The 131,189-nt window shown below is 42.3% G+C and overlaps 1 protein-coding gene across 4 annotated transcripts; it reads left to right on the top strand.

The window, feature by feature from the left end:
• The first annotated feature begins 25,060 nt into the window (after window positions 1-25,060).
• Window positions 25,061-112,632, top strand: LOC132817039 (protein mono-ADP-ribosyltransferase PARP14-like). Of its 4 annotated transcripts, none has more exons than XM_060827081.1 (26): window positions 25,061-25,421; window positions 33,082-33,290; window positions 35,068-35,122; window positions 35,243-35,413; window positions 39,617-39,865; window positions 40,067-40,303; window positions 40,817-42,345; window positions 44,342-44,393; window positions 45,818-45,946; window positions 46,887-46,949; window positions 49,769-49,828; window positions 49,941-50,117; window positions 50,224-50,408; window positions 57,428-57,476; window positions 58,106-58,240; window positions 63,103-63,165; window positions 72,821-72,997; window positions 76,527-76,693; window positions 77,476-77,599; window positions 79,945-80,007; window positions 83,692-83,868; window positions 90,589-90,768; window positions 93,818-94,405; window positions 100,062-100,204; window positions 107,486-107,660; window positions 110,245-112,632. In XM_060827081.1, exons 1-26 carry the CDS (start codon window positions 25,253-25,255, stop codon window positions 110,544-110,546), a joined length of 5,628 nt encoding a protein of 1,875 aa, XP_060683064.1. In that variant the 5' UTR covers window positions 25,061-25,252; the 3' UTR covers window positions 110,547-112,632. The 4 variants fall into 4 exon arrangements, with proteins under 4 accessions (XP_060683064.1, XP_060683065.1, XP_060683063.1 ...); XM_060827082.1 differs by having other exon boundaries at window positions 40,064-40,303; window positions 57,428-57,458; XM_060827080.1 differs by having other exon boundaries at window positions 40,064-40,303.
• The last annotated feature ends 18,557 nt before the right edge of the window (window positions 112,633-131,189 follow it).

Raw genomic sequence — 131,189 nt, 5'->3', positions numbered from 1 at the left:
ATTGAGATCACAATCATAGAATCCCTACAGGGTGGAAACAGGCCATTTGGCACAGCAAGTCCACACCTACACTTCGAAGTGTTTTTCCGGCACCACACTCTTGACTCCAGCATCTCTAGTGCTCACTTTCGCCCTTCGAAGAGTAATCCAGACCCATTCCCCTATCCCACATTTACACTCTGATTAATGCACCTAACCTATACATCCCTGAACACTATGGACAATTTAGCATGGCCAATTCACCAAACCTGCACATTTTGGGACAATGGGAAGAAACTGGAGTACCTGGAGGAAATCCTCGCAGACACAGGGAAAATGTGCAAACTGCACAGAGACAGTCGCCCAAGGCTGGAATCAAACCCAGGTCCCTGGTGCTGTGAGGCAGCAATGCTAACCACTGTTGCCTTAAATGTAAAGAAAAATTACAGAGGAACCTCAATTAACCGAATACCAATAATCCGAAATTCGGATGATCTGAAGAAGGTCTCGAGGTCCTGATGGAAACATTACATTAAGGACTGATCGCGTCTTTTGTTGATAGAGATTAAACAGGCACCATCTCCAAATGACTGACTGCCCACCCTCTCTCTCTCTCCCCACACTTTCTCTGGAGTTCTACATAGGGGTGCACCTTAACCTCCTTCCCCAGATAATCTGACCAACACTGTCCTGTACAGGGCAAAGGTGGAACCTGCCAAAAAGTTTCAGTAAAAAGGTGTGGCAGTGTGTGTGCTATTTGGACACACCCTACGAAGGCAGCTGCAGCAGTCTTTCTGTTAGTGTCCAGTCCAGCTGCCCCAGAGAGAGGGAGGGGGAAGGTGGGGGCGATGATGGGGATGGTGGGCAGTGTGAGATGGGATTGGGGGCGGGGTTAAGGGAAGGGGGGTCGGGGGGGCAGTGTTAGGTGATGTTGGGGTTGGGGTTGAGGTTCAGGGGGCAGTGTTAGACAGCGGGGGGGTGCAGGGAGGTGTTGCACGGCGTTGGGGGAGGGGAGGTTGAGGGTGGGGACAGTGTCAGACGGGGTCAGGGACAGTGTTGCATGGTGTTGGAGACGGGGCCTTGTGCGCTGTGTGCTGCTGCAGTCTCCTGAACCGGGAGCAGACTTTAAAAACTCTGAGCCCCTGAGGTAAGGCATTTAATCGATTAACTGAATAATCAATTATCCGAATGAAATCAATGCCCGCCCAACATGTTTGGATAATTGAGGTTCCCCTGTACTAGAATCAGATTCATATCCCAATATTCTCAGTCCAAACATGATCCATCAGTCAAAAATGAGCTTATGATGTGGAGACCCCTGCTAACCCTGACAATTTAATAAACATAACGTCATTGTCACAGCAGAAATTAGCACTGCTGACTGCTTTAAAAAGTTTATTAAGAAAATGTTCAATACCGAAGCAAACTTGTCATATTCTACCAGGCTGCTCCCTCATTAGTGACTGGTGATGGTTTAATCTGATGGTCACCATGCCTCAGGGGAGTGGTGTAGAAAGAGATTCTTTTATGGTCCCCTCAGCTGGTGTGAGAATTACACACACGCTGCTGGCATGACTCCATATTAGAAACCTGCTGTCCAGCTAACTGACCCCTCACCCCATGGAGGGGCCCATGTTCAATTACAGCAAGACCTAGTCATCAATATCTGGTTAGGCTGAGAGGTGGCAAGTAAATTTGTGCTGAAATAATCTAACCGCTGCCCTTGATATTCACTGGTGTTACTATCACTAAATCCCACCATCAACATCCTGGGGATTACCATTGATAACAAACAGAACTGGACTAGTCACATAACTAGCATGGCTACAAGAAGAGATTGGAGGCTAAGAGTACTGTAGCGAGTAACTCACCTCCTGACACCCCAACACCTGTCCACCATCTACAAGGCACAAGGCAGGAGAGTGATAGAATACTCCTCACTTGCCTGCATGAATACAGCCCCAACAACACTCAAAAAGCTTCAAACTATCCAGGACAAAGCTGTCCACTTGATTGGCAACACATCCACAAACTTTCAGTCACTCCACCACTGATGCTCAGTAGCAGCAGTGTGTACCATCTACAAGCTTCACTATAGAAATTCACCAATGATCTTTAGACAGCATCTTCCATGATGACAATTATCATCTACAAGGACAAGGTCACTCACCATTCTGACTAGGAAATATATCCCCTATCCTTTGTTGTCAGTAGGCCAAATTCCCTGAACTCCATCCCTTTCGGCATTTTGGATCAACTACAGGACATGGACTGCAATTCTTCAGGAAGTCAGCCCACTACTACCTTGTGAAGGCAACTAGGGAAAGGCTAACCGGGCAGTGGTGCCCATGTCCCATGAATGAATATTTTAAAAATGTAATTTTCTGTACTTTTTAAAAAATACTTTCCTTCAATTTCAAGTATATTCCCAAATCTTTATTTGTTTGTTTTTTGTTTTTGTCTGCTTTGTCATGTGTGGCTCAATGAGGATTCTACAATCACATTGGGTTAGTAAAGCTCAAAGACATGAGCGATCTCCTCCCCACACTCACCTTTAGAGCTCACAGGATCAATCAGACACCGGATTACTGGAAGTTTCCTCTGATGTTATAACCCTCTTCACTCTCAGATAATCCTTCAGGTCCAAAAATCACTTTCTTAAACTTCAACGTTCTATGGTGACTAAACTGTCCAATGCTGAATCTGTGAATCCTGCCACAGAAGGGCTGGGTGATATTTGTAGAGGTGGGTGGGTGGAGTGCTTGAGTTTCCACCTCCTTATTGCATTATTTTTGCATGGACCTGTCAGAGATGTTCCAAGTTACTATTTCTGGAATGTTGTTAGGCCCAATAAAACTGCAGTATCCAGTGCCTCCTCCATATGGCATGAATCAAGTTGGCTGAAAGCTGGCATCTGTGCCCCATTGTGACACTTCCAAAAACTCTATCATATAAACTGGCATAAAACTTCAACAAAAATTGAAACATCCTATCAGTGGATCCAAAGACTCCATAGAATCATCACAGGAATTCCTAGACAACACCAAGAACATGAACATAGACAAGGATGAATCGGTGGTCTCATTTGATGTCACGGCACTGTTCACTTCAATTGACAAAACTCTAGCAAGACAGACAATAGCCAACCTCCTGGACAAACAGAACAGATGACATGACAGAGAACTTATTAACAAGGACTACTTACTCAAACAACTAGACCTGTGCTTGATGACACACTTCACATTCAACAACCAAATATATGAACAGATCAATGGGACACCTATGGCTCACCCATCTCCAGGTTCATAGCAGAAGCAGTGATGCAAAGATTGGAACAAACTGCGCTCTAACGAATCCAAGCTAAACTCTGGATCAGATATGGGCATGACACGTTTGAAATAATTAAGAGAACAGAAATCAAGAACACACACCGGATTATGAACACCATGTCACAGGGATCAGATTTTCGAGGGAGGAGGAAACCAACAATCAACTCCCATTCCTGGATGTGATGGTAGAAAGAACACAGAACAGTGAATGCACCACGAAAGTGTGTGCAGAAAAGCCACACATATGGACCAGATCTTGAACTACAGTAGCAACCACCTGAACACACACAAAAGATGGTGCATTAGGACCCTGTTCAAAAGGCCTACAACACACTGCAGCATTCCCAATCTCTAAAGAAAGGAGGAAGAACATCTCGACAGAGTCTTCACCAAGAACGGATATCCCTGCAACTTCATCCGCAGATGCCTATCAGACAAACAACACACTGAGGACATGGCATGACCTAACACACTAGCCACACTACCTTACATAAAAAACATCTTGGAACTGACAGCCAGGCTTCTCCAACCACTGGTATCCATGACAGCCCATAAACTAACAACCATGCTCAGACAACTCACCATGATAAAAGACCCGATATCCATCACGTGCATGTATAACAGAATTTACAAAATTCCATGCGAAGACTGAAGGAAACACTATATAAGATAAACAGGCAGACAACTAGCAATCCGCATCCATGAACACCAACTAGCCACTAAACTCCACGACCAGCTGTCCTTAATATCCATACACACAGATGATAGGGATCACAAATTTGACTGGGACAACACAATGATAAATGACAAGCTAAACAGAGGACAGCCAGAGAATTTCTAGAAGCATGGCACTCACCCACAGACTCCAGCAACAAACACATAGACCTAGACCCAATATACCAACCACTACAATGAACTACCGGAACCAGCAACCGAATCAGCATAAGTAAATTCCAGAAGACACAGTACAGCAGTGCTTTACAGGAGACTCCAAAGCCTAGATATCACCTAGACAGGGGACAAAACAGCTGCAAATCAATTCCCAGCTCAGTGAACATACCCACAACCACCGAACTAATAGTAGCAAAGGCACAAATTGAACTCCAGGTGGGTGCCAAGCTGGTCAAGTCTGAAAGAACCCCTATAATAGAATGGATCTATAACAGCTGGTGAGGGAAACAACAAGAAGTGAAAAGATACTTGACCTCATCCTCACCAATTTGCCTGCCGCACATACTTCTGTCCATGACAGTTTTGGTAAGAGCGATACTGCACAGTCATTATGGAGGCAATGTCCTGTCTTCACATTGAGAATACCCTCCATCATATTTTGTGGCTCTATCAGTGTGCAAAGTGGGATAGACTTTGAATAAATCTAGCAACCTAACACTGGACATCTATCAGTTGTTATAGGCTATGAGTAGCTATCAAATTGTACACACAACACCATCTGGAACTTCATAACCTGACATTGGATACTTGGGCCATAGATGCACTAGATTGCACAGCATAATGGCAATTGGATATTTGCTGCATTTCCTGTGCTTTTCCACCCACACTCTGTTCTTTAGTTTTCTTTTTTATTGCACCTCAGCTTTCACTTGTCTGCATGTTTTCTTTTTATTGTTTTGTGTTTTGGTGATGCTTCTAGTTCAGGAATATCTTGTGCTTGCAATTTAGTATATCCTGGATCTACTGGTGATTCTCATCATACCAATTTTGATCTTTCCACATGGAGAAGCCTAGAGTCTTTTCATAAGTGGTGCTTATGAAGACTTTAGGGGCAAGACTAGACATTGTGAACATTCTGTGGGTCCTGTTCACTGAGTTTCACCAGGTTGGCTGTGTGATGCCAACTAGACAGTTATTTCTTCTCTGAGTCCATTGATATTGAATTTCCTACGGCTGCCACTGTTGTTTTTGGTCAGGCTGATGAAGAAAATTGACTGGATTAGGTGATGGTCAGTCCAGCAGTCACCTATACCTGTCATGGTGGTGATGATTTGAACAAGAAAGTAGTGATGTCTGTGCTGTATTGCTTCTGTGTTAGAATTAATTGAAGCATCAAAAGACGTTTATTTATCCCACATTGAAATGGTCAACTAGTTTGTTTATTATGGAACTACCAATGCCATGAAGTTGGCATTTTTCCTCAAATTTACCCTTCCAGAAGAAGAGTTGACTGTCTCCTGCCCACTATGGTGGCACAGTGGTTAGCACTGCTGCCTCACAGCGCCAGAGACCCGGGTTCAATTCCCGCCTCAGGCGACTCTCTGTGTGGAGTGTGCACATTTTTCCCGTGTCTGCGTGGGTTTCCTCCGGGTGCTCCATTTCCTCCCACAATCTAAAAATGTGCAAGTTAGGTGAGTTGGCCGTGCTAAATTGCCCGTAGTGTTAAGTGAAGGGGATGGGTCTGAGTGGGTTGCGCTTCGGCGATGTGGACTTATTGGGCTGAAGGGCCTGTTTCCACGTTGTAAGTAATCTAATCTAATCTAATGTCTTACTCAGGGCCACAATGTCAATGTCAGACAGTCAGCATTGTGAAGTCATTAGAATTAGAAGTAAAATTAGAATTAGATTTATTATCATGTGTGCTCAAATGCAGGAGTACTGTGAAAAGTTTACAATGGCACATGGCGCTATATGAGATACAAAGTACCGAGTTACAAATTTCAGATACAAAAAAGGGAAATAAAGAAGAAAAACATTACATTACCTTACAATGATTAACAGCATAAGTTTGAAAATAAGACATACAGTTAAAAGGATAAACTTTACAGTCAGATAAACAGATCACTTAGTCATAGAGTCACAGTGATGTACAGCATGGAAACAGACCCTTCAATCCATCTTTTCCATGCTGACCAGATATCCTTTACTAACCATACTTCCTAAATTCTAATCCAAATCATTTATATAAATGATGAAAAGCAGTGGACCCAGACCCAGCCTTATGATACACCACTGGTCACAGGGCTCCAGCCTGAAAAACAACCCTCCACTACCACCTTTTATCTGCTTCTTTTGAGCCAGTTCTGTACCCAAAGGGCTAGTTCTCCCCGTATGCCATGCTAACCAACCTAACATTAGGAACCTTGTCAAATGCCTTACTGAAGTCCATTTAGACCAAGACCACTGCTCTGTCCTCATCATTGCTCTTTGTTACTTCTTCAAAAAACTCAATCACTTCTCAGGATTGTTGCTGAACAAAGAGACGTTGGAGTGGAGGTTCATAGTTCCTTGAAGTTGGAGACACAGTTACATGGAATAGTGAAGAAGGAGTTTGGTATGCTTTCTTTTATTGGTCAGATCATCAAGTGTAGGGGTTGAGAGATCATGGTGAGGCTGTACAAGACATTGGTTAGACACTTTTTGAATATTGTGTGCAATTCCGGTCTCCCTCCTGTTGGAAGGATGTTGTGAAACTTGAAAGGATTCAGAAAAGATTTACAAAGATGCTCCCAGGTTTGGATTTGTAGTTGCAGATGTTGGACTGGGCTGCGCAAAGTTAAAAATCACACAACGCCAGATTATATCCAACAGGTTTAATTCGAAGCACTAGCTCTCGGAGCGCTGCTCCTTCATCAGGTGATTGTGGAGGACACAATTGTAAGACACAGAATTTATAGCAAAAGTTTACAGTATGATGTAACTGAAATTATACCTTGAGAAATATCTTGATTGTTTGTTGAGTCTTTCATGTGTTGAATACATTGATAGTTTCACTTCTTTCATGTGTAAATCACAAAACATTTTTTAAAAAGTTACATTCTCAGGTTAACTGTAACAATAGGTGTTAGTGAGGTAATAGCCCTGTGGGGGCTAACACCTTCAACATATTACCTGGCTAACACCAATTGTTTCAGTTAACCTGAGAATGTAACTTTTAAAAAAAAGGTTTTGTGATTTACACATGAAAGAAGTGAAACTATCATGGTATTCGAATGCATGAAAGACTCAACAAACATTCAAGGTATTTTTCAATGTATAATTTCAGTTACATTACACTGCAAACTTTTGCGATAAATTCTGTATCTTACAATTGTATCCTCCACATCCACCTGATGAAGGAGCGGTGCTCCGAAAGCTAGTGCTTCCAATAAACCTGTTGGACTATAACCTGGTGTTGTGTGATTTTTAATCAAGGTTGGAGGGTTTGAGCTATACGAAGAGGTTGAATAGGCAGGGACTGCTTTCCCTGGAGCGTCAGAAGCTGAGGGGTGACCTTGTAGAGATTTATAAAATCATGAGGGCATTGATAGGACAGGAGACAAGGTATTTTCCCTTGGGGGGGGGGGGGGGGGGGGGGGGGGGGGGGGGGGGGGTGGTGAGGAGGGGTTTGGATGGAGTCCAGAACTAGAGAGCATAGGTTTAGGAAAAATTTAAAAAGGACCTAAGCAGTAATGTTTTTACGCAGAGACTGGTGCTTGTATGGAGTAAGCAACCAGAAGAAGTGGTGGAGGCTGCTATAATTACAACATTTAAAAGGCATCTGGATGGCTATATGAATATAAAGAACTTAAAGGAATTTGGGTAAAGTGCTGGCAAATGGGACTAGATTTATGTAGGATGTCTGGTAGACATGGACGAGTTGGACTATTCCTAATCAGTCCTCATCTTTCCAAATACATGTAAATCCTTTCCCTCAGGATTCCTTGCAACAATTGATGTCAGGCTCCCAGGTCTATAGTTCCGTAGCTTTTCCTTACCACCTTTCCTAAGGAGTTGCATCACAACAGCCAACCTCCAGTCTTCCTGCCCCTCACCTATGTCTATTGATGATAAAAATATCTCAGCAAAGGGCCCAGCAATCACTTCCCTATATTCCCACAGAGTTCAAAAGTACACCTGATCAGCTCCTGGGGATTGATCCAACTTTGTGCTTTTTAAGACGCCCAGCACCTCCTCCTCTATAATATGGACAAACACATAGACATTACATTCCAAATCAGTGCAGAGGCGTCCAGGGGTGGTCTGACCAGGTTTGCAAGCCGCTGACCACCCACACTGATCCCCAGTCCTTGCTCCGCTCCATGTCTCCAGCTCGCTAGACTCCAACTTTCAACCGCTCCACACCCATCGATGCGTCCAGCCAGCTCTGCTCAATCCCTCAGCTCTCCGATTAGCTACATGCCTCTAAACCCCCATTGAACTTGTATGACAGAGACTACAGGCTACAAATAGGTGAACTGAAAGAGTCCTGACAGAAATTAGAAAACACTGAGTAAAATGGGCATACAATAGTACCTTAAATTTATATAACACCTAATCAGACATAAGTTGGCATTTGATATTCCTGATTCAACATACTAGTTTTAATCTTCTTTGTTGTTTTTGGGCAACAAACTGAGAAATGTACATTGCTTTAAAAAGTAGGGAGGAAGTACGAGAAGTTATTTGAAGTTTTGGAGAAACAAATGAAGCTAACTGGTGCATACGAAACAATGTCACATTTTACATTGTTACATTGAGTCCAGGTAAATCGGTATAATTTGTTATCGGACCAGGAATTCTCAGCAAAGCAACAACCCTCTGTTTGGTCAGGTAGCATTTTTACACAGACTCACAGACACAAGAAGAGTGAAACAGGAGGTATCAAGGTGCTTGCTGCATCCATCTTTTTCTCTCTATTCTTTCGCAGTACATTTGCTCTCTCCAATGTTTTTGTCAAAAGAGTGGAAAAGTGGCATATGGAAATGCTGATACCTAATAATTCACTAAAGTTCTATACCTTTAGGGCTCACCAGTCGAATGATGTCAAGGATATCATCCTCAGGAGGATAATTATCTGGAGGCCATATCCATCACCACCTTTGGCAGTTAATTAAAACCATAGAGTCATAGACATAGAGATGTACAGCACAGAAACAGACCCTTCGGTCCAACCCGTCCATGCCGACCAGATATCCCAATCCAATCTAGTCCCACCTGCCAGCACCCAGCCTATATCTCTCCAAACCCTTCCTATTCATAAACACATCCAAATGCCCTTTCAAGTTTCACAACATCTTTCTGATAGGAAGGAGACCAGAAATGCACGCAATATTCCAACAGTGTACTCAATACTCTAAACCAGTCAAACACCATGTTACCCTGTAAGCAGCAAAATTGTAAGGTGCCTTTACAATTATTTGGCCAAATAACATCTCAAAACTACAATGAGTGATAGGAATCAGAGCTGCAGGGAAGAGAAAATGTGTTGAATTTTGAGCAAGATAGTGATAAATCTCAAGAGTGCATAGACCAGCAATGGACTAGGTAAATACGTGGCACCTGAAAAATCATTCTGTTAAGAAAGTTCCACATTTTTACAAGCACATAGATGTGTACAGCACTGAAGAAGGCCACTCAGCCCATCATCTCCACATCAGTTAATGAAGATCTGACTGACCTCTTTTCCGGCTTTCATCCCATAGTTCTGGGGCTATGACAATGCAATTTGAATATCTAAGTTCTGCTTAAATGTTGTGAGAGTTTCTGATACAATTGTTCATTCAGACAATGAACTCCAGACTTGCACCACCCTCTGAGTGAAAACATTTCTCCTCAACTCTCCTGTTAATTTTCTACTTTTGAGATTAAGTCTCTGTCCTCTGTTATTCATCCCTTTATTAATGGAAGAAATGCCTTCTTATCTATTCTTCTATGCTGCTCATAATCTTCACACCTCTATAGGTCCTCTCTCAACGTTTGCTGCTCCAAGGAAAACAACTCCAACCAACCCAATCTTTCCTCATATCTCAGATCCTCTGTCCCATTCTGTTGAGTCTCCTCTGCACCCTTTCTAGTGCAATCAAATCCATTCAATAATGTCTTGTCCAGAACTTCAAATGAGAGATCTATGGCTGATGAGAAAGGCAAGGGAGAAGACAGCAAGGGGCAAGAACATTAATTTTCAAATCCTCTCTGGCCACAGGTCAAATGCTAGAAGACTAGAAGATGGGAGGGTGAAAGGAAAACAAATAGCCAGGGATGAGAAGGGACACCTGGGGAGATCTCTTTCCCAGGCCATAAAGGAATGCTCTGAGGGTGGAATTGATGCACAAATGCCCAAGTGTTGACATTGTCACAAGGTGGGATACCTTGAAGATTGCTGGAAGTTGGATGGTAAATCCACAGGATTTATCAGGGTGTATGAAGTTAGTTGAGTTAAAAAAGCCCTGATTGAGAGTCTAACAGTCCAGGCTGTAGTGATTACATCTGTGATTCAAGTACTAGGACTGCTGTGATTGTGGGGAAACCATACAAGACATCTGAAAATTACAGGGATTTCTTATCAGAATGAAAGGTATCTCTTTATTCCTTAAATGTAGTAGGTAGAACTGTAGTTATAGCTGAAAATGTGTTACTGGAAAAGCGCAGCAGGTCAGGCAGCATCCAAGGAACAGGAGATTCGACGTTTCGGGCATAAGCCCTTCTTCAGCATCTGCAGACCTCACTTTCTCCTCGAAGAACTGTAGTTATACAAAAGGAAACAGAGCCACTTAAACTCTTTTGCTGGGGAAAGGCATGACTTTTACATGAACGGTAAGGTTTCATCAAATGGCATAGCAGTGAGTATATATCCATACTCAATCAGATGCATATGGAGTTTGACTTAGTGTCTGGAATGGTAACTGTGGGACCATTCATGATTTATCTATGATGGAAATTTCTGAGGATGGAAGTATTTGCATTGTCACAAATGTTAATGTTGATCCCTGTGACTGAAATGTCACATTCTGCTAGGAGAAAGTGAGATGCTGGATGCTGGAGATCAGAGCTGAAAAATGTGTTGCTGGAAAAGCGCAGCAGGTCAGGCAGCATCCAAGGAGCAGGAGAATCGACATTTCGGGCATAAGCCATTCCCGAAGAAGGGCTTATGCCCGAAATGTCGATTCTCCTGCTCCTTGGATGCTACCTGACCTGCTGCGCTTTTCCAGCAACACATTTTGGGTGGCACAGTGGTAGCACTGCAGCCTCACAGCGCCAGGGACCTGGGTTCAATTCCCGCCTCAGGTGACTGACTGTGTGGAGTTTGCACGTTCTCCCCGTGTCTGCGTGGGTTTCCTCCGGGTGCTCTGGTTTCCTCCCACAGTCCGAAGATGTGCGGGTCAGGTGAATTGGCCATGCTAAATTGCCCGTAGTGTTAGGTAAGGGGTATATGTAGGGGCATGGGTGGGTTGCGCTTCGGCAGGTCGGTGTGGACTTGTTGGGCCGAAGGGCCTGTTTCCACACTGTAAGTAATCTAATCTAATCTAAAAATTTTTCAGCATGTCATATTCGGCATTCTGTTCTGCTACCCTGATGCACTTTGTATGATATGATCTGCTTGTAGAGCAAAACAACATTTTTACTGTATCTTGGTATGTGCGACAACAATAAATCAAAAATTAAATTAAAAAGCAAAAAAAAATCAAATTAAAATGTAGTAGGACCCCTGATATGGAGTTGACTGGCTCCTGGGAAATGAGTTGACAGTGGCCAAAGTAAAATCTTTTCCAAGTTTCACAGAAAGACATAAGCGATTTAGAGAAGATCAAGCAGTTACAGGAAAGAGCTCGAGGAATTTTTCTTTTGTATGCAATGATCTGAGTAATGCCTAAGGAAAGTTTGTCAGGCTCATTGACATTCCCTGCTGGGATATAATGAGATTGGAATCCAGATAAAGCATTAATAATAATGTTACTGCAGTATTAATTCAGAGGTCCAGATTTATGCTTTGAGTACATGGGTTCAAGTTCTATCAAAGCAGCCAGTGGAATTTCAGTGCCATGAAATAGAAGCTAATGGTGACCATAACATCTACCATAATTTTTTGTAAAAGCCCTTCTGGTTCATTAATGTCCTGCCCAGATGGAAATCTGGCATCTTTACCCATTAGATTAGATTAGATTAGATTACATACAGTGTGGAAACAGGCCCTTCGGCCCAACAAGTCCACACTGACCCGCCGAAGCGCAACCCACCCATACCCCTACATTTACCCCTTACCTAACACGCGGGCAATTTAGCATGGCCAATTCACCTGACCCGCACATCTTTGGACTATGGGAGGAAACCGGAGCATCCGGAGGAAACCCATGCAGACACGGGGAGAACGTGCAAACTCCACACAGTCAGTCGCCTGAGTCGGGAATTGAACGCGGGTCTCATGCGCTGTGAGACAGCGGTGCTAACCACTGTGCCACCGTGCCACCCACATTCTTTGCTGTTGTGTTGCCATAGTTCTACCAGACCATAGGGGCTGCTCTCCCATTAGAGAGACACAACTGGTGACGATTTAACCTGAAAGCCACCAGCAAGGGAAGTTGTTGAGAAGGAGAGTCCTTCATGGAAGCATCAAACCAGTGAGGGGAATTGAACCCATGCTGTTGGTAGCACACTGCTCTGTAAACCAACAGTCTAGCCAACTGGGCTAACCCAATTCCCCTACTGATTCTAGCCTATATGTGCCTCCAGACCCACAGCAATGTGGCTGATTCTTAACTGCACTATGAAATGTCCCAGAAGGTCACATGGTTCATAAGTAATTAAGGATGGGAAGTTAATCTGGCCCACCCAGAATAAGCCAAAAAAGATAATAAGAATAGTTCAATGGATTCCCCACCTTACACAAAACAGAACCTGTCTCCACCTTCTGCAAAAATTCTACTCTTTGAAAACTGAAATGAGTTATATACCCAGAACGCATACCTTACATATTTGACTTGATGAGTGCAGTCATGAGAAATGAGTTTGAAGAAATGCGGGTACTAGTTGATTTGGGTTAGAATTTAACCTATACTAATTATAATACAATACTTGTTTTAATAGACCATTTCCCACCCACAAGTGCCAACAGTAGAGCAATCTATTTAAAATTTGGATAGAATTAATAAAGCAGTGGCTGATAAGGGAGTGAAGGGTAGGAATATGGTAGCAACAGACCAAGATTGACAGAAATTGTGAGGCAGGTGAATAGAAATTGTTAAGAGTAGAAACAAGATATATTTTGTTCGCTTATATACAGGGTATGAATTTGTTTCCAAGTATTTATATTCATTTAGATTTAACCATCTTCAACTGGCTCAGTAAATGACCATTCCTCCAACATATGGTCAGTAGTGGGGATGTTCACTGATGATAGCTTATTGCTCAATACCATCCTTATATACAGAAGCTGTTTATGCCTGTCTACTGCAGCAACTGGACAACATTCAAGCTTGGGCTATTAAGTCAGAATTACACTACATGATTACCTGTCAATGACCATCTCTAATAAGTGAGAACCTTCCATTCACAGGCACCGAGAGACAGCAAAAAATGTTGTTTTGCTCTACAGGTTAACCGTACCATACAAAGTGCATCAGGGTAGTAGTACAGAGTGCAGGATATGGTGTTACAGATGCAGTGGAAGTGCAGAGAGAGAGGGACCAACATTAACGTTTGAGAGGTCATTAACATTTGTGACTATGCAAACACTTCCATTTTGCACTATCATTGCTGAATCCCACATCATCAATGTATTGGAGGTCACCATTGACCAGATGATTAACTGTAGTAGCCATATAAATTTAGTGGTTATAAGAACAGTACAAAGGCTGGGACTCCTGCAGTGGTAACTACCTCCTGAGTCCCTTAAGTCTGATTACAATTTAAAGAGTGTGGTGCTGGAAAAACACAGCAGGTCAGGCAGAATCTGAGCAGCAGGAGAGTCTATGTTTCTGGCAAAAGCCCATGATCAGGAATGATTTCTGATGAAGGGCATTTGTGCGAAACATTGATTCTCCTGCTCTTCAAATGCTGCCTGACCTACTGTGCATTTCCAGTACTATACTCTCATACATCTGCAGTCCTCACTTTCGCCTAGTTGATTTTAACCTCACTGCAAAGCATCTTCCAAGGATGCCTACTTTAGGAAGAGCTTTTGCCCGAAATGTTGACTCTCCTGCTCCTCAGATGCTGCCTGACCTGCCTGACCTGCTGTGCTTTTCCAGCATCACACTCTCAACTCTAATCATCAGCATCTGCAGTCCTCACTAGCACCTAGTATTTACAAGGTACAGATCACGAGTGTCATGGTTAGTCTCCACTTGCTTGAATGACAAACAAACGGCTTCTAATATATCATATTGACAACTTAATCAATGATCTACATATGATGCCAGAATTTTATGATCATGGCAATGTACAACCAGACCTAATTCAACACATGATCATTGTTCGAATTTCAGACCCATTTCTTTCAGATATGTTTAAAGCAAAGCAGGACCTCATGCTGGAAAGAGTTACCCAGATACCAGTGGAAGCTGAAATCACAAAACAGCTCAAGACAACAATGGGGACAAAGAGTCAACCTAGCTTAACAAGTTCAACAGACTTTATCAACTTCCTTTTGTGCAAGGACTGAAAGGGGATTTAAAAGGGCAAAAGGAAGGGAGTAAAGAAAACAATAAAAAACCGTTAGAAAAAGTGCTGGTGAAACTAATGGGGTGAATGTTAGACAGGTCTCCTGGACCTGATGGAATGCATCCTAGGATATTAAAGGAAGTAGTGTCAGAAATTGAGGATGCACTCTTAGTAGTTTTCCAGGAATTGTTAGTTCTGGAAAAGCCCCAGAGGGTTGGAAAACTGCCAATCTAACACCTTTATTTACAAATGAAAGCAGACAAAAAAAACAGGTAAATCTGGCCAGTTTAACATCTACTTTCGGGAAAATATTAGGGTCACTAAAGATGTAAAGTAGAGCATTTAAAAATACAAAATATGATCAAGCAGAGTTAGAATTGCTTCATGAAAGGGAAATAATGCCTGACAAATTTACTATAATTCTTTAAGGTGGTAACAAGCAGGACAGATAAAGGGAATGCGATAAATGTAATATATTTGGGTTTTCAAAAGTGTCTGCTAAAGTACCATGCATTAGACTACTGACTAAATAGGACTCATGGTGTTGAAGGTCATTTATGATCCAATGTGTTATGGTCTTCTTGATATAGGAGCAACTTACCTTCTTACTTTATTACCTTCTACAACTTACTTTCTACCTACCTTCTGTGGAGGGAGCGAGCAGCATGAAGATAGTGAGAGAGCACAGGGGAGAACGTGAGAACAAGCACAAACTGGAGGACACCAAGCCCAGTGCAGGGGAGATAAAGCCCAGCACAGCTGTGATAGAGGTCCACCGGCATCTATGGCAGCTGCAAGAATGGGGTAATCAAGCCCAATGTGGAGGAGATCGAACCCTAGTTGTGAGGGTGAGCCTGGCATGCTAAGCACTTCAGAAGGACTTCAATGTTGAACATATAACCTGATTTCTTTATTTTTCTGCATTATAATAAGAAGGACTTTAATGTTGAACTTTTATCTATATTTCCTTATTTTTCTACTATGTACCTAAGATTTTGTACCTAGTACCTTTGTACATAAGATGGTGCCAGGAATGGTGATATTGTGCACTTTTCACTGTACTCCTGTGTTCCTATACTGAATGCACCAGCCAATAAAATCTAATTTTAATTCTAATTCTAACTCAAATTCATTCGTTGAAAAAATCTCTTAGCTGGGGAGAATGAAACTATAACTTTCTGATGAAGAAGTATATGATGCCAGTAGAACACCACTCAAAATTAAAGGAATGCTGTGAGTATACTTAGGATACAGAGACCAAAATTATGTAGAACAAGTGTGCATCATTTGAAGACAAGATTTCTCAATTCTGAGTAGAAATGATGCTTCACTCTCAAACATCTGCAGTACATTGAAGAACCTCAACCAACTCCAAAGCCAAATACCAGTGATCATTACTGAAGAAGAAGAACTCCGAAGAATTCAAAGTCTGTGAGAAGATTTGTAGCTCAGGTGCTCGTTGTTGTGTTTCTGTTCGCCGAGCTGAGAATTTGTGAATCTAGGTGACATCTTCAGTGCTTGCAAGCCTCCTGTGAAGTGCTTCTGTGATCTTTCCTCCGGCATTTGTAGTGGTTTGAATTTGCCGCTTCTGGTTGTCAGTTCCAGCTGTCCACTGCAGTGGTCGGTATATTGGGTCCAGGTCGATGTGCTTATTGATTGAATCTGTGGATGAGTGCCATGCCTCTAGGAATTCCCTGGCTGTTCTCTGTTTGACTTGTCCTATAATAGTAGTGTTGTCCTAGTCGAATTCATGTTGCTTGTCATCTGCGTGTGTGGCTACTATGGATCGCTGGTCATGTCGTTTCATGGCTAGTTGGCGTTCATAGATACGGATCATTAGCTGTCTTCCTGTTTGTCCTATGTAGTGTCTTGTGCAGTCCTTGCATGGGATTTTGTACACTACATTGGTTTTGCTCATGCAGGGTATCGGGTCCTTCGTCCTGGTGAGTTGTTGTCTGAGAGTGGCTGTTGGTTTGTGTGCTGTTATGAGTCCTAGTGGTCGCAGTAGTCTGGCTGTCAGTTCGGAAATGCTCTTGATGTATGGTAGTGTGGCCAGTCCTTTGGGTTGCGGCATGTCCTCATTCCATTGTCTTTCCTTTAGGCATCTGTTGATGAAATTGCGCAGGTATCCGTTTTTGGCGAATACATTGTATAGGTGTTCTTCTTCCTCTTTTTGCAGTTCTGGTGTACTGCAGTGTGTTGAGGCATTTTGAATAATGTCTTGATGCAACTTCTTTTGTGTGTGTTGGGGTGGTTGCTTTCGTAGTTCAGGACTTGGTCTGTTTGTGTGGCTTTCCTGTATACCTTTGTGGTGAATTCTCCATTCGGTGTTCTCTGTACCATCATGTCTAGGAATGGGAGTTGGTTGTCCTTTTCTTCCTCTCTAGTGAATCGGATTCCTGTGAGTGTGGCGTTGATGATCTGGTGCGTGTTCTCTATTTCTGTGTTTTTAATTATTACAAAGGTGTCATCCACATATCTGACCCAGAGTTTGGGTTGAATTTGTGGTAAGACTATTTGTTCTAATCTTTGCATTACCACTTCTGCTATGAGTCCAGAGATGGGTGAGCCCTTGGGTGTGCCGTTGATTTGTTCATATATTTGGTTGTTGAATGTGAAGTGTGTTGTGAGGCACAGTTCCAGTAGTTTGAGTATGCCATCTTTGTTGATAGGTTCAGTGTCCTGTTGTCTGTTCCGTATGTCCAGCAGGTTGGTTATTGTTTATCTGGCTAGGGTTTTGTCGATAGAGGTGAACAGTGCCGTTACATCGAATGAGACCATGGTTTCTTCCTTGTCTATGTGTATATTTCTGATGATGTCCAGGAAGACAGCTAACTATCCGCATCCATGAACACCAACTAGTCACGAAACGACATGACCAGCTATCCTTAGTAGCCATACACGCAAATGACAAGCAACATGAATTCGACTGGGACAACACTACTATTATAGGACAAGCCAAACAGAGAACAGCCAGGAAATTCCTAGAGACATGGCATTCATTCACAGATTCATCGACCTGGACCCAATATACCGACTACTGCAGCGGACAGCTGGAACTGACAACCAGAAGCGGCAGATTCAAACCACTACAAATGCTGGAGGAAAGATCACTGAAACGCTTCACAGGAGGCTCCCAAGCACTGAGGATGTCACCTAGATAGGGGATGAAATGTCTGCAACACAAATTCCCAGCTCGGCGAACAGAACCTCAACACTGGCCTCCTCTGGGTTGAAAAGTTCTGTGAAATCAAGTCATAGAGATTTACAGAACAGAAACAAACCCTTTGGGCCAACTTGTCCATGCCGTCCAGATATCCTACATAACTCTAGTCCCATTTGCCAGCATTTGGCTCATCTTCCTCTAAAACCCTTCATATTCATATACCCACATCCACAGAAACATAGAAACATAGAAGATAGGAGCAGGAGGAGGCCCTTTGGCCCTTTAAGCATGGCTGATCGTCCAATTCAATCGCCCAATCCTGTTTCTTGCCAAACCTTTGATCCCATTTGCCCAAAGTATCTAGTCACCCATTGAATACATTCAATGTTTTGGCATCAACTACTTCATGTGGTAATTCCACAGGCCCACCAATCTTTGCATGAATAAATGTCTCTTCATCTCCATCCTAAATGATCTACTCTGAAACCTCAAACTGTGACCCCTGGTTCTTGACGCATCCCACCTTTGGGAACATCCTCCCCACATCTTCCATGTTTAGTCCTGTTAGAATTTTAAAGGTCTCTATGAGATCCCCACCCCCACTCATCTGAACTCCAGCGAAAACAATCTTAACCCAGTCAATGTCTCCTCATACGGCAGTCCCGCCATCCCTGGAAACAGCCTGGTAAACCTTTGCTGCACTCCCTCGAGACCAAGAGCACCCTTCCTCAGAAAAGCAGACCAAAACTGCACACAATATTTGAGGTGTGGTCTCACCAACGCCTTGATTAACTGAAACAACACATCCTTGCTCCTGCACATGAAACATCTCGTCCTTTAAATGTTGTAATTTTACCAGACTTCACCAGTTCGTCTGGCAGCTCATTCCATGCACGCACTATCCTCCACATGAAAAGGTTGTCGATTAGGTCCCTTTTATATCTTTCCACTCTCAGCCTAAACCTATGCCCTCTAGTTTTGGACTTTCCCACCACAGGGAAAGGTTGTTGCCTCTTTACACTATCCACGATTTTATAAACCTTTATAAGGTCACCTCTCAGCCTCCAACATTCTAGGGAAAATAGCCCCAGGCTATCCAGCCTCTTGCTATAGCTCAAAGCCTCCAAACCTGGCAACATCCTCATAACTCTTTTCTGAACCCTTTCAATAGGTTCTTCCTATAGAAGGGAGATCAGTATTACACACAATATTCCAAAAGTGGCTAAACTGATGTCCTGTACAGCCACAACATGACCTCCCAACTCCTATACTCAATGTTCTGACCAATAAAGACAAACATACCAAACACTTTCTTCACTATCCTATCTACCTGCGACTCTACTTTCAAAGAACTATGAACCTGCATTCCAAGGTCTCTTTGTTCAGCAGTACTCCCAGAACTTTACCATTAAATGCATAAGTTCTGCCCTGATTTACTTTTTGAAAATGCAGCACCACAGACTTATCTAAATTCACCACCATCCGTCACTTCTCAGCCCATTGACCCATCTGATCAAGATCCCATTGTACTCTGAGGTAACTTTCTTTGCTGCCCACTACACCTCCAATTTTAGTTTAATCTGCAAACTTACTAGCCATGCATCCTATATTCACATACAAATCATTTATATCGATGATGAAAAGCAGTGGACCCAGCCTCAATCCTTATGGTATACTGCTGGTCATGGGCCTCCCTGTCTAAAAAACAATCCTTCATCACCACCCTCTCTGTCTTTTGCCTTTTGCCTTCAAGCCAGTTCTGTATCCAAATTGCTAGTTTTCCCTGTATTCCGTGTGATCTAACCTTGCTGACCAGTCTATCCTGAGGAACCCTGTCAAATTCCTTACTGAACTCCATATAGATCACATCTACCATTCTGCCCTCATTAATCCTCTTCATTGCCCCTTCAAAAAGCTCAATCAAGTTAGTGAGGCATAATTTTCCGCACACAAAACCATGTCGACTATCCCTAATCAGTTGGTTTTGTATTGCACTTTTTTTGCTAGAATCCCACATTACCTATTTTGGCTTTCTTATTTGCATCTTGCTAGCTTTAAGCTTGACATCCACACAGTCTCCTTAGAATGCTTCTGTTATAATTTCTTCTCTGTCTCCTTAATCCACGAAGGGTGACGCTCTTCCATTCTAACCTCTTAACCCAGCAAAGTAAGAACACAGATAGTGGAAGATAATGCTGAGGCCTTCAATCTTTTACCAGCATTAAGTTCTTTATACCTGTTAATTTGCATGGGCTCCCTGCCCATGATTTTAAAATTATCACTCTTACTTTCAACCTTTCCATGGCACCCTGGTCTTACAACTCTGTGGAATCTTAAAAGTAATGGAGATCATGTAACCACTGTTGATTGTCAGGAAATCCTTACCTAGTTTGCTAATGTCCTTTGGGGAAAGAAATCTGATATTTGACATGGATAGAAAGGGATATGGGCCAAATGCTGACAAATGGGACTAGATCAATTTAGAATATCTAGTCGGCAAGGTTGTGTTGGATCAAAGGGTCTGTTTCCATGCTATACGTCTCTATGACTCTATGACTATATCACCTGGAGCGGCTGACATGTGACTCCAGACCCACAACAGTATGGTTACCTGTTATTTGCCCTCAGAAATGACCCTAGCAAGTTACCCAGGTCAAGAAGCAATTCGGGAATCCATGACGGCCAATTCAGTGAATCCCACATCCCAAGTACAAATAAAACCAAAACTAACACTGGAGAGTCCTACACGTAGTCAGCTCTGGAGAAGATTTTTTTTCTTTAAGGAATGTATTGAAGAAGAACTGCTTTTATTCAGTTAATTAACTAAGTGGTTGATTTTATGTCTGTTTTATATGCTTGATGTATATATTTTTATTGTTTTTCCATTTTAACTTTATTTTCTGCAGGTTAAGAAAAGTAGTTTATTTTATAAATAAGGTGTCATTGAAACATTTTTTTTTCGGCTTAATGTTATGAAGACCAGAGAGAATGTACAGAGTGAGATGGCTAGTAGATTTAGAAAAGTTATTCTCCACCAGGATCACTCAGATAGATGGGTGACTGTCAGGGAAGGTGAAAAGGTAGTTCAAAAGTCTCCAGTGACTGTTCCTCTATCAAATATATATTCAGTTTTTGGAATAGTTGAAGGGGATACTCTCTCCAAGGAAAATGGAAAGGCCGGTCAATTATTGGACACTTGAAATGATTCTTATGTTAGACAGCATTTGACAAGATTTAATAATTACTGTTATAGAGAACCCTACTGTCAGGGGCATAAACAAGAGATTCTGTGGCAGTGAGTGTAAATTTAGGATAATTTGTTGCTTTTCTGGTGCTAGATTAAGGACATCTTTAAACATTTCAAGTATATTGTTGAAGGTGAGATTGAGAAGTCAGAAAGTATTGTAACATTGGTGAGAATGTCATTTTTAGGGAAAAGATTAAAGCAGTACAGAATGAATTTAAGAGGTTAGGTAGAAAATTTTAAAAACCCTTAAAAATCGTAATTTCTGGTCTACTCCAAATGCCAAACTCAAATGAGGGAAAGAACAAATGATTAAACGGGTTAAATCAATAGCTGAAGAGCTGGTGTACTGTTCAGGGATTCAGGTTTTGGACAATTGGAATGTCTTTAGGATAGAAAAGGCCTATTGAAACAGAATGGGTCTAACTTAAACTGGAAAAGAACCTATATGTTAGGGAGATTTGCTCATTCTGTTAAGGGAGACTAATGGGTGAGTGGAGGAATTCAAAGGAGTGGTGTAAATGAGGGATTACTGGGGAAGCACATCAATTAGAAAAGAAAGAAAAAGAGTCAGAGTATATAATAACTTTGAAGAACTAAATTGCATTTATTTCATTGCAAGGGATCTTACAGGCAGGGATGATGAACTCAGGGCACGTTTAAGAGCATGGGATTGGAATATCATAGCTATTACAGAAAGTTGGCTGAGAGATCGACAAGACTGGCAACTCAATGTTTTGGGTTTTATTTGCTAAAGGAAGGATAGAACAGGAGGCAAAAAGGGAGTAAGGAATACATTACTATTGTAACTAGGGAAGATATTTCTGGAAAAAAATCTTCCAGTGAAAATATATGGGTAGAAATTACAAATAAGAAAGGAAAGATCACTTTGATGTGATTGTATTATAGACCCCTAGGTTGTAAGAAAGAAATTGAGAAACAATTATGGATGGAAATCTCAGATATATGCAAGCATAATATCGCTGTAATTATGGGGGAACTTTAATTTTCCAAATATTGACTGGGACTACCAGAGTGTTTAAGGTTTGGATGGTTAAGAATTTGTCAAATGTGTTCAAGAAAATTTTCTTCATCAATATGTGAAAGCTCTTAGTAGTGAAGGTGCAAAATTGGACTTTCTTTTGGGCGATAAGGCAGGGCAGGTGACTGAAGTAAAAATAGGGGAACATCTTGGGTCTAGCAATTATGATTCTATTAGATTCAAAATGGTTATGGAACAGGATAAGCCTTCCATAAAAGTTAAAGTTTTTAATTGAAGTAAGGCAAATTTTAATGGTATGAGACAAGAACTTTCAAAAGTTGATTAGAGTAGACTGTTCTCAGGTAAAAGGATGTCTGACAAGTGGGAGGCATTCAAGTGTGTGATGACGAGATTTCAGAGGCATTTGGTTCCTGTTAGAGTGAAGAGTAAGACTAGTAAGATTAGGGAACAATGGATGATTAAAAATGTCGAGGTTCTAGTCAATAATAAAAGAGAACTCTATTTTAAACATAGGCAATTTGGTTCAATTGAATCTCTTAATCAATATGAAGTGTGAAGGGGCATTCTTAAGTGAGAAATCAGGAAGGCAAAGAGGGGGTAAAGATAGCTTTGGTAGATAAGGTTAAGGATAATCCAAATAGATTCTAAAATACTTTAAGAGCAAGCGGGTAACTAGAGAGTGGGTAGGTCCTCTTAATGATCAAGGAGGTCATCTTTGTGTTGAATGCCAGAAGTTGGGAGAGATGCTAAATGAATATTTTGCATCAGTTTTTACTGTGGAAAAAGAAATGGAGTCTACAGAATGCCAAGAAATAAACTTTGGTGTTTTAAAAGCAGTTAACATTACAGAAGAGGAAGTTTGGGATGTCTGAGAGAATATAAAGGTGGATAACACTCCAGGACCTGATCTAATGTATCCCAAAACATTGTGGGAATTATGGAAGAAATTACAAGTCCCATTGCAGAAATATTTGCATCATCTACAACTATTGCTGAGGTGCCTGATGACTGGAGGGTGGCTAATGTTGTATCTTTGTTTAAAAAAGATTGTGAGGAGAAACTGGGGAACTGTATACATGTGAGTCTGACCTCAGTTGTGGGTAAGTTGTTGGAGGTGATTATAAAGGGTAAGATTTATGAACATTTAGAGAGGCAAAAGTTGATTAGGGATAGCAAGCTTGGTTTTGTGCAAGGAAAATCGTGTCTCACAAACTTGATTGAATTTTTTGAAGAAGTTCCCAAAAAGGTTGATGATGACAGAGATAAACAGTGTTTATTTGGATTTTAGTAAAATCTTTGATAAGCTTCCATATAGTAGACTAATTAGTAAAGTTATTGTACATGGGATTCAGGGAGAGCTTGCCAATTGGATGCATAATTGGTTTTAATGGCAGGGGACAGAGTGTAATAGTGGAGTGTTCCTTTTCGGACTGGAGGCCTGTGAGTAACAGTGTTCCACAGGAATGGGTTCGGGGTCCTCTTTTGTTTTGCATTTACATAAATGATTTGGATGAGAATATAGAAAGCGTGGTTAGGAAGTTTGCGGATGATCTCAAAATTGGTGGCATCATAGACAGTGAAGAAAGTTTTCTAAGATTTCAGAAGGATTTTGATCAAATGGGTCAATGGGCTGAAAAATAGAGGTGGAGTTCAATCTGGATAATTGTGAGGTATTGCATTTTGCTACAACAAGCAAGGATCGGGCTTATACATTTTATGGTAGGACCTTGGGTAGTGTTGTAGACAGAGGGACCAAGGGGCACAGGTACATAATTCTTTAAAGTTTGCATCAACTATAGACAGGGTGGTTAAAAAGGCATTTGGCATACTTGCCTTCATTGATAAGTCCTCTGAATACAGGAGTTGGGATGTTATGTTGAAGTTGTACAAGACATTGGTGAGGCCTTTTCTGGAATACTGTATCCAATTCTGGTCACCCAGTTATAGGAGGATATTATCAAGCTGGACGGGGTTCAACGAGATTCACCAGGATATTGCTGAGGATGGAAGGTTTGCATTATAAAGGAAGGCGGGATAGGTTAAGACTTTTTCTTCACTAGAATGTAGGAGGTTGAGAGGAACCTGATAGAAGTTTATAAAATAATGAGAAGAACCAGTTGAGTTGATGGCATCTGCCTTTTCCTTAAGACAAGGAATTTCAAGACTGTGGGGCACATTTTTAAGGTGAGACGAGAAAGATTTAAGAAAAGAAGTGAGGCAATTTTTTACAGAGGACTGTTATGTGTGGGGAATAAACTTCCTGAGGAAGTGATGGGTGCAGGTGCAAATACAATGTTTAAAATACATTTATATGGATACGTGAACAGGAAAGTTTTGGGAGGATATGAACCAGGAGCAGTTTAGTTTGGGATTATGTTCTACATGGTCTGCTTGGACTGAAGGGTCTGTTTCCAAGCTGTAATGACTCTATGACTCTGGTATTCTCTTACCACCTCTCCTCCTGTCCATTTCTCTTTCTTCCTTCATGCTCCCTAAGCCTATATTTTCAGTCACCTCTCTCCATATTGTGTCCATCAGTAACCAATTTCATTTTCTGACTTTCTCAATCGGTGCATTGGGACAGTTCATTGTATTAAAGTGCGCCATGTAAATGCAGGTTGTTATTGAGTTTCGGCTCGGTGAGTAATGTGGACTGGGCAGGCATGACCATCCATTTGACAATGACACAGGGGCTAACGGGAAAGCTGGAACCTGGGCCCATACAACAATTTCCAGGGTGACTTTGATGATTTGGAGATGCTGGTGTTGGATTGGGGTGGACAAAATTAAAAATCACACAACACCAGGTTATAGTCCAGAAGGTTTATTTGGAAGCACTAGCTTTCGAGGCGCTGCCCCTTCATTAATCAGGATGACATTGGCTACCTTTAAATACCTTTAAATAGACATTGGCTCTGACCATATACAGTCATGCACATGATTAGGTCAGTAATCTTTCACTTTCGATTCTCGTTCACGGAAGGATGTTTCCGAGCAATAACAAGACGAATAGAGTTGTAAAAGAAAATACCCGTCCCCTGAGGTGGGAACTCAGTTTGAATCCTCCCCAGACCTCTCCGGTAGAGTAACCTCGTTCCAGACCGAAGGTTGACAAACGCCAAGGCTGAAGCTGCGATCTCAGAGAAGTCAAGCCAGGAGTAATGGCAGAGTTCCCGGTGTTAGTGGAGGGACTGCCTGTCGAGCTGGGCTCTGTCAAAAGTAAACTCGCCATTTATTTCCAAAGCAAAAAGAAATCCGGCGGAGGAGAATGTGAGATCAAAGCACACGAAGATCCGAGGAAATTCCTGGTCTACTTTAAAAATGAACAGGGTAAGGCACTACTGCTGAAAGTTCCCTGCGTCAGCAAGCGAGTATTTGTCTTGATGAGGGAATTTTGATTTGTGTCGGGATGTTATACAATACAGTTAGAGAGGTATGTCTCTGAGCAGGTTGATTGGAAAATATATTCAATGCAATTTCACACCGATCAACTTTTGAATTTTGCTTTTCAGAATGATGTACTTCCGCTGTTCTGAAGTGTCATATTACGCCAACTGTTTTCTGTGTCTATTATTGTTATGCCTTAACTCTTAATCGCAGCATTTAGACACGTTTTGAAAGATTGATAGTTTTTTTTAGAGCAAGTGCATCGATTTAACACTGAATGGATCGGTTGAAATTGGGGCATACTGAAAAAGAGTCATACTGCACTCAAAACGTTAGTTGTTTCTCTCTCCACAGATGCTGTCTCCAGCTCTTCCTGCTTTCATTTCTGAATTTTCCTCTGTTGCTCCGAGATATATCTAATGATAATACGTCTTATTTTCTATCCATTACCTGAAATATGGGAAAGAAAGGGTATGCTTGTTTGGAGGTTATAAATAGTGGGTGATCATTAGTGTCCTGATGCCAAGGTAGACTTTCATTTCCCCATTCAGCAGTAAACCGGCTGATCCAAAACTTAGTGACAAGGAATTTGAACTGAATTGCCTTTTCTTTTACAAATGAAGATATTTTCAATTCAATCTGTTACAGAGAGGTAATTACGCACCCCCATAGTCGGTGGCAATCTTTTTAAACTTCAGTCATGCAATACAGGTGTCACTGGTGACGCCAGCATTTATTACCCATCCCAGAGGGCAGTTAAGAGTTAATAACATTGCTGTGGGTCTGGAGTCACAGGTAGGCTAGAACAGGTAAGGATGGAAGTTTCCCTCCCCTAAAGGACATGAGTGAACCAGATGGAGTTTTACAACAATTAGCGATGAATTCAGTCATCATTAGATGCTCTCAACCCTAACCCTAACATCCTTAGACTGTTAATTCCAGACTTCTTTTACTGAATTCAAAATCTACCACTTGCCATCCACCTGGGACCCCAGCACATTACCTAGGTCTCTGAATTAACAGTCCAGTGATAAAACACTGGAACCTAGGTTGAACCTAGGTTTTCTGATGCAGATGTAGGGACATAACCACTGTACCACAACTGACCCTTTGTAAGATGGGATGTTCCAAATTACCCACCTGTAATAGGAACCACTTGATTTTTATTGTCTTTCAATTCACTATCAAGTAGCCAACATCCAATACAATGTTACTACCAAGTACCAAAATGGAAATTCTGATCTAGTTATGCAAATAGGAAGGTAGGAAGAGACTGAAAGTAAGTGGATAGGAACACAAAAATCATTGTGTTTTCCTTATGCCACATATATACGTCACCTCCGGAGGGGAAACCACCTTTTTACTTTTTGTACCAAACCTTGACCTTACTCTAATCTTTATCTTGGAAGGATAAGAGTAATAAACATGTCATTTCACATAACCGCCTTATAGATCTTCTCCAATTTTACTCTTCAACATCATTTGCAACAATTGCTAATATAATATCTGGCTTGTCAAATAATGCAGATGCTTGACATTCTCTTTCCAGTGCAAAAGTCCTCTTAAAATCTGCCTCAAAAGAACATTGCACCACCACAATTGTGTGTGGTCTGGTCTAATTTCCTGAAATTCCTTGCAATATGCTGGCTTGACTTTATCTACAGCATTTAATCATTTACACTTCTCCATCAACTTGACCTAATTTATATTTTCTTTCCTGTAACTCATCTGCTTTACTCATTAGGCAGGAAAGTATAAGATTTACAATGCTCAGCCTTACGGCTTGCTTTGAATTCATCTAAGTCTGTGTCTTTCATTAGCGTGCCAATCAGATCACAGAAGGCTCTAAATGTGGTCAAGCCAGGACATTTAGATCAGTGCATAAAGATTTTGTGTTTAATTTGTTGATGTTTAATTTACATTCTGGTGGGAGGAGTTGACTTTGTGTTGGGGACTGTGCCTTCTGGCAAGGCATTGTAGAAATTTAGGTGCTTCAGATCACACTTTTCTGACCATTTAAAAGACCCCAGTCTGAAAGTATTGGGGATTGATAGTAATGTGATAGGCATCTGGATAGGTATATGAATAGGAAGGGTTTAGAGGGATATGGGCCAGGTGCTGGAAGTGGGTCTAGTTCGGGTTGGGAGATCTGGTCAGCATAGACGAGTTGCACTGAAGGGTCTGTTTCCGTGCTGTACACCTCTGTGACTCTATGACTCACAATCCAGAGTTCTAGATTAATGCTTTGGAGAAATGGATTCACATTCCACTATGGTAAATAATGATATTTGAAATTAAAAATCTGAAAATTAAAACATTATAAATACCTGTTTGCTTCACTAATAGGAAGGGAATTTGCTTTCCTCATGTAACCTGGCCAACACGTGACTCCTGAACCACAGCAATGTGGTTGACTCTTAACTGCCCTCTGAATTGGCCCAGCAAGCCATGCAGTTTGAGGGCAATTAGGAATGAGCAATAAATACTGTTCCAGAGAATGACACCCACATTCCATTTATGAAGTAAGTCCCAGGTTGGTTTCTCAGTTTACGTGTGCTATTTAATCAGGTTAAAAGCTCACGGAAAGAAAGGTCAGTGTCAGATTGGATTTAAAAATTGGGTTTAAAGACAGAAAATAGCAAGTAATGGAAAATGTTTATTACTTAGATGGGGGATAGTGAACAGTGGTGTTCCTTAGGGGGTCACACATAGGATCACTGCTCTTATATATGTGATTAAGATATTGGAATACAAAGAAAAGTTTGTTTTGAGATAGCAAGATGGGCAGATAGGTGGCAAATGGAATTTAAGACAGATACATTGTGTAGATGTAATAGACATGGGGATAGTTTTGGGCAATTCAAATGTAATTTACATAAATCTAAGAGTGGGCAGAGACAGCGAACCTGAGGGTTCATATGCATAGGTCCTTGAAGGTGACAGAACATATTGAGAGAGGCTTACAAAGCATATAGAATCTTGACCTTATATTGTTAATTTAAACTCTCTTAAAGGTACACCCATATCTTCATCACAATATAGAGGTATTGAATATAAAAAACAGGGATTTTACAATGAATGTTTACAAAGCACTGGTGAAGCTACAATGAGAGCTTTGCAGCCTGTACTGGTCACCAAATTGCAGGGAGAATGTGAGGGTCCTTGCAGGTGTAGATTTCCCCTGATTTTCAGGCTGGACAGATTTAAACCACAAGTTTTGGCTGGAGAATCTAGTGTTCTTCCCCTTGCAGTAAAGCAGGCTGGGGGCAGGTTTGATAGAAATATACCACAACATGACAACTTTAGATAAAAGAGATGAAGAAAAGGTGTTCCAATGAGCATATCATACAAGGACTAGGGAGCATAGACTTTGGGTCACAGATAGGGTAACTGTGAAGAAGAACATTTTTACACAGCAAACAGCAGTGACATGGAAATACTATTAAGGTGTGGAAGCAGACATGATACAGGATTGCAAATGAAAATTGGATGGGCATTTGAGGGAAATTAACTTGCTTGATTACAGGGAGTGGGGAAGTGGGTCTGACTGGATTGCTTGACATAGAGCTGGACTGCGCTCATTGTACCCTTTGAGGGTGGAATGGTGGCTCAATGTTTAGCACTGCTGCCTCACAGCATCAGGGTCCCAGGTTCAATTCCAGTCTTGGGTGACTTTCTGTGTGAAGTTTGCACATTCTCCCTGTGTCTGCGTGGGTGCGCTCCGGTTTCTTCCCACTGTCCAAAGGTGTGCAGATCAGGTGGATTCTGGATCAGTGGTGCTGGAAGAGCGCAGCAGTTCAGGCAGCATCCAAGGAGCAGTGAAATTGACGTTTCGGGCAAAAGCCCTTCATCAGGAATAGCAGTGAAATCGACATTTCGGGCTAAAGCCCTTTATCAGGAATTATCAGGATCAGGTGAATTGGCCATTCTAAATTGCCCACAGTGTTAGGTGCAATAGTCAGAGGGAAATGGGACTGGGTGGGCTACTCTTCGGAGGGTCAGTGTGGACTTGTTGGGCTGAAGGGGCTGTTTCCACACTGTAGGGAATCTAATCTAATTGGTGCCTGTGCCATTAAATATCTATGCCTCCTCGATTCCATAACTCTTTATATGTGATAGATGCTATTTTTTCCCACTTTGCACCACTTTACATTTGACATTGTTATAGTTTAGTGGAATTTTCTGTCCATTGTAATCATTGAAATAAAACTGTTTTGCAAGTCTTTTGCAATTTTTCAACAGTGTTTGCTACAATAGGTTTGTCAGCACAGTTGGTAATTTGGAGTAGAACTTACCTCCACTGTTCAAAGAGAGTCTTGTCGAAGATGAAGTCATATTTTATTAAATTTACAACGCAAAAAGAAAATACTGTTAAATTTAGTGATTCCTTCTAAGCTCCTGATTCTACCTAATGCTGGAAAGGTAACGAGCAGCAGTGTAACAATGCTGTAGTGCTTTTAAAGACAAAATGTACTAGGTGAAGAGATGTCCTTGATCTGTGATGCTAATTCTGCTTCTCTCTACAGATGCTGTCTTACCTGTTGAATTTTTCCAGCTTTCTTTGCTTTTAGTAAGGATTTCCAGCACACACATAACTTTGCTTTTGTTACAGGAGCCAACCCTAGCTGGAACTGTACAGTGCCACTGATGTCTTCTGACTTATCTTTACTTTCAAAAGTTTACAACATAGAAAATAGAACAGTACAGCACAGGAACTGGTCCTTTGTCCACCATGTCTGTACTGACCATGAACTAATCCCCTTTGTCTGCACACGGTCTGTGTCTAACTATTCCCTGACTGTTCATAGAAACATAGAATGTCACAGCGCAGTACAGGTCCTTTGGCCCTTGATGTTGCTCCACCCGGTGAAAATAATCTGATGCCCATCTAACCTACACTGTTCCATTATTATCCATATGTATGTCCAATGCCTATTCAATTGCCCTTAACGTTGGCGAGTCTGTGTGTTTGTTTGAATGCCTGCTAAACATTGCTGTCTTATCTGTTTCTGTCACCTCCACAGGCAGCACATTTCAGGCATCTGTGACCCTCTGCAAAAAATATTTTACTCGTTCATCTCATTTCAACTTTCTTCCTTTCACCATAACCCTATGCCCCCTATTATTTGACATATACACCCTGGCGTAAAAGACTCTGACTATCCACCCTATCCATGCTTCAGTCATACAAAGATTAGAAGCAGGGGGAAGAGAGTTTTCAGTGTTGCAAAATTCCCCAAAAGAAATTCCCTTGTATTCACATGACTTTATGCCATAGATGATTACTAATCTAAGCACTCTTTTCAAATGTATCTGATTACATATTTTGCAATCACGTTCATGATCAGATATGTTACCAATGTTGCAGTTGTAAATATTGATACATGTTGTGTACAATTTGATCCATAATCAATGACTGTTTTGATGGAGCAAATAAGCAGAAACTGATGTTAGTGGTGAATGGATCAATAACTAGTGGACCCAGATTTTTGATAATTAGTGAAAATCCAGCAAGGAAATTAGGTATTTTTTTTAACATAGTGAATTGCTACAGTGAATCTGAACACACTATTACAAAATGGCTTGGAAGTAACTTTCCAAAGAAAAATAATTTCTTTTAGTTCCTATCCTCCATGACATCTTCTAATTGATGATCAATTTAATATTTAATACTTCATGCTATTATATTCATGTCTTGTGGCCATAATAGTGTGGCATGGACACTTCCACGCTCTGTGCAGAGGATCTGTTTTGTGACGCACCGGGGTAAATTAATGCATGATATGATAAGATCCTAAGGCTACTTGGCTGGATGGATGTTGAAAGGATGTTTCTTTTTGTGGGACAATTTAGAATAAGGAGTCAGAGTTTAAAATAAGGGGATGTCCACTTAAAACATTGATGACAATATATTGTTTATCTTTGTAAGTCTTCGAAATTCCCTTGTACAAAAGGTCATGGATGAAGAATCTTTAAATATTTTTATGACAATGATAGATAGATGCTTGATTACCAAAGGGATGAAAGATTATTGGAGATGTGTAAGAGAGTAGAGTCTGTCATGATCTTATAGAGTGCTGGGGCTAGCTTGAAGTATCGAGTGGAATTCTCAATACTTGGTGTACGGTTAGGAGTTGAAAAGTGTGGTCTGGAAAAGCGCAGCAGGCCAGGCAACATCCGAGGAGCAGGGGAATCGATGTTTCGGGCATAAGCCCTTCTTCAGAAATGAGGCTGCTGTGCCAAGCGGGCTGAGATAAAAGGTGGGGAGGGGGGTGGAATTTGAGGGAGGGGCGCTGGAAATACGATAGGTGGAAGGAGGTGAGGGTGAGGGCGATAGACAGAGAGGGGGTGAGGGCAGAGAGGTTAGGAAGAAGATTGCAGGTCAAGAGGATTTGGCTGAATATGGGGGTTGGGACTGAGATAAGGTGGGGAGGGGTGGGCTTATGAGTCTTTATCACCTTGACCTAATGGTACAACTCCTTCATGTTGGCAGATGATGCAGCATGTAGGTGATTGTTTCTTTTAATATTTATTTAAGGTAATAAGACAAAATGGGTGTACACGTTAAGATGGTAAAGTTCATGGGCATTGTTGGCAGGATAGTATTTATTGCCTGTCCCTATTTACTTTTGAACTGAGTGGCTTGCTAGGCCAATTGAGAGTCAACCCCATTGCTGTGGGCCTGGAGCCATATGTAGGCCAGACCAAGTTAAGGTGGCAGATTTCCTTACCTGAAGGACATCAATGAACTAGATGGGCTTTTTTTCCCAACAGTCTCATGGTCATCAGTAGATTCATAATTCCAGATTATTATTAAATTCAAATGCCACCATCCGCTGTGATGAGATTTGAATCAGGGTCCCAGAACATTAGCTGAATTTTCTGATAATAGTCTAGCGAGAATACCACTCGACCATCACCTTCCCCTTCCCTAAAGAAGGTGATGGTCGAGTTAAGAGGGTTTATATTAGTTAAGAGTCTTTATTATCTTGATCTAATAGTACAATTCCTTCATTAGTGGATTTTTACAATAATCTGTGGTACTATATCTGGTGCTGGCCAACACATTGAGGCCTGTTGAATCCATAGTGGGCTTATGTGCTCCTGGCCTCAGAGTTGCTAATTCTGTACCATTGCGTCAGGTTGATGAATTCTTAGCCTGCCTACTTAATTGATTAAATTGCATGTACAAAATGTGATTGAATCTCTAAAACCTGAAGCGTCATCATCTTCATTACTTGATGAAGGAGAGTTGATCTGAAAGATTGTGATTTCAAATAAACTTGTTGGACAATAACCTGCTGTCACGTGATTTTTGACTTTGTCCACCCCAGTCCAATACCAGCACCTCTACACCATTTCTTTATTATGGCACATCGTGCTATCTGCAGGCTGGAACTATTCAGGTCTTAATGTAGCTTAGTCGAAAATAGTGTGGTTGTCATGGCAGAATGATTTTACTAATTTAATGTAATTAAAGCTAATAAGCTGCATGTTGATGATTATCAATGGAAATGATAAGCCAACTGTTAAAGGTTGTATAAAGGTATGCTATTTCTACAAAATTCTGAATAGAAATTATGTGTTTATTTTGTATTATCAGTGAAGGAAAATGTGTTGAAGAAGGAGTTCCATACAGTGCAGCTAATGAGCTCAGAGACTGTTCAGCTTCGAGTTATCGAGTATGAGTCCGGCAATAGGAGAAAAAGGTCTGAGAGCCCCATTAAATTTACAGCAATCTCCAGCAAAATGCCAGCAATAGAACAAAGCCAATTACTGACCGGTTCACAAAGCCACAACACACATGAACAAGTAAGTCACTACATACGTAATGTTGAAGGTCATGGTCTGATGCCTTTGCTGTCCCACTCCTCCATTGGTCAGTAAAAATTTTGAGTTTGCAAAAGGAGATTGGTTAGCTCAGTTTGCTGGACAGATATGTTATATCAGAGAATAATGGTCAATATCATGGACTCAATTCCCACAGTGGCTAAGGGGGACTCAATATCTCATCTCTCCTGAGGTGTGATGATCCTCTGGTTAAGTGGCTACCAACCATCTCTGTCAGAGTGTCCTTATGGTCTAATAGGACTACTGAACTTCACCTTTACTGCATTGCCAAATATATGCTTATCAGGACAAGTCAGCCAGGTTTCTTAAGTCGCAAATTAAATAACCTATTTATGGCAAACAATATTTACTCAAGGAAAGATATAAAGATTATTTAGAATAGTTTGAAATGGTACAACACACATACAGTCTGCAGTCACAGAACAAATTGAGAGAGACCTGACCCAGGTTGTGGGAGAATTTTAGATTTATACACATAGAGCCTACGATAACTTACCTCAGGAGTAGAAAGCGTTTTCCCTTCTTTCTCGGAAAATCCTTACATTAAAGTTTGTGAGTAAAAACTTACAGTATAGCAATGTCTATGTCTGGGCAAAATTATAAAACTGTGGTATTATCAGAAAAGTACTTTGCCCAAGGAATTAAATTCAGAAAGAAAAACTATTCACAAATTGTCCAAAATGTTGATCTATTGCCTAAGTCACTTTTCTCACAATCTAATGACACTGGACTGTTCTACACAAAATTTATAGCTCACTGAACTCTCTTTCCATGGGTAATGGTGTACATACTGAATTCTGTTTCAGAAACCTATACTTGTGGTGATGAGGTCTGTTTGTCAGTCTTTCTAAAGTAATGATTTTAAACTGGAATGCGTCTGAGAGCAAAATCCCTGAGTGATATTGGGAACGTATTTATATTGTGAAAGTTTTATGATCAACCAGAGGATACATCATGTTTAGGTATAGAAGAATCATGAAAACCAAAGATTGGAAAGCTTTTAGTTTCAGTTCACAGACATCCTGGCTGGAGTTAGATGTGGATACACCTTCTCCTGGAGAAAGGAATTATTTCAGAACAATTAGTCATGAGTATAAAGATTTTTAGTTTGAAAATTTCATACCAGGAGTTTTTGCTTAGAAATCTGAAGGGGATAATTAAAATTGTGTGGAAGTTTAAGCTCAGTTGTGTGTAAAGAATCAAGGAAAGGACTACCAAACTCTCAAAATCAGCAATTAAAATAGACAGAGTCTAGATTAGAGTGGTGCTGGAAAAACACGGCAGGTCAGGCAGCATCCGAGGAGCAGGAAAATCGATGTTTCGGGCAAAAGCCCTTCATCAGCAATGAAGGGATTTTGCCTGAAACATCAATTTTCCTGCTTCTGGGATGCAGCCTGACCTGCTGTGCTTTTCCAGCACCATTCTAATCTGGACTCTGATCTCAGCATCTGCGGTCCTCACTTTCGCCTATGCTATCCCCGTGTCTGTGTGGGTTTTGCCTGGGTGCTCTGGTTTCCTCCCACAGTCCAAAAATGTGCAGCTTAGGCGAATTGGCCATGCTAAATTGTTCATAGTGTCCATGGGGTGTGTAGGTTATCCATGGCAAATGCAGAGTTATAGGGTAGGGGGTGAGTCTGTATAGGATGCTCTATGGAGGGTTGGTGTGGACTTGTTGGGCCAAATGGTCTGTTTCCATGCTGTTGGGATTCTATGAATGCTCTCTTTTTGTTTCATGCAGAGCCCAACAAAGGGATTTCAAAATCAAGAGTCTTCAGTTCCAATTGAAGAATCAGGTACAGACTTTGTTTCTGAAGAACAAACTGCATCTTGTCATAGCCATCATTTTGTGCCAAGATCGTTATCTAAGGTGGGGGAAAACAATCACCTTCACATGTAGATTTTTCTTTTCTCAGGTCTTGATCCATACAACACAGAGGACAGTTGCCTCAATCAGTTGCTGATCAACAGTGACGATCCATTAGATACAGATGTTGTCGCAATGTATTTTGAGAAGTTTGCGTCAGATGTGGAAATCCATGAAAATGGTGAAACTTCTTGGTTTGTGACCTGCTCAAGCAGAGAGGGTAAATGTATATATCATTAACTGTAGCACTGAGAGAAACAGTGAGAATATGTGACAGAAATCTGAAGGTACCAAATTCAAAATGACTGCATTCTGCAGATACCTATCACTTTATATATCATGAAGCTGTGCATTGATATGTTAATATTTTGCACAGGAGTCCATAGAATCTATTTTTTATGGCATAAATGAGCACAAAAATTAAGTAAAAGTAATATACAAGTAGAATTATTAATAGTCTCAGCTTTATACGACCCATACTCCATTCGGCAAGAGACTGATACACAGTCTCAATTCTGGGCATGTTATTTCTAATAGCAAGTGACTGATTCAAAAAGGGGAAGACAGAGACAGCAAAACACAATGAGGTAGGGAATGAAAGAATTGAGAGATGGTTACAGAGTCATAGAGATGTACAGCACAGAAACAGACCCTTCGTTCCAACTCGTCCATGCCGACCAAATATCCCAGTAAAAAGTGAGGTCTGCAGATGCTGGGGATCAGAGCTGAAAATGTGTTGCTGGTTAAAGCGCAGCAGGTCAGGCAGCATCCAAGGAGCAGGAGATTCGATGTTTCAGGCACAAGCCCTTCATCAGGAATTCATCACATTTTCAGACCTGATATCCCAACCTAATTTAGTCCCATTTGCCAGCATTTGGTCCATATCCTTCTAAATCCTTCCGATTCATATACCCATCCAGATGTCTTTTCAATGTTGTAATTGTACCACCCTCGACTACTTCCTCTGGCAACTCATTCCATTCACGCGCCACCCTCTGCATGAAAAAGTTGTCCCTGAGGACCATTTTATATCTTTCCCCTCTCACCCTGAACCTATGCCCTCTAGGTCTGGACTCCATCACTCCCCGCGAAAAGACCTTATCTGTTTATCCTATCCATACTCCTCATGATTTTATAAACCTCAATAAGGTCACCCCTCAGCCTCCAACGCTCCAGGGAAAGCAGCCCTAGCCTATTCAGGCTCTCCCTATAGCTCAAATCCTCTAACCCTGGCAGCATTCTTATAATTTTTTTCTGAATCCTTTCAAGTTTCACAACATCCTTCCAATAGGAAGGAGACCAGAATTGCACACAATATTCCAAAAGCCGCAACATGAACTCCCAACTCCTGTACTCAATACTCTGACCAATAAAGGAAATAATAACAAATATCTTCTTTACTATCCTATCTACCTGCAACTCTACGTTCAAGGAGCTATGAACCTGCACTCCAAGGTCTCTTTGTTCAGCAACACTCCCTAGGACCTTACCGTTAAGTGTTTTAGTCCTGTTTTGATTTGCTTTCCTAAAATGCAGTACCTTGCATTTGTCTAAATTAAACTCCATCTGCCACTCCTCAGCCAATTGGCCCATCTGATCTAGATCTTGTTGTAATCTGAAGTAACCACTGTCCAAAACACCTCTAATTTTGGTGTCATCTGCAAACGTACTAACTAAACCTCCTACGTTCACATCCAAATCATTTACATAAATGATGAAAAGTAGCGGACCCAGCACTGATCCCTGAGGCACACCAAGTCTCCAGTCTGCAAAGCAACCCTCCACCACCCTCTGTCTTCTATCTTCAAGCCAGTTCTGTATCCAATTGGCTAGTTCTCCCTGTATCCCATGAGATCTAACATTGCTAATCAGTCTCCCATGGGGAACCTTGTTGAATGACTTACTGAAGTCCATATAGATCACATCTATAGCTCTGCCCTCATCAATCCTCTTGTTACTCTTTCAAAAAACTCAAATCAAGTTCCTGAGACGTGATTTCTCACACACAAAGCCACGTTGACGATCCCTAATCAGTCCTTGCCTTTCCAAATACATGTAAGTCCTGTCTCTCAGGATTCCCTCCAACAACTTGCCCACTGCAACTGGTCTATAGTTCCCTGGTTTGTCCTTACTACCTTTCTTAAACAGTGGCACCATATTAGCCAACCTCCAGTCTTCTGGCACCTCACCTGTGACTATCAATGGTACAAGTATCTCAGCAAGGCCCCAGCAATCACTTCTCTAGCTTCCCACAGAGTTTGAAGGCACTCCTGATCAGGTCCTGGAAATTTATCCACTTTTATGCATTTCAAGACATCCAACACCTCCTCCTTTGTAATATGGACATTTTTCAAGATGTCACCATCTATTTCCTCACATTCTGTATCTTTCTTGTCCTTCTCCACAGTAAACACTGATGCAAAATACTCATTTAGTATCTGCCCCATCTCCTGTGGCTCCACACAAAGGCTGCCTTGCTGCTCTTTGAAGGGCCTTATTCTCTCCCTAGTTAACTTTTTGTCCTTTGTGTATTTATAAAAACCCTTTGGATTCTCCTTAACCCTATTTGCCAAAACTATCTCATGTCCTCTTTTTGCCCACCTGAGTATAAGTATACTCCTACTGCCTTTATACTCTTAAGGATTCATTCAATTTCAATGGTCTTTGGAGGACATCGGATTTCATCCAATTAGTGATTCCAGGTTTTCAGAAGGATGGATTAATATCACTGCATAGAGTTTAATAATAGCCCATCGAGTGAATGTTTTTCATCTTAGTTTCAGATCTTGGGCTCAGTTTTGACGTTCTCACAAATATAGTAGTTGTAGTTGCTCTCATAAGTTTTTGAGTGCCTCACATTGAGGAATTATATCTTTGCCATCCAGGACCCACATAAATTATAATGTAATAAGTGATGTAATCATTGCACCCCTTTATAATCCAAATTACACATTATTGGGGTTCATAAGTGTGGAGTAAAGTATGATTTTTGACTTGTACCTGCAATAGTTGAAAAGTTAGCTGTTATCTGAAGTTTGAACTATTCCTGGATTTTGGCCTGATTTGAATGCATATTTGTTTGACCATCTGAGAAGACATAATGAACAGTCTTATGCCTTTTGCTAATGACAAGAATTGGGATAAGACTAAAGATCCTTAATGTACCAGTTTCATTTACATGGTAAAAACAGGTTAAAAACAATGACTGCAGATGCTGGAAACCAGATTCTGGATCAGTGGTGCTGGAAGAGCACAGCAGTTCAGGCAGCATCCAACGAGCAGCGAAATCGACGTTTCGGGCAAAAGCCCTTCATCAGGAATAAAGGCAGTGAGCTGGAAGCATGGAGAGATAAGCTAGAGGAGGGTGGGGTGGGGAGAGAGTAGCATAGAGTACAATGGGTGAGTGAGGGAGGAGATGAAGGTGATAGGTCAGGGAGGAGAGGGTGGAGTGGATAGGTGGAAAAAAAGATAGGCAAGTCCAGACAAGTCATGGTGACAGTGCTGAGCTGGAAGTTTGAAACTAGGATGAGTAGGCTAGCTGTAATACAATATCTATTGCATTTGGCCATTCCATTGTAAATCATCCCCAAATCACTTTGTTTTGTACAGCAATAAATCTAACTCAGTCTCAAAATCATTTGCATTGCATGTAAAATCTAACAAAGATCCCAGAACAGGATAATCTCATTCACAAGCTGTTGGGTCTGCTTCTGGAGAGAAGAGGCAATTAAACTATATCAATAATATCAAGGTCAGCATCACACCAAACATTTTCAGATCTGATTTGGCAACAGGGCAGAAGGAAAGCAATTTTTTTTTGTATGGAAGGCACTCAGGGCACCAGAATTCACCAATGGTGTTTTTTTTAAAATAAAGTTTTACTCACATGCTCAAAAGATTAAATATAAGCTGAAAAAACTGCAGATGCTGTAAATCTGAACCAAAAATAGATATTGCTGGAAAAGCTCAGCAGATCTGGCAGCATCTATTGAAGGGAAATCAGAGTTAACATTTTGGCTCGAGTGACCCTTCCTCAGAACTGAGGGTCACTCGACCCAACATGTTAATTCTTATTTCTCACTACAGATCCATGAGACCTGCTAAGCTTTTCCAGCAATTTTTATTTTTGCTGAACAGATTAATATGTAAGATTGATAGTTCTCTTATAGAATACCCTTAGTTCACAATTTGCAGCAAGTATAAATGAAGTGATGAGATTGTTCACAAAGTCATTTTAAACTTTTTCAGCATAATCTACCCTTTGTTGCCTGTTACATTAGGTTACAGAGTGGGTTGTTTGCAACAAACAAATGGACCTGTACCATTTTGATCGAGCATTATGCTTGTTAAGAGTAATACAAGGTGAGGTACATGCAAATATAACATTGACTGATTGTTTCGCCTTTCCGTGTTATGTTTACAGATTTGGAGAAAATAATTTCACAAAAACAGCACAAGCTGGGTGGCAAAACTCTGGATGTGCAATTGTATGATAAAAAGAAAGAAGATGATAAATATGAGCCCCGAACTTTTCTTCTGAAAGGTTTTGATGTTAATTCGAGAGTAGATCATATTTCGCTGTACGTTGACAGCCTGAGCAATAACACACGGCATCAGATTGAACCTTTGCAGGATGGTGAAAATGTAATGGTCATATTTGAGACTGATATAGGTTAGTATTCTTACATTTTATGAAATTTTTACAATTTTTCTTCAATTAATAGTGATTCATTTATTTGCATTTTGGAAATGAAGCCAGTGTGATTGATACAAGGGACTAAATGAAATGGTTTCACTGAAGTCTGTGTTGCAAATTGTGAAGAGTGTGGCTTTGTGCTGTAATATAGAACTTTGCCTTATGTTGCTTTAGCAGACGCCAACTCCTTTCTGAAGAATTGTGGTCAGAAGCCATTTGAAAACCATTGTATCACTGCCCAACGTCTGGCCAAGACAAATTCAGTGCAGATAGAAGGAGTTCAGCCCAGTTTGAGTGATGATTACCTGGACTTGTACTTTTCAAATACAAATCGCAGCGGCGGTGGGGATGTCACAGAAATCATTGTTCAAAGACTTGCAAAGAAAGCCATTATCCGTTTTCAAGATCATGAGGGTACAGTATTTCAACATTTAAAAATTTGTATTTTATAATTAAAATGTTACATTTTTGTCTTTTCCATTACATTGTTTCTAAGTTTAAGTTTCATAATAACTTTTAATAGCTCTGATTTTAAAACAACTTACTATTAGGTTGGCTAAGGGAATAATCACAACTGGAAAAATTGATTTATTTCCCTTTCCCATCAAAATTTCGATTCTGGCATTGATTCAGATTTCCAACTCAGTGGCAGACCCACAATGGCAGCTTAATGAAATTGCTTTCACAAACTTATGACCATGTCTGGAATCAAAGCAAAATGCTGTGGTTGCTGTAAATCTGAAATAAAAACAGAAGGTGCTGAAAGTATGAAGCAGATCTGAAAGCATTTATAGAGAGGGGAACAGACCTAACCATTTTAGTTTATGAATCACCTTCAGCATGAGAGTGTGTTGTCAGTCTATAAAAGACTAGGTAAGTAGTATATTTATTAGTGCAATTTACTTTGTTTCAATTGTATTTTTGCAGTGGTAAGAAGAGTTCTTGAGAGGGAACATTGCCTAAAGGGTATTCAGCTGTCTGTTAACCGTTATTACCATGATCAGCAATTATCATTGTGTGTAAGTAATGATCCAAAATTCAAACTGCCTGAACAATGTAGCATTTGCATCAATCCCATTCTTCTCAACTACATTGGAAAGACTCGCTGCTTTAACCAAGAGTTAGAAATAATTGCAAAGAGTGTTTATTGTAACATTACTTTTGCCAACTCTGCAAATGCAAATGAAATGATTCTGAAGCCATCTTTTGATGCAAATATATTGCTGTACTACAAAATTGCTAAGGACTGGAAGAAGCAGGCGGAAGAGGCAATTCGGAAATTCATTGGGCAATTTGACTTCAGAGACTTTCCAACAGATAAAGAATTGTGGGAAAAGGTGAAGAACAGAAGTAGGGGACTGAAAGCACCTGGCCTTGATGTTTGTTACTTTTGTGCAGAAAACAAGGTCGTCCTTGTTGGCAAAAAAAATAACACCTTGGAAGCTTCCAAAATCCTAGAGGGAATATTGGAAAAGGCAAGGAAAGAATTAGCTATCGTAAGGAATACTGTTGAAGAGCAGGTATTACTGCAATGCCTTGAGGAATTGGAGTTCGTGCAAAGCCATGTCAAAGCCTCTATTTCTTCTGTGGAAATATCCACCTGCAAAGCCCCCCCTGCCTTAAAACTGAAAGGGCTGAAGGAAGATGTTTGCCAAGCTCTCAAAATCATCAGCCAATTTCAGTCGCAATTAGAAAGGAAGCCTCTCCATCAGTCTTCATGCATGATGGATTTTATCAAGTCATTAGACCTCAAGGAATTTGTGCAAACTCAATTCATTCAAAATGGCATAAAGGCAACATTGGTGCACGGACAATCTGTTGAGCTCTTGGCTGTCAAGGCAGATGTAAGTAAAGGGGAAGATAAAATAAAGCAACTTCTCCAGGAAATTAGGATTGACATGACTCCACAACAAATCAAAGTCACTGAAGATGACAAGTGGGAAAGATTCCTCAATGATTTGGAAGTTGACACGAAGTCAAACAATGTAGGCTGCGGAATCAGAGAGGAGAAAAATCAAGGTGCCATATTAATTGCAGGATATTCAAACATTGTTTCTGGTGTTGCAAAAATGATAAATAATTACCTGGACAATAAGAAGGTGATTACAAAACTCATATCTGCCACGGTAATGCAGGTGGACTATATGGAAAATTGCTTCATTCTTTCAGAACTACCTGAAATGCAAAGCAAAGGCATCATTATATCATACATCAGAAAGCCTTCTCCAGGTTTAAAAATATCTGGTGCAGCAGAGCATATGAATGAGGCAGTTTCTGCTATTGAAGATAACTTATCACAGATTCAGTCAACAACTTATACTTACAGCAAGCCAGGAGAGGCCAGAGCTCTTTCTAAACATAAAGACATCCTAAAGGTCAAGGCCAAAGATCATGGCTGCATGTTGTTAATTGAAACCAATGAGGAGTACCGGAGTTTGACAAGTCACCCACAGCCTGTAAGTCGACACGATAAAATTACTTCAATTTATTTATTTGGTAAATGATTATACTAGTGTAAAAATCAGATGAATATTTGTGTCTTGAGTAGAATTTATAATAAGGCCCCAAATATTTATAGAGTGAAGGGAGATGGCACAACATTTTCCGATTCAGTATGTGGATATACCAACTGGAGAAGAGGCAAAACTTGACCTACTCTTGGGAAATAAGGCAGGGCAGGTGACTGAGGTGTCAGTGGGGGAGCACTTTGGGGCCAGTGACCATAATTTGATTAGTTTTAAAATAGTGATGGAAAAAGATAGACCAGATCTAAAAGTTGAAGTCCTACATTGGAGAAAGGCCAATTTTGACAGTATTAGGCAAGAACTTTCAAAAGCTGATTGGGGGCAGATGTTCGCAGGTGAAGGGACAGCTGGAAAATGGGAAGCCTTCAGAAATGAGAGAACGAGAATCCAGAGAAAGTATATTCCTGTTAGGGTGAAAGGAAAGGCTGGTAGGTATAGGGAATGCAGGATGACTAAAGAAATTGAGGGTTTGGTTAAGAAAAAGAAGGAAGTATGTGTAAGGTATAGACAGGGTAGATTGAGTGAGTCCTTAGAAGTGTATGAAGGAAGTAGGAGTATACGTAAGAGGGAAATCAGGAGGGCAAAAAAGGGACATGAGATAGCTTTGACAAATAGAATTAAGGAGAATCCAAGGAATATTTACAAATACATTAAGAACAAAAGGGTAACTAGGGAGAGAACAGGGCCCCTGAAAGATCAGCAAAACAGCCTTTGTGTGGAGCCACAGAAAATGGGGGAGATACTAAATGATGTCTTGCATCAGTATTTACTGTGAAAAAGGATATGGAAGATACAGACTGTAGGGAAATAGATGGTGACATCTTGCAAAATGTTCATATTACATGTGGGTGAGTCCAGAACTAGAGGGCATAGGTTTAGGCTGAGAGGGAAAAGACATAAAAAAGATCTAAGAGGCAATTTTTTCATGCAGAGGATGGTGCATGTGTAGAATGGGTTGCCAGAGGAAGTGATGGAGGCTAGTACAATTGCAACATTTTAAAGGCATTTGGTTGGGTATATGAATAGGAAGGGTTTGGAGAGATATGGGCCGGGTTCTACTAGATTAGGTTGGAATATCTGGTCGGCATAAACAAGTTGGACAGAAGGGTCTGTTTCCGTGCTGACCATCTGTATGATTATGACTCTAGTAAGTATAGTGCCAGTGAGGCTTAAAATGGCTAAAAAAACCTCAAAAATGGCATAAAAGATGAACTTCATTATACTTGTAATTCTGTTTTTTCATCGTATGTGAGCACTTGCTGTTATGTGCTGCTTTATAGTAGTTTCAATGCCTTCCAACATTTTACTGATGAAGCTGTAATCCATCGGATTAGATTTGTCCTGATATTTCTGCAGAGGACATAACACAATTTTCCATACCAAAGCATAAATCTTCAGGCTAATGTTAAATTAGATCCAAGCCAGATGCCGAAGTAAGAATCAGTTTACAGATTTTACGTTTGACATAAGATTTATTCACAAAATATGTGTGTAGGGCCCAGGCTCTTATGTAGACCCTCCAGTTCCTATCTAAATGTACACAACAATTTTATATCTTCTAATTGACCTGTTCAGAGACTTTATTACACACCTCTGGAGTAGGTGGGACCTGAACTTGATTCTCCTGGCCTGGAGGGAGAGACACTACTACTGCACCACCAGAACCTTTCTAATGCATTCAATAATGACTAATCAATCAATACCATTCCCTTGTTTACCCTTAACTGCAACTGTACAATTTATTTGACACCATATCCAGTGTTTAATCAGCTGCTTACTTATGTGAATTGAGTTGAATTGACCAAAAGCTGACGTTTGTGTTATTAAAAATCCTGAGGAACATGTTGAACCAGTTACAGGAATAATGCATTGTTGATAAGGTACCGATACTTACCTGCTCTTTAACAATTGTTTATTTCATGCTTAGATCATTGCACAACAGAAACAAATGCACATTATACCAACATTACCTCCCGAAGGTAAGATGTCATTTGAGTAATTTTTAAGCAGGAAAGTATAATTGACAAATTTTGCAAAATACAAACAAAATATCAATAAGTTTCTAGAAATGCTTCTGTTGAAATAATTGTCATGGCAGTTTATGAGCTATGTCAATCTTTGGCATAGCTTCACTGAATGACTTGTTGGAAATTTCTGGGATCTGACACAAGCCTTTATTGTAATAACAGTTCCAGTTGTACAAAGTACAATCGATATAGTTTGAGGTAGTTTCAAGATTCTTCAGGCAGATGAAGACCATGAATGTGTTATTCTCCCCCATTGAGACTGATGAGTTGATATCAACTTGGCCAGTCGAAGATGCTGGACAACTAACTATATTCGTGACAGGTTGAAATAGTTTTAGAGTCAGGGCTCAGTCCATGTTGTGACCTGAGGCCATAGTTTGCAAGCCCCAGGGAAGTCCTTTGGCTTTGAGCTGATGTACAATCAGGAGGTCTAATTGATCTGTGAATCGTAGGGAAATGGGATCAAGGATATGGGTCTGATATCTGGAGTCATGACAGGGTGCAGCGGAACAATGCCCTTTGTCCAAGCTGTGAATGTAGATGTTTATCCTTTGTCCAGTCAGTCAACAAAAAGAAAGAGGAATTGATTGCCTGATCCAGCTGATACTGACTGCACGGCATTAATTTCCACTCGTGCAGTTGAAAACTGCAGTTGAGGTCCTCATACACTGTGTCTTAAAAGAGCCTACCACCAAGCTGAAGGAGCTTCCTGCATCATTCAGCAGTAGACCCTGAAAATTATTGCCAGTGACAAGACAGATGGGGAGTGGGTACTTTCAACTATTTTGAAGGCTAATTCTTCTGGGTAGGAGGCCTCAAAATTTCTGCTTAAATTTTTACACCTTTCTTAACACTACAAATAATGAAATCCCTGTACCATAAGTTACAACATTTTATTAAGTATTTTGCTTTGTTTCTTTCAACACTCCCCTCATTGCATAGTCAGGGAAATGTACATTTGAGCCCTATCTGTACCCTTTGTAACAAATTTCCCAAAAGCGGGCATAAATGAGTTAAAGTGAATTGATTGAATGTGGTTAATGTGCAAATGCAGATAACAAACAGGAAGGAATGCAAGAGAAAAACACAATGACAGCAACCACTTTAGCAGAACTACAGAAATCAATAGAATATGAGGTGGAAGTGGGAGCAAGTCTATGTAATGTATCAAGCTGTCATCCTTACACAGAAGCTTATAAATGAGGAGTGTAACCTTAAAATATGTTAAAACAATAAAAATTGCAAATAAAATAAAGAAATGATAATTCATTATCATTTAAGATTTCACAAGCAAAGTGTTTAGTGTTTAATGACATAACATATGTAAGCCATATATTCTTTTAATTCAGAGTAATGATGTTTTGATCTCTCTGCAGCATCTACATCGTCACCTACAGCAATACTAATAAATGGGATAACAATTACTTTAAAAAAGGGTGATATCACCCAGGAAAGTACAGATGCAATAGTAAATTCTACCAACAGCACGTTAGACTTAGATTCTGGTAAGTTCAAGTAGTCATCTATCTGAATAGAAACTGATAAAAATAAACTTTTGACTACATGTGGTCATCTGAACTGCGTGGAAACAGTGCAGTTAAAATCAACCATATTCTTTTAACATATTTCATGCAAGTTTCAATTTTAAACCATTCTCCTTTGCAGACAGAATGGGAACTGACTCAGAACTGGTGGGGTCATTCATTAATAGTAGTTTAGGCTTCTATGACATCATCAAGTTGCAACTACTATTTTAACCTAAATGAAGAAATTATTGTGGATAAATATTTAGGTCTAAAGGAATAGCCAAAAAAAAGTTGTTTTTTTGTTTTTATTGACTTCTCTTTTGGGCTTGAAGAAGAGCAAAAATACTTCTCTGAATTCCACAAATAATATTCAAGTGCTGACTTAGTCTCCTCTTCAATCCCTGAGGATAGCAAGGTGGCTCAGCAGTTAGCAGTGCTACCTCCCCACTACCAGGAACCCCAATTCAATTCCATCTTTGGGCGACTGTCTGTGTGAAGTTTGTACATTCTCCCATGTCTGTGTGGGTTTCCTCCGGATGCTCAGGTTTTCTTCCACAGTCCAAAGATGTACAGATTAGGAGGATTGGCCATGCTAAGTTGCCCCGAGAGTCCATGCATGTGCAGGCTAGGTGGATTAGCCATGGAAAATGCAGGGTTGAAAGGCTATGGGAGTGGGGACGCTCTTCGGAGGGTTGGTGATGACTGGATGGGCTGAATGGCCTGCTTCCATATTGCCGGGATTTTGTGAAGGAAAATCAGTTTTGGAGAAGGATGAATGGTTGGTTCACCACTGACAAATTTGCATTATCAATCAATTCCAAAGTTACCCAAAAATATCAAAGTGTGACCTGATGATGCTGGTTTTGTCAATGAAAAAGCCCTATTTTCTTCTTAACATTTTTTTTAATCTTGCTTACAGGTGTGTCCGGTGCGATACTAAAAGCTGCAGGCAGTTGCGTACAAGAAGAATGCAAGGCCCTAGGTATTGGTCATCTCAGGCAGGGCTATGATTATCTCAGATATGTGCTTTGGAACAAAAGTAGCTACCCTTGTGTAAGAATTGAGTAATAAGCCCTCACATTGAATCTGTCTTCAGGCGTTTATCAATCGGAAGAAAAAAGACATCAAGAAAGGGGCAAAAGATTAAAAGGGCGTCTTAAAATTCTCAGTTTATGAGAAAAGATTGAAGGAGATTAGAGGATTGGTGATGTTCTTATAATGCATCAGTTGGATCTATAGTATTGCAAAAATATCAACATTTGTTGTTATTCACTATTGAAAAGTCGGTAGAGTATACTGAAATTTATTTATAAAATGACATTTAACAGCCAAGAGAGGGAAGCATTTTTTTTGTCCTAACAACCTGGTAATACTTTAATTTACTGTCTGGTAATGGGTGATCCTTCTGACTATCCCCTCACATTGACCAAGTGGTATCTGTAACCTGTAATCGACTGAGATTAATCAGCTCTGTTTAAGGGCAAATATGGGTCCAAAGTTAATGGAAATCAATATCTCTGAGCCAAGGAGTGTAACTGTCTGAATATTTGCACCTTTACATTGGCCTCAATCTCCACCCACTTTTACAGAACTATGTACCTGCACCCCTTTTCTCTGTTCAAGAGCATACCCCAGCGCATTATCTTTCACTTTGTAAGTCCTGCTCTGATTTGTCTTACCAATTGCAACAACATGCATTATCAAACTTAAATGCCTTCTGTCATTTCTTGTCCTACTGGCCCAGTTGATCAAGATTCCATTGTAATCTTAGATAACCTTCGTCATTGTTGACTACATCACCAATTTTGGTATCATCCACAAACGTACTAACCATGCCTCCTATATTCTCATCCAAATCATTTGCATAAATGATGAACAACAATCGACCTACCAACGATCCTTATGGTACACCATTAGTCACAGGCCTCCAGTCTGAACAACAACCCTGTACCACCATCCCCTGTCTCCTATCATCAAGCCAATTTTCTATCCAATTGGATAGCTTCCCCTGGATTCCATGTAATCCAATTTTACTAACTAGTCAACCATGCGAAACTTGTTAAAGACTTTGTTAAATACTATGTAGACAACATCTGCCACTCTGCCTTCATCTATCTTCTTCACCACCTATTCAAAAATAGCTCAATCAAGTTTGTTAGAAATGATATCCCAAACACAAAGCCATGCTGACTATCCCTAATCAGTCCTTGCCTTTCCAATAGATGTAGATCCTGTCTCTCAGAGTCCTCTACAACAACTCACCCACCATTGGCATTAGGCTCAAAAGTTTGTAGTCCCCTGGTTTCTCCTTGCAGCCTGTCTTAAATAATGATACAACACTGGCCACCCTCCAGCCTTCTCCCCAGCATCTTACTGATGGCTGTCGATGATACAAATATCTCTGCTAGGGGACCTACAATTTATTCCCTAGCTTTCCACAATGTCCTGGGATACACTTGATCAGGGCTCAGGGTTTTATCCACCTTTATGCTTTTTAAGAAGATCAGCATCTTTTAACCTGTAATTTAGAATCCTTTCAAGACATCACGATTTATTTCTGTAAGTTCTCCAGCTTCCATGTCTTTCTCCATGGTAACTATTGACGTGACATGTTCTTTTAGGATTTCCTGTGGTTCTATACATAGACAGCCTTGTTGACCTTGCAAGGGGTCCTATTCTCTCTCTTGTTACTCTTTTGTCTTTTTAATATATTTGTAGAATCCCTTTGGATTCTCCTGAACCTTATCTGCCTTATGCCCCCTTTTTGCCCTCCTGATTTGCCTCTTAAGTTTACTCCTGCACTCCTATACTCCTCGAAGGATTCAGTTGATCCCAGCTGTCTACACTTGACACATTCCTCTTTCTTTTTCCTGACCAGAGACTCAATATCTCCAGTCATTCAGTGTTTCTTACTCCTGCCAGCCTTGCCCTTCACACTAACAGGTACATGCTGTCCCTGAAATCACATTATCTCACTTTTGAAAAACTCTCATTTGTCAGACATCCTCCCCCAGTCAACTTTTGAAATTTCCTGTCTAATGCCATTAAAACTGGCCTGCTCCAATTTAGAACTTTAACTTGTGGACCAGCTATTTCAAAAGTAGTAGAATTAAGGTCACTGGTTCCAAAATGCTCCCCCACTAACACCTCAGTCATTTGCTCTGTCTTATTTCCCAAGAGGAGGTTGAGTTTTGCCCCTTCTGTAGTAGGGTTGCCTGCATTTTGATTGAGAAAGTTTTCTTAAACACTCTTAACAAATTCCTCCCCATCCAAGCCGTTAACTCTATGGCAGTTTCCGTCTATGTTTGGAAAGTTAAAAATCCCCTACTATTACAACCCTGTTATTCTTACAGCTATCCGTGATCTCCCTACATATTTGCTCCTCAATTCCCTGCTGATTATTGGGGAGTCTAAAGTACAATCCCATCAAAGTGATCACCTACTTCTTATTTCTCAATTCCACCCATACAGCTTCACTGGACCATCCCTCCAGGAATACCCCCTTTGTCAGTACTGGCATGATGTTTTCCTTCATCAAAATTGCCATTCCCTCTCCTCTCTTTCCTCTGCTTCTATCCTTGCTATAGCATTGTACACCAGAACACTGAGCTGCCAGTCCTGTCCTTCCCTCAATCATGTTTCTGTTATAGTTATGCTATCCCAGTGTCATTTTACCAGACATGCCTTGAGTTTAATTCATTCATCTTCCCTCATTTTCTGCTGTGCTCTTGCCTGCCTTGTCTATTTAACTTGTTCTCTTTAACCAGTCTCAACCTTCTCTGCTGTTTTGCTACTTCTTAGAGCTCCAGCCTTCTACCAACCTTGTACAGCATCTACTGCTGGCTCTGTCTGGCAACAGAGGTAAAATGATGTATCTGCTATTTTGGGCTATAAATAAAAATAAGAACTTGTTTGCCATTGCTATAGGTAGAATGTATTGACGGTCAATTTCTTTCACTCATTTCTTTCATAGGTAAACAATCAAGTGATGGTGTTGCAGTCACGCAAAGTGGCAAACTTCATTGTAGACTAATAGTGCACATGGTTGGGCCCACAACAGCAACTGGGATCACAGCTTCAGTACATAACGTTCTTAAGGAATGTGAGAAGCATAACGTCATTAGTGTTGCATTCCCAGCCATAGGGACAGGTAACTTCACCCCTCTCAATTATTTTGGCAAGCTTATCCTATTATTTGTTTTTATTTTCCTTTGATTTTTCTACAATTTGTTAATCAGTATCTGCATTTCGTTCAGGTAAAGGTGGAATCAGTTGCAAAACTGCCATCCATGCTATCTTCAGTGGACTGGAGAATTATTTCTCACGCATTTCAACGTCCAGCATGAAATCTATTTCCATTGTGGCATTTGAGCAATATGTTTATGACACATTTGCTGAGGCTTTTGAAGAGAAGAGTTTGAATTCCAGCGTTAACACGATGGTAATCCGGAGAGATTTTTATTTTCATTGAGTCTCTGTGTTTAGTTGAACAAATTAAAGTGGAGGAAGTAACAATCTAATGTTACAGTTATGCAGTACACCAGCTTTAGGAGATTCCCCTCCGACGTGGTCGACGACGCTCTCCACCACAGCTCCTCCACTTCCCGCACCTCCGCCCTTGAGCCCCGCCCCTCCATCGCCACCAGGACAGAACCCCACTGGTCCTCACCTTCCACCCCACCAACCTCCGGATACATCGTATCATCCTCAGTCATTTCCGCCACCTCCAGACAGACCCCACCTCCAGGGATATATTTCCCTCTCCACCCCTACCAGCATTCAGGAGAGACCACTCCCTCCGCGATTCCCTCATCAGGTCCACACCCCCTACCAACCCAACCTCCACTCCCGGCACCTTCCCCTGCAGCCGCAAGAAGTGCAAAACTTGCGCCCACACCTCCCCCCTCACCTCCCTTCAAGGCCCCAATGGATCCTTCCATATCTGTCACATATTCACCTGCACCTCCATACACATCATTTACTGCACCTGCTGCACTCGATGTGGCCTCCTCTACATTGGGGAGACAGGTCGCCTACTTGCGGAACGTTTCAGGGAACACCTCTGGGACACCCGCACCAACCAACCCAACCGTCCCGTGGCTGAACACTTTAACTCCCCTTCCCACTCCACCAAGGACATGCAGGTCCTTGGCCTCCTCCATCGCCAGACCCTCGCCACATGATGCTTGGAGGAAGAGCGCCTCATCTTCCGCCTAGGAACCCTCCAACCACATGGTATGAATGTAGATTTCTTCAGCTTCCTCATTTCCCCCCCCCTCACCTTTTCTCAGTCCCAAACCTCGGATTCAGCACTGCCCTCTTGACCTGCAATCTTCTTCCCAACCTCTCCGCCTCGACCCCCTGTCCGGCCAATCACCCTCACCCCCTTCCACCTATCGTATTCCCAGCACCCCTCCCCCAAATTCCATTCCCTCTACCTTTTATCTCAGCACGCTTGGCGCACCAGCCTCATTCCTGAAGAAGGGCTTATGCCCGAAATGTCGATTCTCCTGCTTCTCAGATGCTGCCTGGCCTGCTGTGTTTTTCCAGCACCACATTTTTCAACTCTGGTACTCCAGCATCTGCAGTCCCACTCAGGCAACTATCTGTTTGTACTTTGTATGTTCTCCCCATATCTGTGTGGGTTTTCTCTGGGTGCTCAGATTTCCCTCCACAATCCAAAGATGTGCAGATTAGGTGAATTGGCCATACTAAATTGTGGAGTAAAAAATGAGGTCTGCAGATGCTGGAGATCACAGCTGCAAATGTGTTGCTGGTCAAAGCACAGCAGGTTAGGCAGCATCTCAGGAATAGAGAATTCGACGTTTCGAGCATAAGCCCTTCATCAGGAATAAGAGAGAGAGAGCCAAGCCGGCTGAGATAAAAGGTAGGGAGGAGGGACTAGGGGGAGGGGCGATGGAGGTGGGATAGGTGGAAGGAGGTCAAGGTGAGGGTGATAGGCCGGAGTGGGGTGGGGGCGGAGAGGTCAGGAAGAGGATTGCAGGTTAGGAGGGCGGTGCTGAGTTGAGGGAACCGACTGAGACAAGGTGGGGGGAGGGGAAATGAGGAAGCTGGAGAAATCTGAATTCATACCTTGTGGTTGGAGGGTTCCCAGGCGGAAGATGAGGCGCTCCTCCTCCAGCCGTCGTGTAGTTGTGTTCTGCCGGTGGAGGAGTCCAAGGACCTGCATGTCCTCGGTGGAGTGGGAGGGGGAGTTAAAGTGTTGAGCCACGGGGTGATTGGGTTGGTTGGTTCGGGCGGCCCAGAGGTGTTCTCTGAAGCGTTCCGCAAGTAAGCGGCCTGTCTCACCAATATAGAGGAGGCCACATCGGGTGCAGCGGATGCAATAGATGATGTGTGTGGAGGTACAGGTGAACTTGTGGCGGATATGGAAGGATCCCTTGGGGCCTTGGAGGGAAGTGAGTGTGGAGGTGTGGGCGCAAGTTTTACATTTCCTGCGGTTGCAGGGGAAGGTGCCGGGGGTGGAGGTTGGGTTGGTGGGGGGTGTGGATCTGACAAGGGAGTCACGAAGGGAGTGGTCCTTGCGGAACGCTGATAGGGGAGGGGAGGGAAATATATCCTTGGTGGTGGGGTCCGTTTGGAGGTGGCGGAAATGGCGGCGGATAATACGTTGTATGCGCAGGTTGGTGGGGTGGTAGGTGAGAACCAGTGGGGTTCTGTCTTGGTGGCGGTTGGAGGAGCGGGGCTCAAGGGCGGAGGAGCGGGAAGTGGAGGAGATGCGGTGGAGGGCATCGTCGATCACGTCTGGGGGGAATCTGCGGTCCTTGAAGAAGGAGGCCATCTGGGTTGTGCGGTGTTGGAATTGGTCCTCCTGGGAGCAGATGCGGCGGAGACGAAGGAATTGGGAATATGGGATGGCGATTTTACAGGGGGCAGGGTGGGAGGAGGTGTAGTCCAGGTAGCTGTGGGAGTCAGTCGGTTTATAATAGATGTCTGTGTTGAGTCGGTCGCCCGAGATAGAAATGGAAAGGTCTAGGAAGGGGAGGGAGGAGTCTGAGACAGTCCAGGTGAATTTCAGGTCGGGATGGAAGGTGTTAGTAAAGTTGATGAACTGTTCAACCTCCTCGTGGGAGCACGAGGCAGCGCCGATACAGTCATCGATGTAGCGGAGGAAAAGGTGGGGGGTGGTGCCAGTGTAGTTGCGGAAGATGGACTGTTCCACATATCCTACGAAGAGGCAGGCATAGCTGGGGCCCATGCGGGTGCCCATGGCAACTCCTTTAGTTTGGAGGAAGTGGGAGGATTGAAAAGAGAAGTTATTCAGGGTGAGGACCAGTTCAGTCAGTCGAAGGAGGGTGTCAGTGGAAGGGTACTGGTTAGTGCGGCGGGAAAGGAAGAAGCGGAGGGCTTTGAGTCCTTCGTGATGGGGGATGGAGGTGTACAGGGACTGGATGTCCATAGTGAAAATAAGGCGTTGGGGACCGGGGAAGCGAAAATCCTGGAGGAGGTGGAGGGCGTGGGTGGTGTCCCGAACGTAGGTGGGGAGTTCTTGGACTAAAGGGGACAGGACCGTGTCGAGGTATTGGGAGATGAGTTCGGTGGGGCAGGAGCAGGCTGAGACAATGGGTCGGCCGGGGCAGGCAGGTTTGTGGATTTTGGGCAGGAGGTAGAAACGGGCGGTGCGGGGTTGTGGGACTATGAGGTTGGAGGCGGTGGATGGGAGATCCCCTGAGGTGATGAGGTCCTGGATGGTCTGGGAGATGATGGTTTGGTGGTGGGAGGTGGGGTCGTGGTCAAGGGGGCGATAAGAGGAGGCGTCCGCGAGCTGGCGTTTGGCTTCAGCGGTGTACAGGTCAGTGCGCCAAACTACCACCGCGCCTCCCTTGTCTGCGGGTTTGATGGTGAGGTTGGGATTGGAGCGGAGGGAGTGGAGGGCTGCACGTTCTGAGGGTGAGAGGTTGGAGTGGGTGAGAGGGGTGGACAGGTTGAGTCGGTTGATGTCACGGCGGCAGTTGGCTATAAAGAGGTCGAGGGCGGGTAGGAGGCCTGCACGGGGTGTCCAGGTGGATGGGGTGTGTTGGAGGCGGGAGAAGGGGTCGTCAGAGGGTGGGCGGGAGTCTTGGTTGTGAAAGTAGGCACGGAGGCGAAGGCGGCGGAAGAATTGTTCAATATCTCGCCGCGTGTTGAACTCATTAATCCGAGGGCGTAGGGGAACGAAGGTGAGGCCCCTGCTGAGGACTGATCTCTCATCCTCAGAGAGGGGGAGATCTGGAGGGATGGTGAAAATCCGGCAGGGCTGGGAGCTAGGACCTGGTGTGGGACTGGAGCTGGAGCTGGAGCTGGGGGCGGGGTTAGGGGCGGGGACAGAGATCGAAGTAGGGGCGGAGTTAGACGTGGTGACGTTGCTCGACGTGGGGGCGGGGTCATGCGTCGTGACGGAAATAAGCGTGGGGGCGGGGTTACGTGAAGCGACGGGAGATGGCGTGGGGGCGGGGTTATGGGCGGGGTTATGCGTAGTGACGAAAGACGGCGTGGGGGCGGGGAAACCTGAGGATTTGTGCTCCTGCAGGTTAGTGATGTCAGTGGGGGCGGAAGTGGCTGCGTCGACGGCAACCGGAGGGGCGGAAATGGTTGCGGCGACGGAGGAGTGGTGGTCATTCCCGGTGGCCGCGTGGGTCGCGGGTCCGTCGGCGATTGTGGAAGCGGTTGTGTGTGTGGTGGTCACCGGGGCAGTTGTAGGGGCGGCGATCGCGGGGGCTCCGAGGTCGGTGGGGGCGGAAGTGACGTCACGGTCGGCGGCGGCCTTTGGTGCCGCGGGCGCTGTGGAGGCCACATGTGTAATGGCGTCCGATTGTCCAAAGTGTTCAGAGATGTGTAGGTTAGGTGCATTAGTCAGGGGTAAAGATAGGATAATATGGTAGGGGAATGGGTCTGGATGGGTAACTCTTCACAAGATTGGTGTCGACTTGTTGGGCCAAAGGGCCTGTTTCCACAATGTAGGGATTCCATAATACATAGAATCTCTATAGGGGAAGCATGTAATTTGGCCCATCGAGTCCACACCAACCTTTTGAAGAGCATCCCATCCAGACACACGCCCCTACATTTCCCATGGCTAATCCACCTAACTTGCACATCTTTGAACTGTGGGAGGAAACCCACACAGACACAGGAAGAATGTGCAAACTCCATGCAGACAGTTGCCTGAGGCTGGAATGGAACCTGGGGAACTGTGTTGTGAGGCAGCAGTGCTAACCACTGAGCCACCGTGCCATAATCACTGAGCCACTGTGCCACCCATTTGGACCTCACATTCCTTAACAGCCTTTTTAGAGAGAAGTAAATGAGTCTTAAATACCTCATTTCATCAGAGTATCTAAGAAGAGAAGTAATGGGAGCAGCAGCAGGACACATTCTCCAGTATTCAATTAGATCATACTGAACTTGTAAATTAAGTAAATTTGTGTGCTCTATTCCCCCGATTCTTAATTGTCAATTTATCTCATTCATGAATTTGAATTTCCTATTTAGATATTTGCTATTGCTTATTTGATGTTAAAGCTTTCATCTAAATCATGCATCCTAAGTCAGAAATGGTCTTTGATTACATTTAAGCCTGTAGTTTCAGACATAAACACACTATCCATCAAGACAGAGAAAGATAGGTTCTTGATTGGTGTGAGGATCAAGAGGGATGGGGAGAAGACAGGAGAATGAGGTTGAGAAACATATCTGCCCTGACTCTGGGATAATCTACGGTGATGCTTTCACCTGCAGGAAACTGTCACTTTGTTGCACTGTCAGTTTAGATCTTTGCGCTGCAGTAAATTCACATTTACAGTGTAATTGTTGCATCAGAGTTACAAAGTGTCGCTTTTTCCGAGAAGTGATATATATTTTATGTAAATGCATCCTGACATTTCATTCATCATCAGAAAATAAATACAGCAGCCTCAAACATAAATTAAACAGAAGGCAATTTCTACATGCCAAATGTTTAGAATCGTGACCACCATGAGTGATAGATATTTTCAGATTTAACGAGTAGTATAAGAAACTCAGATAATTTGTTATGTCTCCACTCACCCAGACTACAAATTTTATTTAATCTACTGTGTATAGTTATGATTAGTTAGAGAGTGAGAGTCAAAGAATGAAACATCATTTGTATAATGGAAAGCACCAAACCTATTTTGTTTGTCATGTCTGATTTCAACTGAATCAAAATAATTCAAAAATTTGAACAAATAAACATTTCTCACAGTGAGAGTGCAAACCTGAAGTAGATACTTTCTCACGTCAAGAAGTTGTTTGTTAATGTCAAATTTCCCTTCCCACATGGTTAAAGATGCCCTCCAACGCATCTCGTCCACATCCCTCCAACCGTAACAAGGACAGAACACCCCTGGTGCTCACCTTCCACCCTACAAACCTTCACATAAACCAAACCATTCGCTGACATTTCCGCCACCTCCAAAAAGGCCCCACCACCAGGGATATATTTCCCTCCCCACCCCTTTCCGCCTTCCGCAAAGACCGTTCCCTCCTTGACTACCTGGTCAGGTCCACGCCCCCCTACAACCCACCCTCCCATCCTGGCACTTTCCCCTGCCACCGCAGGAACTGTAAAACCTGCGCCCACACCTCCTCCCTCACCTCTATCCAAGGCCCTAAAGGAGCCTTCCACATCCATCAAAGTTTTACCTGCACATTCACCAACATCATTTATTGTATCCGTTGCTCCCGATGCAGTCTCCTCTACATTGGGGAGACTGGGCGCCTCCTAGCAGAGCGCTTTAGGGAACATCTCCAGGACACCCGTACCAATCAACCACACTGCCCCATGGCATTTCAACTCCCCCTCCCACTCTGCCGAGGACATGGAGGTCCTGGGCCTCCTTCACCACCGCTTCCTCACCACCAGACGCCTGGAGGAAGAACGCTTCATCTTCCGCCTCGGAACACTTCAACCCCAGGGCATCAATGTGGACTTCAACAGTTTCCTCATTTCCCCTTCCCCCACCTCACCCTAGTTCCTAACCTCCAGCTCAGCACTGTCCCCATGACTTGTCCGACCTACCTGTCTCCTTTTCCACCTATCCACTCCACCCTCTCCTCCCTAACATATCACCTTCATCCCCTCCCCCACTCACCCATTGTACTCTATGTTACTTTCTCCCCACTCCCACCGTCCTCTAGCTTATCACTCCACGCTCCAGGCTCACTGCCTTTATTCCTGATGAAGGGCTTTTTCCCGAAACATCGATTTCGCTGCACTTTGGATGCTGCCTGAACTGCTGTGCTCTTCTACCACCACTAATCCAGAATCAAACAATTTTCAGCCTGTTTTGGAAGTCCTGACTTATCAAACAAAATAATTGTATTAGTTGAAATGTAGTAGTGAATTTGCTCAATGTTATGGAGTAGGATGTTTTAAAGGTTTCAGTTTTCTTAATAAATTAACCAATTTTTATCTCTTTTCAAATTTTAACGTTTCAGGACACAGCACAGATGACTACGGACCCACAAGGTAGTGTCACTACACAAGGTAACAGTAACTCCCATTGTTACCATTAAAAGGTCTTCCTTGTTCTTACAGTAAATCTGTACTTAACTTCAGTTAATTCAATAAAGAAGTAAAATGGAAACTTGGTATTCAACAGTTTCATAAATGATGTTCATTTAAATAGGTAGGTGGATATACTCACTGACAGCTGAGCTGCATATATTTTTACATATCACACATATCATTCTTAAGTTCCTTCCACAACAATGGACATGTGCTAGTCTCCAGGAGAGGAACACTGCAGACCATTCTCAAGCTGCATTTTTTCACATGATTGTTATAAAGTGCATTCACTTTTGCAAGTAACTAAAGTACACAATAGTTCCAACTCCAAATTCCAGGACCATGCTTTAACGCAATACTGGTAATGTATAAACAATAATTTGTGATTAATGTAGATGTAAAATAACCAGCAGTTTTTATGTTAAGTATGTCATGTAGATAAAGCATGATAAATTATTGTGCCATCTTTCTTTGGTGCATGGCACCATTTTGGAAGTTGGACAAGTGTTTAATAGACTAGGTTTCATTGTACGTTATGATATTTGTTGCACATGAACTGACAGTATTTATAATACTGAGTAAAAGCAAATCTTTTTGTTACTCTCCAGGTCAAAGGGGTGGTCTGTTGCCTACACAGCTGAAAATCCACAATGTTTTTGTGGAAGTGAAGAAAGGAGACATAACCAATGAGAGTGTGAAAGCAATAGTGAATTCTACAAATACAACATTAAATCTCAATTCTGGTAAGTACATATCCATTTCTATTTTATGCCTTAGGTCTTAGAGTGATAGAGATGTACAGCATGGAAACAGACCCTTCGGTCCAACTCATCAATGCCCACCAGATATCCCAACCTAATCTCGTCCCATTTGCCAGAACTTGGCCCATATCCCTCTAAACTCTTCCTATTCATATACCCATCCAGATGCCTTGTAAATATTGTGATTGCACCAGTCTCCACCACTTTCTCTGGCAGCTCATTCCATACATACACCACCATCTGCATGAAAAACTTGCTCCTTAGGTCCCTTTTCTATCTTTCCTCTCTCACCGAAAACCTATGGCCACCAGTTCTGGAATCCCCGACCCCAGGGAAAAGACCTTATCTATTTACTCTATCCATGCCCCTGATAATTTTATAAACCTCTATAAGGTCAACCCTCAGCTTCCGATGCTCCAAGGAAAGCAGCCCCAGCCTATTCAGCCTCTCCCTGCAGCTCAAATCCTCCAACCCTGGCAACCCCCTTTCATGTTTCACAATATCCTTCCAACAGGAGGGAGACCAGAATTGCACAACAATATTCCAAAAGTGTCTTAACTAATATCCTCTTCAGCTGCAACATGACCTCTCAAACCCTATACGCAATGCTCTGTCCAATAAAGGAATACTTACCAAACACCTTCTTCACTAACCTATCTACTTGCAACTCCATTTTCAAGGAGCTGTGAGTCTGCACTCCAAGGTCTCTTTGTTCAGCAACACTCACTCGGACCTTACCATTCAGTGTATAAGTCCTGCTCTGATTTGCCTTTCCAAAATGTAGCACCTTACATTAATCTAAATTAAACTCCATCTGCCACTCTTAGGCCCATTAGCCCATCTGATCAAGATCCCATTGTACTCTGATGTAACCTTCTTCGCTGTCCACTACACCTCCAAATTTGGTGTCATCTGCAAACTTACTGACTATACCACCTATGTTCCCATCCATATCATTGATATAAATGACAAAACACAGTGGACCCAGCACTGATTCTTCTGGGACACCACTGTCAGAGGGCTCCAGTCTGAAAAGCAACCCTCCACCACCACCCTCTGTCTCCTAACTGCGAGCAAGTTCTGTTAGATTAGCATTTTGTAAAATCTTTGAACTTGTCAAACAAGTCTGTAAACAAAATAGATCAGGTGAGTTATTTTTCATTCAGGAATGCCCAAGCATATGTGAAACTGAAAGCTTCCATGAAGGTGTGGTCTCCTCTACATTGGGGAGACAGGACACCTTATTGCAGCTCATTTCAGAGAACATCTCTGGAACACTCGCACCCACCAACCTCACCACCCCGTGGCTGAACATTTCAAATCCCACTCCACCAAGGACATAGAAGTCCTGGGCCTCCTTAAACACCAAACCATTACCACCTGATGCCTGGAGGAGGAACACTTCATATTCCGCCTTGGGACCCTGCAACCATGTGGGATAAATGTGGATTTCAACAGCTTCCTCATTTCCCTCCTCCACATTATCTAGTCCTAAGCCTCCAACTCGGCACCGCCCTCCAGACCCGTCCATCACTGCCCCCTCTGACCTATCACCTTCATCCACCTTTCGCTTTCCCAGCTACCTCTCCCCAACCCCAAACCCCTCCCACTTATCCATCAGCCTCGACCTGCAAGCCTCATTCCTGCTCCTCAGATGCTGCCTGACCTGCAGCGCTTTTCTAGTGCCACGCTTTCAACAGCTTCCATGAACAGTTTGGTTTCATGAATGAATAGAAAGAATTTAGAGGGATATGGGCCAAGTGCTGTCAAATAGGACTGGGTCAGATCGGGATGTCTGGTTGGCGTGGATGAGTTGGACTGTAGCGTCCATTTCTGCCCAGTGACTCTATGACTCAATAAATCAAATTAAAACTGCATCCACAACCAATTTTGGATTTACCAGCACCTTTTTTTAAAATTCATTTTGTGGGATGTGGACATCGCTGACTGGCCAGCAATTTTTGCCCGTCCCTAGCTGCCCTTGAGAAGATGGCGGTGAGCTGCCTTCATGAACTGCTGAAGTTCACATGCTGTGGGTTGATCCACAATGCTATTCGGGAAGAAATTCCAGGACTTTGACGTAGCGACAGTGAAGGAATAGCGATATATATCTAAGTCCAGATGGTAGTGTATTGAAAGGGAACTTCAAGCTTGTGGCTTTCCCCTATATCTGCTGCCCTTGTCTTTCTCAATGGAAGTGGTCAGGGGCTGCTTCAATATGAGAAGTCACGAATGGTGCTGAACATTGTGCAATCCTCAGCGAACATCCCACTTCTGACCTTATAATGGAGGGAAGGTCATTAATGAAGCAGCTGAAAATGGTTAGGCCTAAGACACTACCCTGGAGAACTCCTGCAGAGATGTCCTGAAGCTGAGATGACTGACCTCCAATAACCATGACCATCTTCCTACCTGTCAGGTATGACGCTAACCACCAGAAAGTTTGCCTCCTGATACCCATTGCTTCCAGTTTTGCTAGGCCTCCTTAATGTTACACTTGGTCGAATGCAGCCTTGAAGTCATGGGCTGTCACTCTCACCTCACCTCTGGAATTCAGCTCTTTTGTCCATGTTTGAACCAAGGTTGTAATGAGGTCAGGAGCTGAGTGGCCCTTGCAGAACCCAAATTGGGTGTCATTGAGCAGGTTATTGCTGAGCAGGTGCTACTTAATAGCACTGTTGATGTAACCTTCCATCAGTTTACTGATGATCAACAGTAGACTGATGGGGTGGTAATTGGCTGGGTTAGATTTATCCTGCTTTTTATGTACAGAGCATACTTGGGCAATTTTCCACAGTGTCAGGTAGATGTCAGTGTTGTAACTGTACTAGAACAGTTTGTCTAGGGGCACACAAAGTTCTGGAGCATAAGTCTTCAGTATTATTGCCGGAAAGATGCCAGAGCCCATAGCCTTTGCAGTATCCAGTGCCTCCAACCATTCCTTGATACCAGGTGGAGTGAATCAAATTGGCTGAAGACTGATATCTGTGAGGGACCACTGGAAGAGGTCAAGATGGATCATCCACTTGGCACTTCTGACTGAAGATTGCTGCGAAAGTTTCAGCCTTATCTTTTGCCTTGATATGCTGGGCTCTTCCATCATTGAGGATGGGGATATTTGTGAGACCCCTTCCTCCAGTGAGTTGTTTAATCATTCATCACCATTCATAGATGGATGGGGCAGGACTGCAGAGCTTAGATCTGATCCGTTAGTTGTGGGATCGCTTAGCTTTGTCTATCACTTGCTGCTTATGCAGTTTGGCATGCAGGTAGTCCTGTATGGTTGCTTCGCCAGGTTGACACCTTTCCTTCAGAAGTGCCTGATGCTGCTCCACGGATACTCCCTGGGCTCTCCATCGAACCAGAGTTGATCCCCTGGCTCAATGGTAATGGTTGAGTGGTGAATATACCAAGCCATGAGGTTACAGATTGTGCAGGAATACAATTCTGTTGGTGTTGATGGCCCACAGTGCTCCATGGCTGCCCAGTCTTCAGTTGCTAGATCGGTTTGAAGTCTGTTGCATTTAGCAGGGTGATAGTGTCACACAACACCATGGAAATGATTCTCAATGTGAAAGTGAGACTTAGTTTCCATGAGAACTGTGCGGTTGTCGATCTTATCGACATAGTCATGGACAGATGCATCTCCAGCTGGTAGATAGGTAAGGATGAGATCATGTATGTTTTAACCTCTTGTTGGTTCCCGCAGCACCTGCTGCAGACACAGAATAGCAGATATGTCCTTTCGGACCCAATCAGCTTGATCAGTAGTACTGCTGCTGAGCTACTCTTGGTGGTGGACATTGAAACTCAGAGTACATTTTATGCCCTTGTCATCCTCAGTGCTTTCTCTAAATGTTGTTCAACATGGAAGAGTATTGATTCATCAACTGAGGGAGGATGATACATGGATTCTGGATTAATAGTCTAGCAATAATACCAATTGGCCATCGCCTTCCCATATTTAAAAAATATATTTTAAAATTACAACTTTACAATGTCAACAGTACTTCAGGGTTGTGACTTGTAGACAGCAATGTGTTTTTTGGTTGCAAGAAAATGAATTGATAATTTATTTACCCATTTTCAGATGTCTCCTTGTCAGTGCTTAATGGGAAAAATAGGATTATTTCAGTAGAACTTGTGGTTGTCTGCAGGAAACTTAATAATGATGGCAATTGCTATTTTGAGGTAAAGGGAATGTCCGTTTGCTGGTATATATTAATGGGCTTAATTTGTCAATTATTGCCACTGCACTTATGAAAAATGACAGAACTTAGAAATTAAATAGAGAGAGGAGGGTTTACTAACCGTACATGTTACTTAAGTCAAATATAGTAAAATTCATCAACAGAATAATAGGCAATGTTTTGAATGGAGTTGTTTGAAAATAATCCCTGGCTATTTATTACCTCTACTTTTGCCTTTAAATGTGATGATAAGCCGCATCTATTATTGCCTTATCTAGCATATTTCCTCCTTATCTCGGGACATATAACAAGTGTTCCTAAGGATACCATTACAAACTGGATAATAAGAGATATCTTTTGCAAATGGCCTTTTCTATTCCCTATTTCTTGTTTTGAGAAAGTTCCTACATCTGGGGAAAATCTAACTTCCACTCTGATGGTTTAAACTGAAAGTAGAAACTTAGTGGGGCTTTCAACTTAAACCATTTCACTTTCTGTAAATTGCTTTCATTTCTTTACTTTAACAACGTGTTAAATTGGTGCAGAAGTGAAAAGGCTGCATGCCCTGAGGATTGACATGGGTGGGCAGAAATCTTGTCCAAATTAAAAATGAGCTTGATGTCCACAACATTACTGTGTTTGTTTTTGTTTTAGGTGTCTCTGGGGCAATACTTGCAAAAGCTGGCAGTACTGTTGTAGATGAATGTAAGAAACTGGGTAAGTTATAAATATATATGTATGTGTGTTTTATATGTAATATAGAAAAAAAGTACAATACTTTTAAAAAATCATCTGTGTGCTAGAGAATTGATTATTTTCAAATTATTAATGATCTTCAATAATCATAAATCATTCTTATATTGAGACTGATAGAGCAATATGCTTCTTTCGGTAATATTGATCATGCAGATATAGCAACATGGTTTGAGCACTCAGAATAGATAAGATTGGTCGTTTTCTGGGTCAGTAGATAAAGGTAAATTGGATAAAGGTCAGTAGATAAACAACTTGAAAGATGTTGCATCTTTGGCTTCTACAACCACTGCAGTGCCTTATTGAGTAATGAACACACAAAAACAAAAGGATATAGGTTAGGAGCAGGATTCGGCTACTGGCCACTTCAGCCTATTTCCCCATTTACTAAGGTCACAGGTCATCTGATTACCTCATTGTCCACCTACCCTGATAACCTTTCACCCCTGACTAAGCCAGCATCGACACAGAGAGAAAAGAAACCAAGGTTAATTTTTTTCAGAACTTGGAATGTTAACCAATTCTACACAAATGTTGTCTGACCTCTTAAGTGCTTTCAACACCTTGCAATTTCATTTGCTACCCTAGCTTTCAATTTTAAGCTTGAGAACTACCATATATCTTGTTACAATTCTGACTTTTTCATGCCCCCCAACAAAAATAATCCGCTTCCATTATCAAGTTTAAGTTTCCTCTGAACTGAAGCACGAGTTGATCTGAGGTAGCATTATCCAATACAACAAGAAACCCATTTCTTATCTCTAGTTCACTGTTAGATTTTCTCAATTTATTCATGTAATTTCAAAATGTTATTAACATAATTCTACCACACACTTTCAGACCAAATTAGAACATAGAGGCAGCTTTATCATAAATAGTGTCACTTACCGAAACAAGCTTTAAGATTGGATAACAGAACATCAACAATGTCAACCACTTCCCCTATCTAGGAGGCAATATCTCCCAGGAAGATGATTCAAGGATTAACAACTACCAGTTACAAATATTGTGAGCATCCAACATGTCAACATAACATGCAACTGTGACTCTACTTGTGAATAGAGATTCTGGCCACAGTCTATGCCACTGAGATATGCAGGAGGATAGGAAAGATGTTGTGTAAGTTGTGTGCCTTTTACCAGCAATACCTACATTGGATGCATCCAATGGAGAGAGAGAATCAACAATGCAACAGTGCTACATAGCACTTGTCAGAGTTGCTTGTGGGAACAGAATGTCAGAGAGAAGGCTAAAAATGGCAGCATATGTATTTCCCTCCAGGCTGTAAGGCCTGCCAGAATGACAGATGGGAGGAGCCAATGGCCTACTGGTATTATCTTTAGACCAGAAATTCAGAAATTCAGCTAATGTTCTGGAGACCCTAGTTTGAATCCTTGTGCGGCGGATGGTGGAATTTGATTTCAGTTTTTAAAAATCTGGAGTTAAGAATCAGGGCTTATGCTTGAAACGTCGAATTCTCTATTCCTGAGATGCTGCCTGGCCTGCTGTGCTTTGACCAGCAACACATTTGCAGTTAAGAATCTGATGACCATGAAATCATTGTTGATTGTCAGAAAAACCCATCTGGCTCACTAATGTCCTTCAGGGATGGAAATCTGCCATCCTCTGACCTTCGTGTGACTCAGACCCACAGTAATGACTCTCAGCTGCCTTCTGACATGCCCTAACAAGCCATTCAGTTCAAGAAAGCTAGGGAAGGGCAATAATTGCTGGCCAACTAGTGATAAATGAGGTCTGCAGATGCTGGAGATCACAGCTGCAAATGTGTTGCTGGTCAAAGCACAGCAGGCCAGGCAGCATCTCAGGAATAGAGAATTCGACGTTTCGAGCATAAGCCCTTCATCAGGAATAAGAGAGAGAGCCAAGCAGGCTAAGATAAAAAGTAGGGAGGAGGGACTAGGGGGAGGGGCGATGGAGGTGGGATAGGTGGAAGGAGGTCAAGGTGAGGGTGATAGGCCGGAGTGGGGTGGGGGCGGAGAGGTCAGGAAGAGGATTGCAGGTTAGGAGGGCGGTGCTGAGTTGAGGGAACCGACTGAGACAAGGTGGGGGGAGGGGAAATGAGGAAACTGGAGAAATCTGAATTCATACTTTGTGGTTGGAGGGTTCCCAGGCGGAAGATGAGGCGCTCCTCCTCCAGCCGTCGTGTAGTTGTGTTCTGCCGGTGGAGGAGTCCAAGGACCTGCATGTCCTCGGTGGAGTGGGAGGGAGAGTTAAAGTGTTGAGCCACGGGGTGATTGGGTTGGTTGGTTCGGGCGGCCCGGAGGTGTTCTCTGAAGCGTTCCGCAAGTAAGCGGCCTGTCTCCCCAATATAGAGGAGGCCACATCGGGTGCAGCGGATGCAATAGATGATGTGTGTGGAGGTACAGGTGAACTTGTGGCGGATATGGAAGGATCCCTTGGGGCCTTGGAGGGAAGTGAGTGTGGAGGTGTGGGCGCAAGTTTTACATTTCCTGCGGTTGCAGGGGAAGGTGCCGGGGGTGGAGGTTGGGTTGGTGGGGGGTGTGGATCTGACGAGGGAGTCACGAAGGGAGTGGTCCTTGCGGAACGCTGATAGGGGAGGGGAGGGAAATATATCCTTGGTGGTGGGGTCCGTTTGGAGGTGGCGGAAATGGCGGCGGATGATACGTTGTATGCGGAGGTTGGTGGGGTGGTAGGTGAGAACCAGTGGGTTCTGTCCTGGTGGCGGTTGGGGGGGCGGGGCTCAAGGGCGGAGGAGCGGGAAGTGGAGGAGATGCGGTGGAGGGCATCGTCGATCACGTCTGGGGGGATTCTGCGGTCCTTGAAGAAGGAGGCCATCTGGGCTGTGCGGTGTTGGAATTGGTCCTCCTGGGAGCAGATGCGGCGGAGACGAAGGAATTGGGAATATGGGATGGCGATTTTACAGGGGGCAGGGTGGGAGGAGGTGTAGTCCAGGTAGCTGTGGGAGTCAGTCGGTTTATAATAGATGTCTGTGTTGAGTCGGTCGCCCGAGATAGAAATGGAAAGGTCTAGGAAGGGGAGGGAGGAGTCTGAGACAGTCCAGGTGAATTTCAGGTCGGGATGGAAGGTGTTAGTAAAGTTGATGAACTGTTCAACCTCCTCGTGGGAGCACGAGGCAGCGCCGATACAGTCATCGATGTAGCGGAGGAAAAGGTGGGGGGTGGTGCCAGTGTAGTTGCGGAAGATGGACTGTTCCACATATCCTACGAAGAGGCAGGCATAGCTGGGGCCCATGCGGGTGCCCATGGCAACTCCTTTAGTTTGGAGGAAGTGGGAAGATTGAAAAGAGAAGTTATTCAGGGTGAGGACCAGTTCAGTCAGTCGAAGGAGGGTGTCAGTGGAAGGGTACTGGTTGGTGCGGCGGGATAGGAAGAAGCGGAGGGCTTTGAGTCCTTCTTTCCACATATCCTGTGAAGAGGCAGGCATAGCTGGGGCCCATGCGGGTGCCCATGGCAACTCCTTTAGTTTGGAGGAAGTGGGAGGATTGAAAAGAGAAGTTATTCTTTCCACATATCCTACGTTCGGGACACCACCCACGACTCATCTCCCAATACCTCGACACGGTCCTGTCCCCTTTAGTCCAAGAACTCCCCACCTACGTTCGGGACAGCACCCACGCCCTCCACCTCCTCCAGGATTTTTGCTTCCCCGGTCCCCAACGCCTTATTTTCACTATGGACATCCAGTCCCTGTACACCTCCATCCCCCATCACGAAGGACTCAAAGCCCTCCGCTTCTTCCATTCCCGCCGCACCAACCAGTACCCTTCCACTGACACCCTCCTTCGACTGACTGAACTGGTCCTCACCCTGAATAACTTCTCTTTCCAATCCTCCCACTTCCTCCAAACTAAAGGAGTTGCCATGGGCACCCGCATGGGCCCCAGCTATGCCTGCCTCTTCGTAGGATATGTGGAACAGTCCATCTTCCGCAACTACACTGGCACCACCCCCCACCTTTTCCTCCGCTACATCGATGACTGTGTCGGCGCTGCCTCGTGCTCCCACAAGGAGGTTGAACAGTTCATCAACTTTACTAACACCTTCCATCCCGACCTGAAATTCACCTGGACTGTCTCAGACTCCTCCCTCCCCTTCCTAGACCTTTCCATTTCTATCTCGGGCGACCGACTCAACACAGACATCTATTATAAACCGACTGACTCCCACAGCTACCTGGACTACACCTCCTCCCACCCTGCCCCCTGTAAAAACGCCATCCCATATTCCCAATTCCTTCGTCTCCGCCGCATCTGCTCCCAGGAGGACCAATTCCAACACCGCACAGCCCAGGTGGCCTCCTTCTTCAAGGACCGCAGATTCCCCCCAGACGTGATCGACGATGCCCTCCACCGCATCTCCTCCACTTCCCGCTCCTCCGCCCTTGAGCCCCGCTCCTCCAACCGCCACCAAGACAGAACCCCACTGGTTCTCACCTACCACCCCACCAACCTCCGCATACAACGTATCATCCGCCGCCATTTCCGCCACCTCCAAACGGACCCCACCACCAAGGATATATTTCCCTCCCCGCCCCTATCAGCGTTCCGCAAGGACCACTCCCTTCGTGACTCCCTCGTCAGATCCACACCCCCCACCAACCCAACCTCCACCCCCGGCACCTTCCCCTGCAACCGCAGGAAATGTAAAACTTGCGCCCACACCTCCACACTCACTTCCCTCCAAGGCCCCAAGGGATCCTTCCATATCCGCCACAAGTTCACCTGTACCTCCACACACATCATCTATTGCATCCGCTGCACCCGATGTGGCCTCCTCTATATTGGTGAGACAGGCCGCTTACTTGCGGAACGCTTCAGAGAACACCTCCGGGCCACCCGAACCAACCAACCCAATCACCCCTTGGCTCAACACTTTAACTCTCCCTCCCACTCCACCGTGGACATGCAGGTCCTTGGGCTCCTCCACCGGCAGAACACAACAACACGACGGCTGGAGGAGGAGCGCCTCATCTTCCGCCTGGGAACCCTCCAACCACAAGGTATGAATTCAGATTTCTCCAGTTTCCTCATTTCCCCTCCCCCCACCTTGTCTCAGTCGGTTCCCTCAACTCAGCACCGCCCTCCTAACCTGCAATCCTCTTCCTGACCTCTCCGCCCCCACCCCACTCCGGCCTATCACCCTCACCTTGACCTCCTTCCACCTATCCCACCTCCATCGCCCCTCCCCCTAGTCCCTCCTCCCTACCTTTTATCTTAGCCTGCTTGGCTCTCTCTCTTATTCCTGATGAAGGGCTTATGCTCGAAACGTCGAATTCTCTATTCCTGAGATGCTGCCTGGCCTGCTGTGCTTTGACCAGCAACACATTTGCAGTGGCCAACTAGTGATGCCCACATTTCATGAGTGAATAAACACAAAACTAGAATAGACACAAGGTGGTAGAGGAAGAATATTTAGCTAAAGTCAACCTGATAAAGTACATTTCGAGATGACCTTCAATAACAGGGTGCCATTTGTGCTGGGGAGAAAGAGATTAAGCCAGTCGATGACAAGTGTATTGAGTATTGCTGCTCATTGTCCCCCATGAGATGAGAGGAACCAAGTCAAAATCTCAGTGGAGGTGTGTTCACATGGTCAACAGTTTTAAACCAGATAATGAAAGGGCTAAATAGACAAGCAGCAAGATTTTGAAAGCAATATTTTTACAGATCTTTCAAACAACTTTAATAGGAAGTGAGTTCTTTTTATGAAACAGCTTCCCTATCCAGTCCAGTTACTGTCTTTTTTGGAATCACGTATACATTCTGATTGATGAAGTCACTTGCTGTTTTTGCCAACACAAGAATAGTACCTTGGGATATAAGATGTGTTACATAAATGTAAGTTTTGCACCAGTTTGAACACACATTAATGTTTCATTACTTTTATTCTTTTACTAATTTGAATTGTGAGTTGGAAGTGACTTGTGGGTTTGGGATAGTTGAAAAGAAAAGACTGGACAAGATTAATTTGTTTTTGAGGTCAGATTGGAAACTATTGGCAGGCTGATTCCTGATTTAATGGTTCTAACAGACATTGTGACCCCAAGGCAGAACTTGTTTAAAGAAGCTGAGTATTAATGAGGTCAGTACTTGGAATTGGTTCTGTGATGAAGCTACTCCTTTAACAAGATTGTGTTGTCTTTGATTTTTTTCAGAGAGGTCGTAAAAGACACAGACTCTGAAAAGTCTAAGTTTAAGGGCTTTAGGGCCAGTTTGATTATAGCTAGTAGATACTGCCTCAGGCAACAGGCTTTCAAATGTTTGGGAAAAAACACATATAATGAAAGCGAGTGGCCAATTCTCTCACTTCTGGTTTGTTTTTCTTTAGCAGTAGTTTTCTGAAGCTGATGGTCCCAAAGAAGCTGGTCCATGCTGGTACTCTTGTTGCTTATATTTTGTTCTACAAATCTAGACGACACATGTCTAGATTTGTGGGCGGCACGGTGGCACAGTGGTTAGCACTGCTGCCTCACAGCGCCTGAGACCCGGGTTCAATTCCCGCCTCAGGCGACTGACTGTGTGGAGTTTGCACGTTCTCCCCGTGTCTGCGTGGGTTTCCTCTGGGTGCTCCAGTTTCCTCCCACAGTCCAACGATGTGCAGGTCAGGTGAATTGGCCATGCTAAATTGCCCATAGTGTTAGGTAATGGGTAAATGTAGGGGTATGGGTGGGTTGCGCTTCGGCGGGTCGGTGTGGATTTGTTGGGCCGAACGGCCTGTTTCCACACTGTAAGTAATCTAATCTAAAAAAATGTTTCTGTGCAACAGTAGAAGCTTTATTACCGCACGGCCACTGAGAGATTCTCAATGTCCCCAAAAGTAGCCAAGTGTCTACTTGTGGTGACACTTCTTCATGAGTCTCTGCTCTGCACATAAAGACAGTATTTTTTTATCGAAATTAAACAAAAGGTCTATAAGTCACATGGTTGATTGTCATTACATTGTTTAAGACAGACAATTTTTAATTTACAATGTCCAGTGATTGTTGATGTCTTGTGATAACGAGTGGATGGATTACAGGGACTGGTTATCGTAATTCTTCACCAACATGCGTTGATGGGAAAAGATTAAAGTAGAAGGGTTTTGCTTGTTCTCACTGGTGGATTCACATACTTATCTTAATAGGGAACAAAGCAAGATAATGGGAGCAGGAGGCAGTTAATAGGGTTATTGTCAAGGCTATCAGTCTTGTCCAGGGAGGACAAATACCTTTGCCTGAGTCTGCAAATGGAATCCACATGTATGGCTCTTGAGGATTCAGTTCTCTGAGAGTCAGCAGCTCCCCAACTGTCTTATTTTACAAGAGGTCAGGCACTTGATACTGCAGTGAGTCCTCTTAGCAATGGAATGTTTAACCCTTGAGTCCCTAGTATGCCATGTAAAACAAGTAAAAGATAGAAATGATCCCTTTGTGGCTTTCTTACTTCCTCATTCTCTCTCTGACTTCTTTCCTGTAAGACCCTGTGTTTGATTTTTCCTTTTGTGTCAAGTAGTATTCATGGGGATTGTTGCAAGTACTTCGAACAGTATCATTAAGTTGGTATAGGCTGTTTGGTTTTCAGATAGGTTAAATTATTCAGTTTTCTGTTCTCTTTTCCTTGTGTTTCATTTGGTAATCTTGTAAATAAAATCTGTTTTAGAAACAGAACATAGAACAATACAGCACAGAACAGGATCTTTGGCCCTTGATGTTGTTTTGGCCTTTTATTCTAGTCTAAGATCAGACTAATCTACATACCCTTCATTGTACTAACTTCCATGTGCCTTTCCAAGAGTCGCTTAAATGTCTCTAATGTATCTGACGTTACTACCACTGCTGGCAGTGCATTCCATGCACCAACCTCTCTGAGTAAAGAACTTACTTGTGACATCTCCCGTAAACCTTCCTATAGTTGGCTTAAAATTATGTCCCCTTGTGGTTTGACCAACTGTCTGAATAGCCACCGTACACACTTAAAACAACTAGTAAAGTTAGGTCTGGCTACTTTCTTGAAATGTGTTGAGGGGATCTGGCCTGGTCCATTACAGTTCTGGCAAGTCTGAAATACACCTGCTCGCAGTTTTTGAATTGAGTCCTTGTGAAAAGTCAATCAGTCTAAGATTCAGAGTGGAGCCAGAATTAAAATTGTTTTTTTTTTGTGTGTTGTGTTTTCTGGGAGATGATTCTGCTGAAACAGCATGAAGATTTGAAAACTCCCTGTGCAATCTGATGTACCAGCTTCTGGAAGCCCAAAGAGTCCAAAGCCCAGAATATACTCCTACTTCCTTTATACTCTTCTAAGAATTCACTCGATCTATCCTGTCTATACCTGACATATGCTTCCTTCTTTTTCTTAACCAAACCCTCAATTTCTTCAGTCATCCAGCATTCCCTACACCTACCAGCCTTCCCTTTCACCCTGACAGGAATATACTTTCTCTGGATTCTTGTTACCTCATTTCTGAAGGCTTCCCATTTTCTAGCCGTCGCTTTACCTGCGAACATCTGCCCAAGTCAGCTTTTGAAAGTTCTTGCCTATACTGTCAAAATTGGCCTTTCTCCAATTTAGAACTTCAACTTTTAGACTTGGTCTATCCTTTCCATCATTGTTTTAAATCTAATAGAATTGTGGTCGCTGGCCCCAAAGTGCTCCCCCATTGACACCTCAGTCACCTGCCCTGCCTTATTTCCCAAGATTAGGTCAAGGTTTGCACCATCTCTAGTAGGTACACCCACAAACTGAATCAGTTAACACACTTAACAAATTCATCTCCATCTAGACCCTTAATACAATGGCAGTGCCAGTCTATATTTGGAAAGTTAAAATCCCCTACCATAACTACCCTATTATTCTTACAGAGAGCTGAGATCTCCTTACAAGTTTATTTCTCAATTTCCCTCTGACTATTTGGGGGTCTATAATACAATGCCAATAAGGTGATCATCCCTTTCTTATTTCTCAGTTCCACCTGAAATGTCTTTAGTTTAAGATACAAAACTGGTGTCTGGAAATTAATAACTTTGCAAAGATTGGGATTGATTATTCAAAAGTTGGTTTAGGAACTATTGGAGTGACTATTTTGAGGTCTTCAACAGTTTCGGTTTACTGTATTATATATAGAGAGGTAGTAAGACTGACTGGTTCAGCTATCTGTCTCTGTGTCGTGAGATTTTGTGACCATGAAACTTTCAGAGTACCTATTGACATCATTGTACAAACCAATGAATTTAAGGTGGCATGGGAAATGTGGCACAATTCAACACAAATATTATTTATTCAGCAAACAGCAAAGAAAACTAAGGCAGTTCAGTCAAATTAAACCATGAATTACAGACTGTTTACAAAGAACTCCTGCAAACTATGGTAATTTGACCTTGCGACTGAAACTACAGCAACTACTTTGCATAATAGCAGTGTGATTTGTGCAGCAAAATAGAGTAAGCGGAGAAAGCAAATTATGTGCATAAAATCAATCTCACTTACACAAGTCTGGCACCAAACATGCGTGAAAGGAGGATAAGTATTCTTTGAGCCTGCAATCGTAGAAATTGTTAGAATACATTTGCATTATAAGAATTTCATAAGTAGAGGATATAAAATTAACTCCTTTTTAAACTTTGCGTCTTTGTTTTTTTTTAGGTTCTCAGCCTAATGATGGTGTGGTTGTTACCAGTGGTGGCAACCTTACCTGTGATTACATCATACATATGGTCGGTCAAACCAGTCCAGCATTGATAACTGCCTCAGTAGAAAAAGTATTGCAGGAATGTGAAAAACATCAGATCACCACTGTATCTTTCCCTGCTCTAGGAACAGGTAACTACTGCCAGACTATAAATATTTCCATCCTTTGTCCATTTATTCTTATACACTTCTCCACTCCTCTCCAATAATGTTGCTTGCTGTTATGGTACAGTTTCATGAGACCACTGTGCCTCCAGGACTTCTCCCACATGATCACTATTTATGTTTGTCTCTAGACAGTGAACATCATCTGGCCATTCAGCTTCAGTGATATCACAGCCAGGCATCATGCTTTCCCAATTTAACATACTTCCTTTAACCTAAATATTGTCTCCATTTCAAATTGGGTGCAAAAAAATGAGCAAATTTTCATTCCCTCAGCCAAAGGATATTGTGACCACCAGCTGCTGCCTTGATGAGATTAACTAAACCAATGAAGATAGGAGGCAAAGCATCAATAGATAGTGTGATCAATATGGCTCTATTTGTATTGGTATCTGATTACCTAATGTCACTTTCTTATTATATTCATCTTTCATACCGGAGTATTTTTTGTAATGACTTGCTCACTACATGAAATGCATTGTCGTGAGCTGCTTGTCCAGTATTCACTGTTTATTGCTCTATTAAACAGTCAGTAGATCTTCCAACATTGATGTCTCACTGAGTGTGATACCGTGATAGCCCCCAGCAATCTGTCTTAAATAACTGGTGGCTTATATGTCTGGATATCTAAAGTAAAATGGGGAGCCTAACACCTCCAGATCCTAAAGCTCCACTGCCTCTGCATCATTCATGTGATATATTCTTAAAGAACAACTACCTTAATTGGACAGAAAGCAAGTTCGGTGGCCACTCTGTAGCACCAAGTGATTCAAAGAGATGGGAGCTGCCAATGAATAAGACAGGCATCCATAGTACAGAGGAGCAAGTGCTGGATGTCTTGAAATGCATAAAAGTGGATAAATCCCCAGGACTTGATCAGGTGTACCCTGAGATTCTGTGGGAAGCTAGGGAAGGGATTGCTGGGCCTCTTACTGAGATATTTGTATCATCAATAGTCACGGGTGAAGTGCCCAAAGACTGGAGGTTGGCTAACGTAGTGCCACTGATTAAAAAAGATGGTAAGGACAAGCCAGGGAACTATAGAGCAGTGAGCACGACGTTGGTGAAGGGCAAGTTGTTGGGGGAATCATGAGGGACAGGAAGCACATGTGTTTGGAAAGGCAAGGACTGATTAGAGATAGTCAACATGGCTTTATGCATGGGACATCATGTCTCACAAACTTAATTGAGTTTTTTGAGCAAGTAACAAAGAAGATTGATGTGGGCAGAGTGGTAGATGGGATCTATATGGACTTCAGTAAAGTGTTCAACAAGGTTGCCCATGGGAGACTGGTGACCAAGGTTAGATCTCATGGAATGCAGGGAGAACTCGCCATTTGGATACAGAACTGGCTCAAAGATAGAAGACAGAGGGTGGTGGTGGAAGGTTGTTTTTCAGACTGGAGGCCTGTGACCAGTGGAGTGCCACAAGGATCGGTGCTGGGTCCACGACTTTTCATCATTTATGTCAATGATTTGGATGCGAGCAGAAGAGGTATAAGTTAGTAAGTTTGCAGATGACACCAAAATTGGAGGTGTAGTGGACACCGAAGAAGGTTATCGTAGATTACAACAAGATCTAGATTAGATGGGCCAATGGGCTGAGAAGTGGCAGATGGAGTTTAATTCAGATATATGTGAAGTGCTGCATTTTGGGAAAGCAATTCGTAACAGGACTTATACACTAAATGGGAAGGTCCTAGGGAGTGTTGTTGAATAAAGAGGTCTTGGAGTGCAGGTTCATAGCTTCTTGAAAGTGGAGTTGCAGTGGATAGGATAGTGAAGAAGGCATTTGGTATACTTTCCTTTATTGGTCAGAGTATTGAGTACAGGAGTTGGGAGGTCATGTTGCGGCTGTACAGGACATTGATTAGGCCATTGTTGGAATATTGCGTGCAATTCTGGTGTTCTTCATATCGGAAAGATGTTGTGAAACTTGAAAGGGTCCAGAAAAGATTTATAGGGATGTTGCCAGGGTTGGAGCTTTGAGCTATAGGGAGTGCTTGAATAGGCTGGGGCTGTTTTCCCTGGAGTGTCGGAGGTTGAGGGGACCTTATTAGGGTTTATAAAATCATGAGGGGCATGGATAGGATAAATAGACAAAGTATTTACCCTGGCGTGGGGGAGTCCAGAACTAGAGGGCATGGATTTAGGGTGAGAGGGGAAAGATATAAAAGAGACTTGATAGGCAACTTTTTCACTCAGAGAGTGGGATGTGTATGGAATGATTTGCCAGAGGAAGTGGTGGAGGCTGGTACAATTGCAACATTTAAGAGGCATTTGGATGGGTATATGAATAGGAAGGGTTTGGGAGGATATGGGCCGGGTGCTGTCAGGTGGAACTAGATTGGGTTGAGATATCTGGTCGGCCTGGACGAGTTGGACTGAAGGGTCTGTTTTTGTGCTGTACATCTCTATGATTCTATGACTCTATGTTGTCGCCTGCTGTTACCTTGCTAAGGGTGACAGCTAGCATGTAAGAAAGTCATGATTGGAATTCAGGGCGATTGGGTTGAACTGAAGCAATGAGCACTTTTCAGTGCAGATTAAATGTGGATCGATTACCTCTCGTCACCTTAAGAGGAACATATCTTTGTCTTCGAGCGAAGCCAACAGCTAACACACCGGATTCCTCATAGTCAGCTGTAATATTGCATTTACAAACACCACAGTTTCTAATGGAGCATAATGGGTCATTAAGTGGCAGAACGCAGGTTCCCTGTTTCCCACTCCTGATAGGACTTTGAAAGTGTCAAACTCTCTGAGAAACTCTTGGGTCTTGAGAAGCACTCTGAGACACTGAATATCAAACTGTGCCTGCACTGGTATTTGAAAATCTGCCACACATACAACTTGGACTGGTCCATCGAGCTGTACAAGTCAGACAGAATCATTACTGTCAGTGAGGACAAGGAATGTAAGACTGATTATATTCTTTTATTAGATTAGATTAGACTTACAGTGTGGAAACAGGCCCTTTGGCCCAACAAGTCCACACCGACCCGTCGAAGCGCAACCCATCCATACCCCTACATTTACTATTTACCTAACACTATGGGCAATTTAACATGGCCAATTCACCTGACCCGCACATCTTTGTGACTGTGGGAGGAAACCGGAGCACCCGGAGGAAACCCACGCAGACACGTGGAGAGCATGCAAACTCCACACAGTCTGTCGCCTGAGTCGGGAATTGAACCCGGGTCTCTGGCGCTGTGAGGCAACAGTGCTAACCACTGTGACACCGTGCCGCCCATATTCTGCACATCATTAAGTCAGAAAAAAAGGTTATGCTGAGTTCACATTGTTTTAAAAAGTCAAATGCAAATGATTGCAGTTGCAGTAATAGATAAATTGTTTTCAAAAGTAGTATTTAAATGAATGTAATATTGATGGCAAATTCAATCCTTTGAGCAAAGGCATGACTAACAGTGATTTTGATCGCTGGTTTTGGTCCATATTAATTTCATTTTTCTCAGACATTGTCCTTTTGCAGGTGTGGGAGGAATGAATCCACGGGACACTTTGGAAAGCATGTTGATTGGATTTGAAAATCATTTGTCACAAAATAAGCCGTCCAGTATTAAGCTTGTTTACATTGTTGTCTTCCAACCTGATATGTATGCTATTTTTTCTGACGTCTTGCTAAAAAAATCGCAACAGGTAGGTGGGAGTTTAATATCTAGTATAACCCTTTGCAGCATTATGATCAAATCCAAAACAGGAGCTTTGATTATGGAGTGTGTGGAATTTTCACATTTCCTTCCTGCCCCTACTTGGCAAGGATACCTACCCCAGCCCAATGAGGTTATTTGGACTCAATGTGGTATTTTAAACTAAGGCTTGCGTTGGTGAGCTCTGATGGATTCTTCACCAAGCAAAGCTTAGGGACCAAGATACAGGACCAGAAGAGGCCACGGAAAGGTGGATTTTTATTGTAATTTCAATTTCATAATAGGTAATGAGGGTTAGAAGTGTTTCTTTACAGTCCCAGGACCCTCATCTTCCTCTGACCTTTTCCTCTGGCATTTACTTTCCCTCAACCCCATCATTCCTGATGAAGGGTTTTGCCCAAAACGTCGATTTTCCTTCTCCTCGGATGCTGCCTGAACTGCTGTGCTTTTCCAGCAGCACTCTAATCTGGACCCTTTACTTTCCCTCAGCCAGTTTCCCTTCTCTAGCACAAATTCCTTATATTATGGGCCATCCCAGGGATTTTAGTGACAGCAGTGGGCCTGATTTAATCACCGTAGTAATCAGGAAGTAAGGAAGTTATGAGGCCAGATCATTAAAATCAACTACTTCCCGACAGCCCTATCTTTGCCATTTGAGAGTTAAAACCCATCCTTGGGCTCTGTAGGCTTAACTCTGTTGGTCAGAAAGAAGCAATGGAAAGAAAGAAAATAATTCTAACATTTTTAATGCTCACCAATTTTTAATTTCAGAAATTCAACTCCGTAGAAGTAACCATTGGCAAAGTAAAATTGGTAGCTGTTCAAGGTGACATCACAGCAGAACAGACTGATGCAATTGTAAACTGTACAAATGTCAACCTTAACCGAAACAAGGGTGAGTGCCAAATTGTTCACACATCTTTTTTATTGACAACTGCTAGTTGCATTATTGATTACCTGTTACCAAACTATAACATCTCAAGATGCTTCATATAAAAAAAATACAATGCATAAGATTATCTCAGATTCAGGTCAAATCATCTCAGTTCCTCAGGATAGCATCTTAGGCCCTACATCTTTAGTTGCTTCAGTAATGTCCCTTCACTCTATAATAAGGTCAGAAGTGAGAATGTTTATTGATGATTGCATAATATTCAGTACCATTCATGACTCCTCAGTACCATTCATGACTCCTCAGATCCTGAAGTAGTCCATATGCAGCAAGACTTGGACTACACCCAACTTTGGGATGATTAGTGGCAAGTGACATTTGCGCCAGACAAGTACCAGGCAATGGCCAATTCACAGGTTTGAAGCTGGAAAAGCACAGAAGGCCAGACAGCATCCGAAGGGCAGGACAGTCAATGTTTCGGGCTGAAATCCTTTGTCTGTCCTGACAACTTTGACCTTCCTGCCCCTCGGATGCTAACAAGTTGTCCTATTCCAGCTTCACATCTATTGACTCTGGCTTCCAGCATCTGCAATCCTTACTGTCTCCAATAGTCATTTCTATCTCCAATAAGAAAAAAAATCTAACCCTCATCTTTTGACATTCAATGGCATTAAAAAGCACTGAACCCCACTATCAATATTCTGGGGTTAGGGGTGAGGTTTGGAGGGGGTTTGGGGGGTTACCATTGACCAGAAACTGAACTGGATTAACCATACAAATACTGCAGCAACAAAAGCAGGTCAGAGACTAGGGATGTTGTGACAGGTAACTCATCTCCTGTTTCCCCAGTGTCTGTCAGTAAGGCACAAGTCATGAGAATAATGGTATATTCCACAATTGCCTGGATGAGTGCAACTCGAATGGTGAGAATATGGTGCTAATAATTTCTACATTGTGGGTTGTTTTAAAATCTATCTGTTCAGAGATGCTATTACAGTCCCCTGGAGTAGGTGGGATTTAAACATAGACTCCAATCATTGCATGACAAGAACCCCTCAAAAAATTAGTTGCTTTTTCTGATCCCCCTTAATTTCTAATCAATCTGTCAGAGGTGTTAATCTCACAATCCTGGAAGACGTGAGACTTGAACCCAGACCACCTGATTTAGAGGAAGGAACATTACCACTGTGCCACAAGAGTCCATACAGTTAGCTCTACTTATTTTTGAATCAATCTGAGTTATTACACACCTCTGGAACAGGTGGGGTCTTGAGTCCAGACCTTCACAGCCCAGAGATAGAGATATACAACTGTGTATCAATAGAGGGGAAGGATGTGTAGCTGGAGGGCATTGATTGGGTGATTGAAGCACTGAGTGTCATGGCATAAGCCAAGCTATGAGATGCATACCTACAATAATTCATACTGTGAATAAATTTACAGCAAATAAAGATTTTACCTTTTCCTTAACTGACAGTTTATCAGGTGTATAGAGGAGATGTTGTACCTGCAAATCACATCTCCCATTTCTGTTTTTTGGTCTTTCTGTTCTTTTGCAAGGGAAGTGAAGTAAAAGAATATTCTGGGTTAAGCTCCATCTCACCATTGCCTTCGACACATGCTTTATTATAAGGGCTGACCATCCATGAACATCTCACCTTCACAACTCAACCTTCACTTGTGACATGGTAATCCTCAGATTAAACCACCACCAGTTGTTTCTCCCTCTCCATCCAATGCAAGAGTAGCCCTATGGTCCTCTGGCAACTTTTTATTATAGTGGCAACTGCACTTGCTTTTCTATGTTATCTCTTTTTCTCTAGAAGTCAGGTATCTTAAAATATTTAGTTCCCATCCTTGATCAGGAAATGTTGCTAGATCAAAACCATTTATCTCTATGTTTTATATCATTACTTGTTGCTATTGTTGATGTCTGCTTCTTGTTATGAATGCTTTATATGTTCTGATAAAGCCCTTCTAATTTTAGTTTCTTCCTCTATTTCCCTGATGTGGCCCTAGTCATTAATGCATTTCAGGCATAAATTCCTTAACTTTTTTCCAAATCACTACACTGCAAGTTTGACTTTGTAGACTTATGAAATGATCCCTATTTGAACGCACCCCTTAGTAATTTAAAACCTTCTATTCCCTCAATGTTATCTGATTTTTCAGTACATTAGTTCGAACCAAGTTTAAGTTGAATCCATCTCAATCAAACAACTTACTGTTTCTGCTACACTGGTGATTGCCCCATGTATTGACTTTGTAATTCTGATGAAGCAAAGTTGAGCTCTTTGATAGATTGGAATAGCATTTTACTAACAATAACTAACTTTTCTACCTTACAGGGGTTTGTGGTGCTATCTTAAAAGCAGCCGGACAGTCAGTAGTGGATGAATGTACCCAACTAGGTGAGTAACTGTAAGGCATCTCCCTCTTCGGTCTGACGGAATGCAAACTCAGAATGAAGTTAGGTTTTTTGAAAGGGTAATGGGTCTTTCAGTCACTTGTCAGAAAATAAGTTAATACCAGCCTCAATGTTCAGAAAGTAAAAAAAAACGTTTTAAAATGAATTTAATTCAGCTGTGATAGTAACACAGAAACATTAAAAACCAGGGCAGGAGTAGGCCATTTGGCCCATCGAGCCCACTCCAACATTCCACATGATTGTGGCTGATCCTTTATCTCGATGCCATACTCCCATTCTCTTCCCATATCCCTTGAAATCTTTAGCTTCTAGAAAATTATCAGTTTCTTTCTTAAATATATTCAGTAACTTCACCTTCACAGTCTTCTGTGATAGAACATTCCATAGGTTTGCCATTACTTGAGTGAAGAAATTTCTGCCCACCTCAGTTCAAAATGGCCTGATAATATCTTGTCACCCTTGTTCCGCCACCCCAGTATCTCAGTATATCCTGGGATATCCTGGTAGTGGTGAGTACTTGTAGCAAGTGGGAGAGTCAGGCAAACATTGGATGAGAGAGGTCCTATAGGAGCAGGACAGGTACCTCATGAGCAAAGTTTGGGACGAACCTGTGAAATAACTTGTTTGTGTTCATGGAGAAAAAACCCTCCACAAACCACAACCAAATGATGCTGAGACAAAATATATGACAATTAAGCCTGTTTACTCCATTAATGATGATGAAATAGCAAAGGATAAAAGAGTTATGAAATTTGAGGATAGCAATCTAGAAACCCAAACTATGGAACACAAATTCAAATAAAACCACAGCAGCTGGTGGAATTTCAATCCAATTCATAAATAAATCTGGAATTAAAAGCTAGCCTTAGTAATGGTGACTGTGAATTACCATCAATCTCATACATAGATCTGGTTCACCAATGTCCTTTAAGGAACCTAATCAGCCACCCATACCTGGATTGATCTATGTGAGACTCCAGATCCACAATGATATGGTTTACTCTGAACTCCCTCTGAAAAGAATATAACAAACTATTTACATCAAGGGCAACTAGAGATGGATAAAAAATACTGGCCTTGCAACAATGCCCACCATTTCATGAAAGAAAAAAAGGTAATAAAGTTTGCAGATGACACCAAAATTGGAGATATAGTGGACAGTGAAGAAGTTTACCTCAGGGTACAACAGGACTTTGATCAGATGGGTGAGTAAGCCGAAGAATGGCAGTTAGTGTTTAATTTAGATAAATGTGAGATGCTGCATTTTGGAAAGGCAAATTAGGGCAGGACTTATACACTTAAATGGTAAAGTCCTGAGGAGTGTTGCTGAACAAAGAGATCTTGGAGTGCAGGTTCATAGTTCCTTGAAAATGGAGTTGCAGGTACATGGGATAGTGAAGAAGGTGTTTGGTACACTTGCTTTTGTTGGTCACTGTGCTAAGCATAGGTGTTTGGAGGTCATTTTTTAAATTAGATTAGATTACTTACAGTGTGGAAACAGGCCCTTCGGCCCAACAAGTCCATACCGACCCTCCGAAGAGCAACCCACCCAGACCAATTCCCCTACATTTAGCCCTGCACCTAACACTACGGGCAATTTAGCACGGCCAATTCACCTAACCTGAACAGCTTTGGACTATAGGGGGAAACCGTAGCACCCGGAGGAAACCCACGCGGTCACGGCGAGAATGTACAAACTCCGCACAGACAGGAATTGAAGGCATGAATTGAACCCGGGTCCCTGGCGCTGTGAGACAGCAGTGCTAACCACTGTGCCACCATGTCACCATGCCGCCCTTGTTGCGGCTGTACAGGACATTGATCAAGCCTTTTTTGAATCCTGCATGCAATTTTCATCTCCCTGTTAAAGGAAGAATGTTGTGAAATCTGAAAGGGCACAGAAAAGATTTAAAAGGCATGAGTTAGAGGGTTTGGGCTGTAGGAGAGGCTGAAAATGCTGGGACTGTTATTCCTGGAGCATTGGAGGTTGAGGATTGACCTTCCAGATGTTTATGAAATCATATGGGGCATGGATAGGGTGAGTAGCCAAAGTCTTTTCCCTGGGGTAGGGGGACTCTAAAACTAGAGGGCATAGGCTTAAGTGAGAGGGGAAAGATTTAATAGGGACCTAAGGGGCAGATTTTTCATGCTGAGTGTAGTGTGTGTATGGAATGAGCTGCCAGAAGAGGTGTTAGTGGCTGGTATAATTACATTTCAAAGGCATCTGGATGAGTGCATGAATAGGAAGGGTTTAGAGGGATATAGGCCAAATGCTGGCAAATGGAACTAAATAAAGTTATGACATCTGGTTGGCATGGAAGAGTTGGACTGAAGCGTCTGTTTCTGTGCTGTACATCTCTATGACTCTAAATAAGAAAGGAAACATCTTCAAACAAAGGAATAGCAGCAAGTGGAGAAATCAACAAGATAAGTCAGAGGAACTCAAGATCAATCTGCACACCTGTTGTGGGCGTACAAGAACATAATGTTAGCTTGAGCGAAAACACAAGAATTACATTCAAGGGTTGGAGACACAAGGCTAATTTCAAGTGTCAGACATGGAACTGGGGCACATTGGAAGGAGACACAGAAACAGGAGTGGGCCATTCAGCCCCTCGGTTCCACCATCCATTGTGATTGCGGCTAATCTGTGACCTCAATCTATTGATACGCCTTTGTCCGATATCCCTTAAAAGCTTTGCCTAACAAAAATGTATCTGTTTCAGATTTAAATTTAACAACTGATCTAGCTTCAATTGCCATTTATGGAAGAGTTCCAAACCTCCACTATCTTTGTGTGTGGAAGTGCTTCTTCATATCTCTTCTGAAGTATCTGGCCCTATTTCAGGCTATGGCCCCTAGCTGTAGAATTTCCAACCAGTGGAAATAGTTTCTCTTTATCCACCCTGTCTTTTCCTGTTTACGTTGTAGAGGTGTCGCTATAGTGGATGGACATTTGGAAATACAAGTTCTGGAACACTACTTAAAATAAATGTGCAAGAATAAGACAAGGAGAGGCAGTTTCAAACTGTTCTGAGGCAAATTTGGATCTGATATCAAAAAGTTCTCCATTACACAAATAGTGATCAATGGAAAAGGATTCCAGATAAAGTAGTGAAGGCAATAAGTGTCACTCTATTTATGAAATAATTACAAGTTGGAATAGGGAGGCTTTGGAGTCTATAGAGTCCCTAACTACTGTATGGAAGCAAGCCACTAGCTCATCAATCTCACACCAACCCTCCAAAGAGCGTCCTACCCCCGACCTTATAACATTGCATTTCCCATGGCAAATCTACCCAATCTGCATACCTTTGAATTGTCAGAGGAAACCCACACAGGTGCAGGGAAAATGTGCAAACTCTATGCAGATAGTTACCCATGGGTAGAATTGAGTCCAGATACCAGGGAGCGATAAGGCAGCAGTGCTAACCACTGAGCCACCATGCTGCCTACTGGTTCTTCCAGTTAGATGAGTTTTAGAGGATCAGAGTAACCATTCTTACCTGTAGCAAATTTGAAAGATTCTAGATATCACATCCTTTTAGGAAAAGTGTCAATCAGCTTTTGAATTTATAGCGCGAGGTTAATTGTATGCCACTAACTGGTTATTAAATTATTGACAGTGTTACAGCTTCCATCTCAAATACTGTTTTTCCTGCTGTAGGTGTCCAAAATGAAGATACTGTTGTAAGCACAAAAGCAGGAAACCTTCAAGTGAAGTATATCATACATTTGGCAGGCTGGCTTAAAGCACAAAATACAAAAGGATCTTTAGTAAAAGTTCTGAAGGAATGTGAAAACCTAAAAATAAGTTCAGTGTCCTTCCCAGCATTGGGCACAGGTAGGTTTTGGAACAATATGTATGTGTTATTTCAATACCTTTACTTTTGTATGTTACAGAAAGCATGCAGGATAAAATGATCCAGTAACTTCAGGGTGATACTGTTGCAGACCCCAAAATAAAATATGAGCTTGAAACAATTCAGTGAGAAGTACAGGAAAGCTTCCTGCTGATTGTGTGTTTATAGTTCTTAGCTAGAAATTTCAACAAGTCATTTATAAGACACCCCTTCCCATATGTTCTTGCATATAACCGAATGGTGTTGACAGTTCCCAGGGAAACATCTATGAGAGATAGATTTAGCCTTTATGAAAATTCTGTTTTCTCTATAAAAAAAAGATAATGACACATTTTGAAATTATACTTCAAAATGAGCCAATTGCTGGTTCAAGCAAGACATTCCTTCTACACAGCTTCCCTGGTTGCAATTTGAGTCACATATTACCTCTTGCACTTTCAGTGGTTTATTGGGCATCATAAGATTGCAGGGATATGTACAATGATTACAGGGTTTCAAACCTCATAGATAGGTCTGTGGTTAGTACCTTTTAAAGCTAAACAATCCAAGACATGTGTGTGCACCTCTCAGTGCTAGCTTCCTTTGTCCTCATAATGCAATCACTGATGTTGTGCATTTTATAATGGCATCCCACGATTGATTCCTCATTCAAGATTGGTCCTACTCTCCCAATATTCCTTCAAGGTCCATTCTGTTCTTAGCTTCCTTTCCCACCGTACCAACCAGTACCCTTCCACTGACACCCTCCTTCGACTGACTGAACTGGTCCTCACCCTGAACAACTTCTCTTTCCAGTCCTCCCACTTCCTCCAAACCAAAGGAGTTGCCATGGGCACCCGCATGGCCCCAGCAATGCCTGCCTCTTCGTAGGATATGTGGAACAGTCCATCTTCCGCAACTACACTGGCACCACCCCCCACCTTTTCCTCCGCTACATCGATGACTGTATCGGCGCTGCCTCGTGCTCCCACAAGGAGGTTGAACAGTTCATCCACTTTACCAACAACTTACACCCCGACCTCAAATTCACCTGGACCATCTCAGACTCCTCCCTCCCCTTCCTAGATCTTTCCATTTCTATCTCGGGTGACCGAATCAACACGGACATCTACTATAAACCGACCAACTCCCACAGCTAACTAGACTACACCTCCTCCCACCCTGCCCCCTGTAAAAATGCCATCCCATATTCCCAATTCCTTCGTCTCTGCTGCATCTGCTCCCAGGAGGACCAGTTCCAATACTGTACAGCCCAGATGGCCTCCTTCTTCGAGGACCGCAGATTCCCCCCAGACATGATCGACGATGCCCTCCACCGCATCTCCTCCACTTCCAGCTCCTCCGCCCTTGAGCCGCGCCCCTCCAAACGCCACCAGGACAGAACCCCACTGGTTCTCACCTACCACCCCACCAACCTCCATATACAGCGTATCATCTGCTGTCATTTCCGCCACCTCCAAACGGACCCCAACACCAGGGATATATTTCCTTCCCCTCCCCTATCAGCATTCCGAAAAGACCACTCCCTCCGTGACTCCCTCGTCAGGTCCACACCTCCCACCAACCCAACCTCCACTCCCGGCACCTTCCCCTGCAACCGCAAGAAATGCAAAACTTGCACCCACACCTCCTCCCTTACTTCTCTCCAAGGCCCCAAGGGATCCTTCCATATCCGCCACAAATTCACCTGCACCTCCAAACACATCATCTATTGCATTCGCTGCACCCGATGTGGCCTCCTCTATATTGGGGAGACAGGCCGCCTACTTGCAGAATGTTTCAGAGAACACCTCTGGGACACCCGGACCAACCAACCCAACCACCCCGTGGCTCAACACTTTAATTTCCCCTCCCACTCCACCAAGGACATGCAGGTCCTTGGACTCCTCCATTGTCAGACCATAACAACATGACGGTTGGAGGAAAAGTGCCTCATCTTCCACCTAGAAACCCTCCAACCACAAGGGATGAACTCAGATTTCTCCAGTTTCCTCATTTCCCCTCCCCCACCTTGTCTCAGTCAAATCCCTCGAACTCAGCACCGCCTTCCTAACCTGCAATCTTCTTCCTGACCTCTCCACCCCCACCCCACTCCAGCCTATCACCCTCACCTTGGCTTCCTTCCACTATCACATCTCCATCGCCTCTCGCCCAAGTCTCTCCTTCCTACCTTTTATCTTAGCCTGCTGGACACACTTTCCTCATTCCTGAAGAAGGGCTTATGCCCAAAACGTCGAATCTCCTGTTCCTTGGATGCTTCCTGACCTGCTGCACTTTTCCAGCAACACATTTTCAGCTCTGATCTCCAGCATCTGCAGACCTCACTTTCTCCTCGAAGATAATTAGCCTTGGCCCCAAGTTTCGTACTTGAGCCTTAGGACCACTCTCATCTTTGTCTACGAATATTCTAAAACTTACAGAATTGTGGTCACGATTCCCGAAGAAATCCCCCACTGCAACTTCTACCGCCTGGCCTGGCTCATTTCCCAACACCAGGTCCAATATGGTCCCTTCCCTTGCCAGACTATTGATATACCGCTCGGGCAGCATGGTGGCACAGTGGTTAGCACTGCTGCCTCACAGCAGTGATTCAATTCTCGCCTCAGGCGACAGTCTGTGTGGAGTTTGCACATTCTCCCTGTGTCTGTGTGGGTTTCCGCCTGGTGCTCAAGTTTCCTCCCACAGTCCAAAAATGTGTAGGTTAGGTGAATTCGCCATGCTAAATTGCTGTAGTGTTAGGTGCAGGGGTAAATATAGAGGAATGGGTGCGGGTCGGTGTGGACTTGTTGGGCTGAAGGGCCTGGTTCCACACTGTAAGTAATCTAATCTAATCTAAAAACTTTCCTGGATGCTCCTTACAAATTCTGACCCATCCAGACTTCGGACACTAAGCGTATCCCAGTCAATGTTGGTAAAATTAAAATCTCCCGTCACCACCACCCTGTAGCCTCTACATCTATTCATAAACTGTTTACCTATTTGTTCTTCTACCTCATGCTCACTGTTGGGAGGCCTGTAATACAGCCCCAACAATGTAACTGCACCCTTCTTATTTCTCAGCTCCACCCATTATGCCTCACTGCTCAAGCCTTCCATAGTGACCTCCTTTAGCACAGCTGTGATATCATCCTTGACCAGCAATGCAACACCTCCCTTCCTTTTACTTCCCTCCCTGCCCTGTCTAAAGCATCTATATCCTGGAATATTTAGTTGCCAATCATGCCCTTCCGTCAACCAAGTCTCTGTGATCACAATAATGTCATACACCCAGGCACCAATCCAAGCCCTAAGTTCACGTGCCTTGCCCACTATACTCCTTGCATTAAAGTATATGCACTTCAGACTGCCAATTCTTTTGTGTTCATCTGCTCTCTGCCTACTCTTCCCCTTGGTAATGCTAATTTTGTGATTCTTACAGTCTCCAGTTTCCACCTCACTGCCTAGTAGTCTTCTCTTCTGCTTACCAGTCCCCTGCCACATTAGTTTAAAACCTCCCCAACAGCAGTAGTAAAACCCCCCAAAGAATATTAGTTCCAGTCTGGTTCAGGTGTAGACCATCCAATTTGTAATAGTCCCACCTTCCCCAGAACTGGTCCCAATGTCCCACAAATCCGAACCCCTCCCTCCTACACCATTTCTCAAGCCACATGTTCATCCTGCCTATTCTTTCATTTCTACCCTGACTAGCATGTGGCACTGGTATCAATCCTGAGATCAATATCTTTGAGGTTCTACTCTTTAACTTCTCTCCTAGCTCCCTGAATTCTGATTTCAGGACCTCATCTCATTTTTTACTTATATCATCGGTGCCTATATGCACCACAACAACTAGCTGTTCACCCTCCCCTTTTAGAATGCTCTGCAGCCGCTCAGTGACATCCCTGACCTCAGCAGCTGGGAGGCAACATACCATCTGGGTGTCTCATTTTCGGCCACAGAACCACCTATCTGCTCCTCTCACAATAGAATCCCCTATGACTGTGGCCCTACGAATCTTTTTCACACCCTTCAGAACAGAAGTGCCCGCCACAGTGCCATGATCCTGGCACCTGCTGCCCTCCCCTGGTGAGCCATGTCCCCCAACAGTATCCAAAACGGTATACCTGTTTTGGCGGGAGATGACCGTAGGGGACACCTACACTGTCTTCCTGCTCTTTCTCTGCCTTTTAGTCACCCATTCACTGTCTCCCTCAGCAATTCTAACCTGCGCTGTGACCAGTTCACTAAACATGCTATCCACGGCTTCCTCAGCATCGGTCCACTGCTCCACAGTGAGTTTGTCGGCACCTCCAGAGCCGTCATGCGGTTCAAACAAGAGCTACATCTGGACACACTTCTTGCAAGTGTAAGAGTCAGGAATGTCAGCCACGTCCCTGAGCTCCCACATCAGGCAAGAGGCACATGCCACGGGTCTGAAGTCCCCTGCCATTGTAAGCCTTAGCTTTATATCAACTAACTAAAACCAAACAATGCACTTAAATATATGAAAGAAAAGAAAAAGAAAAAAAAAATAAACCTTACCTTACAGAGCCCTTTCTCTTCTGGTTAGAGGAAGGTGGGCGGGAGGGAGATACTACATGTGTAGTATCTCGGGTTTAGCCACTGGCCAAATTTATACTAAATCCTTACCTTCCCGGCAACCTCCTTGTCTCCAACGTCACCTCCACTCTGTCTCCCACTGCTCCAGGAAAAAAAAAATATGGCAAGTCCAATTGAGTTTCTGATCATTGGTAACCTCAAAGATGTTGACAATGGGGTTTCAGTGATAGTAAACCATTGCATTTCAAGGGCTGGGGTTTTAATCGTCTCTTATTGGAGATTGGCATAGTCTGGCATTTGTGTGGCGTGAAGCCTGGGTATTGTGCAGATCTTGTTACATTTGGACCTGGACTGCTTCAGAATGAGGAGTCACAAATGGTGCTGAACATTGTACAGTCATTGGCGAACATCCTCACTTCTGACATTATGGTAGAGGAAAGATCATTAATGAAGCAGTTGAAGATAATTGGACCTAGGATGCTACCCTGAGAAATTCCTGCAGAAATGTCCTAGAGCTGAGATGATTGACCTTCAACAACCACAACTATCTTCCTTTGTGCCAGGCATGGCTTCAACCAGAGAGTTTTCCCCTTATTTCCCATTGATTCCAGATTTGCTAGGGCTCCTTGATGCCACACCTGGTTGAATGCAGCCACGATGTCAAGGGCTGTAACTCTCACTTCACCTCTGGAATTCAGCTCTTTTCTCCACGTCTGAACCAAGGTTGTAATGGGGTTAGGAGCCGAGTAGCTCTGCCAGAACCCAAATGGGCATAACTGAGCAGGTTATTGCTGAGCAGGTGCTGCTTGATAGTACTGTTGATGACCCCTTCCATCTCTTACTGACGATTGAGCAAAGATTGATTAGGCGGTAATCGGTTGGGAGAGATTGGTCCTGCTTTTTTTGTATATAGGACATACCTGGACAATTTTCTACATTGTCAGGTAGATGCCAGCATTGTAACAGATGAGCCAAACAACTGCACGACTTAGACAGATTTTACAGAATAACATCAATCAACCAATATCCAGGTCTTTTCTATCACTGGTCCATCAACTACTCATTTCATTGCAGCAAAGAAGATGAAGAAAATATTAGATAGACATGTAAAAAATGATGAAGGATTTGGATCAATTAACAAGGAGAAAAAATATTTCTTCTAATTGATAAGTTGGTAACCAGAGGGCATTTATTTAATATCGGCACCAAAAAAAGATAGTTCAAGGTTATTCCCAACCAGTGGAAAACCAATGGTGATTCAGTGGGGGAGACCTGACTGAGTTAAATGCTTCTCAGGCTGTTATTTGGCCACAGCTGCCCTCCCCTAGGCTTTAGCACAGTGGCAGAACAAGTCAGGTGTGTGATGGAATACCCCCACTTCTTGGATGAATGCAGCTCCAACAACACCCAAGAACTGATCAATCTTGATCAATTGAAGAGAAAGTAGCCCGCTTGATTAGGACCACATTGACAAGCATCCAATCCCTCCACCACAGATGCTCCAAAGCAACAATATATACTATCTACAAGATGCAATGCAGAAATTATCCAAGGCTCCTTCGACAGTACCTTCCAAACCATGACTAATTCCATTTGGAAGGAAAAGCAGATACATGGGAACACCACAACCTGCAAGTTCCTCTCCAAGAGATTCAGCCCTCTGCTTTGAAGATACATTGCCATTCCTTCAATGTCATTATTTCCATCCCCAACAACTAGGAATGGGTAATAAATCCTGGCCCAGTCAGTGATGCCAATGTCCCATGAACTAATTTAAAAAAGATGATGGCTCCCTCTGGAGGAGGAAAAGGGGACCAGTTCCAGTAATAATTGAAAATAAGTGTAATCAGTGTAATTGAAACAATTGATAGCAAAGCATCAGATAAAGAACTAATGGGCAATAAATGCTGGCATCGTCAGTCATACCCACATCTTGTGAATCAAGATAAGCACATGGATGATTTTGGGATAGTGTAGGGGGATGAGCTGAGAATAGTTCACAGTTTGGCACAACATTGAGGGCTGAAGGGCCTGTTCTGCACTGAATTGTTCTATGTTCTAAGATGTTAATAGATTTTTTTATAACCTTACGGCTTGTCTTTTGTTGAACTTCCCGACTGCAAATCTATTTAACCAGACAAATCTTCTGCTTTTATACACAGGTGAAGCAAAACTGAATCCTCAAGATATTGCCAGTGCACTGATGGATGCAATAAGTGATTATGTGGTGGACTTTGTTCAACCTTCACTCTCTTTGATAAGGATTGTATTGTTCAATTCATTCATGCTGGATTCATTTCGCCAATGTATAGAGAAGCGTTTCAAGCATTCCCAGTCCACTGGTAAGGAACTATTCAAAACTTGATAAACCTCCAGGTGCTTTCCATGATCTTCAAATCCAGTTCAGTAATTGCACATGTTTTGCACTGTTAATGTCAGTTCTGAGTTCAAATAGACTCCATTTTCTCTGAAGTTGAGGTGTTATACTAAAATATTGTAAATCTTATTATAAGTGCTCATGAAGGGGGCAGTTGAAATCTATACAACTCTCAAACTGTGAAGGTATGTAAATGCCCAACCCCATATAGAATAAGTAAACTGTTTGCCTGCAAGACTAGGAGGTTTAAAAAAACTGTTTTACTAGTTGCAATAGCTGTATTCGTGTCCTCCTAAGGATAGTTTTTTTTCTTGTTTAATGGTTGCCTGCTATGTACAATGTATCTCACTAGGGGATTATTAATTCAAAGTTTAATTGACAGTCCATAGAGGGTATTAAGAGATCAGTTGTCTTTTGAGTGGGGTTATGGATGCAACTATTTATTCTTTATAAACAATTGAGAACTTGAGATCATTTAAATGTGTCAGGTGGGTTTGTTGAGTGGGAATTTTTTCGTACGATGAAGGTTCTAATAGATGTTTTGAATTTTGTTTTCTTTGATTACAACATGGTTCAATTGGGGAAATAGTGAGAAAGTGAGGACTGCAGATGCTGGAGAGTCAGTGTTGAAAAGTGTGGTGCTGGAAATGCACAGCAGGTCAGGCAGCATCCGAGAAACAGGGGACTTGACATTTCGGACATACGCCCTTCATCAGGAATGTGGCGAGGGAAGGGGAAGGGGGCTGAGAGACAGAAGGAGGCTGGGGTTGGGGCTGGGGGGAATGTAGCTGTGAAGGCGATAGGTGGATGCAGGTGGGGGGGTGATTGTGATAGGTCAGAGAGAAGGGTGGAGCGGCTAGGTAGAAGAAAGATGAACAAGTGGGACAGGTCAAGAGGACAGTGCCAAGGTGTTTTGGGGGTAAGGTGGGGAGAGGGGAAATTTCAAAACTAGTGAACTCGACATTGATGCTGTGTAGTTGAAGGGTCCCAAGGCAGAAGATGAGGCATTCTTCCTTCAGATGTTGAGTGGCTTCAATTTGGCAGTGGAGGAGGCCTAGAACTTGCATGTCCTTGATGGAGTGGGAGGGGGAGTTGAAGTGGTCGGCCACAGGGCAATGGGTATGGGGGGGTGAGGGGTTGTGGTAGGGCTAGAGGGCTAATGTTTACCAAAAATACTGGGATGAAATGAGCCAGTCTTTTTAAAAATTCTGTTTTGGTACTCTGCAGTCTCTGTGACTGCCTTTAACGTGTGCACTGAGGTGGGCAGATAGGCTGCCATCTCAAAATGATGATCCCACCACTCAATGAATTTCTCCAAGGGCAACCTCAGCAAGCTGGGAATATTTTCTCAACTCCCTCCACCAGACTGGAGACCAAAGATCCACACCTATTTTTTTCAGGGATAATGGTGAGAAGCAACAGATGGTTGAGAAATAGGAAAGGGTGAGGAGAACTCCTTGGAATGCACTAAAGGTGCAGGAGGCAGGGAGAGAAGCTTTTGTCAGTGATTCATTGAGAGCAGCTGAATCAATCAGAAGGGAAGCATCTGGATGACAGTGGAGAAGTGGAATTCTTTTTAATTGCTCACAGGATGTTGTTATCATTGGCTGTGCCAGCATGTATTGCCCATCCTTAACTGCCCAGTTAAGAGGCTACCAAATTGCAGTTGGCTTGGAGTCACATGTAGGCTAGACCAGGAAGGACAGCAGATTTCCTTCACCATAGGGCATTAGTGAACCAGATGTACTTTTAACAATTGACAATAGTTCCATGCTGGTCAGGAAGCTAGCTGTTATTCCATTGAATAGTTGGCATCTACCATGGTGGAATTTGAACCACATTGCCCAACCATCAGCTTGGATTCCTGATCCACTGACATTACCACTCTGCCACAGCCTTCCCTTAAGAGTTAATTTGATTATCGTCCCTTGTTTCCTGTCAGTTGCATCCAATGAGTGTGGGTTAAAGCCACCAAATGTCTTCTACGCAAGAATCTACCAGGGGTTACCTGAAAATTCTGGACTTGAATCTAACCTGTGCCAAAAGAAGATTATTTTCCTTGTTGATTTAGGGTGTGCCATGACGTTAGAGACCTGAATTACTCTGGCGCACAAATCTACTTATACTTTGATGCTGTCAGTCAAATTCGTAAATTGAAGAGATGCCGTTTATTATCAGTAGCAATTCCTCCTATAGACATTGTAGCATTTCTGCATTTGCTGATTCTCTAGCCTTCATGTAACTTCATATGTACTGCAAATCAGTTAGGAACGCTTTCTAGGGACATACTCAATTAACCTTGATGTAACCACTGTTTGGCTTATTTACTGTGACATTCCCTGACTCTGAAGACCTACTTATTAACACTAGGAAGGGATCAAAATGAGACTTGGAAAAAAAAAGTAGGGTTTAATTTAAAGTGAAAAATACCAGGAAAGGAAAAAGAAAGGGAAAATAAGGAGAGTGGGCAGAATTAAAATGTACAAAGTTCTTTATTTTCAGCAAAAGTCAGATAGTTTATTTTTATGATTTAATCTTAATGATCTAAGTATTAGTGGCTTCTGAATTTTGAGAAGCTCAGATATCAAGATGCACTAATGACTTCATAGTTTCTTTTTACCAAACACAGGTTGATTTTCTGTACATTGTATTTTGTCAATGAATTTCAATAGTGGTTCTTTTTTCGTTCACCATAACATTGGTAACAGAGCTATTAAGGTTACAAAATGGTGGACGTAATTGACATTTGTGTCATTTTCCTCAGGTTTATTTGCCAAGGTAACAGGGACAATAAACATGGAATTTCATTTTTGGCGAGGGGGGGGGTGGTTAGTTTAAGTGAGAGAAGAGGGCAAAGGATAGCTGGCCCTCATTATAAAAGTTCTGTCCGTATTCTTATATTCACAGAATGAAGTTCTTTCTCTATAATGGAAAATATTGTTAGGAAATGTACCCATAGAATGTATTAGATATGTATTATCACATGTGAGATAAATCTTCTCTTTTTCTTTCAGTGAGGCCTATTGACGCAGTTCGACCTATTTATCCAGTCACTCTGACAGCAACAAAGCATTTGACTGCCACAGTTGAAATATATGGTGTGAAGCAGGAAAACATTGCTGGGACACAGAAGGATATTGAAAATATCATCAAAGAAAACTGCATCAGCAAAACAATACCCACTACAGTTATAGGCTGTTTCTTAGATGACGAGAAGCAACAGATCATGGATCTCTGTGATAAATACAACCTGAAAGTTGAAATTCGGGAAAAGGAAATAGTAGTAGACGGATATCACGCTGATGTTCTGGAATCCATTGTGCAAGTGAACTCTATGCTTCAAAATGTCACAAGTAGAGAGCTTAGAAAGCAGGATGAGATTCAGTTGAAGAAAACTGTCCAATGGGAGATTATGACAGATGAAACAGCTCAGCCTTATGATCAATCTTTAAACTATGAAATTGAGAGAGCTTACCTGGATAAAAAGAAAACCATAGTTTACATGAAAGATGGGGAAAAGTACACAATTGATTTGGCTTCGTTGCAAGAGAAAGACTCAAAAGGAAATGTAGTGGATATTAAGAGAAGTGTCCTTCAAGGAGGTATGTCAAAAATAAATGATTATCTTTATAGAGCTTTACAGCACACATCATGGTGAATCCTCTTAACCTACTTTAGATTCCTCACTAATTTTCCTTCAGATTATATTTTGAAAAATGGTGTGTCTCTCTTTTAGTGAAAGCTTAAAGTTAGAATCCCTGAATCTGGAATTTGCCCTACTGGAGTCGAGAGTGTGGTGCTGGAAAAGCACAGCAGGTCAGGCAGCATCTGAGCAGCATAAACCCTTCATCAGAATATTATGCCCTAAATGTTGATTCTCCTGCTCCTCGGATGCTGCCTGACCGGCTGTGCTTTTCCAGCATCACACTCTCGACTCTGATCTTCATCTGTTGTCCTCACTTACTGGCCTTCTGGACACTTGATGGGGCCATCAGTCTGCCCTATCCAAATTCCGAGGATTAGTTACAGAGAATTGCATTGTATGTCAGCCCTGATGTCTGTCACGTGTTCCCAAATAGAAAGTAAAGGCATGTTGAGCTTCAGGTGAGGACCAAATCAGATATGGTGATAATATTGAGGAACCTGTTGACGCACGCAAGTTGGTATAATTAAAGGATAATTAGTAGGAGAATGCAGTGAGAATGAACAAAATAACAGACAATGGTTGGGATTGGGAGTGAGTAGAGAGGAATTGATTACGATGTCACCTGATGAATACTGGTGTGGGTAGGGGTGTTCAGCTGAACAGGAGTTCAAAAGGACTATGGGTGATTGTAACAAAAGATTTTGCTGGATGGCAGTCTTTCTCCTGACCCACAAGCAGTGCTTTAAAACTGACTCAACTGCAGGAACTGGCAGCTCCAAATTCTTACTGGGCTTTCTTATCCTAAAGAGCTCAAAGAAGTTTTAATCAACTTGGTCAGCCATGTTATGGCACACATGTGGGGCAAGTGAGACTTGAACCGGATTTTCTATCCCAGGGGTCGGGATACTATCTCTGTACTAAAAGGTGAGGGATTCAAACCACACCCATTTAATTATGAACATGCCATCAAGCCTGCCCCACTATTCAATTTGATGTGATTGATCTTTTACCTTAATGCCATATTCCCATACATCAGTAGTCTCCAAAGACCCATCCATTTCTAACTTAAACATTTTAATAATTACGTTTCCAAGAGGATTCCAAAGACTCACCATCTTCTTAATGAAGAAATTCCTCCCAATCTAAGTGCCTGTCCTTTATCCTGAGGTTATATCTCCTGGTCCTAGACTTGTCAACCATGGGAAACATCCTATTTTCCTCCATTGTGTCATCCTTGTAGGAATATTCAACAAGGTCACCTCTTATTCTTTGCAATTCTGGGGGAGAAAAGGCCCAGTTTCCTCAATTTCGCTTCATAAGACGATCATCCTTATAAACCTGTCATCCTACAGATTAACTTGGTGAATCTCTATTGAATAGTACCTGGAACTACAATGTTGTAGCCATTACAGAAATTTGGTTGACAGAAGGGCATGATTGGAAGCTCAATATTCCAGGGTTTAGATGTTTCAGGCCTAACAGAGAGAGGTATACAAAGAGTGGGAGAGTTGCATTGCTGTTTTAGGAGAGTGTGACAGCTGCACCAATAGAGGAATGTAAAGAAAGCAGGAAAAAAATTAAGCGATCAATTAGGGGGGCTAAAAGGGGCTTGGCAAAGGGCCTTTGTCCTTGGCAAATAGAATTAAGGAGAATCCCAAGGCATTTTATCCATATTTTAGGACCAAGAGGGTAGCTAGTGAAAGAGTAAGTCCACTCAAGGACAAATCAGGGAATATATGCTGCATTTTGGGAAAGCAAATCTTAGCAGGACTTATACACTTAACGGTAAGGTCCTAGGGAGTGTTGCTGAACAAAGACATCTTGAAGTGCAGGTTCATAGCTCCTTGAAAGTGGAGTCGCAGGTAGATAGGATAATGAAGAAGGCGTTTGGTATGCATTCCTTTATTGGTCAGAGTATTGAGTACAGGAGTTGGGAGGTCATGTTGCGGCTGTACAGGACATTGGTTAGGCCACTGTTGGAATATTGCATGCAATTCTGATCTCCTTCCTATCGGAAAGATGTTGTGAAACTTGAAAGGGTTCAGAAAAGATTTACAAGGATGTTACCAGAGTTGGAGGATCTGAGCAACAGGGAGAGGCTGAACAGGCTGGGGCTGTTTTCTCTGGAGCGTCGGTGGCTGAGGGCTGAGGTTTACAAAATTATGAGGGGCATGGATAGGATAAATAGACAAAGTCTGTTCCCTGGGGTCGGGGAGTCCAGAACTAGAGGGCAAAGGTTTAGGGTGAGAGGGGAAAGATATAAAAGAGATCTAAAGGGCAACTTTTTCATGCAGAGTGTGGTACGTGTATGGAATGAGCTGCCAGAGGACATGGTGGAGGCTGGTATAATTACAACATTTAAGAGGCATTTGGATGGGTATATGAATAGGAAGAGTTTGGAGGGATATGGGCTGGGTGCTGGCAGGTGGGACTAGATTGGGTTGGGATATCTGGTCGGCATGGACATGTTGGACCGAAGGGTCTGTTTCCATGCTGAACACCTCTATGACTCTATATGTAGAGCCAGAGGAAGTGGGTAAGATCCTTCATGAATACTTCACATGGGTATTCACCAAGGAGAAGGATATAGGTGATGATAAGATGAGAGAGTGATATGTTGATATTCTGGACCATGTCAATATTAAGAAGGAGGAGGTAGTAGATATCTTGAAAATCATTAATGGTAGATAAGTCACCATTGCCTGATGGTATCTACCTAAGGATACTGGGGGAGGTAGGGGCGGGGGGAGATTGCTGGGCGCTTGACAGAGATATTTGTATCCTCTTCAGGCACAGATGTGGTCCCAGCAGAGTGGAGAATAACCAATTGATCCTTTGATTAAAAGGGGCAACAGGGATAATCCAGGAAACTATGGGCCAATGAGTCTTACATCAGTGGTAAAGAAATAATGCAAGAAGATTCTGGAAAAGGACAGATTTTTTTTTAGGGTTAGTCAGCATGACTTCATGTGCAGCAGGTCTTGTCTCTCAAATTTGCTTTTGTTGAGGAAGTAATAAAGATGAATGATGGGGGCAGGGCAGTGGATATTGTCAACATAGACTTTATTAAAGCATTTGAGAATGTCCCTCATGGTAGGCTGGTGTAGAAGATTGAGTCACATGAGGTCCATGGTGAGTTGGCAAGTTGGCCAGAGAAGACAGAGGGTAATTGAGGAAGCATATTTTGCTGACTGTGACCTGTGGTGTTCCGCAAAGATTAGTGCTGGGACCTCTGGTGTTTGTAAATTATTTGGATGAAAATGTAGATTGTCTGATTAGTAAGTTTGCAGCCAGAATAAAAATTGGTGGAATTGTGGATAGTGAGGAACATTGTCAAAGAATACAGCAGAATATAGATAAACTACGGTGTTGGGTGGAGAAATGGCAGGTGGAATTTAATCTGAACAAACGTATCACAAAATGTAGGTGATACACTTTGGGATGTCACATGCGTGAGGAATGTATGCCTTAGGAATACTGACATGCAGGGAGATCTTGGGGTGCAAATCTGTAGCTCCCTGAAAGAGGCAATGCAAGTAGATAAGGTGGCAAAGAAGGTGTATGGCATGCTTTCACTCATCGTTTGAAGCATTGAGTATAAAAGTTGGCAATTCATGGTGCAGCTGTAGAAAAATTCAGTTAGGTTATATTTGGAGTGTCATATGCAGTTCTGGTTACCACACTATAGGAAGGGTGTGGCTTTGGAGAGGGTGCATAACAGGTTCACTGGGATGTGGCCTGGAACGGAATGTGTTAGCTAAACAGAGAGTTTGGACAAACTTCGATTGTTTACGCTAGAGTATTAGAGGCTGAGGGATGATCTGAGTGAAGTATATAAAATTATGAGAGGCATGGTGGATAGTTGGAGCCTTTTTCTTCCCAGGTGAAAATGTCAGATTCTAAGGGGCATAGGTTTAAGGTGAGATGGGAAAGTTTAAAAGATATGTGTGAGGCAAGTTTTTTACGCGGGAGGTGGTAGGTGTCTAGAATGTGCTGCTGGGGTAGGTGACAGAAACAGATACATTAGCAATGTTAAGGAGGCATTTAGACAGACACATGAATATGCAGCAAATAGAATAATGCAGGCTGTGTGCCGGCAGATGGAATTAGTTTAAAATGGCATCATGGTCAGTACGGACATGGTGAGTTAAAGGGCCTGTTCCTGTACTGTAATGTTCTGTGTTCTGTGGAGAGAAATAGTGAGTAGACGAGTGATTTTGACAGTTAAGTGGGATGAGTGAATTTAACTGATCAGTGGAAATTGTTCAAGTTTTTGCTTGACCTTAAATTAGGAGGAATTGGTTTTGAAGGATTCAAAGCAGAGACACCTCTTAAAAATCAACAAAAGGAGGATGTGAGGTGTCCCCACATTAGGTGGAAAGAAAATAAGTAACATTAATGTTGCCCAATTTTAGCCAGATTGACTGACTGGGAAATAAAAGCAAAAATTCTGGAAACACTTAGCAGGTCAGACAGCATCTATGGAGACACACAGATTTAATACTAACTCTACCTGAATACTTACAGCGGTTATTATTTCAGATTTCCAACACCTACTGTGTTTTTCTATTGTATTAAACTGAAAAATAACATTGAAAATAGCCACCAAAAGATAATTTTAAACAGAATTGTCATAAACTCTTAAAAACTGCGAATTAATTTTGTTTCTAACACTATTTCTATCATGACAAGTGGTACCATATGTCACTGGTAGTGTTAAAGAATTGCTGGACTTGGCATTTACAATGTTCAGTCAGGAATTAGCTCAAAACTGCAGACAATACAATGCTGGACTGATTGTACAATTAGTACAATGCAAGTTGAAACATTTCAAGCTTCAACTGAGGCACAAACATGTGAATGCACTGACAGGTTCCTTCGAGTGAAGCATAAGTGAAACGTTTAACCATTGAAGGATGATTCGAGTGTTACAAAGCGTCAGAGAGTTCAATTATCGAGAAAGATTTATCAATCTTGAAAGGAGGGAGGTCCCTGTAGAGAAAGGCAAATTATTAAGCATGAACACACATAGCAACAAGATATTTTGAGATATGTTATGTTATTAAAGTGGGGAAAAACAACCAGCAGTTCCAAATGGTGAAAGGTAAATGTGGAACTGATGTCAGAAAGATCTGCTTTGCACAAAACGTAGTGGCGACATTGATACTTTATCCAAAAGAGTCTGCTGCAGCAATTGGATACCTGTGACTACTTTATCATTTCCTTTTTCATTGCAACTCTCAAGTTCTTTTTCTACGTCCCTTATAATCACTCCAGAGTGAGATTTTGTCCGGGTTTTAAGCACCTTAGTTGAATGTGCATTGCCGCTTTCTGGCGCAATTTGATTCCCTTTCTGGGCAGGGTAATGCCTCCCTGTGATTGAAAATGTATTTGGATAATATGATAGCAAAGACTTCAGATGGTTCTGCAAATATTTTCTTTGTTTGTAACTCCTGTGCCTTCTGCATGGACTAAATGTAATCAACAATAAAACTCAATTGACGTGTTGAAATGAGGTCAGAGACGTGTTTAGGAGTGAGGGTGTAATTTTAGTAAATTTTGGTTGTAATCTGCATTATTGCTGCATTTCTGTCTATTTTATCTTCCAACAGTATTTGAACTCCCACCAAACTGGAGTTACATGAAAAATCAGGAGGTGTTAATAGTTGTTCTTCAGTCAGGTACACAAGAATACAAAGATGTGGCAAAAACATTCAAGAAATCTTGTGGGAAAACAATTGTTGACATTGTCAAGGTATGTATGTCTATTATGTTCAATTACATTTGAATTTGTATGTTTTTGCTTTTTATTTAATTTTGTCCTACACAGCAAGCTACAGCAAACATTGTTTTAACTGGTACCTTATGAACCAGCCCTCTCAAGGAACCTGCAAATTTTATGCATTATTTTGCCCAATTGGAGAAAATAATTGTTTAAAAATGTATAAACTTCAACTTGAATACAGTTGTTATTTCATAAAATAGCCACACAAAATATCAAGAGTTGATTCAATTTTGAGTCATTTACTCCTTAAATACCACAGTGTCAGTTGAGGGTGTGAGTGAGAAGGCTCTCTGACAGTAGGTTTTATTTAGGGCAAAGTTGCATTACTTATAAGTGTTTTATGCTGTAAATCAAGTGTGACAGTGATGTGAATGTCCTCTGCATTAATTTTCTATTATTTAGTTGTTGTTTTTTTAATATTGATAATGTAGACCTCCTTGATTATTTGGATGATTTGATTGACCAACACACTTCTGGTCCCATAGGTGCCAGTTAATAAAATGTTTGCTGTATTAAGATATCAACTATTGAGGTATTGTCTGTTGGAGCAATTTCTTTCAGTTAAAATTAATGAAGTATATGTAATTCTATTTTGATAATCATTCATTTCTTTTGCTGTAATAAGTTAGAAGTCTTGTCTCTGCCTGTTCTTCCTGCAGCCACTGGTGGCAATGTAGGTTCTTCATTCCCAAGTCCTCGTCTTATTGTTTTGCGAATTCTGAGGAGATGGACAAGTGCAGCAGGCATTATTGCCTTTTCACTTACCTGCTCAACTCAGCACATACATCTGAACAACTTCTCTTTCTTTGGAGACATCCTTTCATTCTGACCACAATAACCCTGCGCCACAAGACCTCTCAACTTTACCCCAACCTCTTCACCTGACCACAACTATCCCATCTTACTGTCCTCCTCTCACCCACCTCAAGTCTACCCCAACCCCTCTCTCTTTTGACCCCTCAAGCCATCATAGAATTATGTTGCATACAGGTATGGTATCTGTCCATTCACCCCAGACAGTCTGTTTATTTCTCAAACATTTATAATTCACCCAAGCCTTTTCTCATCTAATTTTACTATTGTAAACCTCTATTCTCTTCTCCTTCTCCTGTTTACCTAGTTTTCCCTTAAATATTTCCATGCTCCTTTCTACAGCTTCTCCATTGATTGAGTTCCTGTTGTTACGACACTGCAGTGAACTCTTCTGTTAATTAAACCCAACATACAGAAAAGTTCACCTCACCTCGTAATCTGTTAAAATATGAGTGACAGAGAACTCCCAAATCCCACTATTTAAAGAAAATAATATTTACTGTTTGATAATTTATTTGCTAACTCTGAAAGTGAACATTAAACAACAACTATTCACAACTCTAAGCCCCCCTTTCTCTTAACTGCTTATTTCCTGCCTCCAACTCTACATAAATGTAGGGGTACGGGTGGGTTGCGCTTCGGCGGGTCGGTGTGGACTTGTTGGGCCGAAGGGCCTGTTTCCACACCGTAAGTAATCTAATCTAATCTAACAATGTACTGTTCCAATAAGACACTGATTAAAATTACGTCAACTTAATTTCAAAGCCACACAACAACTGTCAGGTTCGGTGTCTTTCTTCTTCTGGCTGATGATCTCCCTGAGTCGTCATCTTTCTTTTTACTGCGAGTATGTTTCATATGAAAAGGTCCCTTTGGTAGAAAGTGTTCCCTAATTTCTTGCATCTCTTTCGATGGCAGTTGCTCTGTCTCGAATTTTCAAAACATCCGCATTTTTATATCCCCAATGTCAGATCATCTCATTGGTTTGATGTTGGCAAAACAATAAATTCAAACTTGATTGGGTTTTAATATCCTGGAACATAATTTAAACTGATTGGTTAAATTCAAATTGTTGTCAAAACAGCACCCAAAATGTAGGTATCCATTTCACAGCCAAATATTACATATTTTCAGTTTTCCGGTACACACTGAGACTGCCATCTAGTCATATCACAAGTGCTTATAATCTCTCAGTTCAGAACAGTATTCACTCTGTCTTAAAGGTACAGTATACATCTACATAACACTATCCAACACTGAAGAAAATAACTTTAGTCGTTGGAGGTGAATTACCTCATTCCCAAGCGACACTGCAGGAATGCCTCCCAATAGTATCCTAAGTCCAACCTTCTTCAGCTGCTTCCAACTGCCATCTATAAAATGGTCAGAAATGGACATTTTGACAAATGATTGTGCACAGTTCATTAACTATGCTTCAGATTCTGAAGTAATCCCTGTGTAGATGCACACATATGTGGACACCATCCAGGTTTGGGCTAACATTCATGCCACATAAGTACGAGGCAATGATTATCTCCAACAAGAGAGAATCTAATCTTTGACACTTAATGATATTATTATCACTGCACACCCAATTATCAACATTTCAAGAGTTGCTATTGACTGGAACTCAAATAGGATCAACCATATAAATATCGTGGTTATAAGAGCAGGTGAGAGCTTAGGAAGCCTGCAGTGAGAGATTCACCGCTTGACTCCTCAACGTTTGCTCACTGTCTACAAACCACAACTCAGGAGTACGACAGATTACTCCCATTTCCCTGGATGAGTGCAACTCCAACAACACTTAAGAATCTCAATATCACAAGGTTTATGAAGGTTTGTAGCTCAGTTTGAGGTTTAAGGTTCTAGGTTTGCTCGCTGAGCTGTAGGTTTGATATCCAGACGTTTCATTACTTGGCTAGGTAACATCATCAGTGGCGACCTCCAAGTGAAGCGAAGCTGTTGTCTCCTGCTTTCTATTTATATCTTTATCCTGGATGGGGTTCCTGGGGTTTGTGGTGATGTCATTTCCTGATCGTTTTCTGAGGGGTTGATAGATGCTATCTAGATCTATGTGTTTGTTTGTGGCGTTGTGGTTGAAGTGCCAGGCCTCTAGGAATTCTTTGGCATGTCTTGGCTTAGCCTGTCCCAGGATAGATGTGTTGTCCCAGTAAAAATTGGTGTTTTGTTTTTCATCCGTGTTTAGGGCTACGAGGGAGAGAGGGTCGTGTCTTTTTGTGGCTAGCTGGTGTTCGTGTATCCTGGTGGCTAACTTTCTTCCTATTTGTCCTACGTAGTGTTTGTGGCAGACCTTGCATGGAATTTTGTAGATGATGTTGGTTTTACTGGGTCTTTTAAGTTTGTTAGTTTTTGTTTGAGAGTGTTGGTGGGTTTGTGTGCTACTAGGATTCCGAGCAGTCTTAGTAGTCTGGCTGTCATTCCTGAAACTTCTTTGATGTATGGTAAGGTGGTTAGGGTTTCTGGCTGTGTTTGGTCTGCTTGTCGTGGTTTGTTCTTGAGGAAACTGTGCACTGTATTATTTGAGTATCCGTTCTTCTTGAATACATTGTATAGGTGGTTCTCCCTTGTTTTCCGAAGTTCGTCTGTGCTGCAGTGTGTGGTGGCTCGTTGGAATAGTGTTCTGATACAGCTTCGTTTGTGTGTGTTGGGATGGTTGCTGGTGTAGTTAAGTATTTGGTCAGAGTTTGTCAGTTTTCTGTATACGCAGGTTGACAAACTCACAAAAAAAAGACGAAACCGATAACACAGGGGCATGGATATACAACTTATCAGACCGGACCCTATCAGACGCAGAAAAAGCAGTACTAGTAAAAGGATTAAATTTCAATTACCGAGACACTAACAAGAAGGATTTCCTAGCGGCATTAGAAACCAAATTGAAGGACAACAATCTCACGGAAGAAACACAACAAGCTATCAGACAGACAATTGCACCTACTCTGAGCCGAAAGCGGGAAGGAAATAAACAACACACAAGAAAAGAAAGCCCTAGAAAACCTCAAAAAGACAAAAACATCGTTATATTACCTGCAGACAAAGGTCGGCTCACAGTCATCCTGAACAGAAGGGACGACATAGAGAAAGCCAATGCACTACTCGCAGACACCAACACCTACCAACAGGTGGCGCTAGACCCGATCCCACAACTAGGAAACAAAATTATATATCTTCCTAACCTGCAATCTTCTCCCTGACCTCTCCGCCCCCACCCCCACTCCGGCCTATCGCTCGCATCTTAACCTCCTTCCACCTATCGCATTTCCAATGCCCCTCCCCCAAGTCCCTCCTCCCTACCTTTTATCTTAGCCTGCTTGGCACACTTTCCTCATTCCTGAAGAAGGGCTCATGCCCGAAATGTCGATTCTCCTGCTCCTTGGATGCTGCCTGACCAGCTGTGCTTTTCCAGCAACACTTTTCAGCTCTGATTTCCAGCATCTGCAGTCCTCACTTTCTCCTACATGTCTCCTAAGAAAATTACACAATTCTGGACAATTAAACAAGACGGAATTCCAGAAAATGAAACCCGACGGGACCAACACCCCAAGATTCTACGGACTATCAAAAATCCATAAACCAGGAGCCCCCCTCAGACGCATAGTCTTACTACCCGGACCACCAACTTACAGACTGGCCAAAGAACTACACGCAAGACTGAAATACCGAGTAGAAGAGTCAGAGCACTCCATCCACTCCAGCCAGGAATTCCTAAAAGTTATCAAAAACACCAAAACAGAGGAAGAGAAAGCAATGATCTCATTCGATGTAACAGCACTATTCACCTCCATCAACATTGACCTGGCAAAGGAAACACTCGCCACACTTTTAGAAGAGACCATCACACACACACCAACCACCATCAATCACATTACCAACGAAAACATCATGAAGCTAGTGGACCTCTGCCTCACCACCCACTTCACCTTCAACAACATAGTCTACAAACAAACCAACGGCACATCCATGGGATCTCCACTATCAGAATTCATAGCAGAAGTGGTAATGCAGAGACTAGGACAAACAGCCCTACCAATCATCAAACCAAAAATCTGGGTCCGCTACGTAGATGACACCTTTGTCATCACAAAACGAAACAAGATAGAAGAGACATTTAACATCATCAACAACACCCTCACAGGCATAAAGTACACTAAGGAGGAAGAAACCAGCAACAAACTTGCATTCCTGGATGTCACAGTCGAAAGAAAGGACAACAGAGAACTATTAACCTGCGTATACAGAAAACCGACAAACATTAACCAAATACTTAACTACACCAGCAACCATCCCAACACACACAAACGAAGCTGTATCAGAACACTATTCCAATGAGCCACCACACACTGCAGCACAGACGAACTTTGGAAAACAAGGGAGAACCACCTATACAACGTATGCAAGAAGAACGGATACTCAAATAATACAGTGCACAGTTTCCTCAAGAACAAACCACGACAAGCAGACCAAACACAGCCAGAAACCCTAACCACCTTACCATACATCAAAGAAGTTTCAGGAATGACAGCCAGACTACTAAGACTGCTCGGAATCCTAGTAGCACACAAACCCACCAACACTCTCAAACAAAAACTAACAAACTTAAAAGACCCAGTACAACCCATGGACAAAACCAACGTCATCTACATAATTCCATGCAAGGACTGCCACAAACACTACGTAGGACAAATAGGAAGAAAGTTAGCCACCAGGATACACGAACACCAGCTAGCCACAAAAAGACACGACCCTCTCTCCCTCGTAGCCCTAAACACGGATGAAAAAAAAACACCATTTTTACTGGGACAACACATCTATCCTGGGACAGGCTAAGCAAAGACATGCCAGAGAATTCCTAGAGGCCTGGCACTCCAACCACAATGCCATAAACAAACACATAGATCTAGATGCCATCTATCAACCCCTCAGAAAACAAACAGGAAATGACATCACCACAAACCCCAGGAACCCCATCCAGGATAAAGATATAAATAGAAAGCAGGAGACAACAGCTTCGCTTCACTTGGAGGTCGCCACTGATGATGTTACCTCACCAGGTAATGAAACGTCTGGATATCAAACCTACAGCTCAGCGAGCAAACCTACACCCTAAATCTCAATATCACCCAGGGCAAAGTAATCCACTTGATTGATGCAACATCTATCATCCTCAACATTCACTCCCTCCTCTGCAGTGGCAACAGGCAATACCATCTTCAAGATGCACTGCAGAAACTCACTAAAACTCCTTCAATAGCACTTTCCAAACCCATGATCTCTACTACCTAGAAGAGGGCTGTAGATGCAAGGGGTTAAGCACCATCTGTACTTTCCCCTCCAAGTCACATGCTATCCTGAATTGAATCTATATTATTATTCCTTCACTGCTGCTGGGTCAAAATTTGTCTGAATTCTTTATTGTGTATCTTGGTAGCTGTCTTATATTGGTAGTTATGCTATTCCTCAGAAATAAAAGTTTTTCTCTGTACACATTCAATTAAATTTCATCCTTGTAAATATTTCCTGCACCCCCTCTATTTCATTATAAAATTAGAATCAGTAGTACATGCTGTAAATGAAATCTGAACAATGTTAGTTGCATGTAAATTTGGTTGTATCTGTGGTGCATGTTTTGCTGATCAATGATCCTTAATCCAGATAATAAATGATGTGCCTATCCTTCCATCCAAAATGTGATTTGTAGATAACACTACATTGGGTGTATAGTTACTACTAAACGGGACTGCAATAAATGACACGAGGATTTTAACAGACTTGCAGAATGGGCAAATAATTGTCAAATGAAGGCCCACACAGGTAAATATATGGTAGTATGCTTTGGTAGGAAGAATGAGGAGGTCACTTAAGTTTTTGATTCTAACTCATTAATGTAAATTGTGAAGGTGTGTTGTTCTCATTACTGAGTGTCACTCTGTCTTCTGTCACAGTCACTAACTATCCTTTACTTTCATTTCTTGCTCTTGGTCTTGAAGCCAACTAGCAATCCATTTTGCCATGTGTGTTCTTTCACCTTCTCCCTTAAATTATCATCAGCTGCACCAGAGATTTGGCAAGCCTGACTTATAAGTCACCCAGGAGAAAGTGAGGACTGCAGATGCTGGAGATCAGAATCGAGAGTGTGGTGCTGGAAAAACGCAGCAGGTCAGGCAGGATCCGAGCAACATAAGCCTTTCATCAGGAAATTATGGCCGAAATGTCATGATGCTGCTTGACTGGCTTTGTTTTTCCAGCAACGCACTCTCAACTTTTAAACCATTCAGGATTATTGTTCCCTCCAACATCCAGTATGTTTCAATAATGCTTCACACCAAATTGAACTTATTAAAATATTGTTAGTTTCAATTGTCAGTATGTTTATTTTTACATGAGGAAATAATATTGTATGTGTGTTGCATCTAGATCGAAAGGGTCCAGAATCTCAAGCTTTGGCAAAGTTATTCTGTCAGAAAACAAAATGCAGAAAGAAAGTATCCTGGGATGACTATCGAGCAGATCCTTTATCATGGAACCACAAAGGAAATTGCCCAGAGAGTGAACAAAACTGGGTTCAACAGAAGCTTTTGTGGGAGAAATGGTAAGAAAGAATGTAACAGAAGATGCAATATTTAGGGCAACGATAGTCTGATAAAGAAAACCAGCAAACAGTGTTTGATGGGATAACTTGCGTTTTCACATTTATGGACTCAATTACTTCATGTTCTGTGATCTAAGAATTTAAATCTGGATGCCAGAAGTATTGGAAAAAAATATATAATTGACATGTTGTGATTAGCTGTTAGTGGTTAATGCCAAACAGAACAGGACTATGATGTACAGGTAGAAACGTTAGCATTGGAGATATCCCAGAGTTTAGGGTCACTGCCAGGAATTGCAAACAATAGAAATGAGGGGAGCGTAGAAAGTTGTAGAAATTAATTTTTTTTTAAATCTCTGTGTTTTGAAGGAGCAAAAATAATGTAACATGCACAAAAGATAATTGACAGAAATACGTTTCCTGTTTTCCATCTTTTTTATTTTCTTTTCTGGGTCCTTTTCTGTTTCCTCTTTGCTGTTTCTCCAGATGGCCTCTTATCTGATTTGGGCTGGCATTACAAGTAGTGTCAATTGTTGCATCTTCTGAATAGTGCTATTTTCCTTGCTGGAGTTATTACATAGATCCTGCAGATTTAAAAAAGGATTTATGCACACATGCAATCTTGGCATATCTTCACAGTGATCATGTGCGGTTTTATTTACTGTCCTTCTGATTGAATGTGGGAGAAAAAGTAAGCCCAAGCTAAAGAACCTGTTTGGAAAAGGAAGCACGGATGGATTACTGTCCATTTTCATTAAAGAACGTACTTAATGACAGGGCTGTGAGAATTCTCAAAGAGGGATAACTACATATGTCTGGAAAAACCAAGTCAGCATAGCAACAGAATATTGAAGGACATTCAGAGCTATAGTGCTTCAATGCTTTTCTTAGGTTCTATCACAGTTTTTTTTAATGTAAACCAAAACAAGACAATACAGACTTCATGCCCAAACATTTTGTTTATATTGGCTTTGATTGTTTGATTCAAATATCTCTACAGCACTGGACCTAAAAGAAATCACTGCTCTCAAATATGCTCAATATTTGCACAGAAATTTCAGAATTCCAAAGGGCAGAGATGTACAGCTTGGAGTTCTGCATGTATGCCTTTGACACTGACTCTGCCTTTACAGGCTGATGCTACATGACAGGAACTTGTCCAGAAACTTACTCCAGTATGCTCATGCCTCTCTATACTTAATGGTTAGGTCCTGGGGAGTGTTGCTGAACAAAGAGACCTTGGAGTGCAGGTTCATATTTTCTTGAAAGTGGAGTTGAATGTAGATAGGATAGTGAAGAAGGCATTTGGAATGCTTTCCTTTATTGGTCAGTGCATTGAGTATAGGAGTTGGGAGGTCATGTTGCGGCTGTACAGAATATCGGTGGGGCCACTTTCGGAATATTGTGCGCAATTCTGGTCTCCCTGCTATGGAAAGGATTTTGTGAAACCTGAAAGGGTTCAGAAAATATTTACAAGGATGTTGCCAGGGTTGGAGGGTTTGAGCTATAGGGAAAGGCTGAATAGGTTGGGGCTTCATTCGCTGGAGCATCGGAAGCTGAGGGATAAGATTGTATAGGTATATAGAGTCATGAGGGGCATGGCAAATAGTCAAACTGTTTTCCCCTGGATAGAGGAGTCCAAAGCTAGAGAGAATAGGTTTAAGGTGAGAGGGGAAGAATTTAAAAGAGACCCAAGGGGCAACTTTTCAAGCAGTAGGTGATGCATGTATGGAATGAGTTGAAGGAGGAAGTAGTGGAGGCCAGTACAATTACAATATTTAAAAGGCATCTGGATGGGTATCTGAATAGGAAGGGTTTAGAGGGATTTGAGCCAACTGCTGGCAAATGGGATTTGTTTATTTGAGGATATTTGGTTGGCATGAACGAGTTGCACCAAAGGATCTGTTTCCACGCTCTGCATCTCTCTGATTCCATGACTCCATGATGGCAAAAGTTGCACCAAAAATGCCTCCAAATTCATTTACAAGTAAACTTACTGAATAATTTACCTTACACTCTTATCCTCACCCAGTCTGATGCCCCACACTCCATGCCAGGTTTGTCTCCTCACTGTCGATCTCATTTTAATGCACATTGTAATTGCCATCCATCCTGCATCTTCCCATTGTTTATACTGCTAAATCCAAATTACTGAACTACAAAAAAAAGATACGATACACATGGAAAATTGGTTTTAAAGTTGTTGAGGGAATAGCTTAATACTGAAAATTGGCTCCAGAGTGTTGACGTCCTGCAATCCAAAACAGGATCAGCAAAAAAAGGATTAAATTGTGCTACAATTTCCAGATTCTCAAAACACTGTAGTCCATGGGGAGTAAATGCATCCAGTGGTGTTGCTGGGAAGGAAGTTCCATGGTTTTGATCCATTGGCACTGAAGAAACAGCAATATTCTTTTTAAATCATGATGGTGTGTAACTTGAAGGGCACTTGTAGGTGGTGGTGTTCCTATATATCTGCTATCCTTTGTCCTTCCAGGTGGTCAAGGTCATGGGTTTGTAAGGTGCTGTTGAAGGAGCCTTGCTGCAGCACATCTTGTATATAATATATTTTGCATATTTTCAGCTACTTACTATGGAAGAGGAACTTACTTTGCTTTGGATGCCTCATATTCATGTGACAACAAATACTCCAACCCTGATTGTGATGGATGCAAATGCATCTACCAAGCACGGGTGATTACTGGGAAGCTGTGCAAAGGAGAATCCAATATGCTGGAACCAAAGCCTGTAGATCCACAGATCGACTCCGCTGACCTTTGTGACTGTGCAGTGAATGATGAAAACAGCCCTTCCATTTTTGTTATTTTTTGCGATGACGGTGCATATCCAGAATACTTGATAACTTTTAAAACAAGAGTAGCATGAGTCCAAAATATGTAATGTATTGACAGCTGCTGCTATCACTGTAAGCTCCATTACCAATCAAGCTGTTGTGCTTTTATGGCAAATCATTAGAGTTTTATTCACGTTCCTAGAAAATCCAGCGTTCTGCAAATTGCATTTTTTGGGATGTTCTTTTGTAACTGATTGCCAATGCAAGCTGCTTCCAATGAGCATGGAACAGCAATTTTAACGGACAAAAATCATGTGCCTTGTTTCTTTATCATACATTATCATCTTAGATGTTGAATCAGAAGCTGAATAATGGGAATATAGGTATAGGAGTAAGCCAGTCATTGAGGCTGTCCTGCCATTGAATTAGTTCATGGCTGATCTTCTGCCATGTTGCCTCTTTTCTGCATAATCTCCATATCTCTTAATGTCATTAGTCTCCAAAAACACACTGATTTCTGCCTTCAACCTGTTCAATGTTTGAGCTTCCATAACTCTCTGGCATAGAAAATTCTAAAGATGAGCCATTCTCTGAGTGAAGAAATTCCTCTTCATCTCAGTCTTGAATGGCCTGGTCCTTATCCTGATTTTCCATCTTCTTTCTTTGGAATCACCAATCAGGGGAACCATCCTATCCACATCCACCTGTCATACCCTGTAAGATCTTTGTAAGTTTCAATGAGTTCACCTCTCCATCCTGGAAACTCTACAGACCCAGCAGTATGGAACCAGTTTCCTCAATCACTCCTCATTAGTAAATCCCACCTTCTAGAGATTAATCTAGTGAACCTCCATTGAACTTTCTCTAAGGCAGGTATATTTTTCCTTGGATAAGGAGACCAAAACTAAACACAAGAAAGCACTCTAGGTGCAATCCCACTAAGATTTTATACACCTGCAGCAAGACATCTTCTAGACTTCAGTCCCCTGCAAATGAATGCTCAATATGACCCCTCCTAATTGTTTGATGCACCCGAATTAGTGATTTATGGTCAAGAACTCCTTAATTCAGGTGGACACTTCTCAACCTCTCACCATTTATGAAACTTTTTACCTATGCATTTACATATATGCAAACAATTGATTTATTCATTTGCTTAGCATATCCTGGAGATCTTGAGGCAGGTTGAGTCACATACCTCCTTCTGAGCTGGCAGTTCAGACTTGAGGTCTTGATGATCACAAAAATCGCATTCATAACATGTTGATTGTCAACCTGCAAATCCTTCCAACACCCTCATGGCAAGTGGTAAGTTTGGGAGAGTCTGCTGGTCAGCCATATTTGATGCAGATTTGCACATCCTCCACCCCCACCCCACAAGCTATAGTCTCTAGCTTCAGGCCAACAATCTCATAGTATGGAAACAGGCTGTTTGGCCCAACAAGTCCACACCAACCCTCCAAAGAGTAACTCACCCAAACCCATTCCCCAACCCTATTACTGTACATTTCCTCTGACTAATGCATTTAACCTACCCATCCCTGAATACCCAATTTAGCATGGCCAATTCACCTAACCTGTGAGAGGAAACTGCAGCACCCAGAGGTAACCCACACCAACACAAAGAGAATGTGCAAACTCAACACAGACAGTTGCCTAAGGCTGGAATTGAACCTGGATCCCTTGCACTGTGAGGCAGCAGTGCTAACCACTGGCCCACTGTGTTGTCCTGCTATCCAGGAGAAGTGAGCTACAGAAATATCCGTTTTATCTCATGTGTCCCTAGACACAGGAAGTCTGAACTTGTCATCTTAATATGGATGTGCAATGTATTGACAGCTGCTGCTATCAGTGTAAGCTCCATTACCAAAGCTGCCCACCAATCCAACAGCACCTTCTAGACTTTAGTTAGGTTTGAAAAATGATTGACACATAGAGACAGCACCATGGTTAGCACTGCTGCCACACAGTACCAGGGACCCAGGTTTGATTCCAGTCTTGGGTAACTGCCTGTGTGGAATTTGAACATTTGCACCTTGACTTCATGAGTCCTGATGGGTGCTGTGATTTCCTCCCATACTTCAAAGTTTAGCAAATTAAGTGGACTGGCCATGCTGAATTGCCCTATAGTATCCAGGGTTGTGCAGGCTAGGTGAATTAGCCATGGTAAAATATGGGGTTACAGGGGATAGATTTGGGGGGTGGGGGGGATTATGGGTATGGGTGGAATGCTCTTTGAAAGGTTGATGCAGACTTGATAAGCCAAATGGCCTCTATCTGCACTCCAGGGACTCTGTGACATAGAATACAAATAATTTTCTTTGATTACAATTATGAACGTTTAAATTGTTTTACAGGATGATTAAATTACCTTATGAATGAATAAAATTTTCATCGTTGCATTTTTTAATCTAAATATTCATATTCTAAATTGTAAATGATACAATGATGGGAATCTTTGTGCAGAAGCTGTTATTGCAGATGATTTTCTTCATACAGTTTACATTTAATTCATCTGCAGCCATTCACTGTAATTAATCTTGTGAAATGCACTGCACCTTCTGGTGCAAACCCACCACTGTTAAACACAAAGATTTAGAAGTTCATGACAGTGATTTCACATTACTCAAAGGGCATGCTGCTGAAGTGATCGCAGATGGAAACAATTAGAAATCAAGCTATTTGTCTCATCATAAGACTACTGAAAATGTTCTGCCTTACTGATTCAAGTGCAACTGAAGTTTTAGTACTTACCAACTTATATTTACATTTGAATAAGTGTCTGACCCTGAAAAGTTAATTTTATATTTGCCGAAAGTCAAATCTTCCCCATTACATGTTTTAAAGAGCTCTAGTTTTTAAAAAAATAATAAAATCTATTTTTACAGCTTGATTATGTTTCATGTCTACCTGAATACCATGTATATAATTCTATATGTTATGTTGGCCTCTGTAAAGTTGTAAAAAGAGATAAATATAAAGTAACTGATACTTCCTGGTTAACTATGTACAAGAATTACTTGATGTGATTGGCCACTTGACTAGCTTGATGCCATCAATTTGTGACACGCGCAAATGGGTGAATGAGATTCACACTGTCCCTACTTACTACCTACTGAAACCATAACAAGGGAATGGGCTTGGCAGAATTAGCAGGGAAAGTAAAAGTTGCAGAAGTAAAAGTTAACTTTGTGGTTCTAAGATCATTGGATATTTGTGAGATGCTTTCTTCGAGATTAGCAGTTATTGCCATTTAGTTTCATAGCAACATGGAAGATCACATATTTTGTAACATTCGTACAATTAAATATTTATTTAAAGAAAATATCATTCTGATGTATGAAGTTATGATTTTGTTGACTGGAATTATTGAAGCTATTTACCGTGTCGTGGTTGTGGTATGTTCACCGAGCTGGGAAGTTGACTTGCAGATGTTTCGTCCCCAGGCTATTTAGCCTGCCTTAATAATGGGCCCATCACTAATTCTGTTGTTCATTTACACATTTAAAACAGAGTTGTATCAATTGAGTAGGACTTTGCTCGCAATGGTTTTTGCAGTTCACCTCACGAGGAATTGCGGCAAGGCTGGAGGATTTGATCAGCTGATACCAGACAGCAAATCCTGAGGAAATCTCTCAGATTGGGAATTGGAATTAGAAAAGAAAAAGAACAAAGTAAATCTTTGGGTACTACAAAGCACTTCTGCTTTTCATTTCAACAGATGGGATTTCCATTAAGAGAACAAGTTGCATAAAATTGGGGCTTTCGATTGCATTAAAAGTAGAAAGAGACAAATTCCATTTGGTAGTTTGATGCCTTTCTGATAAAAGGAAAATAACATTTATTTAATAGTGTTTTGTCTTTAATCATTGGTACAGCAGAAATTAATTCAGCTGCAAAATCTTGACATCATCATTTCAGCTGAAGTTTAACTTTCTCTTTTCACCATTGTCGGTCTCTGGAGGTTGCAAGAACATATCCATCAGATATTTGACATCCGTACATATTTCATCGTTACAAACATTATTTCCATTTGTCGGATTTTTGTTCACATATTTATGTCAACATTTGTTATTGTAATGTCCTAGATTCACATTTCCCATTGATTTATCAGTGCCAACTGCCTCCAGGCAGTAGATAATTTCAGGCAATCAGCCACTCTGTGTTTATTTTATCTATGATCCACAAATCACACAGAATACTTTCTGCTACAAAGTTTATTTTAAATATCTAGCATTATTTAAACAAGCAAAAACTATTTACAGTGACATTCTAATTTGTTGATCAATCTTTTTAAAATCTGTCATTTTATTTGTCCACATATCACAGTTCGTAAATCAATTCTTCAGTGTACGTTCCGCATATGCTATTATTAAATTCTCAATGATGCATTGGCACCATTTATTCAGTGGAATTACAAAAATATTTTTCTTCACCTTCTAGCAGTTCTTACTCACTTATTCTTTTCAAGATGATTTCTGAGAAGCTAAAGATCAAATTCCAAGGGATTCATTTAGATAAACGTAATAATTTCAGCAGAAAAGGAGTATGCTTGTAAGTGAGTGAGACAGACAGATGAGGAAAAGATGTCATTATTAATTTCAGCCTTTATTATTTTTGTGTCCTGTAATGTTCAGAAAGTAGATAAATTTATAAATAAGTGTGTTGGTCCAAGCATCAACAATCTATTGTCACTAAATAAAATCATTTTAATCAAAAATACCTGACGGTAAGGGGAAAAGATAAGCAAATATTGGTTGTCCTTATCTTAATTTGACCTTTTTTTAAAAAAAAAGAAACAAGCTGAATATTGAAATGACAACACGCTTTGAAAAAAAGACTGGAGTGAGGGGAGTTAGGAAACAGGGAAAGGATGAGAGTGAGAGGGGCCTCTATATATTCATTCCATGCCGTTGGAGGGGAAGAAGCAATGATAAATGATTAATTATGAGGTTGAGCAATAGTGGAATTAAGGGAAGGAAATGGTCCAGTGGTATTATCACCAAACTTTAATCTAGAAACTCAGTTAATATTTTGGGAATCTGGGTTCAAATCCTGCAATAGCAGAGGGTGGAATTTGAATTCAATAGAAGAATCTGGAATTAGGAGTCTAATGATGACCATTGTCAATTGTTAGAAAAACCCATTTGGTTCACAAATGTCCTTTATGGAAGGAAACCTGTCATCCTCATCTGGTCTGGCCTACATGTGACTCAAGTTCCACAGTAATGTGGTTGACACTTAACTGCCTTCTGGACAGTTAGGGATGGGCAATAAATGCTGGCCTAGCCATAGAAGCCCACACACCATGAGTGAATTTTTAAAAAAAAATTAAGTATTGAATGGGGTAAGTACAAGGATTGAGTGATTCCTTCAAAGGAAAGGTAGTTACGATTGGAATGAAGACATGAAGCTGGGAAAAGAGACATTGAGGGAGATTTTCATGCAAATCACATGAAAAAGAAGTCTGCTGCCTTCACTGGTTGTTTTACACCCCACTTCCCCTTTTAACTGAAAGGAAAAGAATTAGAAAGATGCAGAAGAGGAGAGATGTAAACAAAAGGAGTTAAACAGAATGGGAGAAGAGAGCAAACAGCGATACCTCAACATGTAGATGACAGAAGCAAGTCACAGAGAGATAATACTCCCTGATGTATGAGGCCCCATAGAACGAGGAAAATTACAGCACAGGAACAGGCCCTTCAGCCTCCAATCCTGTGCAATCCTGATCATCTATCTAAATCTGTCATCTATTTTCTAAGGATCTGTATCCTTCTGCTCCCTGCCAGCAGATGTATCTGTCTAGATACATCTTAAATGACGTTATCATGCCCGCCTCAACCACCTCAACTGGCAATGTGTTCCAGGCACCCACCACCCTCTGTGCAGAATCTAGTGATAAATTTCAAAATCATTAGGCAGATATTTTCTTGCTTTACTTAAACACTAGCCATTTTACAGAGCAGACCATGACATTCAACAGGGTATTGCAGTGGCTCAGTGGTTAGCACTGCTATCTCACAGGGCTGGGGCAAGCGTTCAATTCTGGACGAGTGCTCGATTCTGGGCAAGTGTTCGATCCCAGCCTCAGGTGACTGTGTTGAGTTTGCACGTTCTCCCATGTCTGCATGGTTTCCCTCAAGGTGCTGCACTCTCCTCCCAAAGTCCAAAGATATGTAGGTTAGGTAAATTGGCCATGCTGAATTGTCCGTGGCTAGGTGAGTTAAGCATGCTAAATGTGGGGTTATGGGGATGGGTTAGGGGTCTGGGTGGGATGCTTTCTGGAGGATTGGTGCAGACATGATGGGCTGAATGGCCTCTTTCTGCACTGTGGGGATTCTATGAAGTCACTGGTCAAGATTTTGTGATTTAACAATCATGTGCCAGTGTTTATCACTAACTTTAAATCAAATACTTGCAAGGATCTAGAAATTTTGGTGGCATGGATTCATCCATTTCTATTGTGAGTTTGAAGCTGGAACATAGTCAAAAAGAAGTTTTGAGTACTCAGCAACTGTGGAGCTGGGTAAGAAGCCAATGATGTTAACCAGTTCCCACAGTCAGCAAATTAGTAAGCAAATATTAAAATTTTACAGAAAGGGAAAATTGTTTGGGACATACACATGAAATTAAGATACAAGGTAGATATATCACAAACTGTTTTGAACAAAATCAAAACAATTTGAGAGGTAAAAACAAATTTTACAGATGCTGGAAACCAGATTCTGGATCAGTGGTGCTGGAAGAGCACAGCAGTTCAGGCAGCATCAGGACTCCACGCTTCAGGCTCACTGCCTTTATTACTGATGAAGGGCTTTTGCCCGAAACGTCGATTTCACTGCACTTTGGATGCTGCCTGAACTGCTGTGCTCTTCCAGCACCACTGATACAAAACAATTTGAGCAGAGTTTCATAAAAAAAACTTTAAAAGGGAGAGTGGGTAGAATTTTCCCAGCCTGTAAAAGCTATATGCAATGGCGAATCTTGGGAAAATATATTGAGAATGAAAAGATGAGATTCTTGATATCAAGGAAATAAAACCTGATTTTTCACGCAAGGTTTGAATGGAGAAATGGGAATGATTGATTGCAGAGAGACCTCTTTCCATGCATTAACAGCTCATTATTATTCTCACCTCCTTCCTAGAAAATAGAAAAGTACAGGACAGGAACAGGCCCTCCAGCCCACCATGTGTGTGCAGACCATAAGGATATTCTAAACTAACCCCATCTGCCCACATGTGGTCATGCATGTGGTTTGCTACTATGTGCGGCTTGCTATTCTCTCGAATGGCAGAGAGATACAAGATGCCAACACCACTGGCTTGAACATCAGAGACCATGTCTCCAGCTCAGTGCTTGCTCTTTTGAGCCAGCAAACCAACACTTCAGGGCATGCTTCATAGATAATGACTGCTTGCACATCCTATCCATAGAGGTTGGAATTAGGCACACACCATCTTCACTGCATCATCACAGCACAACTCTAACACACTGAGAATACAGTGAACCATTTTAATACTGCACCTTGGATCTCACTGAATCCTTTCAATGAATGTTGCTGCTCTGCCATTTTGAGTGGAGGGACAAGCACCTAGGTCATGCATTGGAACAATGTGCACCTCAGGGGTCTTTGCTTTCTTAACACAATTGAATGCTCATAGTATCAATGCCTTCCCTTGTCTGTTTGCACTTTTTCACCTCACTCATGGCCTAGTATTATCCCCCTCTTGACTTGCCTTTTAGTGCAGACACAAAGTGAGGCAGCTTGTCATTGTTGTCAGTAGTGATCATTTGGGCGATGAACATGTTGCTTTATGACACCATACTACATCAACTGCACACTTACAGCATGTGTCAGCAGCTGATATGGTTTCACCAAAGTGGATATGTCTCAAAGTCTGAAGGGAGTAATCCTCAGTCAAGTCAATGAGATTTATCATTTGTTGGCGGTCTTGGCACAGTAAGTCAAGGCTGGCATCTGAATTCAATCAAGTGACATGGATGCAGTCAGTCAGCTGAATAGGCCATCAGGATCAGGGATTACACATCATTATGGTCTGGGGAGTGGGCCATGATCAGTTTTGTATGTCCAGTGCAACCAGTTGTGGGATTAGCAGTGAATCAGCTACACATAGATCAGTCAAGAGTCTGGTCACTCCTTGTTTAAGACTGTCCCTCTGAATCATTCAGTGATCCAGGGATCTCACTGAACATCAAGGCAATTTTAAGTATAGGTGCTATTGGGAGAGAATTTGGGGAAGTCAACTCTGGGAATTGGAGGCAGCATTTGGACTTCAGAGGGGACATTATTGTGAAGGGTGGTGAGGTGCAGGGGCAACTCAACTTGTAAGGATGGTAGATAATATACACTGGAAGACATAGTTATTGGGAGGAGGTGATCACCTCCAGTTACCACCAATCTGGCTTGCCGGGAGACAGTACATTACAATGGCTGGCATTGTTTAACTGTAGGCTTGGGACTCAGAGGGAAAGTTAGGAGATGAAGAGTTGGGTGAAAACATATGGAAGGTCAAAATAGATGATGTCAACAGGGAGTCCAAGGGAGAAAAGAAGATGAAAGTTTAGATCGTCTTCTTGATTTCCGTAGAGAGTCGAAGGCTGAGGGGTGACCTTATAGATGTTTATAAAATCATGAGGGGCAGGATAGGATAAATAGACAAGGCCTTTTCCCTGGGGTGGGAAATCCAGAACTAGAGGGCATAGGTTTAGGGTGAGAGGGGAAAGATATAAAAGGGACCTAAGGGACAAAGTTTTCACAGAGAGGGTGGTGCGTGTATGAAATGAGCTGCCAGAGGAAATGGTGGAGGCTGGTACAACTACAGCATTTAAAAAGGTATCTGGATGAGTATACGAATAGGAAGGGTTTAGAGGGATATGGGCCAAGTGCTAGCAAATAGGGCTAGATTAGGTTAGGATATCTGGTCAGCATGGTCTATTTCCAGGCTGTACATCTCTATGACTGTAAGAGTGACCTCTGTTACCTCCCATTCTCAAGCAAATAGCAATGTGCAATGGAACTGAAAAATGACAGCCACCACATCCAGAATGGGTGGAGGAAGTGGATTTGTCTGTCTAAGCGCAAGGGGTATGGTAGTGAGTGAAACCCCTCAAGAGGCCGTTGCATTAATTAGACACTAACAAAATAGAGGTTAAAGACAGTGTAACCTGTTGTGATCATCTATATGGGGCTCAATACCTGGCCACAAGCAATTTGGAACATGGTCATTGCAGATTGATAATTCTCTATGAAACAGAAATAATCACATAAATAAAAGTGTCATTCATACTCTACAATTCACAAAGGGAATCTAAGATGTTATAGGAACATTAACTAATATTGATGTCACATAAATGTCACTCAAATTGGTATTCCAATCACCAATAAGAGGCAATCTAACCACTGCCCCTTGATGTTCAATGGTGTTACCATCACTGAATTCCAACTATCAACATCCTGGGGGTTTCTATTGACCTGAAACTGAGCTGAACTCACAACATAAATGTGGCGGCTACAAAAGTAGGTCAGAGGCTGAGAATACTATGTGAAATAACTCCCCTCCTGATTCCCCAAAGTCTATCCACCATCTACAAGCACAAGTCAGGAGTGTGATGGAACATTCTCCACTTGCCCGGATGGGTGTAACTCCAACAACATTCAAGAAGCTTGACAGCATCCAGGACAAACCTGCCTACTTGATTGGCATCACATCCACAAACATCCACTACCTCCACCACCAATGCTCAGTAGTATCAGTATGTACAATCTACAGGTTTCACTGCATAAATCCACCAAAGGTCCTTAGGCAGCACCTTCCAAACTCACATAGAAGGACAAGGGCAGCAGATACATGAGAACACAACTACCTTCAAATTCCCCGCTATGCCACTCACTGTCCTAACGTGGAAATATTAGATTAGATTCCCTACAGTGTGGAAACAGGCCCTTCGGCCCAACAAGTCCACACCAACCCTCCTAAGAGTAACCCAACCAGTCCCATTTCCCTCTGGCTAATGCACCTAACACTATGAGCAATTTAGTATGGTCAATTCACCTAACCTGCACATCTTTGGACCTGTGGGAGGAAACCAGAGCACCCAGAGGAAACCCACGCAGACACAGGGAGAATGTGCAAACTCCACACAAACCTGGGACCTGGTGCTGTGAGGCAGCAGTGCTAACCACTGAGCCAGCGTGCCGTCCCTAAATTAGAATTAGAATTCTTTCAGTGTGGAAACATGCTCTTCAGCCCAACAAATCCTCCACATTGACTATCTGAAGAGTAAGGAGCTGAAAATGTGTTGCTGGAAAAGTGCAGCAGGCCAGGCAGCATCCAAGGAGCAGGAGAATCGACGTTTCGGGCATGAGCCCTTCTTCAGGAATAAGGAAAGTGTGTCCAGCAGGCTAAGATAAAAGGTAGGGAGGAGGGACTTGGGAGAGGGGCGTTGGAAATGCGATAGGTGGAAGGAGGTGAAGGTGAGGGTGACAGGCCAGAGTGGGGGTGGGGGCGGAGAGGTCAGGAAGAAGATTGCAGGTTAGGAAGGCGGTGCTGAGTTCGAGGGATTTGACTGAGACAAGGTGGGGGGAGGGGAAATGAGGAAACTAGAGAAATATTGAGTTCATCCCTTGAGGTTGGAGGGTTCCTAGGCTGAAGATGAGGCGCTCTTTCTCCAGCCATCATGTTGCTATGGTCTGGCGATGGAGGAGTCCAAGGACCTGCATGTCCTTGGTGGACTGGGAGGAGGAGTTGAAGTGTTTAGCCATGGGGTGGTTGGGTTGGTTGGTGCTGGTGTCCCAGAGGTGTTCTCTGAAACGTTCCCCAAGTAGGCGGCCTGTCTCCCCAATATAGAGGAGGCCACATCGGGTGCAGCGGATGTAGTAAATGATGTGTGTGGAGGTGCAGGTAAATTTGTGGCGGATATGGAAGAATCCCTTGGGGCCTTGGAGGGAAGTAAGGAAGGAGGTGTGGGCGCAAGTTTTGCATTTCCTGTGGTTGCAGGGGAAAGTGCCGGGAGTGGAGGTTGGGTTGGTTAGGGGTGTGGACCTGATGAGGGAGTCACGGAGGGAGTGGTCTTTTTTGAACGCTGATAGGGGAGGGGAGGGAAATATATCCCTGGTGTTGGGGTCCATTTGGAGGTGGCGGAAATGACGACGGATGATACGATGTATATAGAGGTTGGTGGGGTGGTAGGTTAGGTCCAGTGGGGTTCTGTCCTGGTGGCGATTGGAGGGGCGGGGCTCAAGGGTGGAGGAGTGGGAAGTGGAGGAGATGCGGTGGAGGGCATCGTCGATCACATCTGGGGGGAAATTGCGGTCTTTGAAGAATGAGGCCATCTAGGTTGTATGGCATTGGAACTGGTCCTCCTTGGGAGCAGATGCGGTGGAGACAAAGGAATTGGGAATATGGGATGGTGTTTTACAGGGGGCAGGGTGGGAGGAGGTGTAGTCTAGGTAGCTGTGGGAGTCGGTCAGTTTATAGTAAATGTCCGTGTAGATTCGGAAATGGAAAGGTCTAGGAAGGGGAGGGAGGAGTCTGAGAAGGTCCAGGTAAATTTGAGGTCGGTGTGGAAGGAGTTGGTGAAGTGGATGAACTGTTCAACCTACTTGTGGGAGCACGAGGCAGCGCCGATACAGTCATCGATGTAGTGGAGGAAAAGGTGGGGGGTGGCGCCAGTGTAGCTGCGGAAGATGGACTGTTCCACATATGCGGGTGCCCATGGCTACTCCTTTGGTTTGGAGGAAGTGGGAGGATTGGAAAGAGAAGTTGTTCAGGGTGAGGACCAGTTCAGTCAGTCGAAGGAGGATGTTAGTGGAAGGGTACTGGTTGGTACGGCGGGAAAGGAAGAAGCAGAGGGCTTTGAGTCCTTCGTGATGGGGGATGGTGGTGTACAGGGACTGGATGTCCATGGTGAAGATAAGGCGTGGGAACCAGGGAAGCGAAAATCATGGAGGAGGTGGAGGGCGTGGGTGGTATTCCGAACGTAGGTGGGGAGTTTTTGGACTAAGGGGGACAGGACTGTGTCGAGGTATGCAGAGCTGAGTTCGATGGGGCAGGAGCAGGCTGGGACAATGGGTCAGCTGGGGCAGTCAGGTTTGTGGATTTTGGACAGGAGGTAGAAACGGGCGGTGCGGGGTTTGGGACTATGAGGTTGGAGGAGGTGGTTGGGCGATCCCCTGAGGTGATGAGGTTATGGATGATCTGGGAGATGATGGTTTGGTGATGGAAGGTGGGGTCATGGTCAAGGGGGCATTAGGAGGAGGTGTCCGTGAGCTGGTGTTTAACCTCAGCGGTGTAAAGGTCAGTGCGCTAAGCTACTTCCGCGCCTCCCTTGTCTGCCGGTTTGATGGTGAGGTTGGGGTTGGAGCGGAGGGAGTGGAGGGCTGCATGTTCCGAGGGTGAGAGTTTGGAGTGGGTGAGAGGGGTGGACAGGTTGAGGCGGTTAATGTCGTGGCAGCAGTTGGCTATAAAGAGATCGAGGGCGGGTAAGAGGCCAGCACGGGGTGTCCAGGTGGATGGGGTGTATTGGAGGCGGGAGAAGGGGTCATCAGAGGGTGGGCAAGAATCCTGGTTGAAGAAATAGGCGCAGAGGTGAAGGCGGCGGAAGAATTGTTCGATGTCTCGCTGCGTGTTGAACTCATTGATCCGAGAGCGTAAGGGAATGAAGGTGAGGCCTCTGCTGAGGACTGATCTTTCGTCCTCAGAGAGGGGTAGGTCTGGAGGGATGGTGAAAACACAGCAGGGCTGGGAGCTACGACCTGGTTTCAGGCTGGAGCTGGGAGTGGGGGCGGGGTTGGGCGTGGGGGCGGAGAAGAGTAACGCACCCAGACTCATTTCCCCACCCTACATTTACCCCTGACAATTTAGCATGGCCAATTCACCTGACCTGCACATCTTTGGATTGTGGGAGGAAACCGGAGCATCCAGAGTAAACCCACACAGACACGGGGAGAATGTGCAAACTCTTCATAGACAGTCACCCGAGGCAGGAATTGAACCCAGGTGTCTGGCACTGAGACGCAACAGTGCTAACCACTGAGCCACTGTGCTGCCCTGCACATATATATCGCCATTCCTTCATTGTTGCTGGGACAAACTCCTGGGATTCACTCCCTCATGGCATTATGGGCCAACTCACAGCAGGTGAACTGCAGCGCTTCAAGATGGCAGCTCACCACCACCTTCGCAAGGACAACCAGGGACTAGCAATAAATGCTGGGCCAGCCACTGATACCCACATCACACAAAAATGAGTTTAAAAAGGCTGCCCAATGGCACATTGTTGATCTTGTCTCACCTTGTACTGTACGTTTTCACAAATATGCTTTTTTATGCAATACCGTCTTTTTTGGATAATGTGAGGGCTAGGAAGTGGGTGCAAAGTATCAGTAATACAGCACTTACAATCTCCAGCTGTATTTGTGTAATATGGTTTGCACTTATCACATCAGAATAAGGTCCACTTTGTCAAAGGTCGAGAATCTGCGTAATTACCCATTTGGATTTTGCTGTGGTAATAAAAGAGAAACAATCAATAGAGCCAGATTGTCAGAGTCCTCTACATCCCACTGGCTGCTGAGATAAGAGGGCTTAGCTGGTGATTCTATACCTCCCATGACTGAAGGTGAACATCGATGTAATGCTTCGACTAGGGCCATTATAGAGCAGTCTATATGCCTCCTAAAGGTGAGGTCCTGATGTTTGGATTGGTTTTTTTGTGGGGGATGGTAGCCGAGAGAGGCAGCCTCACAGTACACTTTGGACGGATATGCTGCATAATCTTTGTAAACTGTGCTCTGCACTAATATAGCAGGCAGAGAAGGGCGGTCTGGAGACTGAAGAGCTGGGGGATAAGTAACAGGCTTCTGATGAGGAAGGTTAGGCTATTGAACAGAAAGAATCTTCAGCTCTATCGCAGCTGCAGTATCAGGTACAATTCAGTTTGACTTTGCATTGCTGCAGACAATTGATGTTACAGAATTGGAATAATTGTCGGCCTGGATTTTGCTGGGGTGAAAAAAGAGAAACAGGCAAAAGTCCTTTTGTTACTGACTTCAAATTGATAGGTGTAATAATAACAATTAGCTAATTATAGCGATCAATCTTTATCAATTATTCTCCAATATCCCCAGACTTGATAACAGCCCAGCTTCTGAAAGCTGTACATTTTCAGTTAAAAGTGAAATTTGAGAAATTATTTCTAATGTTTCTAAACATCTCCAGAGAGTACACTCTTGAAGATGATCCTAGTGCAATCTGTTAGAAATAGTCAAACTGAAGAAGAATTATCTTTTTATGCTGTTAATTTCAGTGTAAATATTTTTACAACATTACATTTCTTATATGACTTAACTGACAACCATCTCCAACAGATATGAGCTGGGTGCAGTGATCACTCTTTGTAAATTTGTTGTTGCTCAAGGGGCTGCCTCTGTTTGTTCAACAGCAAATGCGGTGCTTTTTAATTTGTTTTTTCTTGCATTTCCTGTTGATCAATGAAAGTTAACATTTTCAACTTTTTGAACTGAATGGTGTTCCCACATTGAACAATGACAGGACGTTGGGCATGAGGGGAAGAGTTACTCTCCCTTAGTCTTGCATCTGAAATAGTACAGAATTAAGAACAGGTAATCACTATAGCTCGACCCTTGTAAGTGCAGTTATAGTGATGGTCATTCATGATGTAAATGAGCAATATATTTACAAATGTGAGCTGTTATTTCCGACATAGGGTCACCCATGATACCTGTGAGCCCTCAAGACTGAGCGATGGAGAATTACATGAAATAACTTGCTCAAGAAATCCTTTATGAAACTCCCCAAACCTGACAGTCTTATAAGTTTCGATAAAGTTCAGTCCAGTGAAGTTGTTCCATAGTGATTATGAACTATGTGAGCTTTTTAAAACACAATTATACCTAGTTCAATGACATGTAATGTTTTAAAAGCATTCACAGTGAAATTAACAGCATAAAAAGATAATTCCTCGTCAGTTCAATTATTTCTAACGGATTGCACTAGGATGATCTTCAAGAGTGTATCCTCTGGAGATGTTGACAATCATGAGAAATAATTTCTCAACTTTCACTTTTAGCTGAAAATTTACAGACTTCAGAAACTAGGACTGTTATCAAGTCTGGGGATATTGGAGAATAATTGATAAAGATTGATTGCTATGATTAGCTAACAGTTATTATTACACCTACCGATTTGAGGACAGTTACAAAATGACTATTGCCTGTTTCTCTTTTATTACACCAGCTAAATCCAGGCCGGCAATTATTCCAATTCTGTAACATCAGTTGTCAGTAGGAATATGAAGTCAAACTGCATTTCAAGTTTTCACCATCAAAAAGTGGACCATAGGTAGATCGGAAAACAGTCTGGTGGGCATTACCAGAAACTTGGCTCATCAAATTAATCTACTTGTAATTATACAACGTATTATCACAAACAGCATTTCATAGTGTGAGACAATGAGATTTTATTCAAAATGACAAGAGATCCAAGCCCGAATCCTTGAACCACACCACCCTCTAGTGCCTTATTTTGGAATGACACATTGGCAAACAGGTGAGAAACATATACAAACACTGTAACTTGTGTATACTTGTCACTGTTTTGAATGGTCAATGAAGTTTCTAAGCATTGTATTATTTTTGAATTATCATGATTATCAATCTTAAAAGTTCTTTTCAAATACTCCTGCTTCTCTAGACCCACAAGCTGTAAGGGATCTCATCTTCCCATTAAGTGACAATGGTTCCCTTCAGTTGCCGGCTATCCCGAGGTTTGGGAAAAAAAAACAGATGCACAGTTATATTAGCTTGAATCATAGGGTTAATATGTCGACAAAATATTTAAATTGTCAACTCGTCTCTGTTCTACTTGGAAGTATGTATGTTGAAGGTATCTGTGGGTGGGGTTTGAGAGGGTTAAAAGTTTGACCACTGACCTGAGCAATCAGGAATGGATTTTTGTATATGCATGGACACCAGTACTCACAATCAGTTTCATGAGAGGTCGTGAACACCTATAGTGGTGCCATCAGAACCATCGCAAATCCACACAATTCTTTCTTATCACTCAGTAATGTGTTACCATGTCAGGTAGGACCATACACAGACTGGTGCATTATTGAATAAAATGTACAAGCATGAAACCACCGAGGATGGGTCCTCAGAGTAATTCCCACCACCATGAATTACACTTTAAATCTTTATTATTATTTTAGTTTATAAAAAGCACAAGTAGTAAATTTATTAGTAAGGCAATTAATCATTCTGCAAAAGAATTTCAATCATCATATTTAAAATATATTCAAAATAATTTGAATTCAAATGGACTGTTGTCATTGAAATTTGGATGAATGCTTTGTTTCTGATTAACTTTATAATGCATTTGGCTGTATTTCCCATTCAAGTTGATTGTGTCACTCTAGTTAACAGGACCAAATTTGATAGGACCTTGATCTGAACTGGGTAACATGCCAAGATCCAGAGATACCAAGACATGTTAAGTATGTAAATGAAACTTAGTGCTGTTGTGGTACAGTGGTGGTGTACCCTACCTTTGAGATACAATGTCCAAATTCACATCTCTCCTGCTCTAGAAGTGTATCACAATACAGTTAAACATTTTGATTAAAAATGATCTATATATCAATTGTTTGTGCATGTGCGCTTGGAATTTTAGAATAGGCTTGAGTTCAGATAAGCGCAGAACCTTTTTACTTATGAAACAAGATGTACTTTTATGATTTCTAATCTTCACCTCAGGTTGAAAACAACGCACACTGGCAGCCTGATACATAAGAGCATAATGAACAGACTATTCAGGAACAAACTACAATTTGTCAATAAATCACAATGAAATCATGGTAGCTAGTTGTTTCTGACTCATACTCTCCTTGCCTGAAGATTATTGTATTTGGTACTCGGAATATGCCCCACAATCAGAAAAGCAATGAAAATAGTTGAATTATTCACTGCACAGTCACAAAGGTCTGCTGGGTCATTTTGTGCATTTACTGGTATTGGCTCCAGCACGCTGCTTCATCAATTGTATTGTTTCTCAGTAATCACTCATGCTTCATAAACGTATTGGTATCCTTTAGAATGAGGTTTTTTATATGTCCTCTGACATGAAAATGAGGTTTCCAAGACAAAATGATTTCCTTTTCCATATGAAGTGACTAACAAATATGAAAAGGATACCTATAGACAATTACTTGAATCCATAATCTGCTGTACTGTGCTACTGTTAAGAATACATGATAATTCAAAGGGCTGTAATAAAAAGGAACTTGCAACTTGAAAATACCAGGAGACTTAAGAATGCATGGGATAAAGGGATGAAGTATTTTATCAAAGAAGAAATGGAAACAGAAAGGAGGATTCAATGCAAAGAATTGGAAATATACTTGTGCCAACTGACTTTTGATATGAATGTGTGAGCACTACGAGATACATTATAAAGGCGAATAGTATTTGAGGCTTCATACGTAGGAAGATAAAGTGTAAAATATGGAGCAACTATAAATCTGTACAACTCGTTATTATGTTTCATGTGCTTAATTAAAGGAAAGGCAGCAAAGACATAGAGGGTTTGAAGATGAAAATGCATGTTGAGAAAATGCTAAAATGTGATGCTGGGCTTTAAACATTCAGGCTCAGAATACAACTGCAAGGACATTATGAGAAAACTTTATGAAATTCTTGTTGAGTCATAACTGAAGTATTGTGTTGAATTTTGTTCACCTCATTTTACAAAGGATGTGAAATATTATGTGAGTACATGAAGAAAAGACATGTGAGAAAGATTTTGGGATGAAGAACTTCAGTTTTGTGGATAGCTTGCAGAATCTGAGGTTACTCTTCTTAGAAAAGAAATGATTGAGAGGAGATTTAATTAAGGTGCTCACCACCAGGAGGGGATTAGGCAAAGAAATTGTAGAGAAACTGTTCACCGTTGTGAGAGGGTTTAGTGATGTGACAAATAGTTAGTCTTTTTGAGGTGCTTTCTGAGTACAGTGGAGGCATATACATATAAACACGTGGAGAAAAAATATTTCAGGCTATGGAGAAAGGGCAGGAGACCTGGAGGCCTGTGTAGCAAGGTTCGGTGCTGGGTACACTGTTGTTTGTCATTTATATAAACGAGTTGGATGAAAATATAGGAGGCGTGGTTAGTAAATTTGCAGATGACACTAAAACTGTCGGGATAGTGGACAGTAAAGAAGGTCATCTAAGAGTACAATGAGATCTTGATCAGTTGGGGCAGTGGGCTGAGGAATGGTTGATGAAGTTTAATTTAAATAAATGCAAGGTGTTGCATTTTGGTAAGACAAACCAGGGCAGGACTGACACAGTTAATGATAGGGCCCTGGAGAGTATTGTCAAACAGAGACACCTAGGGGTGCAGTACATAGTTTTTTGCAAGTGGTGCTGCTGGTAGACAAGGTGTTTGGTATACTTGCCTTCATCAGTCAGAACACTGAGTACAGGAGTTGAGATGTAATATTACACTGTACATTGGCAAGGCCACATTTGGAATACTGAATACAATTTTAGTTGCCCTGATGTATGAAGGATGTTATTAAACTGGAATGGTTGCAAAAATGAGTTACAAGGATGTTACCAAGTCTAGAGGATTTGAGTTATGAGGAGAAGCAGAATAAATTGGGATCTTTTTTCCTGGAGCGTCAGGGGCTGAGGGTTGGCCTTATGGAGATTTATAAATCATGAGGGGCACAATAAGGTGAATAGTCACGGTCTTTTCCCCAGAGTAGTGGGAGTCCAAAACTAGAGGACATAGATTTAAGGTGAGAGGGGAAAGATTTAAAAGGGACCTGAGCAGTAACATTTTCTCAAGGTAGAGTGATGCATGTATGGAATGAGCTCCCAGTGGAAGTGGTGGAGTCTGGTACAATTACAACACTCAAAAGATTCTTGGACAAGTAGATGGATAAGAAAGGTATAGAGGGATATGGACCAACTGCAGTCAAATGGGGCTAGTTCAATTTTAGGAAACCTGGTTGGCATGGACAAGTTGGACTGAAGGGTCTGTTTCCATGCTATATGATTCTATGACTTCTTTTTGTGCTTTGTCATGGAGTAATTCAAACAGCAACCATGTAAGTTTTTAAAGGAAAGAGTAAACATATGTTTAAAGCTTCAAATGTTGCCTGTTTATGTGGATAGAAGAGAGCAATGGGATCAACGTTATTCTCTGCCCCACTCTGACCTAGCTTCTGTCTCCAAAGTTTTTCCAGTGATATTCAAGGAATATCTTCTCATCATTCATTAGGTATTTTGCACCTTTCAGATTCAGCAATAAGGTCAACTACTTCAAATCAAGAGCTCTGCCCCAGTTTTTGACAGATTTTAGTGAAGATCTTCCTATTCTCATTTACATATCCTCGAGACTCTTATTTGTTTCTTGCTCCAATACCATATGCTTTGCATTGCATTATAATCGCGTGTATCATTTAATGTTTTCTGCCTTCTATCCCACAACAGACCTTCCTGTTTGTTCATCTTAGTTTCCCCCTTTCTCTGTTTCTGTACTTACTTCAAACTTGTTACATTGCTGTTTTTCTCCATTTCTAATGAATGTTCATTCACCAGAAACATGAGATGCAATTTTAATCTTGTGCATCAGAGTGAATTTAGAATGTAATAAAATCGGGCCGGCTACAACTCTCTCCAAATACTGAGTTTCTTGCCTTTGATGTATTTATTTCAATTTTCCAGCGTCAGCAGTATTTTGTTTAATACATTGCCATTACTTATCCAGGAAGGCCCATTTTGATAACATTTGCTTTCTAACAGGATATCTGTTTGTTATTTCTAACGAGTTAATTTCATTGTTTTCTTTCTTGTATTTGATGAGGGATCTATGCAAATCTAAATTGACAGCCCCTGACCTATCTCCTGTGGATTCCAACTAAAATTCTGCCTTCATGTTTCAGATGCTCTCATGATCACAGGTACGGGCATCTCATTACACTCTTTGGATCCTGAAATCCATGTTCAATGGTATGGACCACCACACACATGCTTGTTGCCTCTTTCTACAGCAACACTGACTCACTATCTCAAATGTGTCCTGTTTTAACACAACAGATGCAATCCTTTGCAATCATGTCATGGTGCAAAGCATATCATGCTGCAACAATTCATAGAGGAAAGATATTCATTCTTCTCAGCCAGTTATTCACTATATCAAAAGTCCACCCTTGGAAGGTCAAAAATCAAATCCTTAAATGAGTTTCTTCAACTTTCTCTGCTCCATTGGAAATAGCTCCCAAATCTCATGTCTCTCCTGATTTCACTAGTGTCTAATTCCTGGTATCATCCCATTGAATTTAAAGTTATTCCTAATGCCTTTACTTCATATTTCTGTGCTATTTGGCATTAACTATTTAGAGAACAAAGTCACTTCTCCCATCACATTGTGGGCAGCACGGTGGCACAGTGGTTAGCACTGCTGCCTCACAGCGCCAGAGACCCAGGTTCAATTCCCGACTCAGGCGACAGACTATGTGGAGTTTGCACATTCTCCCCGTGTCTGCGTGGGTTTCCTCTGGATACTCTGGTTTCCTCCCACAGTCCAAAGATGTGCAGGTCAGGTGAATTGGCAACGCTAAATTGCCCATAGTGATAGGTAAGGGGTAATGTACGGGTATGGGTGGGTTGCGCTTCGGCGGGTCGGT

This window comes from Hemiscyllium ocellatum, chromosome 7 (assembly GCF_020745735.1).
Source record: "Hemiscyllium ocellatum isolate sHemOce1 chromosome 7, sHemOce1.pat.X.cur, whole genome shotgun sequence".
NCBI lineage: Eukaryota > Metazoa > Chordata > Chondrichthyes > Orectolobiformes > Hemiscylliidae > Hemiscyllium > Hemiscyllium ocellatum.
The sequence above is the reverse complement of the archived record's forward strand: the minus strand, read 5'-3'. Positions and strand labels throughout refer to the sequence as shown.

Excerpts from the sequence above, each read along its gene's own strand:
- LOC132817039 (XM_060827080.1), top strand. The coding sequence starts at position 25,253 with ATGGCAGAGTTCCCGGTGTTAGTGGAGGGACTGCCTGTCGAGCTGGGC. Across the intron at positions 35,123-35,242 it reads AGTTCCAATTGAAGAATCAG|GTCTTGATCCATACAACACA; the intron begins GTACAGACTTTG and ends TTCTTTTCTCAG. Across the intron at positions 100,205-107,485 it reads CAATTGTTGACATTGTCAAG|ATCGAAAGGGTCCAGAATCT; the intron begins GTATGTATGTCT and ends TGTTGCATCTAG.